This window comes from Anopheles nili, chromosome 3 (genome assembly GCF_943737925.1).
Source record: "Anopheles nili chromosome 3, idAnoNiliSN_F5_01, whole genome shotgun sequence".
Taxonomy (NCBI): domain Eukaryota; kingdom Metazoa; phylum Arthropoda; class Insecta; order Diptera; family Culicidae; genus Anopheles; species Anopheles nili.
The window spans coordinates 40,029,088-40,149,739 of record NC_071292.1 but is presented as its reverse complement, the minus strand read 5'-3'; the positions used below and the strand labels follow the sequence as shown (position 1 = coordinate 40,149,739).

Here is a 120,652-nt window from a genome sequence, read left to right as displayed (position 1 = left end):
TAAGTTACAATAAAGTAAAATGTACGTGAACTGTATGCCTGCGCGTCAGCTGCATTTTTGTCCGAAATCCTAGCCGAGGCTGACGATAATGTGGCCATGTGTAGGTATCCTTCGTAAGCTATTTCTTCAGCAAAACCTGTTCAGCGAAGTGTTGTTAGTTGTGGATACAAGTTACAAGCGTAAGTATATTGTCATAAAGCAGCCATTAGTACTGACTATTGTTTCTCTTTTCATGTATTTCATTTTAGCTTATGCAATCGTAGTATGACGGAAGAGGAATGTAACGCATGCACTAGTTGAAACGTTCTAACAACACACGGAATATGCAAAATTGTGTGCAAAAAGACGTAAAAATATGTTTTTTACTGGTTTTTAAATTATTAGATTTTGGCACTTTATTATAGTCATCATTTAATTATTTGACGAAATCTACGATTTTCCATAAGCATTAGCATTTTTTTACAGGAAAGCTATTACACGTATAACTTTTTCTGTGATGTCAAACAGTCTGGATGAAGCAACTTAATTTTTAACATCAAGTTTGAGACATAACTAATCAGCCTGCAGTATTTTTAATACGATAATTTCAATTCCTTTACATTCAAGAAGCTCACTGTGTAGGTAACGCACTTAGGATATAACAACTGTGAAATCAATGAAATAATACTACCACTGCTGTTAAATAGCAATATAGAAAACCTAATGGTTTTTTTTTAATTATTAGGTATTCTATATTTACCCAAATGGTACTCTTTTTAATTTACGATTAACTCACCTGGAATTCAGTGAAACGTTCACTTCATCGCAAAAGAACTTTCTCAAGCGTAAAGCAATGTGAAAGTAGGAATACGCTCATTAACTCACTTGTCAGGAAGAAAATCTCTCAAGGCCTTTTCTTGCATCCAGGGGGATGAACTACCCTATCTCCTTTTCAACCTAGCGCCATAATGATCTTGGGTATAACGCAAACCTGTCCAACGATAGAGAGGATCACACACGAAAAGATTGTTGGAGCCGTATGTACGGATAGCCTCACTATCGTACAGCAAATTAAGCTCGCTAGGCTCCGAAGGGCTGGTCTTGCCATTAGGGTGAAGATACAGCCCTTATAGTCGTATTAGGCCGTTCTCAGTGTCAAAAACGTTCTTCCAGTCAGAGCGAAAGTGTTCCCGTTAATATTTGAACCAGTTACGATCGCTAAATGATTGTAGCGCCTGATAAATGAGTGCTATAAAATAGTGCTATGCCAATTGCAGACATTTAGGCTCAAATGTGTACTAAGTAAACTAGAAATGTCCCAGCTACAATTCATGTAACGATTACAGCTACAATTTACATTTTATATGGTGTGGTAATATCCAAGCAAAGAATACAACACCAAATGTATCGTTTTGGGACATATTCACGAAACTACAGGTTTAGAAAGAAACAAATTGAACTATTAAATTGAAGCAGAAGATAGGCAAAACTAGATGTACGTCATTATGACCGTTCACGCAGAGATCATATGTGAGCGATGTTTTGAAGCTAGTGTCCTTGGCGCTTTCCACAGCCTTCGAGAAGGACCCGGATTGAGAAGTTTGTAACAACTCGAGCATAACGGCCTAAAAGATAACATTCAGCATAGCACTGTTAAGCAGTATTCAAAAATATTGTGATAGCAAGTAAATAAGATTAGTAATATTCAACTGTATTGACACATAATGCCACAAAATCGCTTAATGCGTGAATACATCAGCTCTATTTGTATGAGAGATCAAGTAGTACCAACGCATCTGGTTATTCGCACTGTTTCTATATTCTCATCTTTCGGGAGTTAAAACGTTCGTATGTGAAACGTTCTCGTTGTTTACTATTTACGCTGATTTTTCTGAAAAGTTATACATTCAGTACATTTACATCAAACCTTTTGGTTGCGCTCATTGACATGCCGAATGGGTTCTAGGATACGATGTCAAACATTACTCCTTTTCTGAATCATAACACACTTTATTCGTGAGCTTTTTAATGGTTTGTGCAGTCGTTTGCCAGAAATTTTGTATAATTTTATTTCTTTCTCGAGGAGCTAATTGCAATCATTGAATGATTTAATGACGATCACCAGAAAAACAATTAAGACGATCTCCAGCCGCTTCGAACGAAAGTTTCCGGTCAGTTAGTCTGGCCGTTGTGTTTGAGTGATATATTTTTTTTCTTGTCTAAAATGTGTTGCCCTAGTTCAGTAATTGCCATCCGCTGTTACGATTTCGCACATTAGTGATTATGCCAACGCCAAAACGAACTACTCCATCATCATTATTTCATTCGCATACGCAACACGTGTCTTAATCGCCATCAGGCACAATACCACGAGAAGGGTAGCACAAATTTCAACGCTGATATGAATATATTTTGCATCCGTTTGCTCGCTTCATGCATTTTTGTTTTATTTCCTTACATTAAGTGCACATAAATTCAAAATCATCACCTCGTGGGACCCGAGTGGCTGGGAGAGAAAGTTCCTAACCAGTTTCTAACACTCTCATATGTGTCCGTTACGCGGAGGTCTTGGAACGAGCAGTCGTCGTTGTAGTTATCGTCGTAGCACCCGCTGTCGTATTTCCAACGTCCGTGTGGAATCCTGTCGATGTTGCCAGTGTGCTACTGTTCGCATCTGTGGTGGTATGCACCTCCTGAGACACCGTTGTAGATGCGTTCGATCCAACCGTTGTTCCTTCAGATGACAGAGAGTTGGCGGTTGTGGTTGATAAGGACTCCTGAGATGCGTCTGAGCCGTTTTTACCAGTAACACCAATGATTGACGTAGTCGAGGACGAAGCAGAAGATGTCGTACCTAATACTCCTTCTGTGGTATTTTGAGCCTCATTCTTATCAGTACTGACAACTGTTACCTTCGGTAGTGGTGTGCTGCTTATTGCAGCCTCACTGGAACTGTTTCGATGAGCATCCGTTTCGTTCCCAGTGGCAGTCGTATTGCTTGCTGCGTGCTCCTTCGAACCGAAGATGGAATTCCATAGGTGAGCGAAAAATCCTTCACTAGTATCCGATTCACTCGACACGGGGACGATGGTCGCACCAAGAATAAGGAGGGCCCCGACCAGCGCCCACATCGGTACCATCCGTCGCGGGTACATCATTGTGAATGCGTTTCGTGGGCGTTTTTTTTTTGCTGAAATACTCCCTAAAAATTTTGGTAATGCTTCGACACGGCCGCCTAAAAAGCAACTGAAGCCCACGAGAGCTCATCAGCACCCGTGGAGGCTTTTAGAGATTCCGCTGGATACCGATTGTCTCCGTACTTGCGTCGATCGTTAGCGAGTAGGTGCCACATTCGACGACGAAATCATCGTATGACTAATAGAAGGCAAGGACACACACATACGGATCTAACCACCCAATACCCCAACTGAATCTGTTTATTCGACAGCGTCCAAAATACGCAATCAAGTCTCGATTGTTCTAGCACGGTAACGGTTGAAAGACTTTTATGGGCTAATTTTAATGATGTGATACAATTTCCAAGGAAGAGCTACCAGCGCACATATTTTCCTAAACTAAGCGATTACATTTTATTACGATACAATATGCTTATTTGCTGGATGCCTTACATCATGCGTTGGTTTTTGTAACGAACTAAAATTTGTCTTCGCAGCAGCGTGCACGTGTCTCGATGTCATCCTTGAGTCATTTCCGCAAATAATTAATGCTTGAAATATAGACTATTATTGTTATTCCGATGAAAAGATGTGCCTCTTCCCAACAGTACCACCCATCATGTGATGTACCACATTCTAAGAACCTGGAATCTGAGAGTAAAACAAGCAAAGGAACTTCGTTCTGGATGCTTTAAGCTGGTTGCGGGATCCACTTTTACCTTCGTTTGGTTGGGAGCATGTTTCGAATGGAACAGGCTTTCGAACAGTTGTTGGAAAAACCCGTCCTTCAGCGAGTTTCCGGTAGTTTCGCTTAGCCAAAGAGCATTCGTAACAACGAGGATGGTTATAATATGTCTCAATTCGAGAGTCATCTCCCAAAACCACATAAAACAAAACAGCAATTGGCGACTAAACGCGGACGGGTATGCAATCACGGAACGTCTCCAAACTGACTGAAAACAGACGGTTACTGCGTACTTGCAAAGTACAAGATACCGGGCGTGAATTAAAATTGCAAACAACCGCACAGCTACCCAAAAAACAAATAGTCATTTTAGAATGTAGGTTAAGTTTTCGAATTGTTGGAAAAACAACCACACGTAGAACTACAAATTGTACATTCGCCATATCACTGCCCAAGAACCAAACACATGACACGATATTGTTTCATTAGTTTCACATTTATTTTGTATATTTGATCATTCAAGTGTGGATTTTCCGATATATATATATATATATATATATATATATATATATATATATATATATATATATATATATATATATATATATATATATATATATATATATATATATATATATATATATATATATATCTGTATTAGTTTGATAAGTTGCAGCTAGATTTTGTTTACCAACCCAATATTTCTACCTGCTTTGTGCTCATCATCACTTATTAGCATACTATTAACTCATCAACCTACTCTTAGAGCATCGTATAAAGAAACGTTTGAAGAATGCAATTCCTATACCTACGCCGCATCTGCCGCGAAAAGTTACATTCATGCTGTTTGACCTGCTTGATTTGATGCATTGCATCTGTACTCCAATAGAGGGTGAAACGAATGCACGATAAAATAGACGAAAAGAGGATACAAACTAACCCCTGTTTTGCATACGTTTAGTACAGCTCAATCGTATGCGAAGAAGTCGTGTAAGGATACCATCAACACCCTATCGACTGGATCTTTACCAGAAAGAATAAGAACATGTCAAAACAAACGATGACCTATTCGAAACTTTGAATACAAGATAGCCAAATACCGCAGATTTGAGCCGTATCCTGCGGACATCCGGCTAACCAGTCTAGTTCACCAAACTCTCTGCATGCCTCGCACTGGGATAAGAGCTGAGAAGAGTCCCTTAACTGGCGGTAAACTATTCGAAATATCTTACAGGCTAAATCATGAGTAAACGGGCTTCTTTTACTGGATATAGCAAATGATTTTTTTTTCATATGAGTTCAGCTTTTGTGCTCTGTTGCTTTTGCTTGTTCTCTCGCGACTATTATCAGAAGAACGACAAAGAGAATGCGTGTTATGTGACAGATGTCCTAACGGTTAGAATAAATCTACATACGACGATTTGCAGATAGTATTAGAGGATGCTTTTTTTGCCAGCATTACGGTATGGCAATGTGATTGCCCGCTCAATAACCAATATTCTATCGTGACAAGACGGTCGATTTGCGAGACGTTCTAGACGGCAAAGCAGATAACACGTAAGGATACAACAAAAAATACGTATACCTTCTGGATCTTCGGTAACGAGACCACTAGTCACTGCTATTTGCTGGGCAAATAATGGGAAGCAATGGTCTCGATTGCTATAAATATGCAAAACAAAATGTTTTCGTACTCATGATTTTCGTTAGCCAAAATACAGCGTCACGTGTGCTTTAGTCAGTCAAATATTGTAGGAGCGCTGGATCATATTTTACATTGTTCTAAGATTAACGTTGCTTTCCCTGTCCTGTTTCCATTGATTTCTCTTTCACAATGTTCTCTAATTTGTAACTGGAAGAGACATGCAGGCATTCAAAAGGCTCACACAGATTTGAATATCTTCGAAATTTTGTATGTTTTTTTCTTTTGCTCCCTTCACTTCCAGTGTATTTGCCATGCTAAAAGAGTCTAGTGATTTATAATACACTAAGATTTGCTTATATAATCCTCTACAGATTTCTCCCCCAGGACAGCTACATGTTGTACAGCATGGGTTACACGCATTCCCACAACTCTAGTGTAACCAAATTGGCCGGATTTACATACGGCACCATTAAAACACAGTCCGATTTAGAATGCAGCAAATAAAACCACAACCCATCTTCATGTTCTCACAAAACCTTACAAGTGTTTTTCATTTTTTTTTCGTTTCGTTGTATGCAATTATAACGCAAATCACAACTTAAGCAACAAATTGCAACGGAACCGACTTTAAAAAATAGGCACCACTGCCAGTGTGGTCCACAGTATTTGATGCCTACTTTTTTTCCCCTCCATTCAGCACCCAATCAGTTCAATTTCAACCCCATAGTCAGCCAATATCCTCTACTTGCTATTCCTACGCGCTAATCCTTCCTAACAGTTTCTGCTAATGCGTCTAACGTTTAATTTTTATCTTCTCCTTTTAGCTTGTTTACGAGTATTGCATATTGTACCGATCCAGTCTTAGTCATTAACGTTTCGCTCAATTATCATTTTGTATATTCGAAATATTGGTGTTTTTCCTCCATCCACAGGCATAGCGAGCGCTACAACTGCATTCCTCCTGACGCTCGATTGTTGTTCGATCTGTCATTGGTAACGCAATAATTAACTGTTTTTAATGACCATTATCGAGCCGACCATTTATTGACTCGCTCGGTTTGGTTTTTGTGCGAAAATGAGTGAAATTAATATTGGTTTGTGGTTCACAATTGGCATCCACTCGCTCTTTTTTTACTTCTTTCTTTCCTTCTGTTGTTACCTCCGCCTTAAAAACTCCTTTTCTGATGCCACAACAGCCAGAATTACGGATAAATATATTGGTTTCCTCGCTAGTCATTTGGTTCGCGGTGACTTAGTTTGAGAATCGGATGCGATGCAGAAATTACGGAGTGGAATTTTTGCGTACTGCTCTCTTCGCCTTCTACACATACGAACATGATTACATGTTGAATGTGTTCGAACGAGAGAACAACCCCCACTTCTAGTCGGCGTTGCGACGTTGCATTTCCGGTGTTTGCGGTGGCAGAACCTGTGGTTTCTTCAGAATCTGTGGTTTAACTTTCACCTGTGGCTTAAACGAGCTCAGGTTTTTCGCTTGCTGTTCCTGCGTCAACGACGATCCACCTGCAACTGCAGCGATTCCTTCAGCTGATTTCATCAAACATCCTCCAGTAAGATGCAAATCGGCAAACTGTGACACAAACTTTTGTGTGTTGCGGGCAGGGATCGGACTTTTGTTCAGTTCTTTTGACGCAGATGTTGAGGCCAATGATGCAGACACCGAGAGTCCCGCATCGTATGAAATGGAGGCAATTTCCGGTTCATCAGCCACATCAAATGCAACTGCGGCGCTCACTGTTGCCGCAGAACCCTCATCATCACCAGCCGTTGATGAACCTCGCAGCTCATCTTCTTGATCGGTGGAACACTCTTCGAAAATCTTCGGAACTTCCACCACTAGCGCAGAGATCGGAATGGCAGAGCTATTGGAATTTTTAATACTGATTTCCTGCGGTTTAACCTCGGCCTTCGGTTTATCTAGAGCAGTTGTCCCTTTGATGTCCAACTTTACCTCCTTTTTCACCACATTGTTCTCGTAAACTGGTGGCTCGTTTGAAAACCGTTCATTTTTCTTCAACGTACACTGGTTTTGGGCTGCAAAACGTTCGGCTGAAGTCATATCTTCTAGCTCGGTATCGAGCGATTCCCGGGAAGCATGCGTAGTTTCCTTGTTTATGGCCGAGAGGGGTAAATCCATCACTAAATCTGGTGCTATACGATTTCGGCTGAGAATGCGAGATGTCGTCAGATTTTGGTATGAGCTCTGTGTTGCTCGCTTTTGCCATAAATCGCGATTTTGCTGGAACACGTTTAACGTTGCCGACCCACTGCCGGCCGCAGCGAGAGATAGTTTGTTTTCCGACAAGCTGAAGCTCTTAGAGTGATATTTGCGCATCGGTTTTGATTGATCGGACTGGTCGTCAGATGCCGATGGTTTGCTCTCAGCACCTGTGCCTTTGCTTATAGATAAGGTCGACGATTCACTTCGACGATTTAGACCCAAAGTCGATTTACTATGTTCCGGTGGATCTCCCATTCCACCAAGTCTGGGACGGAATTCCACGTTGTCTGATTCTTCGTCGTTACTATTGCTGCTCGTACCACTATCGGCTGCTGGAGATTTCTCACGATTGACATTAATCTTCGTCGGTTCGGCGTAGATCGGTTCAGATGGCTTGGAAGTCTGCAAAGAATAAGGGCAGACAAGCACATTTTTATAGAGTTAACATACACAGCTTTTTCTAAAAACGGCAACGCGAGTGAAATAAAACAAAAATTGCGTGGATGAAAGGTTAATAAAGCTCATTATTCCTCTCACGCAGAAGTGGCGCAAGGGTTGTGTGATAAAAAAAGTGTTGTTTCATTTTTATCATTAAAAGCTCTTTGTAATATTGTTAACAGACAAATTTGGACCAGCTCTAGTTGTATTTTTTACGTCACAATTCATTGGAAATAAATTGCACTTTGTTTCAATATTTGCTTTCCTTAGGGCCATTACTAAATTCCACCTTCATTACTTGAACTACATGAAACGGTTAAAAGGAAATATTTCAAAATGGTGCACCACTGCTTGATGATGCATTTACTAGTTATATTGATATTTTAAGCAAATACCGTTCTAAGCCAAGCGTTACAACAAACACCAAGAGTACAATCGATAGCTAGCAATGTTTTGAAGTTACAAATTGCAAAACGGTTAGTAAGCTTTGTGATGACAACGATTTACCAACATTCCTAAACGTGATAGTTATCAGTAACAATCGATCTTAGTTATTTGGGGATTTATGTATTTAAACATACGCTCACCTGTCGTATTTTTTAATGCCTGGTAACGATGGATTATAGTAGCAATACAATATGCTAACTTTAAAATGATACACGAATTTCACGGCACAACACAGCGGGTATTGGAGGATTCAACAACTGGATATCAAGCGAAAAATTGTGAGCATAGAAAACACAGAAACATACCATGCACTATTGTCCTCAGACCGACGCAATGACGAATTGCCTAAAGACAGTGATTCCGTCATTTTTGCTACGCGTTTCAGAAATCATTTTCGAGTATGTTGAAAATATGGTCACCAACGAATCTTTAATTTTATTGCGTGATCAAAACGTACACCCTACAATTAAGAACCTGCTTAGTGCATGTATCTGTTGAGGCTGCAGCAGTATCATATGTAATACGGTGTGCTAACTGTTCTTGATGATCGAGTCATGTATACTTAGCTGCTTCCATGCATATTAAACAATTTTGAGCGTTTTTCAGCAAAAAAACGGTGGCACTCAACATTCTATGTTTTTTTATAAACTATCATATTTGTCTAGAGCTTACTTAAGGTTAGAGTTTGATTTTCTACATGTAAACTTTAAACAGTTTCCATTCATTAACATAGTGTCTGTGCTTACATGTAGGATTATGAATTTATACATTTGCAAATATATACGTTGCTCGTAAATTATTCGATGACTAAGAAATAAAACGTAGGAATAAGCAATCTTTTGACATGGGTTCGTGTTACTAATTATCATGAAAGAAGTCCGACGATAAAATCAAGATACTAAATAAATCGTTGCAGAGAAAGGAGTAACTTTATACCCTTCTAGTTCTAAAGAACATAGCAAAACAACTACATACAGAATAACAGACATCTCCACAAAGATACCGTAGGTTGAGAAGGCAAAGAACTAGAGAACTAGAAATAACTAGAATAAAAAAAACATTTACACTCACATGCAACTTATAGAGAGATACCTTAGCTAAAGTAATTATTATTTTGCAAATGTCAGACATTTTCGATATATCAAAAGATGCCAAAACTAGCCATACTAAACGAGATAGTAAGTCATATAGTATGACATAAATTTAAATTTATCTCCCTCATTATATTCATATTGTAGCACATAGTTTAAATTCATTAAAAAAACATAAGTGACTAAGAAACACTGTCACTAGAGCTAGCTTCGTCTAGAGCTAGAGCTAGAAAAGTATCGGCAATAGAGAGCTTCGTTTATTTAAGAAGATTCTTGCGATTCTATTAGAGAGTTGTTCTGAACAATGTTTAGAATAACATTCCCAAACTCATAAAGTCCAGGATAATTTTATTTTCAATTTTAATTTCAAATTTGAATTAATTTCTGCATTAAAAGAGATTCATTTATTCTAACGCGAAACCAAACTCCTCAATCAAACTTATTTTGAAATAAAATGGCTAGATTTAAAATTATATTAGCATCTTCATTGAAAATGCCATCGAATTTTCTTCACAAAACTCTTGGCATGTGCATTTTAATGGTTCAAACATACTGTATCAATTCACTGTATTGATACCATTGACCGATCAGCAAGTTATTGCCAGAGCGCTCAAAACACAACGCAGACAACAGCATGTACAAACATAACACGGAAATAGCACATGACATTAAAGCACTCAGTATAGGCGATAAAAGCATGGAACTGCTGTATGAATCAACGAGCACAAAACATTCAAAGAGAGGATGAATTTCAGAAAAAAGCAACAACAAAAGATATAAAGAAATCAGAAAATTAAACGGTTGTCTCCAGTACCTCATATGTGAAGAGTGTCATGTCTTCGACGAACTCGAAGGAGTTTTCGAAGGAATGCGGTTCGTCATGGTAGTTGTACGGTGATGCTTTCAAGTGATCCACACTATCGTAGTGGATAAAGTCGGGATCCTTTAAATCGCTGCTCAACTTTTCTCCAATCACTGGAGGTGGATGATGGGCGGACGGTAGCGGTGGCTGATGTGTTACTATGGCAACCTGTTGTTGTTGCTGCTGTAATGATGGTTGCGATGATGCTGATTGATGAACAGCAGAAGCCACCTGCGAGGGTTGTTGAATCGTGTGATACTGCGGATGTCCAGGAGATGCCAATGATGCTTGAAGAGAAACAGATCCACCAGCTCCACTGGCTGTGGATGTGCTTCCTGCTACTGTATTTCCAAGCGCAGTATGACCACCTCCAGATGCCGTTGTAGCGCTTATCGTCGATGTGGTGTAATCACTACCACACGTTATGTTTGAGAGAGTATTGGAATTCTGCGTACAAATGGATAGTTGGCTATTGAGAGAAATGTTTCCGCTTGGACGACGTTTCCGGACGGATTCCTCTGAGCTAGAAGATTTCAAGTGTTCACTTTTATCGCGTTCTTCATCCCTACGAAAAATAATTTGTATTTTATGAAATATAAATTCTGCGACACAATGTTGAAACATAGAAAGTAAAGAACTTACTTGATTTTTAGCGATATGTACTTGTCGGGAATGAGTCCAGTTTTACCATTTACTGATCCTCGCCACCAATCGTTGGAAACCTGATTTTTATTATTTATACGTGATGAATTAAAATGTTGACCTATGTAAAAAACGAGAGGGAGCAACAATATTTAACAAACCTGATTGAACAGCATCACAGTATCTCCTTTTCGCAGCGAAAGTTCTCTCTCAGATCGTGCATTGAAGTCAAATTGTACGATTGCTTCAAATGTGTCCGACTCGTCTTCTGACGGATAAACCTCTGAGTCAGGATCTTCAGATACTTGTTCCGTAGGCGAATCACCTACGTCACTGCAAACATTAAATCATAAATTTGAAATTTGAAAATGAGTTCAATTTTTTTCATATTGAAAGTTGCAATACATACATATCTTCGAAGGTCTCTGAGGTTATAAACTTTTCATATTGCATTCCTCCCAGATCCTTCGGGAATAGTTCGGCATGGTGGACAATGATGTTCTTTATCAGTTCATTTACTTGATTTTGATACTGGACTTGATCTTTATCTTCAGGCGCAGGCATTAAGGTTGGTCCAAAGCAAATCGCTAGATTATAAGCGTCCATCATATTTTCATCAGAATATTCGGAAAGGCTAACGGAAGAGCAGAGAGATGTAACATTCATTAATTGACTCTGGGCAGATTTCCTCGTAGTTAGTTTTTAATTTCTTTGTCACTTACTGATTTAAAAAGGCAAAAAGATATCGAATGACGACCACAACAGACTTTGGTAGGCTTTGGAAGAATTTTCGTATACCGGATACGATGTCATGCTTGGATTCTAGTTCTAAAATAAACAAAAAACAAAAAACACAAATAACATTAAAATGTTTTGTTCTATGTGCAATCAATACTATCAAATAACCACGTACGTGCTAGCTGAACGAAATGATCAAAGTAAATTAGCGGAAAAATGGGCTCTCGCAATTCGCGTAAATAGAGCTTCAATACACCCGCCACTGAGTTTATGTCGGAAGCATCGGTCATTTCAGCCAACGGATCGTCACCTCGTTCAAAAGCCTCCTTAAAATTACTTATTTCTACTTGAGATCCTGAAACCCGGAATATGCCTTGATGATGTAATCCTGTAACAAAACAAAAACATATAGCCATAAAAATAACGAAACAAATAATGATGCTGAGCAACCTACCATAGAGATTAATTACTCGTATGCAACTTCGCACTATGAGTGGAATTTCCTCGCCAGAAACTTCCAGATATTCCTCCAGTGACCCTCCAAAGAGCTTAGGTCGACCCGACTTGTTCATACGCCCGATGCGCTTTCGCTTCGGAACGTTCGATTTCGTTAGTGTGTCTGTTTTGATGGCAGAATCTTTCGCTAAAGCGTTCCGCAAGTATTCCGCTTTCGAGTCTAGTCTAGCTATTCTTGATGTGGCGAGAATATATTCTCGAATTTTCTGAAACGAAATAAAAATTCGTAACCAATCAATTAGTACCAAACCATTCCAATATGCTTAATTAATTTGTCCCCTTACCGTAATATAAAACTCTTCGATTTCGTTCTTGTCTGATCGTAATTTTACTGAAGTGTTCTCGGGTTTTTGGAAGCCAATTCCACCATCACCAAAAGCGCCGGTGCAATCGTAATCTTTCGTATTGAGTATGTCCAACAGATTTATCTCTGCTGTTTCGAGAGTTTTCCAGATTTCCTCCGATTCCATGCGTAGATTATTGACGCGTTGTTCCAGCTGCAGCAAACGCGACTCCATTTCTTGATGTAAAGCCTTCTGTAGCTCCGGTTCTACATCTTCTTCCTGGCCCTGAAACTCCAACCGCTTGGGAATCATAAAAGCGGCACTGTGCTGTTCAAGGAACTTTTGTTTATCAGCCCGACTATCCATGGAGTTAACGATGTGTGATAGCGTTTCCGCGTTATGCAGCACCGCTCGGCATCGGCCTTGATCAGCAGACACATGCATCAAAAGTGCACGGGAAACAACCGAGTGAAATCCAAGATCCATGCACTGCAATGGAAGCATTCAATCAATCGATCAATTCACAATTGAAACTGAAATAAGAAGTTTCTATGTTTGTCCCAAAATCGAATACTCACATCAATTAGATCGCTCAAGTCTTCGACGAAATATTTATGAATCGTCGTGTTTGAAGCTTCGAGGCACAGCTGATATTCATTTTTTGCCTTCAGCGCCTTCAGTCTTGCGTCAGTGTATTTGTTTTTTCGTTTCAGCACCTCCTTTTCAATCAGACGATACTTTTTGCTACGATCCAGTTTTTCTTTCGGTACGCTTTGTTGTAGTTTCATTCGTTGGTTCTCAGCCAAACGCAACTTCTTTTCTGCCTCTTTTGCTTCTGTTTGCAATGTATGGTATGTTTTCATATTCGTATGCAGTTCCTGCAATATTCGCAATATTTCGACATGCGTTTCAAAGCCAATCTCCCGACACTGCAAGCAAATCGATCAAATTAGTAATATATCCCCCGTCGTATCTAATCCCTTGAAGCAAATGTTACCTTTCTGTATATACGTTGAACATCGTCCCAGACTGTCTGCAAGCGAGCAACTAAATGGGTCGAATAAATTTCTGACATGGCGGCATGATCTCTGGACAATGATTTGGTCTGATTGAGAAGCTGTTGCCAGCAAGAGTACGATGAGAACATCGGCCATTGCTCGCGTCTGCAATTCATGGTAAAAAACACCACACCACAAAATTAGCACAGCGTTTTTAATACAACGAAATAATAACAATTACTATCTTACTTTTGGCGTTGCTCTTTATGTCTCAACTGCAAACTTTTTGCGAGCTTATCTAAGCTTTTACTGTAGTCTAATTCCACCTCACCTCGCCTTCGGAAAAAGTCTTGAAGTTCTTGCACGAGCGCAATTTGTGCTTCCACTCGAACATCGAGAAATTTAAGCTGCTCGTTTAGCTGTTGCCTGATATCTGCGAAGCAAGAAAAAAGAAAAACAACACACATAAGTTAAATTTACTATATCGTATTGGTAATACACGGATCTATAATAGTTTCGAACGAGAAATATTGGTTTTGTCGTATATGAAAAAAAGAATTCGCCGAACAAGAAAGGAATAAAATTTAGAAAAGCAATCTTTAAACGAAATTTAAAAGGAGTTATTTAATTGTATTTACAAACCAAGCGATACAAAAAAATAATAACCGTTTTACATTTGAAACACCATTATTAATGAATTACCAACAGTGAAGCATTAAAGATCAATCTAAATAATTACGCAATGAATGGGGTGTAAGACAAATCTCAGAATCTGTGGCGTAAGGAAACATGAAGTAATGACATCATCTACAAGGTATCATTTGTACACAGGAAAAAAACAGACTACATATCTGAAGTCACAGGAAAAAGGAAAGAATCTTGAAATAGGAGAACTTAAAAAAATTGAAATTTTTTATATCTTAATTTAATTAAATCAGAAGCCGTTTGTATTTTCCAACAATATTTTCCGTATAGCAGAAAACGGGGTTGTAAGCCCTTATTCGTGAGCTGATTACAAAATGGAAGAGATTAATCTTTGACAATTTTGTATAATAAATTTCATTTAAATCATACTTATTTTTGAGCTTTTCATTGCAAATTTCGTAAAAGGGTTGGGCTGCGAATCATCTTTCGCTACCCACAATCGCACTTTATTTGTATTTTTTAGTGATCATTTGTGTATCGGGGTTATCAGAATTAGAAGGTCATAATAAAAACCTGGAACCGCGGTAGATTCTGGGTGACACACTATACGTACCATACATGTATGTATGCATGTATAAAACATTCGTTTTCTATTATAGATTTTTTTATGCCATGAATCAGTTTATTTTTATATATGGAAATGAACATCGGTACAAAATAACAGTAGGAAAATATGAATCGCTGTAGTTATAAAAATATGAATAGCAAAACATTTCTTTCATATCGAGATCTTTTTTTATGCTTCTAATAGATGTAATACTAACTCAAATTGTCCCTTATTTTATTCAACCGGTGGGCCAGATGCATGTCTTCAGCTGATGACTCATCGTCAGCTGAGAACGTTTAGATTTAGCCGTGGTCGAAGATAACATACATGCTATCCCCTATTTGATACACCGCCCTCAACACGTCTTAAACATACAAAAACAGGGGTCGAAAAAACCTTTGGTTGCTATTTGAGGAGGGTTCTCAACCGAATTTCCATTTCTGGGATATAGCTGTCTTTGGAAAAACAATGCTACACACCAATCCTCCAATACATGCTGTCTGGCACGCCCTCCCAGTATTAGTGGAAAACTGCAGATGCAATAATAAAGCACAAAGTCGAACAATTCGGTGTGTTTGTATATGTAAATGGACAGGAAGGAGTGGTATTCAAGAGAAGGCTCTTAAGGATGTTTTTACGTGCTGCATTTCATAGATGCATTTCGCATATAAAAATGTAGTTTAATCTTTTCCAAAGTAGAATTGAAAAAGAGATCAAATAGTTATGAACAATTCAAGCATTGCATGTAAAATACCAAAATCCATCAATTTGCAATGGAACAATTACCATTTATCAAAATACCACATATGAAGCGATATTAATATGAGCTTTATAAAAAGAGGATTAAGTTGCGCTTCAAAATAAGAAACATAAGTTACAATATTCACTGTATAAATTATAGGTGCTATAGCTCTACTTCAGCGTTAATTATGCATGTTGATGGCTGATCTTTAAGTGCGATCAATTCAAAAATACGGTCTAGTTGTCCTGTCATAATAAAAAAAAGTGATTCAATTTGTGAAATGCTGTCTCAATCTAAACAGATAAAAATGACATTTTGTTGAAATATTGTGTGTTCTTCTTTGACCTTAGATTATGAGTTCAAATACAGATTCATCACAATTCCTATCATACCAACAATATTCCATACTTGAAAAGTATGCGTATATTATAGTGCCCAGTGCTCCTAACGATGTTAAATAATAATTCTCTTGATTCCACCCCAATCCGCGGTTGAAACTTGAAAAAGTAATCAGCCGTTGGTGCACTAAAATCTCACACCATTACACCAAACACACACAAAGACCCATTGCGGGGGGGTCATCGAATTTCATACCGTTTCGTGACACGTACATCAACACAAACCATGTGCCGGATGCGATTCAATGTCTGCAGTACAACACGCAACGACGTTAGAGCCAGTACCGGTGCGTGCGCTAACATGGACTTTTTGTTGACAGCGTTAGCCCACGTATTACCAGATTGCCATGCTGCTGCTTTTGTATGTAGCAGTAAGTCATTCAACTATTCAAATACACCGTTTGAATGATAATCTAGAGCCTCGAGGCACGGTGTTTTTGCATATGCAGACTAATCGTGCACCTTACCTTTCTCCATCGTTGAAACTATCTTTTTGCTGTACAACATAAACCGCCGCAATGAAAGCATGCTTTACATTTTTTATGGGGTCGCAAAAGAAATTTCACATTCGGAAAATTGTACAAAAATGTACAGAAGTAGCACACTAGAAATTAATCCTTTAGCTTTAATAATCTATTATAATATTCTTTAATACAATAACAGAAATGGATAATTAACTGCAGTTATATATTATACATTAACATTGGAGTTTCAGTCCTTCAGGTTTATACAACATACGTTACGTGCGATGGAAAATGTTACCTGGAAAAACATCCCGAAATTCGGGACTGGGCTGATGAATCCAACCAGTACGCTGTTGTATTATGCATTGAAACATTTTGCACGTTTATTAACACTGTTTGGGATAGAGTATCTAAACTGGAGAGCAACTTTATTTTCAACCTATACGTAACCGTCTAAATGGCATTATCCATGTACATGTTTATATTCGAGTGAACAATCTGTGCGAGAGAACCAAGGAGCAAAAAATGAAATCAACTTTTGAGTTGTTATTTTACCACATAAGTGTTACTGCTCTAAACACATCATACACATACATATTTCACAAAGCAGTAAAAATGTAACACTAGAAAATTCACAGTTTGGTACAGAACGTTTTTGAATAAAGAACATTTCGCCGTTGTAGCATCTCTTTGCGGCACAAGAATATAATCAATCACTTGTTGTTTAGATAGTGGCGTGACCTTTACTCGACAAAGGGTACGTATAAGCCAGCGAGTCAGAATTATTATGATGAACTATGCTGCGTCTGAAGCACTCTTATCGAATAGTAACACATCTCAATCACTCGCACGCCTTTCGTCTCGCAGTTCAGCTCCACGCATTCAGCTATTTCATCCAGCATACAGTGATAGTAGCTTCGGTCGATTCGTTATTTAAAGTTATGCACACAACACACATCACTATGCTTAAAGAGCGTTCGAGTTGCATTTTTTTCTGTCTCAATTAATCCACACATTTTACATTGCCCGAATAATTTTTCACACAAAGAATAGAAGCATCCAAACCCGTAGAGGTACGCGTTGCACCCACGACAACCAACACAATATGATTGCTGTTACATCCTCTCTCCCGCCACGAGCTAAAGAAAGAAGTTTATTGACACCGGAAACCCCAACGTACGAACGTGTAAGTCGCGATTGCCACCCTACTCGCTGCGTAAGACTACCATCGTTTGAACACATTCTAAGCATGAATGAATGTGGTAAATGCATTCACAAAAATACTGCTGCGCATGCCTAGCGCATGAAGCCTATTAGACGAATACGGACTTGTCGAAAGCTGTAGCCAGCTGTAGTACGTACGCGAGTGCTTGAAATGGCCCAGATGCCGATCAACCAATTGATGGTGGAAGTGACAACAGCCACTACACTTCCATGCGGTCGAGAATGCATTACGATGGCACTCTCTATTGGGGGGTTTTGTTTTCGTTTGCCAGTAAAAATAGAACATTTTCCACTAAGCGGCTTAGCAGATGCAAACTTCATCAAAAACAATTTAAAGTTAAAAATGTAGTTTAAATATTGAAAATATTCAATAACATTATTCTATATAATATTTGAAAATATCTTCAAATGCAATTTCCTGCAGTATTAAGTAACACATCATTTGCTCAAGACTGTTAAATTCTTGACTCCCCATTCTCAAAAAACCCCATTTGCCGACGACGAGTTAACCACAGGTTCTTGGATACCAAACGCGTCAAACAACAAGCCCCATAATAAATGTCAGCCGGAAGCTATTCACAGCGAAAGAAAAATAAATAAAGATCGACAACCACAACAGAATTTTCACCACACGTTTTACAGGGTTCAACAAATCTGTTTGCCTCAATCTAAGGAATGCTGTCTAAAACAAAATGATCACACCCTAAAATATTTAATAAAAATTCAATTATAAATAAAACAGATGCAAAATATTTGTTCTATGAATCGAAAATCGAAAATAAATACGCATATGGCATTATATTTAACGTTGCAATTAAAGCAACTTATTAATTCGTAGTTAATTTAATAGACCGTTATTTTTGCTAAATTCTACAAGTCCTCTTTTCGTTTTTAGGAAATTTAGTCATTTGTTAATTCATAAATGATTTTTCTACAAAAAAATAACATTTCTACTACTTCGTCGATAAGGCAAAACTAACGAACTAACGGCAATTCCAATCTCGATAAAAAAAAACCACCAGCAGTTTACACTAAGCTAAATTTTCGCTCCTTTTCTAGTAGTGCATGATGCTCGAGAAAGCTGAAAGCGGTAAAATAGTGGCATCTGTCGATGGAGCCTCCTTCCCTGAATGCTCGTGGTTTGAATTGTAAAAGTGAAAGTGCAGCGCCAGATTCCCAGCAACCCTTCACGGCAGCTGTGGGCTACATAAACTTATGGCAACCTGCAGCTTGGAATTGCAAGCCAAACATAATAAGAAGCAGGAAAATCAATCCATCTGATGCACACAAAAGTGCAAATCAACATCACTCGGCCCTTCAGTAGCGAGTTGCACTAATGCATTTCTGATTTTTCCTTTCACACCTATTCCCGCTGGGACTTCCTCAAAGTCATAAGGAAGCAAATTATTAACAGCTTGATCTCATGAGTATGTTTTACTAGGTAGTAGAAATGACAAAACTCGAATAAAAATTCTGCACTGTTTCTGCAAGCGACGGCTTTTATTCAATGGTAAATAGTTACATAGTTGTTGCAACCATTTAAATCATTACCTACATCTCACATGTAAGCAAACCATCCCCTTTAGCCCACTGCAAACCGTAATCAATGTCATGATTTGTTTACACTGTTTTCTCGGTAAACTGTCCGTTGACCAGCCCATATCACTTGCCCTCGTCGGTCTTGGGGGTGCATCGATTGCTTTCTCCCTGAATCACAGCCAAGCTCAATGGACGTTCGGTGAGGTTTCACATGCATTTTTGTCGATCCATACCCAACCGTTGGTGCGGCGCAATCGAAGCGAAGCCGCGACAAGCGGAAAGCCCTATCATTACCGCAGATCAATGGTCGATTCGTTTGGATGTGATGATTAAGCGATACATTTCCACCGGGTTGTTGATATCGATATCGCCGATCAAATACTCGTGTGTGACCGCAAAGCAAACGAGCGGAGACGAGTAGAGACATGGGAATCGACGGTTCACAAGTGACATTCGATAATTAATTACACCACTGTTGATTATGCTTGACCGACACACATGTTGGCATTTGCACCTAGTACAGGTGTTGGTTTTTTTTTCAACACTCTTCCCACAGGAGTAATGCGGAGTGGAGCAAATGTTTTGCCTTTTGTTTCACACCAAGCAAAGACAGTCTAGGCATTATGCAATTTCTCTTACTTTCTCGTCGGATGAAATCTATTCGCGTTCCCGTCCAGAAAGCAACGGCGCTAAATGCGAGCAAGTGAAAGAACAACTTTTGGAGTATCGTTAGCGACCGCACACCGGCGTGAAAGCGACACGAGATCCTACGAGCATAAACGACACCCGGCATAAACGTGATGATGATAAAAAGAAACCTCCAGCTGTATCTGCGCTTGCCGCTGCTACAGACCTGAATTTTTGTTGTTACATCAGGCACTTTCCTTTGGCATCGAACAACACGACGGTCATATCATCGGCCATTCGGAACTGCCATCTGTAGACTGCCATAAAAGCTCCTTTATGCTTCCGGTCATATGCTCAAATTTATAATGAACACGATACACGATGGAACCGTGGAAACTTTAGCATCCCGAGGGCTGACCGTCAAATAAGAGTAAAATACAGTTCCCAGGTTCATTCGTTTACCAGGTTCATCACTCATTTACCAGTGGATTACTTCTTTGTTTACTGTTGGGAACATAACCGGTAATACTGTTACAATAATAAAATATCAGGGACACACAAATAAAGCATGAATTGCAAACATGGAGTTAACATGTTAGATGTTTTCTTTTTTCTTTCATTCCAATTGTCACAATATATGTATAATGACTATGCAATGGATAAAACACACGTGCATTCCTAAGAATGCTGCAGTGGAAAATAGTAAAGGGCCAATTCAGTATTCATCGCCTTACCATGTTTCTAAACTAACTTTATTTCCTCTTTTGTTCATATTTCTCTTTCTCTCTCTCTCTAACTCTACCACCTCCCCCGCCCCCTCTCACTCTATCTCACTCTCTCTCTGTTCTATCGGCCTCTTCTGTTTAACGATATGTCTATTTCTTCCATCGTTTTGAGATGAATATATATATATATATATATATATATATATATATATATATATATATATATATATATATATATATATATATATATATATATATATATATATATGTATATATATATATGATCATATATGTGATCAGTATAACAATATAGCTCAACCGCCGAGATGTACCATACTTCATCAGATACCATATCAGCAAATATGATTTTTTTTTTAAACCTGTCAAGTAGCGATTATCGCGCGACAAAAAGAAAACTTTTCTGATTTGTCGTTAATTAAAAATTCGAAGAGACGTTTCAGTCGATGGTGCATGAGCATATAAGGAGTCCGTCCGGGAGCAGCAACGGGCTTTACAAGAAAAGTATACACTTTCTACGGTAGGTATACCGCAAAAATGCATCGGCTTCTTTTATCAACTGTCGTTTTATCGTTATTCCGTAGCAAATTTTACCGCGTCAATGGGCATCAAACCAACACAGCCTACTGCTTCACACAGAAGACTGCCGCTGGTTTGGGTCGAATATTCGTACTCGCAATAGAAAGCAACATACTCTATCTCGAAGCGCAGATGCATCCACGCCATTATCGTCGATACTAAGTTAAAACAATTACGAGGCGTCTAATGTGTGGCATTTAGCTTATTAGTTGATGTTTAATCTTTATTACAACAGAAAATTCTATCACACAAATATTTGCGAATGGCACTCATGCTATCTATTTGATAACTTCAACGTCAACATGTTTGGTTAAAAAAATTAAAAGCTGAATGATCTCGTTGCGAAAATATGCGTATCATAACTGCGATAAGGCTTTCCACTTTCTTTTAATTCCTCGCAATGAAAATCGAAAAAAAAACACACCAGTATGTTTTTCTCCACTCGGTCCAGCAAAGCGAATAATTTATCGTTTCGCTTTTTCGATTGCCATCTCATTGTGTTGACATTTGAGGCGTTAAGCAATTTCACCTATAGCATTGCATTTCCATGATAGAACGCTACAACAGCACCTAAAAGTACCTAATGTAAATTGATACTCCACTTCCTAAGCCCCTAAAAAACCAAAGTGACAAAGGTTTGCATTCTAACGCAGCAACCATCAGCGTTAAGGTCTATTGAATTAAATAGAAAATGCACAAAGCAAAATTCGTTGCAAGACTGCTGAACAAACGCAATACGTGGTGGTACTGGTACAAAGAGTGGTTACGCGCGCGCGCGTGTGTGTGTGTGTGTACGGGTAACCAAACAACCGACATCCGGAATAGGAACGGAACGGAACGCATCATTATTGTATTGTTTATGAGCAGACCGGACCTGGTTGACCGGACGGAAAGAACACCCCACAAAAAAAAGCACACGAAGCGGTAAATGTTTCGGTGGATGAAACCAAAAGTAAATCTACGTGTTTAAAAAGATACATTAACCACCATCGTACAAACGATGGCGCATGAATATGCCTCGGAAACACCGGCTGTTTAAACATTGAGGAAACCGCTTGCTAATATATGCTATTAGAAAATGAGAATTTACACTAAACTAAATACGATCTCGACTGATCTACTGCCTAGGCTGATCTAGAAATATTTTTTTCGAGCATTATTACCGACATTGTATTTTCGAGCATTATTACCGACAAATACGCACAAACTAGCGCTTCTAATAGTAATAATCCTTGCGCGACTGTGAATCCAATTCCGGGTCGTTTATGGGGGATGAAGGACTTTTTCCCGGAAATACCCAATACAAATGAGGAAGCTGCGCAATATGAAAATTGATTTATTCTTACTCGTTCTCGAATCTGTGCCATGTTTTGTTGCTCTCTAGCGCATTCTCGCTCTTCTCGGCACCAACAACTCCTTTTCGCCTTATCTCACTCTACGTCATCAAATCTACTCTTTCTCTCTCTCCATAAGGCAAACTTAAAAACGCCTAGCTTTCTTACAAACGGATGCTATTTGTTTTACTGCTGCTGCAACAGAACAATTTCGACGAACAGAGCCTTTTTCATTTTTTTTTCTCCACACACGAAATTGTTAATCTCATATCTTGAATCGATATAACATGGTCGTTGATTTGTTGTATAATATACATTCACAAATATATTACATTACAAAACAATCACAACAATCAAAAGCGTACATGAAAATACTTTCAAAGCAGTTACTTTGCAGTTAGATTTTTTTTCTTTTGAGCACGGTTCTACATACAGTAGAATTTTCTTAATCCTTTACATGTGGTAGGAAAAATCTTATTTCCTGAGGATGCAACACGATCGGTCTCGAGAGAAGCATCGGATTTTTGCATAAAGATGAACAGGTTTTTTTTGGGTTGCACATGGGAAATCCAAACAGAATCAGGACACACAGAAGGTTTATCTTTATTCTCGTTCTCTTACTTTTGATCAACAAACTTCGATTCCTGTAAGAGTCGACGCTGACCCCAAATGTTCGCCAAAGATGCGGCCAGATCAAATCACGGGTAATTTGAGAGGCATCGCTTACGACGTAAAAGATCGATTTTCATTTATCGTAGTTCCGTTTCTTCCACTCTTCGTAAAAATCACGCAACATCGCCGTACGTTGATCGGTCAATTCATTATACCAATTTACCAAACGAAAAATGCTCTCGAGTACGCTTTGAAAACTGCTTCAGAATACGCAATTTAGCACCGCTATCACTAAATTTTCGCCCCAAATACACTTTTCCACACTGGAAACTTTCACTGTTTGCATCACTTGAATTTCTACAATATTCTTATAACGGCTTGTGCAAAATTCACTTGAGCCAGAGCACATTTCCACCGTTTTTCTTTCTATGAGTCACGCCCGCCCGTAGATTTTCTCGACCTTTGTGCTCTTATCGTAGTCAGAGCCTGTGCCTGTGTCAAGAGAATGTACCTTTTCCAAACTAACCAGCTGTGAGAGAGCTTTTCCTCAAAGAAATGTCTTCCTGATCCCACTACTGAGACCGAATCGGTTGAGGAAATGACGTTGCAATGTACGGCGCTGGATGCTGTGCATCCGACCGAGTCTGTGAGCAAACCACGAACCAAATAAAATTCTCACCAATTGGAGAACTCGTCTTTCGGGATGGTACTCCCTATTCGGGATGGTGGGAAACTATTTTCACTGGAACATGCACACCACTTTGAAATTGCCAGGAAAAACACACACAATATCATGGCTGCAAACCGACGAAAACCTTCCGGCAATCCAGCATTTTCGCAAAACTAAATCGTTTGTTTGGAGTTGCTTTGGGCTCTAACATAAAAATAAACAGAGAGATGCTTTTTCATCTTTCCGCATCCTGCCAAGAAGGTGATAATAGAAACTCTTTTGTATATCTCGTTCCAGTCGTTTTACTCGATCCAAGCATCACTATGATCGTTGCAAATATATATATGCCTATGACGAATGTTTAACAACATAATATGACTGCTCTTTATTATTAACACATAAAACTGTTTGTTTGAAGCCAGTTTCACGTACTTCGAAGTTTTTATAACACAATTAGAAACGTATATTACTCGCATACGCTAGTACAGCCAGAATAGCGACCTTACGCACTTCAAACAGCATCCGTGTGTTTTCTTCGTTGGAACCAAAATTGTACCACCACATAAATGTGAGCAAAGTGATTAAGAACAGGCAGGACCATAATGAAATGGTTGTCCGCCATGTTTGAGTGGAATTTGACAGTAAAAGCCTATGTTTGATTTCGAACTAAACGTACAAAGCCAAGGTTGGTTTACACATTCCCATGGAGACGTCATGGAAATCTGTTTTGACAGTTCTCCGTTTTTGACGTTTGTACTCTGGATCAATAAGGTATCATTTTCCAAAACAATAATTAAATATTCAGTTCCTGATAATATTGCAAAATTACAAAAAATGTCTATGAAAAAAATGAGGAAGAGAAAAAACATTAATGTGTATCAATTTGAAAATATGTATTTTCAGTAAAATTATCTATAAATAAATTGTTATTCACAGACTAATTTACTGATAACAATCATACAAGAATATAGTATACCGTTTTACGCCAAACGATACCCGATTAATCCAGAGCCTAATTCACCAAGTATCAAGCTGCCAAAATGCACTTGCTTCCATTTTCTATTTTTTTTCCAATTAATATATGAGTATATGTAGTTGAAAATAGGATTCAGAACATAGTTAAATTAATTGGATGTCAAAAATAATTCTTGTGGACATAAACTGGTTCGGTGCACATAAACGTTACTGCATCGTTCGTTAGGTCGATCTAACAGTTACAGCTGATTTAAAACCAAGTCAAAATGAACAGTAAGAATCGATGCAGTGATGCAAATAAGTAAAACTATTCAACCAATAAAAAAGTATGTTATTCCAACGTAGCACGCGTACTAATTTTTCATCCATTCCATAAGTAGTAGTATTAATTGTAGAACTAACGATACTCGTATTCTTTAAGTAAATGATTCAAACTATTTTAAATTATTCTCCTCTGCTACTTCTTTAATCAAAGGGTATATAATACAAAGTTATGCAAAAGACGACAACGATCCAGCAAATAATAGAAAAAAAATAAATACTTCATCCGGCGTTTAATCGTAATGGACTTAAAACAACGTTATCAAAGCAGAGATAACAAAGTTCATTTTATACAAGTTTTTTTCCAATTGAGAATGATTTCAGTTTTTGGAAGACATCATATGTTAAAAAATAAAGATGATGTTTTGATTTACGTTCGGAAAAATGATTCTTATTGCCAGTTTAATAATGTTTACTTTCACTTGTACTCGTACTCGTATTAATTTACTTTTATTCGTACTATATACATATTTGACAATAACTAGTGACGATTTAAAATATATATATCACTAATTATTAAGATAAAAATATTTGAAATGATGTGTATATGTAGGACAGTAATAACATATATTCTTCGTAACTGACGTAAATACCATTGGATGGTCAAGGTCTGGCTTGTATGAAAGCCTTCATTGACTGGGTACATTTTCTGAAGTCTGATGATCAGTTCAGCGTACGTGGGAGGCCTTAGTCAAACATTGACTCCGAAAATAAAACCAACAGCATATAATGTTTGAAGTAACATGAATGCAAATATATAGATTATAGTTGTGGCTAGGACAAAATGATGCATGATTTTGTTTAGCCGATTTGCTGCAATCTCCCATGCGAAAATATTCTCTTAAATTTTTTTTTTGTTTATTAGTGGTGACAATTAATGTCCCTCCTGAAATATTTTAAATCAAAATCATTCAAAACAGATGCAATTGGTCGTTTCTTCTAACCAATACACAACATAGACGGAGTATCAACATACATGTTGGGAAATAAAAAGAAACTTACATATAACACTCCTCTTTTAGTATCAAAAAATTAGTTTTAAAAATCCAGAACACAGTCTGTTAACATAGATCGAAGGACAGCAGAAGACATAAACAGTAAAAGGATAGATACGGGCAGTTTAGAATAGCATACTCCAAATACGTGATGAAAGAGGTGTATCAATAGCGTTAATATCCGGTAGAATAAAGTATGAAAGACATAATATTTTGTTAAAAAAATCAAAATCAACAAATCTGCATAGAGAGAGAATAAGAAAGCAGGACAAATGGGAAAGGATGACAAAAAATGAGTATTGGTTGAATATTCTGCTAGGAGAAATGCTGCTAGGAGAACTTTTAGAAGCAGGGAAACAAATTGTCACGTTTAATTTATGTCCAATGATTTTTTGCTGTTTGTTAGTAATATTAATATGAGACACCTTGTCTTATTTGATTATTAGTTCCAAGCCTTGAGATATTTATTATTTCTCTTGATGGCTTTCGTGCACTGGCACGACAAAAATATTTAGAGCCGTAAGAAACTCAATCGAAATACTCTTGGCGCCGATTATGTCGAGCCTTGAAACGTATTTATTGATCTTTGATTTTACTGGATAGAAGAAGGCTTCTAAAATCTCTATAGTATACAAAAGACATCTTTCTTGTGAAACAGAATCAATATACATACAGAATACAATCTATAAGAAATCTGATATGAATACAATCTATACAAATACATCCCACACTTTTACATGTCCTGTTAAACAAAAATGTAATACTACTTACTATTGAACAGGTTCAGCTTTCTCGTTGAACCCAATCGTCGTATCGGGCTCTTAATATCGACATCGTTTTCATCCATCATTGTAACGCCGTTCATGTTTTTCGTTGTTTAGCCCGTATTAAATGCTCCAGAGATCCTCGAGTTAATAATTTTATCACACACCTCCGAAGAAAATTCAATTACCAAGGCCTTCGATTAGAGATAACACGTTGTAGGCATCACTTATATCATCTGCACTCTACACTAATCTGCCTTTTAGTTTTAATCAACAATATGCCAAGCTTCATAAGATTATTCACATCTCCGATGGACGGAAGCTAGCAACATTTACACTTCACAGGTCGTCGTTGGACGGACGAGCCATGGTCTATGGCATACGGCAGCAGTAGCACATAAAACACACTTTTTTCAGCCCCGTTTCAACGCTTCACATTCCTTCTAATTTCTACCACTCGCTATATATGCTTTTGCAGGAAATGAAGAGTGAAATTATTTATTAATTACTTAGAGCGAGAGCCTGACTATATATATGTAATATTTTTTTTTAAATGCGCTAATAATATCACTACTTTTAGTCGTATTCAAAATAAATTTAAATTCTCAATGTTAATGATTAATTCAATAAAAAAAAGTTGTTTCATTCGCACATTTAGTATAGCAGAATAAGGCAAATCGATGAATTAAATTAAACAATTTAAAACCTCATTCTTCATTACCACCCGCTTCCTCGCCATTGCTTCAGCGGGGGCGGCGATTGTAATGAAAACAATAACACGGACAAACGTATGCAAAGTGTCGATCGGTTTACGATCGGCGCATAAATTTACGCCACCACTCTTACGCCCACTTGCTGCGACCTCAAGAAGAGGTGAATTTTGGTATTTATTACTTTATCGGTTTCACCTCCGATCTATTATTCTTTTAGCTGCACACGCAGGTCTTGTCGCGCTGGTGCAGGTGTTGATCCGGAAAGCAATAAGGGAGTGTTTTGTAACAAGTCACTAGCGCACTTTTCTAGCTGATTATTTATATTTTCTGCTTGTAACACCGGAAAATCCCTTTACAACAACAAACACTCACACAATCACACACACACACACACACACACACACACACACACACAAAGTGTACACTTTATTGCAACAGCCACAGCATCAACATCGGCATACTTCGATGCGAGATTATACAATACAGACTGCAAACAAATTCACTTTCTCGCCGCTAAACATTCGCACCAGGCCGAATGAAGATGGGTGTAATAATCGAAGCATGCAAGATATGGCCGCAGTGAGAACCGACCGTTGAAGTCATTCGAGTCTGCGCACACTTGCGCGTTCGCCTTTCTCTTATGTATAAAAGGCACGCTTCTTCACTCCCACGTTGCTCTTACCGACTACCTAATGGTCGATTTTCGATGACGTAACTGCTGCTGTGTCGTTAGTCGACCATGCACGCGCTAAATCGAGAAAAAAAAACGTAATTTTCACTATTTTTGATGAGCATACAGCTTGCCTCTAAAAAGATGCTAAGTATAATCACCAAAATGTCACCGATTGTGGTAGAAATCAAAATCGCACACTGCACGGAAATTACGCAAGGACAGTAGCTAGTAGCAAGCATCGAAAATCATGCGTACGAGACATGTCTAAAAATTTTATAACCACCTAGCCGTATAAGCAAAACCAAACGAGCACTCTGGAATACTAACGCAACCGAACTAACACCGATCCTCAAAACGATCGGATTTGGTGAAATGGGTACGGTTCGTTGTATTTTAATTCGTCCCAATCCACCAGAGTCCGGTTGCTATGATACCCTTGGGCGGCGGCGATGGTAACAGCTTCCTGTTGTTTTTGTTAACATTCCACTAATACTGATATTTCTGATCTCTCCCTCTCTTTGTTTCACTGCTCTTTTTTTGCGCACAAACATGATTGGGGGATCTTCTCCCGCGAGCAGCTCTTCTCTACTACACTATCATCATTCGCTTGGTTAAACAATAGCTAACCGGAGGCTTCTTACATGATTATGATAATGAGCTTCAGGATGTTTGCTTGAGGGGAATCAAAAACGGATCAATGATACGTTTCATCATCATTTTTGGAATAAGTCCGCCACAAAAAGTTCATATCAGCCATGTTTCCTCTAGCCTTATTTCACATGCGCACGATTTCAAACACTTATTTCTTGAAATTTCACCTACACATTTTCCCACCACACAAGTCTTCTAACATGATGCTAGCCTTTTGTCAGTAAGTAAGGCGTACAACGAAATCGCGAACCAATTATCTTTTCCAGTAAACACAATTTTCATGTCGCTTAAAATTTCCTTTCTACTTTTGTTTGAATTTTTCTTTTACTTTTCATCTGCCACTTTATCCTACGGTATCCTTTTTGAATGTGACGCCGACACGAACGTTGGCAGCAAATTGAGCACAATATTCATATGTTTTAAGTTCTAAAATAAGAATATGTCGTGGTGTTTGTCACCACGGATTGGACGCCAAACACCAGCCGCCGCTTAGCGAACGGCGCACTAGCAAAGGTCTTTCACGCTCAAAACACTCACCAACGCGTCGTCGTAGAGCTCGACGCTTGGATACATGCCCTCGCCCTCTGTGGCATTAGTTTCCCCCTCTATGTTCCAACTGTTCACCGATGTGCAGAACGTGTCGCTCTCCCTCGCACATCACAGCAAGCGGTGCAGGGAGCATTGCGTAAACCGGTTTTCACTAGCCGCTTTTTTTGATGTCGCCACCCTGATTCTACAGCGCAACGTCCTGCTGCTGCTGCTCCTGCTATTGTCCCAGCGGCTAGCGAATGGCTCTTTTCCCTTTTTATTTGTGGTCGTCGACGCCGTGCTACAGACTTCCGTCCGAATTGCAACGGTCTCGCCTCCACACCGCGAGAATTAGATTCGTAGCACCTACCGACATCGATCTTCTTGCCTTCTTCACTTCGCAACGAAGCCGTTGGGGCACGATTTGCTGCTGGACCTGACAAACACACCCTCACGAGCAAGGCACAAACGTTATATTCGAGTTTCCGCAGCTGCCGGTGCAATCACCTTTGGAAATGCAGCAACGAGGCATTCACGGCGGACGACACTCGGTTACTAACAATTATGCGGACAGTATGGAAAAACGAGCGTCCCGCCCAGGAGACGGGATCAGGTTGTCGATACCAAAATCGTGCAGGATGTGGTCGCGGGAACTACGCTTTATAGATTAAGTGTTATCATGTCGCAGCACATTCTGGGGTGACCTTTTAGCTTAATTAAGAAACTCCCTTCAGGCCATGCTTTGGCACATAGGTTTGAAAATGCGCTGGTCACACCTCTAATTGGGAGAAAGCAAGAGCCTTCTTTTCTGGGTGTATATTAGAGAGGTTACGTTTTTTTCTGGCATGAAGTAACATTCCTGCTACATTCATCGCAGTATTGTTATCTAGCCATTGATATTACGAATCAAACACACCATATAATCACACAAGATAAAAGCGCTTTGGCGTTCTGTGTCTTATTGTGCTACCACAGACGGGTGTCAAGAAAACACGAGGTACTATAATTTCTTACTTTAAACTAAAACCAAAAAAGGAAATTTGTCCAGCATCTGCAAGCTTACATCGACAAAAACTGTGAAGCGCATAGCAATCATTAACCAAGGCACATCCTTAATAGAATAGATATATTGTAGTAAAAGTGTCCGGTTTGTCTGCAGTTTGCTTACGGACGATGTGTTACACAAAACGAATATAATATGCACAAAATAAAGTAATGAAATTGATTCTACAAAGAAAAGCTTATCTTTTAGAATCACAAATTGTGAATTTTTAATACGTTAAATTTTCATACTAATGATCAAAAAACAAAGCATTCACCGTGTTTAAATTTTTGTTGTTGTTTCATTTCAATGGGTAATGTATTTATATTTTAAGTTTATTATAAATCATGTTGAGACCTATTTTGTGCTAGAAAAATAAGAAAGCGCCTCATTCTGATCGAAAGCAATATTCAACAACAAAACGTTTTCTTTAGGCCATCATCTTCTTGCTATTAGTTGAGTGCCTAAGGGGTGATCAATAGCTAATACAAAACATCTGCTTACCATTTGTTCATAATCGTTCACACAGCTAGTATATGATATACCCCATGTTTTTAAAATATTGTATGCCACCTAATGTTTTGGCTTATTTTTTCCATTTTTCCATTAAAATACTGTTACTGGCAATAGATTGAAAAACATTATCTTATTCAGCAATACTTGCTGTCGATGTAGAGAAAGTAGAAGTTTTGTACAAAATCATCCCATTTGAAAACTAAACATTTTTACAGAAACATAGTTTAGAAGTAACCGCAAAAACAACTTACACAATTCTTTTAATACATATATTCATTTTTCTTGCTAAATTTTTGACCTCAATCGTGAACATATCTTGTCATGGATCGTAGGCAAACTCCTGCTGGAGCACATCATACAAGAAATTCCAGCAACTGGAGGTCTTGAATAAACTAATGGTTTCTAAAAATAACTCCGCTTACAGATGTTTACCACGCGGATTTGCTTCGCATGTGGGATATTCAAGGTTGATGACGCGGAAAAAAGGAACGAGCACCAAAAGACAAAAGAAGCTTCTCAGCGATAGAGCAGTACGTGTAGAATATAGATTTCAGGATAGGTCGTGAACCTCGATAGAAAAAATGAAGAGTTCAACAGTATCTAAAGTAGAATGAAAATTTAAGGACTAGCCAAAGTTCGCTCCCAGTACCGTCTACGCTACAGTGCTACATCACGTTGCGTGTTTTATGGGACCATATTTAATTATTGCAGATGTAAGCTAATTATGATCGTAATCGAAGAGTTTAGGTTTTAAAGACAAATGACGAGTAGCCAACTAACGAGTCCTATCATTATAAATTATCAGCGTATGAAAATCACTAACTATCTTAATGTTTTCCTGTACCAACTTTCTTGCACAATAGACTTAATACGGCATTCTTGTAAAGTTACGGTATTAAACAAATTTAATTAGGTAACACACAAAACAAAGCAAGCCTGCTGGAATAATGCTTAATTGGCTTGTAGTTCTCGAAGCAATATACGGTTATTCTGCAACAAATAGGCAAATATTATATACTCACTGTACCAAGGTCTGCAAAAAAAAACATTTAAAGCTGTATCATAAACGCACACTAGCTAAGTAGGCAGAATTTAACATAGCCGTTTTTCACCCCAAGGATCACACAAAATTCTGGTTGTCGTCTACAGTCGAAAACCAAAAAAAAAGGAATACCAGCATCCATCCCGTCCTGCTTGCAATGGATCACTTTCACTTCATCACAGCTCTGCGATCGAAGATTACCTTCCCGTTAGAGTTAGGCTTTAACTGTGGACGGTGTACGAACAAAGAAAACAAAAGCCAACTCTGCGGGAAGCTGTTACCAGAGAAAGATACACAATGAAGTTATTCAAGTTTATTCACATGTCGAATCTTAGCGCGTGGTTTTACAATGTTTGCAAGTCATTTTTTTGTCATACTGAATATATCAACTAAACACGTCTAACTATTAATTCACACCTACCGGTCACAGTTCGTTAATTATTAGCCAAACATCACTGGCATTAATGCAAAAGGGTTGGCACCACTAATGAAAGCGTCACAGAAAAGCGCTCAAACGGTGAAATATTGTGTAATATCAAACGAAACAACTAAAAATTGCGCCCATTGGTTTCAAATATATGATCTTTTACACATTTGAAAGTAGGCTCATACATATTGTCCTTCGTCCCTTCCACCATGGGTTAGCATGAATGACGAACTATTTCGACAGCACAGAATGCACTAACGAACTAATTATACTACCATAACAACCAGCAAACGACCTAACGAGTCAGAGACTGTACCGGCTTTGTTTCTTTTTTTCTGTCTGGCATTTCTTTTATTTCAGTTCCGGCACAATAAGGTGCAACCTATTCGCATTTACGCCGTTTAAGACATTTTGCATAAACAATTCTCGAAAAAAGTTGCTTGAATAAAGACAAGAGAAAAACTACATAATCCACAAACACTACACAAATGGAAAACTACACAATTACACTGGATGAGCACAGTTTCGCTTTTTGGAGGCAAGAAATTTCAAACCTTCGTTTCCCCTGTTGTCGCACAATATGAAGCGTCAGTTGGTTTTCTTGCGCTTCTTCTTCGCCCAAGACGAGATTGTACCGACCTGTCTCTTAGCATTTAATGTTGTTTTGTTAGTTGTTTAATATTGCATTTGATGGTTATTCCAATTAAATTAGCGTGAATTACTATTTGCTTTAAACAAGAAATAATATACTCAATGCTGTGGTCTTCTCACTTCTTTTAAATTCATAAACTGAGATTGTTGCACATTCCAGTTACAATTTTGTTTTGAATGTTTGGCTGTTTGACATTTACTATGGCATACATTTCATTTTTACTGTTTATATCATACTGTGCGAGTGTTCGATGTGTAATGAACATTGACTGAGAAGCAAGAACCCCAAAATTTTTGGGTGATTTATGTGTGAAATCATGTCCGATATGTTCTTTAAACAAAATGTTTGTACGTGCTTTACTTTAGTTGAAATGCAATATTACACTTAAATTCCTCAATGGAAAAAATACAACTTACTTGTTAAATATCAATAGCAAACGAAAAAATAAAATGCTTAAAATTGATTAAAGGATACATGATTAAGATTCAGATATGATGATTTTTAAGAAAACTAAAGTTATGGGAATCTTCACCAGTGTTAAAATGTTACAATTACGATCTAGCCCAAATAAACGTTTTAACCTGTACTTGTCACTATCGTGTGGTGTTGTACGCAACCAAGGCAACCGTCGTTTGATAAAGGTGTAAAACAAACCACAACCCGCGCTGTAAATTTGATATTACATAGAAATAACACTACGCCATACAGTTTTTGATATTTTTCAATCGCATTCATGGAAGATATCAATAATAACTCGGCACGATCTCATTCGGATCGACCTGCATCACGACGTGGACTGGGTCCTAGCAATAATTATTTTTCCACCATTAGTTCAGGAAATTCTACAACACCTAGTCCAGCTGCAATTCTCAGACCAGGGACAGCTATGAAGTAAGCAAGTTTACCGCCAATAAATATGTTTTTCTATTTGTCAATCGAACTTCTTATATTTCAAAGACCTCCATCTGCATTGCGTTCTGGAACTGCTAGCCGTCTATTGGCAAATAATGTTGGCGTCGCTGTGACATCTTCTACTTCTCAGCGAATTGGTACGGCCTTGGGAAATGCCGGAAATGTATGTTGCTGTTAACTGTATTTATACAAAAATTTTCAGAATTTTAAACTGTTAACTATTGTTTTACATTATTTGAACTATTACATAATTATTAGAGAATGGCTGAAAGACCAATTACACAACATGGGATAAGTGGTCTTGCAACTTCAAACGGACGCCTCGGAACTGCTGCTAATGGTAATCGTCAGATCAAAGATAAACGTTACTGGCATGCGATATTGCAAAGTAAAATTCAAGAAATTACTCAAGAAACAAACAAGCTTTTGAAAGAGAAGAAATTTCTCGATCGTGAACGCTCCGCACGAAAACTGTACGAGAAGCGCGTGAAGGAAGCTGCAAAAGAGTTGACTAGTTTACAATCTACCCTAACTTCTATGAATCTGGCATTGGACAACTGCAGTTCGGGAATGACAAGACAGCATATTTTAAATGAAACGGTTGCACTACGAGAACGTAACGAGCATATTCAAGAGCAATTGGAGCTTGTTTTCAAGCAACGTCAACTAAAGGACAACGAAAATCGTGAACTTGAACTAGAAACTGAAAAGGAAAAAAGTAAAGTAACCGAAATGATCAATTCACTCCCCGAAGAAGAGCAGCGTAAGTACCGTGAGTACCGATTATTGTCAGAAAATCTTCGCAAACAAAACACTGTGTACCACAGTCAGATAAGTGAGATGGAAAAACAAAAAGAACGGCTCAATGCAATGATAATAATTTCTCAAAGCAGATCAGAAGCACACCGTTTAAAGTCCAAAATAAAAGAGCTGATGGCCAAGAAAAACGCTCTTCGCGAAGAAGAGAACAACCGTCTTTCTCCGGCGCAAGAACGAGAAAAATTGATCAACGATGTACGCTCAAATAACCAGGCACTGGCAAGCATAGGTAAGCAGATGAAGATTGTCGAAGAACAGCTTAACGAAAAAAAGGAATCGTTACAACAAATTGAACAAGACCTCGAAGAGGGTAACTCGGAACGACATGTTAAGTATAAAGAGTTGAAGAAGCGTGATGAAGTGATGTCGGTGTTCATGGACAGTTTCAAAACCAATATGGATCAGGAAAAACAAAGTAGGATCTTGTAGATATAAAACGTCAATACATTTTAATTGATATAATTCTACAATTTGAATTTTAGATATAGATACGTTGAAAAATCAAATCACATATGCAATCGAACAAATTACTCTTCAAGGAATCAAGATGAAGGGACTTGGAGAAGACACATACGACGGAACAGGATTTACATCTAAAAACGATCTTAACTCTCATTCTGGGCTGATGAAGGAGTACAAAAAGCTTGGTATACAGCTTAAGCAGCTTCAAATACTTGAGAAAAGAACATTGCACCAGGTTAACGCCCTTCGTCAAGAGGAAACAGAAGCACTTCAAAATATTCAAAAATATGCCAATTTAGAAATACCCCGTGCGGAGGCAATAGTCAAAATGAACGATCTTAGCTCTGTGCTTCAAGAATTGGAAGACAAAAAACGTGTCACAGAAAATGTTGTAGAGGAAGCACGCAACAGGAATAACGAAATTAAAATTAACCTCAAAAGCAACGAAACGTATCGGCAAATATCCCATCTCGAAGATAAACTAGTTGATTTATTGAAGGAAAACAAAACATTGCAAGAAGTGGTTAACCAAATGCAACAGGTAAGCAATTTGTGTGCATTTGCAAACATTATAAAGTAAAATCTGTTGTTATTACAGGATAACGACTACTCTACTACGCGGTCTGAAGTGAATGAGTTGGTAAATGAGTGTAATAAATTGTTGAATGGTGAAATAGAAAACTCTGCACCGCAGCAGCATTAGAATGAGAGTGGTAAAAATCAAATAAAACTCTAACAAGTCGTTTGCACACTCATTTAGATTAAAATATGATAATGATGAAATAAAATATCTACTAGAGTCTTGCATGCTAGCTGCAGATAATTTACTGGTCTCCAGTTTTTTGTACCTAAGTTTTGATTTTGAGGAATAAGTGTATAGAAAGACCTACGTCAGTACTTCACACATTTCCTTTGTTTTCTTAAGATATAAAATATGTAAGATACAAATTCTTACATAAGATACAAAATCTTACATTCTTATGCTGGTTACCATACCTGTTAAAGGGAGGAATTAAATAAAATCTGCTTTACCCTAAGTCTTCAAAACAAAGGTGTTAAAATGTAAAACTAATATGTGTAATAATGTGTTAGGAAAACGTTAAACAAATTCTTGTAAAAAATATACTTAGGGCTACTACTCAAAGTTTAGTATAAACAATTCGATTGCACTCTGGCAAAGACTATTACAACTTCAAACTTTATATTTAAAGGAAAACGCGCAATCGGATTGGTTACAGCTCACGCCACACATGGTTGAATTTAATATCATTAATAAATATAGAGATTTATGAACGTGCAAGCAATTTTTCCAGTTACATATACTTGAGTAACGAACAATATTAATCGATATTTACACAATATTTTCATAAAATTGATTTTAACAAAATTTTAGAAAATTTTAAAATCCCATTAATGTATGTAACATAAAATATTGGAAAAATATCATCATTAATTTGTTCTGGAATTAGAGGATCGTTCATATTAATTCCCATCCCTATTTCATTTCGCCGGCTTTTTGCTCCTTCGGCTGTCAAAATAAATTTTCGCTCTAAGCTTTGCTCCGACTTTCGGTATAGCCTGTCCGAGTAGCGAAAATTTGTTTGCGGGTCTGACAGCCATCGCCATGTTCGCCATGTTGGATCTGAAGTCTGACCGAGGAAAAGTCTAAAAAAAAGCCTTTGAGGACGCCGTTGTTTATTTTTTGTGCTCTTAGTTCGTTTCTCCGGCTAAGTGTTATTGTAAGTTGCGAATTAAAGCACCGATTCATTGCAGTTGTTAGTTGGTGAAAAGATTGTGGCGGTGAGCTGTACTGCGAAGAAATATCTTGGCGGTATCTAGCAAGTGAGTGAGATTCGTTCAACTGCTCGGTCCTGCTATAGATTTTTTTAGTTGGGTATATTTGGCTAATACGGTAAAGCGGATGTGCAAAAGAGATGGAAGAAGGGAATACAGGGCCCATCGTAGAATGATACGTTTTATTTCAATTCAAACCATTACGATTTGGATTTCGTCGACTACAGGCTGAAAGGATTTGTAGTTATAATTACAAAGCGAGTTTCTAATAGAAATTTTCATTTTTTGGGCAATATGTGTTGATGTTTGCCTTCTCTCTTGATCGGTAACGAAGTGTTACCTTGATGGAGCGTGAGGGAGATATAAGACAAAGATGCGAATAGCTTCAACCGTGCGCAAGAGCGAGAAGCGTTATTTTGCATTCACTCTGTTTTTAGAAGGAAACAGAGCATACTTGCAGTATTCCCGCTTGTCTTGTCCACCATGTACGGGCGAGCTTTACTGCGACTAATTGTATAACAGTCAAATGATTTGTCTCCGTCAAACTTTTGTGTTTGATTATTTTTTTCTATCGGAATGCTAACAGAAAAACTGCTTCAAAAATCTTAATCACACTTTAAATATTTGCATATAAATTACTCTATGTTATTTTTGAGTCGATTTTGCACACATAAGCGCTGCGTAGAAATTATAAATTATGTGCTATGAAAAATTATAACATAACAAATTTACATTCTAATTATTAGTTTCCATTTGTTGCACGAAAAAATGTTGTCTTAAAATACTTAAATGCGATTCTAAATTATACGTTTGTTAATGTTATAAATTGTTTTCCCAACAGCATCTTACGAATATTGTATTTTACTTTACACATGCATTGGTAAAATGTGCATTTTGTTGAACCAACCTCTGGAATATTTAAATAAGTACTGTAAAAAAATTGGAATGCATTTTCGTCGTAATAATTTTTATTTGACTGTATTCGCGATGTTTCTTAACTATTGGATGTCTCATTCTTCTGTACGATCAAGCCTGTTTTATCGTGTTTGCATCGATTCATAGCGATATTTGTCTCATTCCGATTGTTTCTGTTTCGTGTTGTGATGCTCTTTTCAGATCACTTGCTAGGAAAGAGCGAATAGGAACCATCTCGCATTTCGTGCAGCCGCCATCATGTAGAGACACGAAGTTGACAGTAGCGCTCGCTCCGTGTGTGAAAGTGTGACCTTCTCTTTCTGGTTTGGTTGAAACGTCTCTGTCTACTCGACGTTTCGAGTAGCCAAAACAGTTGCGATAAAAGAGAAGCCAAACCGGGGAGAAACAAAACCCCAGCATGTCGAAAGTTTCACAAAAAAACTTGGTGGTAGTAATACAAAATTTGCTGTGTCGTAATTAACAGGAAGGAGGAAGCGAGACTTTAGAATATTGGACTGTAAATCGTGAAAAGCGCGCGCAAGTGTTATTGCGGTTGCTTTCAAACATTACATCTTGGTGAAGCGTATCCAATGTGTTGTTGGCGGTATCAGTGACACGGTCTCGTGGAGAGCGGTGTGAGTTTTTACCGTTGGCATTCGGTTCAATAGTGAAACAGATATAAAAGATCTACGTTAAAGAATCGTAGACATTTCAATCATCATGACGGCCAACTCAGATGCGACGAGCACTGAACTCGCCCCGGCATCGCCGACTAAACACAACGCAATACTAGGATGGAAACGCGTAACAAATCCAAGCGGTCCACAGCCGAGACCCCGTCATGGTCACCGGTCGGTAAATATTAAGGAACTGATGGTAGTTTTCGGCGGTGGAAATGAAGGAATCGTTGATGAACTTCACGTCTACAACACGGGTAAGATTAGCTCGCAAAACTAACTTAAACTGTGCTGTTCCTGGTTTGGTAATTAGGAATATGTTATTAGTTGCACCGAAATAGATGCTAACCTTTGGGGATTTGTTTTCAAACAATCTTTTCATATACTAAAAAGCATTATCCCTATTGAGATGCTTCTCTCTGTTAGATATGAAAAAGAGAGCCGAAACATATGAAGTTGGAGAAGTAAGAGATCGCTGCTGTCCGCAAAAGCAAACAAAACGTTCGCAAGATTTCGTGCTTGTGTAGTTGTAGGTCCACGACGCTGTTCGTTTGACCAGGATGCGTAAGAGTGGAAATTGTCATGAAAATGTACTAAACGCACATTCATACGAAAAATAGGGTAGAAGACAATTCTAGCATTTCTGCTTGATGGCGGCCATGTTGAAAAATACTTCATTTGCTGTGTGCGAGTTGATGCTTTCATGAATGATGTATTCTCCCTTTCGCCCTGCAAGAAAACGCTATAGAACGATAAGCGTTCGAATGAGATGGAATGTTGGATTGTAGAAAGAGAAAAAGGAGGTTATGCGCACGAACGTGATCTGCATCGATACGTATGCGCGCGTACCTTTCAAAATTTGACATAATACCACGGCCCTTCAGAAACGGTTCATTGTTTAGTTGAAACAACAAATTTCATAGCGTTCGATTGTTGGATGTACATTTTATTTTCTAGTATCGCTTCATTTAGTAAATTTCCCCGCTAGTAAGAGTATCAGTCAGTGATAGAGAAAACAATATTTTTTGCTATTGTATTTATTCATATATTCATATTTATAATATGTTTCCTGACATTTTTATTAAATGATATTAATATATTTATTCAAATGCATGCAATAAATATCAAGTTCGCAGTGCAGTTATTTCTATGCCAATATAAACATATTCCTGTTTTCATGAATGATGATTAAAACTCAGCCTTTTATTAGCATTCGGAACGTTGTGAGTAGCATTGCTGTTAACCGTTCCTTGAGTGTTATGAATTCAAATCTCTGGTGCGAGAGCGAATGTCAATAACTGATGATAACTCTAGTAGCATTCGAAAATTGTTCTCAATTTTCCACAACGATAACTGTGTGTTTACATTTTTCTCTCCAGCCACGAACCAATGGTACGTACCAGCGACAAAAGGAGACGTTCCGCCTGGTTGTGCTGCCTACGGATTCGTCGTCGATGGTACGCGAATTTTAGTATTCGGCGGAATGGTAGAGTACGGAAAGTACTCGAATGAGTTGTATGAGCTACAAGCCACAAAATGGGAGTGGAAGAAATTGAGACCCAAACCTCCAGAATCTGGCCCTCCGCCCTGTCGTCGTTTGGGGCATAGCTTCACACTTGTTGGGGATAAAATATATTTATTTGGAGGTTTGGCGAACGAAAGCGACGATCCAAAAAATAATATCCCCAAGTATCTGAATGATCTGTACATTTTGGAAATAAAAAATAATCAACTGCAATGGGAAATACCGACGACGTTCGGTGAAAGTCCACCACCGCGCGAATCACATACAGCAGTTTCATGGTACGACAAAAAACATAAAAAGTTTTGGCTCGTAATCTATGGCGGTATGTCTGGATGTCGGCTCGGAGATCTGTGGCTGCTAGATACGGATACCATGTCCTGGACGCGTCCTCGCACAAGTGGACCGCTACCATTGCCGCGGTCTCTGCACAGTTCAACGCTAATTGGTAACAGAATGTACGTGTTTGGCGGATGGGTTCCGCTAGTGCTGGAGGACGTGAAGGTGGAAAAACACGAAAAGGAATGGAAGTGTACGAATACGCTTGCATGCTTGAATCTCGGTAAGATAGCTGTATTTTCCTATTACTTATTCTCAAGTGTGTACAATCTTGACGAAACCAAGAGCAATTTCTTTATGCATACGTTATTACATTTCTTACAGAAACAATGACTTGGGAAGAACTTGATCTGGATACTGACGAGGAGAACATGCCACGTGCTCGTGCCGGCCACTGTGCCGTCGGTATACATACCCGCCTTTACATATGGTCGGGTCGCGACGGTTACAGAAAGGCCTGGAACAACCAGGTCAGGGTGAGCTCTGTTTTCCTAATACGAGTTAGCCATTTGTGTGCATCAATAGCTTACTTTGCGTTTCTTACTCTCTATAATGCACCTACAGTGCAATTTTATAAAAAAAGTTTAATTATCAATTAACACATACAATGTTTATCTTACATTAACTAAATTTAATTAACTGCTCGCACTATTCAGGAGTTATGGTTTTATAAAAAGATATCGTTCTTAAGGATTGCACATTTTCACGATTCCTTTTCCATATTCGCCCGGACTTGTTAGGTCTGCTTTAGATTTTGAGTAATTGAAAATTGATTTTCTTGTTTCTGTTCTTGGCATTATGCGCGTCTTTTCAATCAAACTTTCTTGTTTTTTTGATGTTTACTGCAAATGACACATCGTAGAGCGAGGGCGTAAACTTTAATTGACGGACAACTTATCTTTTGTATGAATTCACTGACCCCCTACCCCTCAGGTGTGTTGTAAGGATCTTTGGTACTTGGAAGTAGAACGTCCTGCCGCTGCATCTCGCGTGCAATTGGTACGCGCATCAACGCAATCACTTGAAGTGTGCTGGCAGGCTGTACCTTCGGCTTCATATTACATCCTCGAGGTTCAGAAGATTCCACTTGCTCCACCACCACCTCCTGCTGCTGCATCACCGGCTGCTCAGAATGCCATTACACCGATTGTTGCTGCATCGGCACCCATTGGCTCGCCAGCATCCAGTGCCGGATCTATGTCTCCAGCACAATTGGCTAGCAACAGCAACATGGTCACAACCTCCGGTGATCCAATGCTTCAGCAACCAAGTAAGAGCACCCGTTGTGGGGAATGTTATCATGTCTAGGATTTTATAAATGACTTATATGCGGTTTTGCTTGGATTTTCAGTTATCAAACAGTTGCCCGGCCGAGTGTCTGGAACACCAACAGCAATTACCGTATCTGCAGCTAGTATTCAGTCGCCTGTCTTACAGAATACAGTGGTAGCCCAACCAACAATTGCAAGTCCGATTTTAAATGCCAGTGGAATGCAGTCCCCAACGAATAACACCGTCGGTATCGTATCGTCTCCGATACACACCGTAACTTCTCCTGTTCAGCGAATCGTTACTAAAGTCCAACCAACTAAGACAATGCAAACGACTCAGAAAGTGCTCACCACTGGCTCCCAGATGTTGCAACCGCAACCGGCGCAGATCATCACGTCTTCGCAAGCACAGACGATCCAAACAGCTATTGTTCAAACTTCGCAAGCACAGCTAGCGCAGCTACAGCAGCAACCGCAAACAATCCGTGTTGTGGCCACCGGTGGGACAGCAATCTCGAACGCTCAGCAGCTAACAACCGGCGCAGGCACACCGATACGAGTCCTGTCCTCTGGACAACAGTTGCGTATCGGTACGGCCAGTGCCGGTACAATGCATCAGGGTGGGCAAACCGCTGTCCTGCGTACCGCTGGCCCTGGTATTGTCTCTGGAACGCAATTGCAAACTGTTCAGCAGCGAATTGTTAGCGCTGGTTCAGGGAACACCTCTACGACGGCAACTATCGGTGGCAAGCAGATTATTCTTCAAAAACCAGTAACCATCGTTAGTGGTACGGCAGGCGGGGCCGGAACTGCATCCATCAACAATGCCACCGCCAATCAGGGTCAAATTTTGACGCTTGTTAAAACGAGCCAAGGTGTGACGATGCAAACCGTACCAAAAATGAGCGTAGTTCAGAAGACTACTGGCGTAGCGGGAACTATACATCAGCCACAGCAACAGATTATTACGTCAAATCTTATTGCTGGTGCGGGCGGCACCGTTGTGCAGCAGGCAACTGTAGGGGGAGCTGCTGCAGGAGGCCAGAAGACTACGGTCATTGGTGGAAACGTGGTCAAGTTGATGTCTACCGGAGCAGGAACGATTGGAGGAAAGCAAATATTGATGAAAAATCCCAACATTGTTCAGGTCGGCAAGGTGGGCACAAACGCGACCGGCAAACCGACATTAGTGCTCACTAACAAAGCTGGCCAAACTATACGAGGCAACCAGCAGGTGATTGTCGTGACGACACCACAAGGAATTCGAACTGTTAGTGGCACTGTCACTTCGTCAGCTAACAATTTTGTTACACTCTCATCGTCGCAAGTTATGAATACCATTTCCACCACACGAGCCACCAATATTGGTGGAGCTACAGTTTTACAGGCTACTTCAGTTCCGTCGGCCAGTGGAACTACTTCCGTCGCCGGCATCAATGCTGGTGCAGGTAATATAGTTACGGCCTCGGCAGTGGCAACGGGCGGTACGACTACCATCGGTGGACAGGCAATAAAACTGCGCACAGTGCAAGGAGGTAAACCGATTACGTTTACTATGCCTGTTGGAGGTCTACAGGCTGGAGGACAGAAGATCACCGGTACACAAATCATCAACATGCCACAAAAGCTTGTAAGCGGAAAATCTGTGACGGTGCAACTGACACCATCTGCGGGTGGTCAGAAAACGGTGACCCTTGTTCCATCGGGTGCTACCGGGGCAACGGCAACATCTGCCACGGTGACAGGACAAGTAGGCGGTCAAAAAATATTGATGCTACCTTCGAAAACTACGACTCGAATCGTCACCCAGCAACAGTACCAACAGATTCAGCTCCAACAACAGCAGATGCAAGCCGCTCAATTGCAGCAACAACTCCAACAGCAACAGCAGCAACAACAGCAAGAGCAGCAGCAGGTATCCACTGATGCTGCCTTTGCCGCGCTGGCTGCTGAAGCGGGCATGATGGAAACGGATGGTGAAGGTATCGAGCAAATGGATGGTTGCTTTGATTTGGAACAGAATGTCGATAGCGATGACGAAGACGTCGGTGACTTCCTAGACATAAATGGTTGCTGTGTGGAGGAGCACAATGAGACTGCGGAAATTGAAACCACGAGTGAAATGGAAAGCACCAGCGTCTGGCCAATGCTATTCATAGAGCAGCTTGATGGTTGTGACGATGGTGACTATACTGAGAGCGACAATGAAGATGAAATTCCCGTGCGCAAGAACTCCATTCGCTACGTAAAGCCGGGTTTGTATGGTGGAGCCATGGTGGCGCTCACGAATGACGGTGTCACTGGAGAGGAAGATAGCGATTCTCAAACTGACAACCAAGAACTTCAACAGCAACAACAAGATGGTGACGAAGCTGGTGAACAAGCTGGCGATTTGAGTAATGAAAACGTCTTGATGGAGGTAAACGATGAGCACGAAGAACGAGATGAGCTGGAAGAAGGACATTTAGATGAAGGCACAGTTGGTGGCACTTCAGAAACCGGCGCGATGCTCGTATCCGCTGACGAGGAAGAGGGAAGTTTCATCGAAGAGGGCCAAGAGCAAGACGAAATTGGCGGTGATATCGATGACAACGTTGAAGAAGAGCTCGAAGAAAACGTTAATGCTAATACCACCGGAGAGGAAGACATGGACGACGCAGAAAGACATCCCCTCGGTACTCTGTTGGATGGACAATCCATGACCGACGCTGCTGGTCAGCAGCAGCAAGAAGAGGTAAACATTTCCAAACAAAAAGGATTCGAACCTATCTTTAATCGGCTTATTGCCTGCTGGTGTTTTCCTTTTGTCGTCTATCTTTAGATGTCTTTCGGTGAGCAGGACGAAATGCATGCAACTTTACAACACCATGGCCCTGAATCTTCCGCAGACGCTGATGGAGAGGAAACGGCCGGGGAAGGAGTACCCGTAGCGGCTCTTCCACATGTACCCAAAACAACGGTCGTCAGTGCTCCGACGGCATCGGAAACCGAAGCGGCCAACATTCTCACGACAATTAAGAGTGGCGAAATATTGTCTCTACATAATGCGGAACTCTTGGCTAGCGGAAGCGCTGGAACTGACAGCGAGAACATGATGTAAGTACATTTACTCTCAAACCTACAATTAACTTATATTCTTAACATTATATTCTCTTGCAATGTGGCGTTGCGCTCACACCAATTGTTTCTTTTTCTGTTCGTGTTTGGTTTACAGTCAGCTTAGCTCGAGCGCGTCCACATTGTTGCAGTCGGCAGCAAGTGAAAATGGTCAATCAATAACGTTCAAAACGGAAGCCAGCGACAGTAACGGAGGAGGAGGCTCTGTGACAGCGGTAAATGATGGCGGCACGGTGACGTTCAGTGATGGTACCGCATTCGTGACACGTATTCAGTCACCTGCTGATCAGCCAGCAGAGGGACTAATGTCCCAAACGCACGCTTCTACCACGAGCAGTCTTGGTGTGACTAGTGCCATCGTAAAGACAGAGGACGAAAACAAAGCGTCAGCCACTACTGGTCACTTGGACGCATTGGCGGAAGCGGCAGCATCGGCAACATCCGTTTTACCGTCTGATTTGATGAATACCAATGCGCTGATGGGTGATATTCTGTCGTCTCCCACGTCTACCGTATCTCAAACGCAACAAGCGTCGTCGATGAAATTCTTGGATTCGAAACATTTTTCGCAGGTCGGTGGAACGGCCACTGCACTTCTATCGGGTGGAGATGGAAATGCTCCTGCTTCATCCGCTGGAGGTACCGTGAACAATGGCAATAATATGGCACACTCGGGCAAACAAATCGTTGGAAAAGTTGCTGTCCGAGCTAGCTCCGGTGTCAAGGCGAAAGATGACAAAGATGAGGTGAGCATGGACGAATGTTTAACTTTTAGAATATTGCATAATTTGCTAAACGTTTCTTGTTTTCCCTCCCAAAAAATATAATAGAAACTATGCAAGCCGAAAGATGAGTCGGAAATCTGGCACACGGTTGGCATTTTCAAGACAGTCAGTCACACCATATCGAACTACATCGATGCCAGCGAATGGGATAGTTCGATCGATGGTGAGCTGCTTACCGCGGATAGCGTACCCGATTTGTCCGAATTGAAGCGAATAAATCTCGAGCCCGGCTGTGCCTACCGTTTTCGAGTGGCCGCCATCAATAGCTGTGGTCGTGGAGAATGGAGTGATGCCACTCCGTTCAAGACGTGCCTGCCAGGATATCCGGGGGCACCATCTGCTATAAAGATTTCCAAGTCCCCGGATGGTGCGCATCTATCTTGGGAACCTCCGTCTTCGACCACGGGCGACATACTGGAGTACTCGGTATATTTGGCGATCAAATCACAAAACGCTGTCAAGGATAAGACGGCGACGACGTCAGCAGCTCAGCTAGCCTTCGTCCGTGTGTACTGCGGGTCCAACAATCAGTGCACTGTGGCAAACCAATCCCTACAGACAGCGCATGTCGATTTCACCTCAAAACCGGCCATAATCTTCCGCATCGCAGCCCGTAACGATAAGGGATACGGACCAGCTACCCAGGTTAGGTGGTTGCAAGGTATGTGAAGAGTCAATAGTCAATTGACACACGTTGTCAGTGTTGTTCCAAGTGTTCACTTCATGTTTGTACTTCTACAAAACAGATCCTCAGCTATCAAAGGCCTCAGCTATTGCCAGCGCAACCGGAGGAGGAGCTCAGTCTGCGATTGTGGGAAAGCGATTGAACGAAAAGGCAGTGGTTGGCGGCGGTGTAAATAAGCGAGCCAAAATCGGCCTGGCATCCACGGGAACGAATGCTGCTACAATGATGATCTCGTCCCAACATCACCATTAATCGGTGCTTACCGACGGACTGCTCGCGTAAAACTCCATGCACATCGTCTCCATGAGACTGGCATGGTCGGATAATCGGTTAACGAAAAGCAATCTTTCAACCGATAAGGTAAAATGAGCAATTGCATGCTATCAATATTTTGTCAAAAATTTTTTTAGTAGTCGAGAACAAGAGTAAAAAAAGATAGAAAGAGAGAAAGACAGAGAGATATGATCAGATAACATGGAATCGATCCCCTATATACGAGTTTACGAGAACCTTTCATTTTATGATTTAGTCAAGGTTAGATAAGAATCCCATTTCTTATTCAGTGAAGCGAATGCAGCACGCCAATGCTGGACCTAAAAAAATGGTTCAATTATATTTTTAAAATGTTGGGCATTGTCACATATTTACATGGGAGTGCTATTACACATTTCTTTTTTACAATTACAACTAAAGAAACCATCCCGATAGTAAGCGATGGATGTTTAATGTTGATTTACTATTACTTGAATTTATAACTTTCTATCACTAGTGTAAAGCATTGTTTTTCATAAAAACGAACGGAAAAACACTCGGATGTGCAGGCGATTCTTATTTTCCCGCTTTAGTGCAATTGTATCTGCGTGGGCGTTATAGGTTCGAGAAGAGGTTTCTCTAAACCCTCAAGGGCAGAGAGAGCAAGAGAGAGAGAGAGAGAGAGAGTGAGAAAGCGCACATGTGGTTGTTTTCGGTTTGTTTTTCTGACTAGAGTAAAAATTGGCTACGTGGCATTCGTGTGTGTACAAACCAAGTTTCGAGACAATGCAGCAAACAAAAAAAAACGAAACATCCGTAACGAATAGCCAAACATCAAAACAAACAAACGGTTGGCCGATGTAGACGTGGTTTGATTTGGTTAGGTTTAACGCAGCGAGTCGCATTGCGTTTTACTTGCTTCCATTTAATTTAACGATTTTTTGCAATTTAAAAATGTAATCTATTATAGATGTGTATGATAAGAATAGCGATCGAAAAACAAAGAAGATGCGCGATGTGTGGTAGCGACGTTATTCGAAACGTAAACGGAAGCGCGCGTGTCGAAGGCAGACGAAGATCCTCCGTTGCGCTGGGACCTGTCGACACATGAGATAGTTACACACCCACCCAGCTGTACAAAACATAATAATAACTGATTGTAATAACACAGGAAATTAACTGTTGCGTTTGTCCGATTTTGTTTTTATTCGCTCTTTGCAAAAGGATATTAACATTGTAAAAATAAAGCCGGCTGGCTAGCGTCCTGCAGCCGACCAATCGTATCCTGATTTCGGATCCCAGACGGTTCCGATGATCATTAGTCTGCTGTGCGGGGTGCGTCTTAAAATTCTAGTAAAATCAAACATTTAACCGATGAAACCGATAAAGTCAGTACTTTTAAAACGATCGTTGCGATCGCCCGCGAGTGCCGACGTTCGCCCGTAATGGCATGTGTGGATTCACACACAGGCACACGCGTAGACAGAAGTAGAGTGCGGATGTGGTTTTAATGGGCCTCCTAATAATGTATCATACGGCATGGCGCATAGGTGGTTGGCAGGCGAAAGTGCACATAAATTTAACAAGAAATTGTAATACTATTACTACTACTAGCGGTAATGTTACGCATATGCGACTGTGTTGTCTGACGATTTCTCTTTGATGATTATCATTTTTAAATACGCCTATGTTTGAGCGAAAAGCAAATCTAATAAACCACTTATATTCACTTTTAGCGAGAACATGTAAGATAATGCGAAAGAGAGAGAGAGAGGGAGAGAAAAAAATACAGAAATAGTGAAATATTTGATTCGTTGATACAAAACGCGGCAGTAAGTTAAAGAGTTGTAAAGAAACGAAAAAAAAACGGCATCCTCCGCGTACAAGCAGCAAACACAAAAGCTGTTGCATTGGTAGACGTAACAATCTGCGTTACGTCGCGAGCGTAGTAAAAATGCGTTTTCTCTCGAAGATGATCGCTGGTGTAAGTGTGGAAGAACAGAAAGACCCGAAACAGATGCACACCGTGTCGTGTTTTGAACAGAACATTACACGAGCGCCTTATTGCCCGACAGCCGGTCGGTGGTTAAGGTGTTCACACAAATTGCGCAAATTCTAGAGGTGTACAAGCGTGCTATAAATGACATATATTAGGCAAATGCGGCGCACGAATATATCTGGTGGTCTGGTAATGAAATGGATTTTGAAGGACATAAACTGAAATATATTGTGTAAGAAGTAATCGGTTGCGGGTGCGAATTTTTCCTCTTGATGACTGCATGGCGCCACGGTGTTAACGAAAAAAAAAGCAAAATGAACAAAGCACTCCAACATTTGCAAAGGATATGGTTTATTGAATCGATTAATATATTGCACAATGCGCATAAAATATAGTTTTCTGCTGGAAGCGGAACGGTGGCATTATGGCGTGTACATAATTCGTTATGAAAACATTATCAAGAATTACGTCTCGGGAATGGCGCGCGCTTACTTGGCCATCCAGGCTTCGATTTCGTCCACCCTACAAAAAGGATCAAGATCAAGGTCATAATCTGACAAAAACTGATACGCGTCGCAAAAGGGCTTACGTTCTCGGCACGAGCGTGAAATTGTCAATGCCAGTCTCGGTAATCAGCACGTCGTCCTCGATGCGGACACCTCCGAAATTGCGGAAACGCTCCAGGTTTTCCTTCACCAGGAACTTGCTCAGATTGGCATCAGCGTACGCCTTGTTCAGCAACTGCAGGAAAGACGAGAGTGAACCAGAGTTTTAGTGCATGCCTTCATCGACTGGCTTGGTGGTGTTTGATTACCGGCTCGATAAAGTAGCATCCCGGTTCGATGGTCAGATACATGCCCGCCTTGAGTGTGCGTGCCGTACGTAAGCGATTGACCCCAGCCTGGGTCGAACGTTCCGGACATCCTGGCAGATATCCACCGACATCGTGTACATCCAGCCCCAGGAAGTGGCCTAACCCGTGCGGTTGAAATATGGCGTTCAATCCAGCCTCCATCATCTCGCCCACATCGCCCTTGAGCAGTTGACCTTTGCGCAGTTCCTCGAGCATCACACGGTTGGCAAGCAGATGCATGTCGATCCATGACACACCTTCCCGGGCAGTCGCACACACTGCGTCACGGGCAGCTAGCACCGCATTGTAGATGAGCTTCTGGTCATCGGTGAACTTGCCGCTGGCCGGAAAACTGCAGGTAATGTCCGCAGCATAACCACCGTAATTGGCGCCCATGTCGAACAGACACATGTCTCCATCGCGGATGGCACAATCGTTCGGTGATCCAGCGTGGCCGTAGTGCAGTATCGCTGAGTTGGTGCCCGTGCCGCAGATGCATGTGTACGAGACGTGACGGCAGCCACCGACGGCGTACGCGTGGCGCAGGAACTCAGCCTCGGCCTGGTACTCGTGCAGACCAGGTTTCATCACCTTCATGACCGCTTTGTGTGCGTCGGAGGACACACGTGCCACATAGCGCAGGACCTCGATTTCGTCCGACGATTTTATGACGCGGCTAAAATACAGAAACAAGGATCGAATCCATTAACAATCGGGGTTTGTCTATAAAACACTCACTTTTCTTCTTCATGGTATGATTATATTATAAAATTGTGAAAGAGAAAAATGCAGAAAAAAGAAGAACTCTTGTGAGATGCAAGAACTGTACGAGACGAACTAATAACTTATAACGATATTTTTCAAATTGTTGGAAAACAGAAACAATTTTTGTTCATATCTGAAATAATGAATTCGTGGAACTACCAGAATTTTTCCAAATAGCATATATAAAACTTTTTGATTAAATTCAAAAAATTAAACAAATGATCAAAAATAAAACATTTTTGATAACAAAGCTTTTTAAATTCCACTAGTCTACCACGTCTCACATATAGTAATATAAAATAAAAATACTGTTCAAAATTTTAAAAAGAATTTATTTTATAAAGTGTTAAAATACACCACACGTAGAACGCTGCAGCGCACTGTAAAAACACCGCACAATCGAGCAAAACGGACACGGCCTTTTTTATGAATCGAAAGTGATGCAACTGTCACTGAGCTGACGTTTCGTGGTTTGTTGTCAACGATAGCTGTGTTTGGTACTAGTGTTGTTTAGTGACGATTGTCGACTGCGTAGAAAATATTACTTTTGCCAAAAAATACATTAACTTCCTCCTTTTTTCATGGTTTTGTGAATGAATGATACGTTTACGTGCGAAGGAAAACATTACATCAAGTTTGTGAATGGAGTGTTGTGTTTTGGTGCGTTGGTTGAAAGAGAACCCCGTCTCATAGTTGTTGTTCTATTTTAGCTGTTGGTAAAGCTTCTCGACTCGAACATAACATATCTACGGATAGTTCGGTTCAATTTACTCAAAAAATGGTCAGTTCAGGATCAAGACTCCCGCTGTCGATGCTTCTGCAGTCAACAGAAGCGACAGATGAGGAACCACGAAAGGCATCTCGTGAAGATTGGCGAAAGGCGAAGGAGCTTGAGGAGGCGCGAAAAGCAGGTAATGCCCCGGCCGCCGTAGATGAAGAGGGTCGGGACATCAATCCACACATACCGCAGTACATTTCATCCGCCCCATGGTACTACAATACGGCCGGTCCAACACTAAAGCACCAGCGGCCACAAGACGAAGATAAGCTCCGCTCTGGAATCGATGAATGGTACAAGCGAGGCGTAGACACATCCAAGCCGTTGGTAACAAAGTACCGCAAAGGAGCGTGCGAGAACTGTGGTGCAATGACGCACAAGCGCGTCGATTGTATGGAGCGACCGCGCAAGGTGGGCGCCAAGTTTTCGGCCAAACAGATAGCCCACGATGAGTTTATACAGCCAACGATTGTGGGTGATTATGACGGGAAACGGGACCGCTGGGCAGGGTACGACCCGGCCAATCATCGAGAAATCGTCGAAGAATACCTCAAGATCGAGCAGGCCAAACGAGAGCTGCGGGCCCAAAAATTGAAGGAAAATCCCGATCTAGCAGAGGAACAGGACGAAGAAGAGGACGAAGATCGGTACGTCGACGAGGTGGACATGCCGGGCACGAAGGTGGACTCGAAACAGCGTATCACCGTGCGTAATTTACGTATTCGCGAGGACACCGCCAAGTACCTTCGCAATCTCGATCCCAACTCGGCCTACTACGATCCGAAAACGCGTTCGATGCGTGATAACCCTACGCCCCTGCTGAACCCGGAAGAGACGGAATTTGCGGGTGAAAACTTTGTTCGCTATTCGGGCGACATTCAGCGACACGCCCAGGCACAACTGTTTGCTTGGGAAGCGTACGGTAAAGGAGTCGATGTGCACGTGCTCGCCGAACCGACGAAGCTGGAGTTGCTGCAGAAGGAGTATGAGAAGAAAAAATCACAATTCAAGGATGAGGTGAAGAACAAGGTGCTGGAGCAGTACGGAGGCGAGGAGCATTTGGCGGTTCCACCCAAGGCGCTGTTACTTGCCCAAACAGAAAACTATGTTGAGTACTCTCGGTACGGCAAAATCATCAAGGGACAGGACAAACCCGTCATCCGGTCGCGATACGAAGAGGACGTGTATATCAACAATCACACGACAGTGTGGGGCTCGTACTGGAGTAACGGCTGCTGGGGTTATAGATGTTGCGAATCGATGATAAAAAATTCATACTGCGTCGGCGAGAATGGCAAATCGGGCACCACTAATCCGCCCGTTGCCACCGAAAGCGCCCTTTCCAGAGAAACAGCAGCAAGTGACGCGGAATCGCCGGAAGATGATGTCAAGTTGGCTGCCTCGGCGGAAGACGGTAAAAGTCGACGACCGGTACCCACTTCCCCAGGAGTGCAGGCTGCGGCCGAACAGGACAAAAGCAGTAACGGTGAAAGCGATAGTGAATCCGAACGAGAGCACGATCGGTCAGAATCGAAAAAATCCAAGAAAAAACGCAAGAAGGAAAAGAAACGCCAGCAGCGAAGGGAAGAGAAACAAAAGCGTAAGAAATCCGAGGTCGGCAAGGTAGAGAAGGACAAATTGCAGCTTGCTTTAGAGGCGGAGGAGGAAAGTCAGCGTCGTGCTGCACAGGTACTGCAACAGGACGAACGTAAACGCGCGTACAACAGCATGTATGACGTCAAAGCACCGACGGAGGAAGAAATCGAAGCGTATATGATGAAGCGACGTCGTGAGGAAGATCCAATGCTAGCTTTTATGAGCAAATAAACGTTAACGAACCTTCAGCCAAGTGCACTCGTAACGAACTTATGTTAAGTGCTTTTAAATAATTCATGATTTAAGACGTTGGTCCTTATCATAAGGCGAACGTAGTTTTTCAATCAATCAATTCATTCGAACATATTTTCATCTTCAAAAATGTAAAAAGTTATGACTGAAATAAAACGGTACGAATTAGAGAAAACATATGCCAAATAACAAAATGCTGAGGCTGTGTGTCCCGATTATGTTGGAAATAAAAAATGCCTTAAAAGTATGTTGAAGCGAGAGTCACAATTGTACACGAATACATTAAAAAAGGATACCAAACCGTAATTAGAGCTAAGAAGCGATGCAAAATCCGAACTGGATAAGCTCAGCTCTAAAAGGAAAGACAATCGACGTTTTGAAACAAAATTTATTTACTCTTCGTCCTGGCCGCCTCTCTTCGTGTACACATTCATCATTACTAAAAGCATAGCCTTTGCCTAGGACCTATAGCTCCGAAAAAATGTAGGGTAGAAAAATGCCACGCTAAGAGTTTAATACCAGCGATAGCAGTGGTTAGCTGCTTTCACTTCATCTTATGTGTGGAACAATATCACAATCCCAGGCTCTCGGCGTATACGTTAAGCCACCGACGGTCGAAGTCGTTCAACGTGGAGGAGGTAACGCGTCCAGAGCCGCCTTCATCCTCTCGACTAAGTACCGACGTAGCTCCTGGGGATGGATTTTCAGTTTGTACAGCACATCGAAGTGCAACGTAACCACCTTCAAACCGAGCCGTCGTAAGTGCCGTATCCGCATGACCTGTGGCCCAATCAGATAGCTTCCAGTGCTGTCGTAGTATTCCGGCAGGTGCACCAGCACCGCCACATTGATATTTCGCTCCTTCATCGTATTCATCGTGAAGATGTTTCCCAGGCCAGCCGGGTGAAAGATGACATCGACCAAGTAGAGCGAATTTACCGGCAAGTGTTGCAGGCAGGAGAACTTTGTCATACACTCGGGGCCACCGGCAAGCTCTTCTAGTTCGGTCGTTATGTAATTAACGATGCGTTTGATGCGTCCATCGTGAAAAACAGATTTTGCTGCGTGATCTCGTGGAAGCAGCGGCCCATCGTAATCGGTACATTCGAGCGTAAGGGCGGTATCAAACACTTTCAGCTTGCCCCGGACGACGTCTAACCGTTCTGGGCGCGTTTTGGCGTGTAGCACATCGAGAAAGTACGGATTGAATATGCGATTCACGAAGTTGAGCGGGAACCGCTCGAGACAGACGTACGCAAACATGATGTCGATCGTGTCGACGGGGCGAATTTTCGCAAAATGCAGATCAAGAAACATGTTCAGCGTGTCGAAGAACTTGGTGACATTCGTCGGAACAAAGTCGAGAAAGGCGAATGGGCAAAACAGCGCCTTCAAGTAGGCCGGCTCCAGCTGACCAAAGTTGGCGATGAAAAACTCGCTGCAACCGTTCAGAATGTGGGTATTACGGAGTCGAAATTCCTCACAATGCCGCAGTATAGTGACAATCAGGTTCTGGGAATTCACCTTCACGCCCTTTGCCTTGACGTATCGTTCCATGGCACGCTCGATTTGAGCATCCGTGTAGGACAGGTTGGTGAACGCCTCCAGAATTGCTCCCAGCTCGTCCTCGGCGACTGCATGAATGTTTGTGTTCAACCAGCGTGCAAGGGTTTGCGTGATTCGATATGGGGACACCTTGCAGGCCACGAGCGCCTGGAGTACCTCGATTGTTGCGTTCGGTGTCATTTGCCACCAAAGCAGTGGAATGCGCCTTTCAAGGACCGTCAGTACCGCCCGGCGGCTGAGCTTGAGATAGGGCAGTATCGAGAATACGAAATGCACGTTTCGCTCGGTGATGGACTTCTCCTGGTCAGCGATACCGCTCCAGAACTTTTCTACCATCTCTGGCCGGCGACATTGGGTAAGCACTTCGATGGCGTCACAGCATTCTTCGATTGAGAGGGCATTTTCCGAGCACCGATACACGAGCTCATTTCCCAGCATGTCGATCGTTTTGGGCAGTTCCAGATAGCTTCTCAGTTCGTCCAACAAATCCAGAATCGATTTTGAGTCCGCCTGAAACACGATACAGTTCACTATGCGTTCGAAGGGTTCACTTTCTTCGAGTTCTTTCAGCTCGAGCAAGCTTTCCACCTTGAGTATTTTCTCGAGGGCGCGAATTGCCACGCTCGAGCCGTAAGCGTTTCCGGAGACATTTTGCTCTCGTTCACCGAGTATGGTTAGTACGCCTTTAGTGGAGTGGCAATTTTCGATTTTCTCTATCAATTCAGTCTCGCATTGCAATGAAGCTTGCAGTTCGCCCGCCGAGAGTCCATCCAACGGAATTTGCTGATCATTGCCAGCACTGCGCGGAGGTGATGGAGAGGTAATAATTTTATCAGATACAAATGACACAAACTCATCTTCGGCTATTTTCCGCACGACTACCGGCAACTCCTGGATATCGCAACCCTGCTGCACCAGAATAGTGGTATGACGGACGAACTTCTTGGAGGAAATGTTTGTAGGCGAATTTGTTATTTTTGCACCAGAGCTACTACCGTCGGTTGATGGCGTTGGCGACGGCGGCTCGTCCCCGGAATCCTTCGAGGATGAGAATGCGTTAACCCGCATTGCAAACGGGTATTGCAAAAAATGCTGCAGTGAGGAGCCAAATCCTGGCACTCCTCGGCGATGGAATCGCAACGAGCTCCACACACAGCGCGACATTTATATTATGTAAGCCTTTCGTTGTTATCCGATCCAGGGTTTATCCACGCAGAGCGGTCAGTAGATAATGCATCCTTAAAACATTTCGAAACATTAAAACACGATTTTCAATTTGAAACACTCAGTTTTCGCACTTGCAAATGCTTATTCCTTTTGTCACACGTTGCGAAATGGACAACAATTTTGCCTTTCTTGCGGCATCGCTCTGTCTTTTTCTATACAATAACCATTGCTCAGCTGACCGTCAACTGTCAACTGTCAATTTCAAATAAACACAGGGCTGAACAAACCTCTCGCGAATGGGATTTTCAGGGCTGTGTTCAAATTTAAAAAAACACAAGCCAGAAAATTTTAATTCGTCAAGGATTCTTTTTATAGAATTTTAATGATATATGTATTTCACAGATAGACTATTCCATAAAAATATTAACAAATACATAGTACCACAAATACATAGTATCATACTTACATGATCTGAACGAGCAGCGTTTGATTTATAATATACATGATTAAATGCTGTATTGCATAATTTCAAGAATGAATTCGCCTCACTGTATCAAAAAATTTCAGTGGTTGAACCATACACATTTTAAAAATTATGAAGTTGGTCATGTTTTAAACAAATAAGACAAATTGACTTTCCCATGAAAAGATGCGCTTCATGCAATTATCAAGGTGAAGTCTTTTTCATGAAAAATATTCTGATGAGCATTACAATTATGAATACATTTAAACATTAAATATTGACCAAAAATATAAGAATGATATGCTTGCAATTAACATTGAAAATCATTAATTTAGTTTATAATATACCGAATCGATGAAAATTATTTAAAAAAAAAACAATCTATAAAAGAGGTATGTATTTTTCTTACCATTCTGCAATAACCGGAAACAGGATATCGGTGTCGGCAACAAAACTGTTAAAGAAAAAACAAACAACCATTATTCCGTTATCTGTATCAGTACGTTACTCAGAAATGCTCACCTCTCGATTCCCTTGAAATATGCCGGTTTGACCACCGAACCGCTATCGGAATTTGGTCCACTCTATTTAAAAGAAACGTGTAAATAAATAATTCTTGGTTTTATTGCAAATTGATTGACTAACTTTGAACTAGCTCACTACTTTGTACATTTCGCTTCCTCACGTGACATTATACCTAATTTGGATAGAGAAGAAATCTTGAAAAAAGGTAATTACAATTACCTAATTTTTATCTGATATTGTCGTCAGCCGCTCCAAGAAGATTAGCCGCATTAGGTAAATAAACAACGTCTCGAGGGGAAGCAAAACAGTCTACGATCTACTCAGATTAAGCGAAACATTTGTTTGTAAACATATACGGCGTAGTTCTGCCGTTTCAGATTATGCCCAGAGCTCACTGTACCAGCGTAAAGTTAAATATATATACCAATGGAAGAAATCAGTACTTGCAGTTCTATCTTTATAGCCAACCTACCCCAGAATTGCCACCCGTTTAATGATGCGTAATGCGTAAAGAGAAAAAAAATCTCGTGACTTTTGTGTTCGTTGGCAATGTTTTTTGGGAGCGACGCAACAATCCTGAGCCATTTCATCATCACATTCAGAAAGAGCTTTGCGATAGCAGTGTTTCAATACACCGAAGTGGACAGTGTTGATAAGACCAATCGCATTCCCATCCACATCTCCACCCTTCTTCCACCTCGAGCCGTATATTGTTGCGCATGGCGCCACATAATTCTCACACCGTCACCAAGCGTGCCACCTTCATTCATCTAAGACGCCAGCCAAGGCCACTTGCAAGCCTGAGACCAAAGTACCTCTACTGCCGCGAGTGTGTACATTGCAATGTTATCGAAACGAATTATCGCAGGGCGAAACGAAAAAAATCGGACAGACGAAAAACCGTTTCCGCTGGTTCGAGAATTGCGACGATCTTGCTGTTTGTATAACTCGCAACAGGTTTCAAACGCGTAAACATATTTTGCGCTAAAAATGCTACAATAAACGCAACAAACAGCAAAGCTGCTTATCGCTGAGCTCCTCATTGAGTCAGAATTGGTGTCGAAATTGCAAGGAGCTAGCTGATTGATGATTGATGGACTGATTGTACAGATGATGAACAGATTGTTTGGCGATAAATTGTTATTTTTGTACATGATCTCTTCATGGCGAACTAGTTTGTTTGCAGAAATGATCATATTATGAATAATTGCAAGCCGTCTTAGACTATCGTTCCATTGATTGGAAATGTACAGATTGCGCAAACAAATTGTTGGGAATTTTAAACAAAAAAGCTGTGTTAGATCAACTAACATTACGAAACAAATTATATTCTAAGTCACTTTTCATTATCATTTGTACGCAAGTTTAACTTCACATTTTAGGTAAACTGCCTGAATCGTATCGATAGTAATAACGATTTTTGATAACAGCCAATCACCGGCTGTTGCCATTTTGAACAAATCGCTCGTTTGGCATTTTTAGCATACGAGCACACACACCAAAACTGGGACACACTGTTCCGGTGCAACTCATGTTGATCGAGACTTGCCTTCCTTTCAATAGCCATCCGGCCTACTTTGCTTGAGCAACAAAAAAGCGCAACGCTTACGTCACGACGGCGCAGCGCTAGCTTTTCAAAACAAACCGCAACCGTCGTCGGTGATGCATTTGACGTTGCCCGCGATCTTATGAATAGTGAAGGCCGGGGAGCCGATGGGGGTAGTTGAACGAAAGAAAAAAAAAACAAATGGCGAAAACACGCCATCCACTGATATTTGAGGCGAGCAATCGGTTACTATTTGTCCTTAAGTGAGTGATTGTTTCACAGACGCGCCCGCTTGCCCAAGGCCCGTGTATAGAAAGTGAATAATCAAAATAAACAAACCAAAACAAAAGCCATGGTGCGATGGTTTCGGAGCTCGGAAGCGGCGACGTCATTGTCAGGTTTGAAGGTAAACAACGTTGGTTGGTCAAGGAGGGGAACACGAGACAAGGTGTCGCCTGAAGAGTAATGCCATCCTATTGAGGGACTTTAAAATTAAGTAGATTTGCTTCATGTTGCCGCGAATTTTTGTATCTTTTTGGATAATATGCTATCGGACTCTTACTAAAATATATTGCTACATTCAAATGTACTAATCTGTTACCATAAATGCTTGATATATTGTAGCAACAAATCTGTTACCTTGAGACAATGACAATGATCAATTTTTAACAATAGATAAATATATGCCTCTAATTATTCCATATATTTTTCTCTTTCGTTTTTATTTTCAGATAAGGCGCAAATATTATGGGAATAAAACGCCCTCATCCGAAAAGTGTAAAAGCATTTTCTTTTCTGTTGTTGCGAAAGCAAACCTAGCGGGCTTTCACGCACTGTGAGCGATCAGAGAAAGGCAAAATAAAATACTCCAGTCCAAAAATGGACTCAAACTTGCGGCCGATTCGAACAAGGCAGCAACGGAAGGGCAATAACGGTTAAATTTGCAAAACTCCAACGAGCCGGTATTCGTAAGCGAATAATAGACAGGCACGCGGGCAACGGGAACAATAGTGGGTGGATTGGCAGAGCATACCCACGATCGAAGCACACTTCTATAGCCACCGAGCCGCACACACACACTGTCGGAGCAAAAAATGGAAGGAGAATGGAGTCGAGAGCGCCGAATTGGAGTCAAGGCCTGCTTATTCGAGAGCCGGTGTAGTGTTAGTCTTGGGGTCTGTTGTGACGGCGGCCAGCCGTATTATGACGGGGTGTTTTATACGAGTGGATTTCCAATGACGAAAAGCAGTCTAGCGAGGCGGCGAAATGACTCTTTTCATTGAAATTTCATGAACGGAACTCGCAAAATTAATGGTCACGTACGCAACCGAACGGGCTTGGCAGCGTACCCCGCAAGACGGACTGAGTTCGCGGAAGGCCGCCTTTCGGAAGGCGTAAAAGAGAGAAATAGACTCTGGGGGGGGGCATGTTTGCTATATCCCGTGTTCGCTGATGTCTTGCTCATGACACTCTTTGCGACTCGGACAGACGGACCTTCCTCTGAAACGGCACCTTGAGAGACACACCCTTTTCGTTTTGTTCGAAGCTAATTTAAGCTTTTGTGCGGCTAATGTTTTAATTGTTACAAACCAGAGCAAGTACTCGGTATCACACCGTCATAAGTAATCTTTTACGGCAAATCTGTATCGGTTTTATCTGTATTAAAAATGGGATACAGTTGCTTGCACAAGGAAAGGTTTAAACTTGTTGTCCCACGCGTAGGGGGTTTTGGCAAAATGTTGCGAACCTGAATTAATTATACCATGTTAAGGTCACTGAAACAGACAACCCCCAAACAAAGGTCAGCATCGGACGATCGGCAAACCAAAATTTTGAGCCAAGCGAATAATAACAACAACATCAAAAAACCGCTAAAACTCCTTCGACGCACAAAATGCTATTCTCTCCGCGTTGTCGGAAGGTTGTCTGTGCCAATTCATGGCGAATAATTTTGAAACACGAAAAGAAGTAGCACTATTGTCGTTCGATCGGAATCACTTCTTTTTGAAAGGTGCCGGAATTGTGTGATGAAAGGTCACGCGACTAGTCTACGACGCTTTGTCGAACATGGCTAATAATTACGCATCATTCACACGCATCGCAAAATTCATAAGGCTCTTGCATACGTGAAGCTATTGAATTGACCTATAAACAAATTCTACCACATGTACGGGGTAAACGCGGATATATTATCATGTATCGAAATGATCTCTTTTCTGAGATCGTGTTGTGTTAAAGTTTTCTATTGTAAGATAACACACGATCAAGAGATTAAAGTTTTCTATTATATCTCTTGACTTACTAAAATAGTACTAATATGAAAGAAGTTCACACCTACACTCATTTTTACCGCCAATGCAAAGGTTTGATACTAATTGCAAAAGCCGTTACAAAAGAGTTCCCTTTTTGCAAACATATTGTAAACATTTGGTCGTATCCCGCCCAGATCGTGTACTATTGCGAACTGCGGGCAGTTCGAAGCGCAAAATTCCTTGAGTCTGTTTATTTTCAATTTCACAGCACATTTTGCAACAACGGTGCATACCAAAACGTCGAATGACCGCGCATGGGTTTGTCCCCTTGCCCTAACTGCACTCTTTACCACCTACCATTTGCATCCAAGAGCCGACATCGCTACAGTTGTGGCACAGATTCCAAAAACACTAGGGATGGTGCATGTGTGTGTGTGTATGTGTGGGTGTGTGATAAAGAAAAAAGAGGGCAACAACCATTGCAAACGGGCTGTTTTTTTTCTCGGTACAGTACATCTAAGCGGTTCAAATTCAATACCAAAATATTAGCAAAACTTACGCTCGCCAAGTTTAGCATTAGTATCAGTTGGTAAGGCTGTACATTTGCGATGCTTTTCTTGTGTTTTATCGTATTTACACAGTTGCAACTCAACTTCAACTGTGTAGGTTCTGTCTGACTTTCATCCGGCATGTTTGTAGTACGGGTTTTTTTCGGTTATGTACATCACAGACATGCCCTTCCTTTGCACAAACGGTGCAACAGAGAGAGTATGTGCAAGAGTGTGCAAGCGCACGCAGTACGATGAAAATAAAATCATTTCTTGTGGGTGGATGCAGTAACGGATGGCCGGGGGGTTGTTTCCTTCGTGACTAACCTCGACCATTTGTGTGTGTGTGTGTGTGTGTTTATTATTGTTTACGTTTCCACCATTCGCGAGGCAAACAGCAAAAACGAATCGTGCCACAACACCCATCTGGCCGGTGCTGGTCACTTTTTACCAGTGACTCATCCATGAGCAAGCTGAGCGCAGTCCATTTCTGGATTGACCCCAAACGAGTGGGGGATCCAAAAAGAAGGGGTTTTTTCTTCAATGTATTATGCAGCACAGACACGGTTGTTTTTAGGGCTGGTTCGGTAATTCCACTATAAGAACCACCAACCATTTGATAGAAAAGAACTAGATGGTTTTTATCGTGAATAGGTTGTAGCTTGATTTACTCACCAAAAGCAACAGCACCGAAGGATCAACATTAGCAAGTCGCGCAGGAAGCTGTGGAGAGAAAGCAAAATACTATTATTATGATCTAACACTTTTGCTCTTATCACTGAGGACGTTTGCGATTTTCTAATATCTCTTTTTTTATGGCTTCCCGTATTTTCAACTGATTAGGCAATGTTGATAAAAACTCATGCCGCCATGCAACCGTCACAGGATAGATGGAGTAAACCCCTGAGCTGGCAGTCGATGAGTCAGCCGACAACCAAACACTTATGGTGATACACCCGACTCGTTAAAACCGTTCACCTAATGCTGATTAATCGCAGCACACGTGGCTGCAGGTGTGAGTTCGCGAATGCCAGTCGGTGGTGGTGTGATTGGTTGGCTGGTTCCGAATTCTGATGGACAACAGAAGAGGCAGCCCGAGCTTACGAAAGAGTAAATAGTCTTTTGTCGGTGTACACGCACCGTACTTGGGGAGGTGGGACAACAACGTTCGGCCATCGGGAACCATCGCTGGCAATCGATACCGTACGGCCCACACGTTAGTATGCAGCTACACACTAATTAAATTATAGAAATAGTCGCTACAGCGTTCGCCCCAGTCCGATAAAAACCGCGCCACCGATGCCGGGGACATTACATAATTCATAACGTCTGCCCCAATTACGGTGCAATGACCATGCACCCGACTTTGTTAGCATACCACATGACACCCCACAGTAGCAACACCAGTTGGGTTGTGTGATGGACGCCTGTAGGCAGCATACAGCACACGACGAGACTTGCCAGTGCGTGCCAGAGCAACTCACACGACGGCGTACGGTTGGAGATGTGAACAACGCCTGAGAATGCGGTCGCTCGTTTGCCATGACTCGTTTTTTTTCTTCTATTTCATCTCGACTTCTATGTGCGTGTCGATGTTTGGGGCTGCTACACGGTGAACAATCGGCGCTTGCTCAATACCGGTAAAATACCGATAACCGAGGGCAGATATGTATGGTAAACATTGTGAACTGCAGCCCGTAGAATAGGCAGCGTTTTGCCACTACAAATGCATCCGTTGCGTCAGAGCGAGTGTTTGCTTATGATTAACAGCGATAAGACGCATTGCATTTTACACAGCAATGTACAGATGGGGTGTGAAATTGTTCTTTATATAAGATTTATCACATGAACGAAGGTTCACAGAACAAACAACTAACACTCTTTATGAGAGTCATTTCTTATAAGTACAATATTGTTCTCGATGTTCTTGATGTTCTCCTAAGCCCTTATTATTGTGAAACGGCAACCAAAACGGTTTAATACTGGAGTGATTTAGCGCCCACCTTCAGCTATTTATTAAACTCCTATTCAGAGTGTCCAACAGCGTTGGTAGGTAAGCGTATGTGTAGGTAAGCTCCAGTAGACGTCACGTGTGTTCATCGTACTTTAGCCACGGTTAACTGGCCATGCTCCCATTCATTGGCACACGCCTACTGTATCATGCGGAAATAACCGGGTATTGGTTCCAACGTCGCCGCCACCACCGAGTGTAGAAAAGGAAGGAAGCGTTTCAAAAAATAAATAGACCCCAAACAGACGCACCCCGTGTTGAGGAATGTTGATTTTTTCCCCCCCGCCAGAGCTCGCAGGGACTTTGGATTTGTTGACGGGTTGTAAAAATAAAACACCACATGCCAGCGACGTGTGACTTGCGCGAGTAAGAATGTCGACCCCACGGAATCGTTGCGCGGATGTACGCAGAATGAACGACATTTTTGGCACACTTAGGCGTACAGCTATATTTGCTCAGGAAGGTGAAAAAGGTGCAGTGTTTTTACTCTTCAGGTTCGCAAAACAAAAGGCGCTAAGTTTTTCAGCAGTGAAAAGCATTCATTTATCCTCCATCAATCGACGCTCGATTGCGTGTCCCAAACTGTCCCGAAATCGCCTTTGTAAAGATGCGTAAAGAGTGATCACCCTCTATCACTATGGCGATCACGTTGCGGCTAATTTTGCGTGGCATTTCACTTAGCGGAAGTCAAACGGTCACCCGTTGCGGCTTTCGTTGCCGTTTGTTTTCGTTTCAGTGCGTTCAGACCACTGTGGCAAAAAGTAGACAGTTTTGCAGCTCACGGGCTTCCACCCGTAGGCCCGTGGGGAACTGAGTTACATAAAAATAGCCACAAAACCTGGCGAAACGAAACCGATGCACTGCACGGCGAAATCGCGCTATCGTTGCCGCTCGTAGTGAGAGCTACAGGGAAACGAATGTTTTGTTTACTTTCTTCGAGCTTCAGTTTGTTTTGTGCATGCTTTTCATGAACGAAAAGAAATCGGAGTAAGTTGGCAACATGGCTGCAAAACGTGCGGTAGTTTATAGCAATCCATACATTTAAGATTCTTTTTTGATCGCGTTTGGTTCCAATCAAACTATTGATTGTTACATTTAAATTACGTGTATTTAAAAACTACTTCATCTAAATTTTAAATTACGAAAATCTTTTTTCAACATATCTATAAATGAACAGCATTTTATGGGAAAAACTACTAAATAAATAAATGAACAAAAATGTGTACTGTGTATATTAAAATTTGGACAAGTTGATGTAGAATGTTTAGAATGTCGACGCAAAGCTGCAATGTGAGCTGGTTGTCGTGTAAATTTTCTCTTAGTAATCTTTCCAACTTTAATCCATTTTTCGGCGGCGCCAAAACCCTGCGCATGGGTGCATGGTCGATTGCTTGACCAGATTGAAAAAGTGCAGTGATGTCAAACTCATTCATGCTTGCGAGCGGATTTACATCCATCTCCCGGAAGATCATACCACCGTAATGGCCATATTACCTCTAGATGTCGAAAAAAAACGCATGTATAAAGACAATGTGGCCTTGCTGTATTTTCTCATGCAGTTCGGACTACGAATCGATTAGAAAACCACGTACGGTCTTTGTGGACCTATATATTTGACATGCCTGCTATAGTTAGTACCAAGGCAGCGTGTGTTTGATCTAAGCGAAGAAATGCTATTCATAGAGTGCATTACTTCAGGCCATGTGTAGTGGCGCTGTTGCGAACTGACTGGATTGCAATTTCCCTCCAACCATCCACGCTTCCGCACATGCTCTGATCATTTGTTATTGTTTACGATCGCTGGTCGGAAATAGCTGCCTTCGTCAATGTATCACGGAAACAGCAAACGTTGGTGTAGAAGCTCTTACCTCATCGGCGTAGTACACCGCGTCGACTTCGTACTTTTGCTTGAATTCCTCCAAGCCAAGCAGCGGACCCATCCAAACGGCGTACTCTTCCGGAAGCCTTGGCACGTATAATGTAGAACGTCCGGACTTGAGCTCCACTGTTCCATAGCACCCCGGTTCGGTAACCCCGAATAGGTAGGTAAAGTATGACTCCTGCAGTAAAGTGAAGAATGGAATGGAATTTGGCGATGATTAAGGAAGGATTGAAAGAAATATGCGACTCTTTTTTAATTATCTTCTTACTAAATCGATTACGATATATTTACACATTATTTGTGGTTATTTCTTGTGGATTGAAAATGATAGCTTACCTGTCGGAAAACATAATCGACGTCCGTATCATAGTGGCTAATGTTATCACCTCCCTGCAGCAATACCACAGGCTTTGAATCGTCACCAAAGTTATGGGCACGGCGCAGTTCATTGACCACCTTCACACGATTGTTTCGGAACAACGCCATTGGGATGGCATGCGTATGAGAACCCATTTGGAACACGGCCATTTTCGTACTTCGTGCGCGTGCGTTTCGGCGATAGCAGAGAAATAAGCTAGAGGCGCTGTAAAAATAGATGAAACGTAATTGGAAAGATACAGTTAAAAACCGTTTCATTTGACACGGCAAACAACATTGTTCTGCTTTCCAAAAGTAGGCTACTCTCCGTGGCCTGGTGGCGACCGGCATTCGGGGATATTGTCCACGACGTCGTTGTTCTATTACAGGGCACAGCGTCCTGATTCGTACTCTTCGCAGCTTTGAAAATCAATTTCAATCAGAAGAGGCATATTTTTCTGTACATTTCATTATTAAAACTGCTGCAGGAAGAATTATTTTTCGATTAGAGAGGAAGCAAGCAATGTCTCGTATAACTCATTTTTATTTCTGACACGTTATCAAATTATTTGAGGCGAAAGTAGAAAAAACAGTACCATTCACATCGTACTAAAGCCGTCTATATCTAGCAGAATAGAGCTTCCAATATTATGAATAAAACAGAAATGCTATAATTTCATGAATACTGCTTATCAAATCATTATTCTGGTAGCTTTGTACCATTGTACCGAAACTGTATGTAGTGAAGAACAAGTTGGCAAAAGATTCAAGTCTGTCATAAAACAAACCTGGATGACCTCGTGAACCCAAAATAGAGCAATGATAGCATACTGAAGCAATTTTGGTTTTATATTTTATCTTTTGATGAAATTTCTCTACATGGTATAGAAGGTTTTTTTTTTAATTTTGAGTGTTATATTTTTTTGTTTGAATAATTGTACACATCTTTCTAAAATTCTAAACTATCTCCGTGCAGAAAAACTTCCTATAATGCATTTCATAGATACAACAGAAACGCGGAAATCGCGTTTGTTATTGTTACTTCCCATATTACCATATCATTAAAACGGATGGAAATATAGGCAGATAGTAGGAGGTAAAAATTTATAGTTGCAGGCAAGAGAAACCGATTAAGAATAACCAGTAATGTATGGTAATAGTCATTGTAATGGGAAAAATCACTGCCACTACATTCATGAAAAACAGTCATCAAAAATACAACACCTACGTGTAGGTTATGTGAATGTTTTGTTACTTCAATTTGGAACGCTTCATGCTATCTGGATGACAATGCGCATGCGCTCAGATACTGGAATTCGATACTTGCGGGAAGCACTCCTAGCTACTATAAAATAGGCAACCTTGTTGTGCCAATGTTTGTGTGGAGCAGAAATACAATCATTTTATGGAGCAACGGAATCGAAAACACATTTGAAGTAAACAACCCACGTCCTCGAATCCTTAGCCCCTCTCCTTCTACAAAACGTCAAATTTATCCCGTCTCAAGGGTAAAGTTACAGCCCGTACTGTTGTAAATAATGAGAGAACTACTATATCACAACAAATTACATACAGTCTGTAATATAGTTAATTGGACAACCTTTACAGCTATGAAAAAAAAATAAAATACAGTAAACCAGCGTAACAGTTCAAATACTTTTAATATTTTGCTGATTTTCATTTATTAAGCATTTATAAAACGTTAGTGAATCTTGATCTAAGATCAGTTACAGACAGTTTTAGTTAACAAATACTTTAGTACTAAAATAACATGTGTTTAAAAAAACCATATTAACCATAGTTGGATGAGTACAACTCAGAAGTAAACTAGTTGTGGCCAGACGACTTAGTTTAATAAATGATTGAGTTGACGATGCAACACAGTAAACATCGTAGTATGAACCAAATTTCTCCGTACGTAAAATAATAGAGCGAACTCTTCGTACTATTTGTGCCAGCAAGTATACTAATCACGTTCGTTCTTAGGAATGCAGCGAGAGATAAAAACGGGCGCTCTCATCGAAGCTTTCTAGCTATGTACTACTCTGAATTTTGAACTTTCTTGTCATGGGAAAATGTTTGATAGCACAATTAATTTCCTATCTCTTTTGTGAAATAAACACGGTTGTTCATGTGTGTTACGGTTATATAAAATATATTATCGTAACAAAAAACCTTCTATTAATTTGCATTTAATAAACAGCCTGGCTTTAGAAACCCATAATGACACCCATTTTCTGCCAAATAAATTGTCGGCAATAAATGCGTGCTATTGTATAATGTAACATGATGATAAAAAAAGATTTCTAAAAAAAGGGTATATAAAAACAATTTAATACAATAAAAATCAGGAAAATACATCAACAGGGTCATCATGAGAAAATGGCACATAATTTCAGAATATTTGGGTAGCTTTTGCCATTGTTTCTGGATCCATCATTTAGCGATTTGTCCAAATAGTCGTCTGTTTTATTTATCAATTTATGTATCTATTACTATCACGACAAGTTTAATGTTTAAAATTCGACCTGTAGTAGTCTCCTGCCATTATGTTCACAACAGTACCAGTTGTTTGGTAAGAGTCTATAATTTTCAGAACGCAGAGATGTAGTGCAATGTATAACTAAAAGATCTTGTGTGCTGTCGTTATTCTTCATAAGAAACAATTATTTTCTTTATTTTTATAAGAAATGCGATATTTTTCCAAATCACCAAACAACATAAATAAAGAGAGATTGTGTTCAGGAAATGATGTGTGAGCTAGATGTAGTGTTTGCATTATGCTGTCTTAATACTTCAACACTTTAGCCACTCTAGTGTTATAGTTTATGAAAGTCATCATGTTTTATTGCGTGAATTTATTTGTGATATCTGAGTGCGGGTGTGTGTTTACATGGCCTAGGCTTGTTCTTTCTTTTGACGACTTTCACATTTTAGTCTGTAATTTTATTTTTACTATTTTTGTTATTTTATTCCTATCCTATTAGTTTTTGGTTTAAATGCTTCATTTTACTGTTTTTATTTTTCACATTTCAATAATTTTTTGTTTGATTCTCATTATTATTAACATTGGAAAATTATTCCATCAATACAAAAAACATACAGAAATGTTTTATTTTACAGCATGGGAATGAAGCTCTCCTTCGCTTACTGTTACAATGTTGGTTGAAAAAAAAATTTCAAATGAAACATGGGCAGGATTCTGCTAACTTTCAACCACATGTGTTGCACATAAATAACTGCTTTTGTGTGTCTGATGGAACCATTTGTAAAATGTTTGTTGATAAAAGTTTCTAATATTAAAAACAAACACAAAATAAACGTTTAAGATAATGTTCATTATACTTTAAACCTTGTTCTAGATTGAAAGGGAAGATTGAAGTGCTTGAGAATGCGTTGTCAACTAGATGAAATATAATCTCGATACAATATACGCGTTCAATTATACACATGTTTCTCTATTTTTGCAGGTTTTTTAATTTATTATTTGACTAAAATGTACTATGTTCCATTGATTTCATATTGTTCCTATTATGCTTCAATTTTAAATTGATTTGAAAATATTTACATTTAAACCTTATTGAGTTAACATTGCTTAATTCAAAGCTAAATTTTTCTTTTACATTTTAGTAACTTTGTAACATGTTACTACTTTCACGTTATAAGAAAGAAATCAAAATTTGCTCAAAATATGCAAAAAGCTTCTAACATTACAGAATTGATGATAAAAGTTAGATAAATAAAAATATACGAAAGCAAGAATACTAAAATGTACAGACGCAAGCAGCAAACGGTACAATTTTAACAAAAAGTTTCAGATAAAACGTAGTGATGAATTATTCATGTTTGAATTTTCCACGAAGAGAGAATCTCTTATTGCATAGTCAAACATTTTATTATTTTTCTTTTCTTTCTGGCTCTTTAGACACAATTCAAATTGTGAAATTTAAACAATTACATTTAGTTTACGACTAACACTGAATGTAGTGGAATGAGCATTTGTTAAAAACATCCACTAGGATCAAGATTTTTGATTTCTCTTCTTTTGAGAAAACGCAATGAAAGACAGCAATTTTATTGATTGCATTAATTTGCACGATTATTCGAGTCGTGGAAAAAAATCAAAAGAAAAATATCCAAAATTATATGCAGTGTAATCAACTGAAATACGGTGACAAATATTAACTAATACAAAAACAAACCTTCCCCAACGTTGCAACGTATGCTATTATTTTCGGAAAACTTATAAAATCATTGATTAAAATAAAACAACAAAATCGGTTTAAATCCTCGGCCTATCTGAGATAAAAGCCGTACAGGGTATTTGTGTATCTATTTCCTTGTTTTTCATTTTCCACAGTTATAATTTCGCTTCTTTCACTACTATCGAATTACATTTGAAAGAGAAAAAAACTAGTAATTAAATTAGCATTAGTTTAAACCTTTTCATTTTTAAGCGTAAATGATTTTTTCTTTTAATAGTTTTTTTGTTTCACACTTTATAATGTGCTTGCTTTCAATTGTTTTTCGATATTTTTAATTTATTTCGCTAACATCTGTTACTACTAACATCATTTATCTCCTTTCGTGCTATTGTGTGTTTTTTTTGCTATGCATGCTGTTAGTATTCTGGCTTCAATTGTTATATGTGACACATGTATCATTGGTTCGGAAAAAAAGACAAGCAAGTTTTAAAAAATGCACAATAGGCAGTGTGAGAAGAAGTAACAGAGGAAACCGAAAAAATATCTAACTCAAAAATCTATAGAGAAAAGCAGACAATTGTAAGTCATGAAACTCTACCTAACCTAACAAATTTATAGATATATATATATATATATATATATATATATATATATATATATATATATATATATATATATATATATATATATATATATATATATATATATACATATATAATTGGATTTATGACCTCTGTTAATCAAATATGATCGTCATACTTTCAATCTTAATCTTATGTACAGTAATTGATACATTATGGGATAATAGTTTTGTTTTCTCCTATATTATATGTTATCAAGATCGCGCGTAACTCATTCCAAACAAACATGAATCAGAGCTTAACAGCAACCTTGGCCACCTAAATCAAGCTTGATCGTATGGCTTTTCTGATAAATGTTCTTTCCCCTTCGCACCGTCTTTAATTACGGACACAAGATTAGTTATCTTGCCGGTTGCAGTAACATTTCAGATGCAGTATGATTGGAACGGAGGATGCATCGAGAGGTTAATGAATGATGAAAATGAATCCTAAAACGGATCTTTATCTCTTTATGTATAATCAATTCATAATACGCTTTTCAAAGACTTTTGTAACTGTGCGTTAGACACACACCTCTCTTCGTGCGAGGGCGTTTCTTCAAAGTCGAAAAACATTTGCTTCAGAGACACTGTTCATTGCGGGTTGTTGCTGTTTGAAGTTGATTATCCTTTGCTTTTAGATATTATCGGAACGCTGCATTCTATTGACCAACTGTCATTTCTCTACGACGCCCGACAAGTACAGACATGCATTTTGCAGGATGCCTATGGTTACCTTTTTGTTATTTTTATATAACTTTTGATTTCGATTAAATATAACTTGCTGGGATTTTGTTCCGCGTAAACTAAAGCCAATCGATAATGGAAAGCGCCCCCTTTTGGTAAATCTTCCTAGCGATCTTCGAATAATTTATTACAGCCTATCTAATCAACGCGTGCGCTAATATACAGAGATGGTACCAGTGATTTAAAAAATCCTCCCACAGCATTGTGTAATAAAGAACATCTTTCAAATTAAAGGTTTGCAACATAATAGACCGCTTTTTATAAACTATTGATTACCATAGATTACCGACTGCCTGTCAGAACATCAAAACCGTGCCCAGAATAAATGTTGATTTTGCCGGCCGTTTCGTGTATGTGAAAAGTGAATTTACTACTCCTGCTCATGACGCCATATCCGCTGGTGGTGAAGTTTCGGTAAAAGAAATCGCGAGTCAACTTTTTTTCCGCTTATAGATGTGTGTCCTAAAGTGTATCAGTCTTATGTTTGTTGTATGTTAAATTGTTTGTTGTTATATTTTAAAATGTTTATTACGGAGAAGCACAGCCACTTAACTAAAGATTGATACTTTAAGAAACCACCAACACAACAATGGTAGTGCCTCATAATTCCACCAGCGTACAACGCGATCAAAATTGGCTTAAAAGTTGCAAAGGAATTATATACAGTATGCAGATACTTCCTATAACAACCGTTCATCAGTACATGATTGGCATTGAGTTAGTTGCCACAATTTTCAATTTGCTTTACGATTAATTCCCTTGTCGTAATACCGCTTTTCACTACACCTCGGTCAGTTGGCCCTTCATCCAGCTTTTATTTACGTCGTCACAATAAGGAAATGTGCAACAACTATTTTGGCTTATTATCTAATTATATAGGGAAGTATAAAGTGCTACGCAGTTCATCATTCGCACGTTTGGTAGGTAAAGAGAAAAGAATCTGGTTAGCGGACCTAAGGGAGCGTGTAAGTAACTCAACTACCAGCTAGGATACAACCAGGCGACTTTTTGTCATTCATAATCAATTATTTTCACTATGTATTAAGCTAAACTTATTCAAGGAACTGATATCCGATATAAACGTCGGTGTGAACATAAAAAATGCATTATATTAAAGCTAGCTACGTAGCCTAGTTTAGATAGACGAGTAGAATAATGTTCACTTCATAGTTTATGCCGGAATAATACACAATACAATAGCTTCTATTGGACGCTTCTTTAATTTCGTTACAAATTTCAAATAAACTCTTTATTGGTAAAAAAATAGATGAAAACATGATTATGCGTACCTAGTAACGAAACAAAATCACGGAGATTCAAACATTCGCAGCACTAAGCTCATTTTGCAAGTTTCGCAGGGATCATTTTTCCCTGTCGATCGAAACCCCAAAAAGTATCTCAATGCACATCAGCGATGCAAAACAATGTCAGTACAAAAAGTAAAATTCAATCGCATACATATCAATTTCCCGAAGGTTCTCGATTGCAGCGTAAAAAGCGTAAGATAAAAAAAACAAGCTGCTGCAATGCAGAAAGGTGCGTCTAGCGAAAGCACCCAAACAATCGCGTGTTATGACTTACAATTCTCACCTTCCCTCTCCTTTACTCAACAGCGGCGATTGCTCTCTCGTACCTGCCGTAATCTCACAGGCCAACTAAACTCACGCACACACACGCGTGCCCGCGACGCTGCTGGTGTGCGTGCGAACGGCTATTTATAAACATAAATAAACGGCGGCCATTTTGAAAATCAAACGAACGAGAGAATGTTTTCTCATCTCGGTCATGCAACTTTACTTCTCCTTCTTTCGTTCATACGCTCTCTCTCTCTCCCTCTCTCTCTAGCTCTCATTTCCTTGCTTAAGCAGACTCGGTTTACGGTCAACTGCGTAGACGTCGCCCCGTCATGTATTATGTTGTGTGTTTATCATTTTGTATCGGGGCCCCTTACACCGATTAGGTGCAAGAAAATACTCAACAACCTTTGACCACTACACAGGAAGCGCCGTGAAACGGGAACAAGTGATAACACATCACCAACAGTGCAAAACCTGCTAATCGACCCATTATGGTACTCCTGTACGGTGTTAAGTAGTCGATAACACACATTGTTGTTGCATCACTTGTTTCGTTTCCGACTGCGCAGCTAACCTCACACTTCCGCCCGTCTAGATGAGATTGTTTGTATGCGTATATATATGTGTGTGTGTGTGTGTGTGATTGTGTGCTCGACGATGATGCTGAACTCATTTGGTTCATCCGAAGAGAACCACTATGGAGGGCAAAGGTCGTCGTTCCAATGTTTTGATACTCGCAAACAGGCCACCAAACAACGTATTATCGATTTTGAAAACTATGGGAGGGGGATAACAGTCACTAGAGAACGTACATTTCTCTTGGCTTCTGACAATCGCGGTTGGTTATTGCGTCATGCTTTGAGGAGTTCTGTCGTCGAAAAAAATGTAAGCAGCATATCACGTTGAAAAGTGCTACATGAACAATTGAGGACGCACGTCAATTATGTAACTACAATCACCCAGCCCGCTTCCAGGAGTTTTGTAAAGACGATATTGTTTTTTTCGCTTCCCCATACAGTGTGTATCATAAATCGTTACGTCAATGCGGTACACGTGCACTGGGTGGTTCAATAGCATAACAGGACACACCTTGAAATGTGGGTATTCGAATCGACCAATTTAACGATAGCTTGCTTAAGTTCGATGCCTTCTAAAAAACGTTATACGTGCAAAGGGATACGTGTGTTTTGCGCTGTAGAAATCCCTTGAAATTATCGATTGATGATATTCATTTTATGACAGGCAGTCGGTAGTGCCCAGATTGTGTGCTTGTTCTGTCAAACTTTACGGGACGAAATAAACTCGAACTCGAATGATTTCCTCCTACCTAAAAAGCTCCAAGTATGCAAATTAGAAGGTTCAAAGGTTTGATCATGAAACCCTATGCTAGGAAACACACCCAAAAGTACGTAGCATGTAGAAAAAAAAGCATGCATACACATACATACATACGCTATTGCTAGTAGAAGAAAAAAAAAGAATCATACGTTTGCGTTCGTTGTATATCAATATTCGAGCCAAAAACATGAATCCAGCCATTCCAATTCCGACTATCAGTGTGAGCAGCTGTACAGACTTGGTGTGTGGCGGAAAAACAGCCCATTTTTTGTTTGTTTCAAGGCGCATGCGCCCCACACGCGCCCTTAAAATCATTTTTATCGAGCATGTCTCACCGCTGAGCACACGCTCTGGTACCAAGTACGATATTATTGCGAAACTTTCTCTTCCATGCTGCAGACAAACAATCGTTCCCTAATCGTGCTAACAGCGAGAGAAGAACAAAAAAGAAATAACCATGTACGCCAATATAGAAGAAAAAAACGAGAATTTATGGTTCATCGACAACGCAAGCATTGGGTGGTGGGTGGGCTGGATGCACAGTTAAAGGCAAACGTTAACCGCAACTAATACGAAGATCCAAAAAAAAGCGTTTGCATGAATCGTTTCGCGGAAGGATTTCTGTTAAAACAAAAAAATGAAAATTTGCCTAAAACCTGAGACAATATCCGAATGTACATCATCTCTCTGGCCGGAGCAAACCCATCGAGAGGTCGGTATCCAGAGGCCACCTAGCATTGCATTGCAAAAGTGTTCTGTTTTTTTTTACGAGCGGGGGCGACTTGATGTGTAACAATTTAGATGCCATTTCGTCTATTCCTAAGATTAATGTTTTAAATTTCTGTCCGCGACGGACACCCCAACCGTCGAGTCTCCCCCTTAGGTTTACTTTGCTATAATCGCTACTTAAGATTCTAACTGACACATGACTACAAGCGGCGACCGGGACGACTCCTCGTCGCTCTCGTAGAAGTATCGCTGCTTGGGCGACAGTCCATGCTGCAACCGGCGGACGGCCTCCTTCACGAGGTTGTTGTTTTTTAGCAGGGTCTGCAGGAACTCGTACGGATCGTCTATCGTCTCCTCGCCTTTCGTCTTCGCCTTGTTGGCCGCCTTCGCCTTGTCCGTGCCGGCTCCACACACGGGTTCCGACCACGATCGGCAGGGTATGTGATAGGGTGAGGGCCGCGAACTTCGCGTCGCCTGGTGGTGGGTAGGTTTCGCTTTCAGACGCAGGTTTTCACGGATCTCGTGCACCAGCTCCTCCACCGCCAGCACATCGTTCGCCTGCTTACTGGGCATGGTTTCGACGGGCTCGGTGCCGCTGTTGCCAAGTTCACCACGGCGCGACAGTGTAATATCACACACTAGAATGGCTTGGGGGACGTGATTTAAAGCGCAGTAGACTGGTTGACTGCACGGCCTTAGCAACGCTCAAAAACTACGGGAATAGACGCTTGAACTGCGCACGCACACACACACGCCAGCAATTTCGCACACAATCGATGCAATTTCGTTCACTTGAAACGCAAAGTGGCCGCACAACACTGTTACGCACTGTTTTGGGTACTTCCGTCCGCGTTCGTTGTGCTAGCCTTTAACTAATCAACACACACATACACACGAACGCACTACACGGCACCGCTAACGTTTACGCACGACCTTAGACGTTCCAGCGCAACGGAAACGGAAATCCTTGGATAAATGCTAGAATTTGTTGACAACTCCTTTTTTCTGCCTATGTAATACACTCACTCCGTATGGCTTTGCCCTTAAAATTGATAAATAGATGGGTACGCTATGCGTTCACGTTGGGATTCAATGCAACGCAGAGAAAGAGAGTAGCTATGCTCACGCTGTATACTGTGTGCCGTATATCGTTTGCTTGGCAAACTACTATCGTCGATCGTCAAGCTACGGTGTTATTTCTTCCTGGATGTTGACGCTCGCCGACAAGGAGAAAGCATAAACTGGCCTTTCTTTAAGTTTCGCCTTTCTTTTGTTGTGTGTGGTGAGAGAAATTGCTGCCTAAGCCGCAGCTGCCTCGACGATGCAAGGCGTTATTTTATCCGGGAGATTGAACTTGGTTCCGTTTCCTCGTTTCTCGCACCGAAGGCGGTAGAAACGGTTTGTTTTCTTTCACACGGCCCTGTGCGTGCCCGTCAGCCCGCTAGAAATAGTGCACTAACACTTTATTGCGTTCGCTTGATTTTTTTTTCACTGGTATACCAGCTGCTATGCTCCGACGGCGTGGAAAGAATTTAGTAAATGAGAGCGTGCTGTTATTGTGATACCGTTTCCGTTCCCAGGTATTGAACGACCGACAGCAAACTGCACGAAAACGACCAATCTGCAAATGTGGCCTCTTTTAGGCAGCCGGGGCAAACATGCGCTTGTTTTGCGAGTAATTTCTGCAGCACTTTTTAATCGTGACCGTGTTTGTTTATGGGTTGCTCACCGCGAAACGTACACAATCACGCGATCAGTGAACAGCTCCACACGGAGGAAGGAACCCACACAAGCGCACAGCAAGACTTGGCTCGTTATTTTCTTTCCTTCAATGACTCCTGCGCGGACCGAGTAAGGGTAGCGAAACACGGCCACGTACACAACACGGAATCGTTCGCAGCAAGTAAAAACAAACAACACCACCGCTCGGAACGGAAATATACACTCTCTCTACAGCAGGCAATCACTCACTATCTCGCACTGTCGTATGGTGAAGCAAAGTAGAAAATGCTGTCGCACTATCTCTTTCACGCTCTATACCTTTGCTGATGGTGAGATGTGTTTTTTTCTCATATGTACAGGAGCGAACAGCCGCGCGATGCTATTGACTTGAGCTCTTGCGACGGAATGAGCGAAAAATGGAACCGCGACGGTACTTTGAAGCGGTCGAAGTCACCTTACAGCAAACCTACATGTGCATCCACTGACAGCGCACACTAGGTGTGCGAGATTCGCGTTTTCTCACACAACGTTAAGCAGGGACGGAGCGGCTATTAAAATTTGCTTCCATGAATCTATGAGCACCTCTAGACGATAAGCGAGCAGTATGCAGCACACACAAGTGCAGTATTTTATAAAATATCTCAACAAAAAGTCTCACGTCAGGGTTCGAAACCCGCAACCAATATAAAATTAGGAGCCACCAAGCAAAAATAAATCGTGAGCATCAAATAGTGTACACAAAACGATCGCCAAATATACTAACGATTCCGCAAGATAAAATAATGGTTCAAATGAGACAAATAAAATTGTTTAAAAATGTTTCCTAATATCTGCTAGGCGGCATTTGTTTTCAAAACTGACGGGCGTCTTACGGGCTTGTCATGAAATAACATCTGCACACGTAGTTCGTGTAGGCTTGCTGTAATGCGGTCGAGTTGCCCGGGAGAATATCTCTCTCTCTCTTCTCTTATTGTGTTTACTTTACGCTCTGTTGGAGGATCGTTTTTCTCGTATTCTCTCTCTCTCTCTCTCTCTCTCTCTCTCTCTCTCTCTCTTTATCAAACTTTTCAAGCATTTTAGAGCAAGCCATACGCTCTCTTTCGCAAACTCACAACTCTTCACACTTTCTCTTTCTGACACTTGATCGGTAGATTTTCCTTCTTCTTTTGCCAGGTTCGCCGGAACTCTCTTTCCAATGTTCTTATTCAAGTAAGCAGATAAAAAACACACGCTTCATTTTCAAAACATCCAAATGAAGGAAACATTTCTGGCGAATGTATTGCTCAAAAAGCGATTTTATTGTTACTAAATCTTTACTTGTTTATTTTTCCATGCAATCATTAGCAACGTAGTAGAGAGCGTAATAAGGCCAAGCAGTTTTAACGAAACAATTTAACAATTGAGTAAACTTTTTTGTATCAATTTCCCTTCGGAAACTGAAAAAAGCCGTATTTACGTACAAGTCGCACTATCTCGGGCAACAGTATATACGGGGCTAACATCTGAAATAAACAAATAGGGCCTTGAATCACATCGACTAGATATTGTAGATGATGTGAGGTTATTCAGGGACCAACAGGGCTATCTTTTGTTTGCGCATAGCAACTATTCATGTGTATAAACTATGATTAAACCATGGTTTGATGATAAATGTTGCCTTCATTGTTTATTCGTTGTGTAATATTGCAATATACAATGAATTACATTCAAATCATTAGCAAATAATAGATACTTGTGACTATTCACTCTCTAGATTTATGTCAAGTTGAACAATTATCTAAGGATCATACTTATTTACTTATTGGTTTGAATTCATGATATGAATAAGAATGAATTGTCTTACTAAATGTTCTCCAACCCGATAAAGCTCACCAGCCAATTTTTCAAATCAATTGATATAAAATATCGTTTACCGGTTTTCAATCAAACATATCATAAATAAACTATAACTATATTTCTTATGCTTTTAGCATAGCAATGGAATGTGAAGTTTATGATAACGTTGACAGCATACTTAATAACTTTTGCAATCATTAGAAATTTCAGTGTGGTCACTTATATCCTGAGATTATTTTGTCAAAAATAGTAGCTAAAACATTGACGAAAACACCTAAACGCGTTACGTATTACAGTAGCTTGATGCTTCTAGCATTTTTGCACCCAAAAGTCGTCAAAACGAACGTTTGAGTTTGTCGGCGTCTGGGAAAAGCTTTTTCACTGTCGGATATTGGACTGAAGCGCCCCATGTAACTGAACAAAAATAAAAATAGCATAAAGTTGGTGGGAAACAAGAGCCCCAGCAAGAAACCGGCAGCTAAAAGGATGCAAGGATCCGTTCAAGGTTATCCCCGTTGTACATAATGTCCGGCCAACGAACGACCGAACTCGCACGTCTGAATCGCACACACCCTTGTTGCTTGGCAGCCAAACAGCCAACGATAGAGTAAAAATGTGCGTTACATTCTGTCTTTGGGGTTACCTCATAAGAAAGAGCAGGACGGGATTGTTAGTGGCCCGATTCGGGATGAGCATGTCCTTTGTAGACATTGGTTTCGCTCTCTCTTCGCAAAATAGAAGAAAGTCCTCAATACATGCTCGAAAGGTAAGAAGAATGTAATTTTTTGCCAAAATTTTGCTTGTTTTGTAAATCTGTTACAATTCAATTTGCAAAAAAAAACGGCTAGGAATTTATAGCACATAAATACAGCTTAAATCATAGCCGAATGGTGATTTCAAACGAAATTTCGTCTTTTTACGAGTATTTATTACTGCAAAAATATGGAAAAAAAGCTTACTTTTAATTTGAATAAAATATCTAGCTTTACCAAAAGTGCTTCAAATTATTTTATATACAATGATCCTATGTGTTTTGCCACCTACTTGTTTACCGACAGTTGGTAAGGGGATGCTGAGAAGTGCTGGAATCAGTATATAAGATACGCAGACCAGATCAATAGCAACTCTATATCACATCGGTTTCATGTTTTCAGATGGAAAACACAAATAATCTACCGGGAATGATACATGGAAGACAAACCTGCCTGTTTGCATTAGTGATTCTGCTGTTGTTCATTACGATAACACATCATGGTGAAAACGGTTGGTAGAATTATATGTAATTTAGTGATAAGCAAATCGCGAGACACTTAATATAATAACACGTGACAGATGTAATAAAATGTAGCTTGCGCAAATGCTGCAGCCATATAAAAGATCAATTAAGATCTATTAATTACACTAAATTAAATACAATTGAATGATTACTTACTTATTTGTATAATTTTTGGAATAAAATGCTGCAAATTCAAAAAACTAACATAAACAAGATACTTTTAACGCTTTGCGATAACAATGTACCATAAATTCTACATTCACGGAAAAAATGATTCAGTGTTATGTTTGTAACTTTTTGTAATCATATGAATCCCTCCAAGTGTAGCAAACTTATTGTAGAAATCGGTCAATCAAAAAACGAACAGACCTGCGTAGTTTTATTTTTATTGCAATTTAGAGAAGAGAGATGTCATCACAAAATCTCCTTCAATCTGCAAAAAGTGCGGTTGAATCAATCAAAAACAAAAGCCTTCTCTCAGCTCAAAGTAGCAAACAAAAAATGAGATATTGAAACGTTTCCTATAATGTACCACGATTGCCATTGTTGGATATTGTCGTTTATGCATGAATTAGTTCCTCTGCATCTTAGATTTATTATGATCAGAGATTTTACATAATCAGGATAAATGTATCAATCGTACTTCATGCAGGAACAATGTATTAGTTGTCTTTATTGTTACTCATTTTTATGAAAAAAGTCATATATCTCTGTATGCTTCTTGAGATGGCAATACAATTACTCAGCTAAGAAAAGCTGTTTTCACAGCGTGTAAATTAGTAACATCAATCACAAGAGTTTAATCTGTTCTTCATTAGGGGTTTATGTTCAAACAATAATAAAAATGTAACAAATTTCAAATTGAACACAATTAAATATGATCTGTAGGATGTATTCAACCATATAAAATTTTTATTTTTTTATAAAATGAGAACAAAACGTGCTTTAATCTAACTAACTGAATCATATATGAAACGGGTTTGATGTTACATCCAACGCACCCGATACATCCAACTACACGTTCGACCTAGCATTGATATTGTAAACAGTGTCCGATATTCGCAAATTGATTCGAGTAACCATATGTGCAGAAAAAATTACCATTTCCGCAAATTTGCAACACTGCAAGAAATGATACCTCCATGCGCCGGTGAGCCCTCTTGTTTGTGTTAACAAAAAAGCAAATACTGCAAAATTTTACCAAACGATACATTATTAAACTACAGTTGTACGCATCTCGAAGAAACTCGCGAAGTGACCAATTGGTTTTTCCATTGACATGTGGATTTTTCATTCCACGGTTGGCCACCACCATGTTTGCCAGTAAATTGGCTGCAAAAATGGCGCAAACGTCTCATGTACGCCTTGGGATTCCCAAGAACCGATTCAGGTAACTTGTATGTAACACACACTGGTTGTGTTCACAACATACATCATCGAACGCAAATGTCAAACTTTCCCAACTGCATATAGAGCTTGTTCTTCGAGCAGATACATCTAACCGCGTTACTAGTTTGCTATAAAGCGTACTAATCTGTGCCTCTAGTATGAGCGCTTGTATGACTTAGCGTCTATAATACGAATATACCATACGAAATATACATCACTCTTCCACAGTCTCTAGAGTTGTGTGAACAACGAAACTGGTATTTAGCACACACTCACTGTGTACGTGCATGATAACCCCCAAGTGGGATCCTCTAAGAGACGCCTACGGTCACTGTAATGACTGTGCCCCAGCTCGGTCGCCATCATCGTCATCATCGTCATCGGCCAAGGCATACTCACAACAACAAAAACACACCGCGACTGTCGGCCCTTTCCTCTCGCGAATGTGTTATGAGCGTGGAAAAGTATAGTAAACAAACCGGCCGTTGTTTTCTCCCTCCCCCCAAGCACCCACTTCCTGTTGCCCGGCACGCAGCTTTCTGACAGTCTGAGAGTAAACTGAGAGGCTTTGCAAATGCAATGCTAGGTGCCGCCTGTTTGTAACGACGCAATGTGATGGCGCTCGTGGCCTACTATGTGTGGTGGGTCACATGGCGACGCAGTTGTGCATGATGCAGTGTGCCACGCAGCCGTGAACGCAATCGGCTGTATCGTGGATTGCAATTTCATTGAAGAGTCAAAATCTACTCGTTCACATGACAGTTGTGAAAAATTTGACTTTGTGCAGGAAAATATTGTTGAAAAATACACATTCATAACGCATGTAAAGCAATCCCATATCAATAAAGCATTTAAGTTTATTGAGCATTTGCAGTTCTTACTCTCTGACGTATGTAGCAATAAACTGCAGCAGATATTTATTTATTACCGTACAAGTTTAAGAAATATGCAGGATGTTAAGGACTAGCAGATAAACGAGGAGACGAATTACATAAGTTTCATGTTAAGATAAATGAAAATATGCAATACAAACACTGAAATACAGCTCCCCGAGCTCTGAAGGAAATTGGAAGAAGCTAGTTTATTTTTCTTATATTCCACCTCATGGTGATATAGTCATGCAGATAAAAAAAATACCATGAAAAAGGTACAGAAAACGAAAGCGAGTGAACGAGAGCGAGACTGCTAGAGATGGTGTCACCCAATGCAACGGAATGCAATATAACCCCATTCGCGCCCCACAACAGTGATTGTCGGGATGTGTATGTAGGCGAGCGGGTTGCCAAGAAAATCCCACGTAAAAGGCAGCGTTTTACATGATGTGGACCGTGTGTTTTGTTTGAGTTTGTGGTTTATATTTTTGTTGTTTTTTTGCTGGGGTTGATACACCCACTGTAGTGGATCTCACGCGCATGGCACAATCATGGCGGTTCTGATATAGTGAGAGAAGATTTGCTGAATGAACTACGAGAGATCACTGACTTTGCGAGCGGCGGTCGTGAGCGAATGCAACTGCACTTGGATTGCAGAATCATCTCGGCAGTGCAAACGTTGCATGAATGAATGAAAACTGACGGTGCAGCGATGGCCTGCTTGAAGGTTTGAATTGATAGACTCGAGATATTAAACAACTGCGCTATCGAAACATGTCGCAATCACGTGTTTACTCATGCTGAAAGATTTCGTTATAAAATTTTCAATGAAAAATTCGTCCTGGCTGTGGCATGTAAGACAACTAAAAAATAAATTAAAAAATACTCTTTCGTTGCTTTATTCATGTGTACCTTATTATCTATACTGTACTGCAATACAATAATTATAAACTATTATATAACAATATAACTGTAATACAGTAATTCTAAAATAATCTTAAGTGTTTATTTTAACGCTTTTAACAGCCATTTGCCATTTTCACTGCATATAACCTTGCATACTATTTTACTTCCAACCCAGAATCCCTTACCTTCTGAAAAGATAGGCCGTTTAAACAAGATCAACGCAGAACTACTTTGTAGCTGGGGTGATAATAAAATTAGATTATTTACGAACTTGAGCAAGAAGGACTATCCGTCTATAACGTGTCCCCGAAAGGTGCTAACACGAGCGTCAAGATTTAGTGCGCCACATGCGCTCGAAAAGATAGATAACGCAAGCAATTAATGAAAAGGTGACATTTAATCTTGGTACATATTAGATAGAAGAAAGATCATCCCATTTCCTCGACACAAAGATAGACCAAAGTCAGATAATATGCCAACGCTAACTAAATAAACTGCGGAATAAAATAAATGTTAACGTAAACCCAACGTTTTTTGCCTTCACATTGCTTGATAGTATCTCCAACTCAAGAGACTCCCAAATATACGCTGTGGATAGGAGTTGTTGCTTTGCCGTTTTTGGTACAATTCTTTTTTTTAGTCATATATTGTTGTTTAAGTGCAAAACAAATCCAGATCATAATTATTGATATTAGTCATTCCATCACCCTGCTTTCAGTACATCTGAAAATTCGTGAATTTTTTATTTTTCGTAAACAGAGAGATGTTATGCCAAAAATAATATTATTCGACAGAAAAGATTAATTACCTTTCTTAAACTTGGATTTTTACAAACAACAAACAAAGTAATTTAGACAAACCGATGTAGTTTATTAGTTAAATGAACTGAAATAGTAACGTTCATGAAAAAAAGCATTGCAGTTTCAATAAATAGTACACGTATTTTTAGTACAGACTAGAAAGTCAAATGTACACACATATTTAGTGATTCTGTGCGTTGGGACTTTAAAACATGATCACCAGAAAATTTATTCAGCCTTAAACTAAATTAACAAAACTGCGCATTGCACGTCTGTTACTCCAACACTATCTACCGGTTTTCTCGTGACCAAAGCTGCGCATTATTTTGTCGTAAAACCGGCAACACGTCATGCCACGACAGCACTCGATCGCGCCACTGATTTTGTTTTCGTTCCACGGCGCGTGTGTTGACGGTTTGTATGCACTTGTGTTTGATCTTTATTCATCACATCTCGCTTAGTAGTTTCGCAATCCGTTCATTGAACCTCCACGTGCGTTGTGACATTACTTCTAGTTCAATCGTAACGAAAACAGCACCGCTTCGATGCTAGAAAAATGCTGTCGGAATAACGAGCAGCCGTTGGAGGTAGTGCATAAGCGAACAGCATATAAAATTCTAATACGCTTGTTTCAAACATTTTCGTTCGATAACACATAAGGAACGGCAAAAATGCTAAAATCAAAATCACACAAACAAGAAACAAGCCACTGTGTTGCGAATAAAAGGTATTACGGGATGTGTGGTAGAAAATTTCGAAAAACTTATAATTCGCCCTTAACAAAAAATGTATAGCTTCTTTTTTTGCATGTATAAGAACCCGTTTAATCAAAAAAGGCAAAAAATAGATGAGCGAAAGCTTTTGGCTAAGAGAACTTATTTTGAATAACTTATCAGATCTTTGGATTGTTTAAGCATACAACAGTAATTGATTAACAGTTTGATATAAATTTTGAAATATTTTTTTTAGTGATAGTGTTCCGGCAAGCTTAATTACTTTGTTTAAAAATTATTTCTATTCTCACGTAAATATTACAATATTTTTTTATTCATTCAACCTATTAGATCCCATTCGTGGATTGCTGTAAAGTCCGCTCCGTAAAGCATACAATAATATTAGCTGTATTCGTAAAGCCCGGAAAACATTGCTAGAATAGCTTAAAATATGTATTCTCCCCTCAACCCAGTTTCGCGCGTTTTGTTGTGGTTCTCTTTTCATCAAACTACTAAAAACAGGTTTCTCTAGTGAATGTAAAAAAACGCCCAAAAAAACGACCACAGTGTACAAATGAAGCGCTCCGAAGCAAGCAATCCTGGATAGTCGTTCATAAAGCAATGACTCGTTTTTTTTATTTTTTTCTCTTTCACTCCAGCGTCACACCCTTTGCCTCTTTCGAGCTAACACCTGTCGCATCGACGCATTGCTAAGCCAATTTATTTCCCACAATTTCTTAACCATTTGTTTGTTCCGAAACCCCCAGCGTGTGTGAGTGGGCGCAGTACTGTTTGTATCAAGTGAGTGTGTGTTCGAACGGTATGATTCAGCGCCACACCGGCTTTCTCAAGGTTAATCTGTTCAAAAGTACAATGGCTTCTTGCCGTCGATCGACGCAGCCGGTTAGTTTTGAGAATTTTCATTCGCCGGTTTGGTTCTTGGTTGCCTGAACCGTTGCATTCATTCCGAAGCTCCAAAGAGACGCGTAATAAAGCGAGGCGCGTGTTTGAAGTGGATGCCACAATCCCACCACCAAATACCCCAGTTCTGCCTTGCTCCTCGTTCCCCAGCACAGCCGTATTATTTGTTTTCGTTTGCCATCGCGGAAACATGCCGAGGGTAATCGGAGAAAGCAAATGTACGCTTTAGGTGTTAGTCCAACACGTGGCGAAAAGCAAAACCAACGTTACGTTTGTCTCGAGCTGACTCAAGTAGATAACAATTTCTGTCCCGGTGTCATAAACGGCCATTTTGCAACTTTGTTACAAATTCCGCGAATTGAACAAACAGATCTGACCAATATCATATACATATTTCCGTGCAAAAAAAAGGTTCTGGCTTGTATGAATGAATTCTTTTACACATCGTCATATGATCGTGCGACACGAGTATGGTTCATTCGCGTAATACCAGCGATAATTTGTTTGCGTCAATAACATCCTGTGACGGTGATAGGAACGTCCGGAAGAGCGCACGCAGCTCTAAGTTCGCAACGATCACTCGAACCCGGGCACAGTGGTTTCTAGGGGATTTGATGATTGCAATATGTGTAGTAATGTTATGGAAGATGATTTATGAATTAAGGTTTTCGAAATTACCACACATTTCTACAAAAAATAACTTCTTTTGTACGATCCAAAACACTGTAATTGCATCCTATAAACAATATTTCGAATCTACAATATTTGAAAACAAATAATGCAACAAGTTACAATATTGTAAAAAAGTGCAGTACAAACTGGATAGTGAAGAAGATTTAGCATGTTCGGTAATTTGATTCAAAATGCTTTGATTTAAAAAAAATCCTTGAACCTCCGATTATAAAATAATTATGAAAAAATATTATGGAAAACGTAAGCCGATGTTTCAAAATTGGTGCAAATTCGTGAGGCTTAAATGGATAGTTTTAGAAGAAAATCATTTCAAAGATAGCATACAAATATGTAAAATATCTACTTTTAACGTATCGCCGAATTGTATCTATTTATCTACAAATATCTACACAAGTTCGAATCAAACTCCAAAAGTATCCTACCTACAGTTTATAATGTTTTGAATTCATTCAAACTTAATGTACTACTTTGTAAGAGCAATTTTTGTAACGCTGTACAAAGAAAACGAATTAAACTTTCATCCCGGCGTGTTGGGCATCGTGCCGTGATCGGATCAAGAAAGAGAACATCGAATCGATGGCTCCATTTCAAGCAGTCACTTCCTGCTATACAACCAGAAGGCACGTAGCTCTCATGCGTCTTCTACACCGTCGGTTAGCTCACAAGCTAGCAGAATTTTGCTTCCGCTTACAACGCTAACCTTGACAGCGGTTGTTACACTCGGCCTAATCTGCCAGTCGTTTTCTATCACATGGCTTCAGTTTTTATTTCGGTGGGGGCTCGCCGGTAGCATTAGGAATGCGCATGAACTTCTCGATGTTCCCTCTGTGAGACCAGCTTTTCGATCATCAAACCAAAGTCTTACGACGCAATAAATGTGCCAATTTATTTATGTCATGTTTTACTTTGTTTACATTTTTGTTTCTCCAGCATTTTTGACAATTGTTTGTTCAATTCTTCATCAGGTGCCATTCCATCGCCTACTGTTTCCAGAGCCTCCGTATTGCCTCCGTCAAGTGCATTTGCGTTTTGAACGGTACGAAGCAAAAAAAACAACAAACTTTAGCCAACGCCCAAGCGCGATGGCGAAAAAAAGCTCGCTGCTTTCTCAAAATGGAGCGCATCTCTGAAGGTGGTGCGGTTGCCGAACTGTAAACAAACTTTGCGCGGGAATTTCATCGTACCAACACGCACGGCGTTTGACCTCGCTTCGGTACCGCGAAGGAACGAGGGAACGATGCGAAACTTCGTCTGCCCGAGATGGCAAATTGAAGTAGGCGGGGGAAAGAATGGGATGGAATTTTACGAGCAAAAAAAAAGGGACACATGGACCGCCAGACGGTACCGAGGACGACTAAACGAGAGATTACAACAAAGAAACCGGCTTAAGGTTGGCAAAAAAAGAGGACCGAAAGACGCTGCTCGAGACAGCGATTGCGAAGAGAACAAGAGAAGGAAACATTCAAAAGCAAACCGCACACCCTACAAAGAACTAGCAAGAAGTAGAGGAACTGGGCAGGTGGTGGAGACTGTTATTGTTGACTGTCTTTCCTCAGTCGATCTCGCACTCGAAAGGTGAAAGAGAAGATCGATGAAATAGGCCGCAAGATGGCGTAAGAACGAACAATATATAGCATAGCAAGAGTTTTTATCGGACGCCTTTCATGAACGGCAGTAAACATTGCTGCATAAGGCTTGTTGATAAGCGGAAAAGCGTTGAAATGAGCATTGAGCAAATGTAAGTTCTCCAATCATTTGTTTGAGTTGAAAAAAAAGTAACGTTCCTGCCAATCCTTGGCGTGCGTTTCAAATCATTGTTCGCTATCCAATGCGTGGCAATGGTCCAACTACTCGCCGGAACACCGAGAAAGCAGTCGATTATATTTACCATACTGTCATACAATCCACTAGCCGCGAATTTCATCATCATTCGCCTCTCTGGCCTCGCTACGCTACCCTCTCGACCTTTCGTACGTCTCTTACGGTGATTGGCACTGCCACAGGAAAAAGGCAAAATACGCCAGGCGTTGCACGCGGTAAGCCGCCGACTACTGACCCTTCTTTTTCTTGATCCTACGACTTCCTTCGCAGGCCACGACGACGGCGACCACCGCAGCGATGTAGAGAAGAGGCGTGTAAAAACAGAACGGAAGAAAAATAATAATAAAGCCGGCTGCCGGCACCGACACCGGGGGCCAAACACTACCTCCCAGGCCTGCCGGTCAGCCATCCGTACAAGGCCACCACCAACAGAGCGGCAGCAGCCAACGCGAGAAAAGTCGTTGGTTCGGAAAGAAAGAAGGGAAACTTCTGCGTCAGACGAGGCAACGAAGCAAAACCAACACATGATACGGCAGGCAAACCGATGCGTCAGTGTGCGTGCCCGCCAGTGGCGCGATCGCGATCGGGGTTATTTTGTTTTGGCCGTGGTCTGCATACGGAGAGAAAATGGGAATGCTTTGGTCGACAGACGATGGTGAGGGTGGGCAAGGAGATGGTGAGGTGGAGGGGGGGGCGTCTGGAAGCGGCCGGTTTTATGTAAACCAAGCTCCATAGCGCTCCGATGGAAGTGTGTGGCGCTGAGCAAACAGAATTGGGGCTGTGGGATCGTTGGAGATCGATGATCGCTCGTACCGGTGGAAGCCGGTCTGTGTATGTATACGAGCAGCCTAGCCAAGCCAAACCAAGTAAGGTAAAGCTTTCTCGAATGCCCCGCAACCTACGTGGACAATGTTCACACACTTGTTGTTGTTTGGGTTCTCTCCACAAGCATACCTTCATTTTCGAGCGCAACGGGCACCTTCTTCTCGCTAAATTCTACAAAACAAGATACGGTGGCGAGTCAGCACATTTGCTGTACTAGCGCAATGTGCTGCGGCTTTCAAAATTGAACCAAATGGGTTTGCTTCAGGTTAGCTGCTGGAGAGGTGATAATCAAGCAATTACACCATAAATAAAGAATTCCAGTTTCAAGTGACGAGAAGAATACATTAGAAAGTACTGTAAAACCATAAATTTTCCTCATGCATTTTCTCTCTCTCTCTATCTGTGTTTGTGTTTATCTTTCTTTCTCTCTCTGTCACACATTTACGTTCAACTGCTAAGCTACTGGTCACCCCCGATTCCAGCGGTTCCGTATTGTGCCGTTTTAAGACTAATTAACGATTGGTCTCAGTCTGCTTCTTTTCTTCAGTTTATGATGCGTGAAAGGTGAATGACGCGAGCACGCCAAGATTCGGCATCGAATGATGCAATTTTGCTGTGCTGGGCTCTCAAGAATAGGATCCGTTTTGGAGTTCCGGTTCGTTGAGTTAGAAATTATTACTTCCGAACAGTTGCTATTGATAATACAATAAATTATTTTAAGCGCGTTTTGAACAATATCACACGCATCAACAAGTTAATCATACAATGAGTCTGTATTTATGGGGCATCAGCATTTCCGATCCATACTATCAGCTCAACCAACATGAGCAAAACAAAATTGAAAAGAACGCCAGGCAAGCTTCCACGTGCAAACGAGTGGTTGCTTCTTCTTTTTTTCATTTACATTCTCCCAGCATCAGGAATGTCTAGAGATGCGAGTGGAAGAAAACACGAAAACCCAACCGTTGGGTCAAGCATTCTCATCCGGGGGGTCTTGTTCCCACATGTAGAGAAGTTGCAGACTTCTCGGAATTTCCTGTCTTCTCTACTCTTCTCTGTTCAACGGCGTCACGGGAATCATGTACGAACAAGTTTCTCCCGAGGATGGATATGTGATTCGAGAAGAGCTCTTGTAAATAGAGTGAAACCAACGAAAAATATCGTCTCATGAATACCGTCACATGGAAACCATACAATTGTATGCGAAGAATAAAAAACGTTGCATAGGTTTAGCGCAATATATTTAATTAAGAGCATTTTTGAATTTTTGTAGAAGGTTAAGGTAAAATGTACAAAAATGAAGAATTCACTCAAAGCAGTTAGCTGCTTGGTTGTCTATGTTTTATTGTTGATTTTTTTTAACGGAAGATGAGAAAAAGATATCTTTTTTCACTATGACAAGGCAAAAAGAAAATTGTGAAAAAAAAACATGAAATATTTGAATGAAATGAAACAATTATAGTTTTAAACCTAAATTTAGCTGCATTTGCAATGGTAATTAGCTTTTTTGTCTAGCATTTCACAACAGTATTCATTAAAGCCAGTTTAATACGTTCTAGTATGAATAGTCTCAAAACAAATACACAATTGTGCGCAAGTCGTTAGGGCATTATTTGAATGATTCGTTATACCTAATAGCAGCTAACGGCGAAACAGTATAAGCTGGCAGCACTTGTTTCAAATATTCACTAGCGCCATCTGTTGAGAAATAATTTGCACAAATATTGCACGTTTTTCGTTTCACTCTTTTTATTGTGAGCGCAAACTGTCAAAATGACCGAATGACCCAGCCTGATTCATGCTATAATATTCTTGTCACGAGCATATGTGTTTACAAGGAACGAAGGAGAACAGCCCCGAGACCGAAAAATAGGCAGTTATAAATTATACAAGCAATAAATCGACAACAGACACTATTATTATATACTTTGTTATATCTCTTGTATGTTGCATATATACTGTTAAACTTCTAATCAGTGTTGAAGAAGGACATAGGCTAGAACACCGGTTTGCCGACCACCGGAGATAGGAAAGCACAGATTTCATAACATATTAGTATTACAGTCTACCACGGAGCGCTGTCATTGTTTTATAACGTGTTATTCTTATAATATATAGTGCATTGAAGTAGGCCTAAGCCATTTGAAGTGTTAATATGAGTGGATTCATGCTTCGAAGTTATGGAAACCGGTATATATCTGTGAGTTGAAAAAATTGCAACAGCTCATAAATTTCATAAAAATGAAGCATAATATTCGAAACATAACTCTCACTTTCGGTTCTGTAAGATATTTTAACAAGTAGCATACCTTGATTAAGGATATAACTTGAAAAACCATAAACATTACCATCGTTAGTTTTAGTTGTTAAATTTATTTTTTCATCTATTGTTTTCCAGATATTGAGTCGAGTTTGGTCGGGAAATTCACAAACGATGAAAAATTCTGAAACAACATTGAGGAAAACTCTCGAGGCAAAATTTCCACAGGTAGGTTTCTTCAACAATGATGATAGTAATAATAAATGATAATACAACAATACTCTCTTGGCGTGTAAAACGGTCGATGATCGATTACCGTGCCAGATTATCTTATCTCATGCTAAGTACAATGACACTCAACAACGTTTTTTCTTTGATTGTCAGGCGAAGAGCATCGTAGTCAATGATATTTCTGGAGGTTGTGGTTCCATGTATGAAATATACGTTGAAACCAAAGAATTCAAAGGGCTTTCTACTGTTAAACAGCATAGGCTCATAACGGAAACTCTCAAATCGGAAATTAAAGATATGCATGGCCTCCGGATACACACATCAATTACAGAGTAGTTCATTGCACTCAGTACATATTTTGCTGATCCTGATGATCTTGTATCATGCTCAAAATGAAGATAGTTTTTAAGTATATAACAAATAGGACATTAACTGCGTAGAACACCAAATAAATTTCTTGAAATCTTACCTTTGCCGCAAAGTTTACTACGATTGGGAATAATCACTGTTTTCACTTGAATCGTATTGGTAAATGGAAACTGAAAAATAATCCAAACGAATAAAGATTTACAAACACAGCAATCTCAAACGATAGGTGGGATGTGAAGTGTTATTGGATCGCAGAACAAAATGACGAATGTTGTTTCGCACTGTGTTGAAGGAATAATGAAACTCAATATTGCGCTGTGATTGCTGACCGCACCAGCTTAGTTACCACTTATCTAAACGAAGCCACTCACACCGATTATCAGCATATGAATTGTAGCTTTTGGTTCATTATGCGCAAAAGGAACGATATGTAAGTAAACAATTTTTACTACTTGCGCCGTGTTTCTCAATCCACGCACACATACATGTATGCAACACAGTCGCACTTTCAGGACTCAGCTGTCAATGACGTTTATTTTCTTCAGTATAAGCTTGGCATTATATTTCCGTAGATATATGTTTATGATGTTGTATTAATTGCTCCATATATTCCGACGTTTAAATTACTAAACCGATATTTGAGCGTTTGAATATTCAGCGAAAATATTTGGATAACAATTTTTAAACTTTAGATGCTGAACAATAATCACAGTTGTATTTACACGTAAGTAACATAAATTGTAATATTATTTTCTTTTTTTCTCTTTTTCTGCTATTTCAATGGTATTTACTGAAATTATAAATTCTATCTGATTATGGTAATTTTAAGTGTATTAATTCTCATAAACTATGATCGAAAAATGTTTGTCAAGCTTTTTTAAATGAAACCGTTTAGGTGTTATTTGAACCACAATCTATTTTTGAACAAAATCTGAAAGTCCTTTAGTTCATCACACACACAGGATGATACTGGCAACATGCGGCAAGAAGTGTACAACAAAGATTGCTCTACAATTGTTAAACTGTATCTGTCAATTATTTGTGGCTACAAATGCCCTTATATTTTGGTTGAACGTAGAACAGTGAATATTGGAATACTAATTTAGGTTTAGATTACATGCCTTGAAACTATTTTAAAATTTTACACGTTGAATTGACCATTCGATTTGAGCTTAGTTCATTATTGCCTCGGCAGGCATAGTGTCTCGCGTTAACGCAACATGAAGTGAAATCAAAATTATTATAATAAAGTTATCAGGTACCGAAGTAGTCTGGGTTTATTTTGTTAGTCTGTTGGAGGGTAATGAGAAATTCTTAATCTCTGCCAAGCAGGTTATGCGCAATAAAAACGTAAAAACTAATTCTTCACATCAATTTTCAGAACAACTGCAGCACAAGTGCTTGGCGATAAATTGTATTGAGCCAGTGTTGAAGACTAGAAACGTTAGAACCCGAACAAAGAGAGCCTTCGAGTTGGCACTAGATCTTGCAATTATAGTAGACGAAGTTGTACAGGGTAATTAATCCAGTCAGCCCTCCATCGACATTCAGTGGTTGAGAAGGAAATAACATAGGAAAGGAAATATCATCGTAATTATCGGCCATTCCCCATTATGCCAATGTTCGGTAAGTCACAGAAAAGTTCTCAACAATTGGTAAAGAAGCTGCAGGAGGTGGTCAGCCTGTTGGAATGTGCTGACAAGAAGGCCGTAAAGGCGGCGGAAAAGGAAGTTACCAAACACTTGATACTCGTCAAGAACAAGTTGTACGGTACGTCCGATATTGAGCCGCCGACCAACATCGTTGTGTCTCAGCTGATCCACGAATTATATAGCACAAATCTGCTACTACTTTTGATACGGAACCTGAACCGCATTGGATTCGAGAGCAAGAAGGACGTGACAAAAATCTTTAACAATGTGCTCCCAAGGCAGATCGGTATCCGTTTGCCTACGGTGGAATATATCTGCGCGAATCCGGAAATTTTGGTCACATTAATGATCGGCTATGAGCAACATGAAATAGCTCTTAACTGCGGCTTTATGCTGCGCGAGTGCGCTCGGTACGAGGCGCTCGCCAAAATTATGCTCAACTGAGACGAATTTTTCAACTTTTTTCGTTACGTCGAAGTGTCAACGTTCGACATCGCTTCGGATGCTTTTTCAACCTTCAGGGAGTTGCTTACCCGTCACAAGATATTGTGTGCCGTGTTTCTCGAACAGAACTACGAAAAGATATTCATCCACTGCCAGGACCTGCTCAGCTCGAAAAATTATGTTACGAGACGGCAAAGTCTTAAGCTACTTGGCGAAATTCTATTCGATTCGCACAACTCGACGGTGCTGACGAATTACATCTCCAACCCGGAACACTTGAAACAGATAATGAACATATTGAAGGACAAATCAGCCAACATACAGTACGAGGCATTCCACGTATTTAAGTTGTTCATCGCTAACCCTGACAAGCCCAATCCGATACTCCACATACTGCTGCGTAACCAGGAGAAGCTGGTACATTTTTTGACGCGTTTTCTCGCCGATCGTCCAGATGCCGAGCAGTTCAATGACGAGAAGGCTTACTTGATCGACCAGATTAAGCAGTTGAGTTGGACTCCTAAACAATAGTGATATAATGCTATCGTTTCTTATATCATCATGTATTCAGTACGTAGAAGGCGTTGTTACAGTTGTCCTTTCGTATCAGTATCAGCGCAAGCTCTTAAGCCTTAAGTGTTATGGCATCTCGGATACCTAACCGTTTTTCTGTATATGACCACGATCACGTAAAGGACCGCGAAATCGATCCCTTGTTAAATATCACGTATGCATGTTTGCATGCTAAATCTTTTTTTGAAATGAATTTACGCATGAATATCAAATGATTTATGTTATACAAATGCATATAAGCTAGTAAGAGCTTCGTAGGATTCCGTCGAATTGTAATTTTTCTAGCTTTCGGGTGGATCATAAATGTTTCATTCAGTTGTTGTTTTTTTCGTAATCACCAAAACATGCATTGTGATTAATAAAAAATTCCCGTACGATCGCTATCCCCATCAAACTACGCTGCAATCTTACATGTGATAGCTTTCTGTCCAATGTCGATTCTATTTTCCTGTACTATTCTAGAGACGTGAGCTGATAGATTAAGAAAGATTTACCAGCCTTAGACATGGTCCAACTCCTAGACTTGCTCATTCATCATATGCACAGTTTTTTGTTATCATCCTAAACGAAGTATCTATCTTATCTTTGCTATCTGCGGTCCATTCCAAGACGACGTTTCTCCATGGTCCTCCACTGCCATTTGCCCCATTTTCGTGTGCTCCTTGGAGAGTGATGCTTGGACAATCTCACGTTGTCTATGGTAAATTAGATCCTGCTTCATTCCTGCATCCGATTCCTGACGACGCCGAGCCGTTGCAAATTGAACAGGACGAGTGTAGCATTTTAGTATCGCAGCGAAAAACTACAGACCGAACGTATAATCCTTCTGCATATCCGTTGTACCAATGAGAAGGACACACAGATGGATTAACTTACAACTATTTCCCTCACTGAAATTTTGTAGGCATTATTCCACAAGTTACCTGTGCAAACAGCAGATCCTCTAGCTGGTGCTCTGTACCCTGTCACCCAATTTGTATATGATGTCAAGATTCGGATTCTTCGATTCACTTAACAGAGGCGCAGGACTATTAGTAAATAAAGTTAGGATTATCTTACCAATTTGCATACCCAATGCATATATGTAACTTGAATGGTTTAATAATATACTTTTCTTGCCGATTGCACGAAATTTGTAATTGGCGTAGACGAAATCTTGGTAGGTAGGTGATTGCATTCATTCGGGCGTATGTGAGAACATGCGCATGCATACGACCACAAATTCATTTTTCGTGGTCATTACAATGATTCATTTCACAGTTCTCTCCGCACACTGTATTCACCCTGGGTGTTGCATTCAGTTTGCATGCAAGCGGCATGATCGTCGAAGTAATTCGTTCCTTCCGTACGCCAGAGGGGAGCCGTAAACCAATGAAACTCTTGTCATCAGCCTACACCAGGATCTGGATTGACTAAATAGCAGACGGTAAAACTATATATTTATAAACTGAAACTGTTCTGGATTTGTGTTTATTGGTTTTATCCTTCATCCGTTGTTCATATTGCGTTGATTTGAGGACCAGTTTTGTTTTCTGATAGCATAGGTCACCTACAGTTAGTAGATTATGCGAAAATAAAAGTGGCTAAACGCACCCACGGTTAGCCTGTGTTCGTCTGTTGATCGTTCGCATATTTAATTACAATATACTCCGAGTCTAGCCCGGAAGAGTAGGTTTGCTTATGCGCTGGTTGCATACCTTCTTAGTAGAAAGGCAAGGTCTTTTTTTCCAAATGTAGTATTTTTTAAACAAATTTACAGATCATGATATTCTATTACTGTACAATATAGGAAATATACTGCAAGTCTTAATTGGCTATGCGTACCGCCGTCCCTGTTACCCCGTTCATTCTATCTAACATTCAGATGATAGAATAAGATGCACAACCGTTCAAACGGCTTACATGCCATTGGCTCACTGTCTGAACAGTCGCCGCATTCTGTCGCTCCTATTATTGCTGATTTTTCCTCAATAATATACCCGCTAAAGGCGCTCAATGATCTATTTCATCCTAGAGTAATAGAACAGTGTCAATGACCAACGACAGTGCAAATTGCTGAGCTTTATCTTGCTTTGGAATTTCTTTACATCTCCTCCTTTAAGACACTTCCAGATTCTGGTGATTTGTTACGGTGCTGCTATTGAGTGTTGGCTTATTCATTATTCTCTATCTAACACTCTCGCATTTTACATATAGTATTTTGTAGATCGCACACAGTCCTTTTACTCGTACTGGCTACTTGCTTGTTCTCCGCTCCGCTTTTCGAACGAAAATCTCAATTTTTTCTCATAATATACACCTGAAAACATATGTTTGTGATTAAATCTCACGTAACATTTTTTCTCCCATTGGGTTCACACTTTTGCAGCAGGAAGTATCGTGAGGGATTTGATGCTATTCCTAACGTATTAAAATTATGCATCAAAAGCCGTACATTCAGGAAGAATGCAGCATAAAGAAAAAAATTCTCAATAACGCGATGGCTAGAGGTGTGTTTTAAAGTTCTATACAAACTAGCTGTACATGTACGTTAAGATATATCACTATTTTAACATGCACTCGCGCTAAAACCAGAATGTTGGAAACGAAAGCTAGCCAATCCACAGCGTCTGTGTACCAAAAACTAATTGGTACGATATGCACGGATCAGCAACACACATCTTTATAGCATATTAATACCGGTAGGACCGCCGGGCCCGGGTACAGTAATGCCATCTAATTTGATTGTGCTGCCTGATGGTTTGCCGGGAGGAAGATTCAACGCCGATTCTTGTTGCTCGCGAAGCTGACGCCGCCTCTTCTTGCTCCAAAGCTCGTGACAGTCCTGCCATGTCGGTAGCTGCGGCGGAGGTAATCTGAAAGAGAAACAGCTCGTATTAGCTCATACACGAGCGCATTTTGCATTTTGCGAACTGGATGCTCACTGGTCAGGTATAACGTTTCTCAGCCAGTTGGATTTGAGCGCATCTTCCGCGGTAATGCGTCGGTCTGGATCCAGCACCAACATGCTATCAAGCAGATCGAGCGATGGGGTAGGCATGAAAACGAAATCCTCTCGAAGCTTTCGACGGTACTGCTTCTTAGATTTGAGCGTATGGAACAGAGGGAGCTTGATGACGTTCGGCCAGACTGCCGGCGTTGGGGTGCCACAGAGACGCGAAATCATTTCTAGCTGGGCTGGTTCTTGGTTCGCTTGGAACAGTGGTTTCTTGAGAAACAGCTCGCCGAGGATGCATCCGCAGCTCCACACGTCAATTGCAGGACCGTAGCGTTCTTCGCCCAGGAGCAGCTCCGGGGGTCGGTACCATAGGGTGATCACTTTGTTCGTGTACGGTCGCTCACGATTATCCGCGTTGTACAATCGCGCCAGTCCAAAATCGGCAAGTTTCACCTCACCTCTGCAAGAGGAAGCAATGTGAGGATCGTTTCGTTTCTTCTTATGTCAGCACTGCACTGGAGCAGCGATGCGAGACACAATGGGACACTTACTTGTTATTCATAAGAATGTTGGAACATTTGATGTCACGATGCAGGAAGTTTTTCTTGTGGCAGTAGTTTAACCCGTCCAGCAGCTGGCGCATTATGCTAGCGTTATTCTGTTCGTTGAAATCAACCATCCCCGACTCGAGCAATCCCATCAGATCGTGATCCATGTATTCGAACACCAGATAAAAGGAGCCTTTATCTTTGCGAAATTCAAGAGCATCCTGCTTATCAGTAACAATTTCCCGCAAGTTGACAATGTTCTTGTGATTAAGTTGGCGAAGAATTTTTATTTCCCGCACCGCTGTTATCGGAAAGCCTTCCTTCTCATGCTCAAGGCGCACTTTTTTCAATGCCACCAGTTCGTTGGTCTGCTGGTCCTTGGCTTTGTATACCTGCGAACGCACCATCCACCAAAACAAGGAGAACAAATTAAACATCGAACTTGCTTGAGTGCTTCGCAATTGGGCTTACCTGGCCGTATGTTCCTTCGCCGATCTGTTCCAATACATCGAACACTTCGACGCATCGTTCACCCCAGTCCTTTCCTCCGGAAGCCGACATGGGCGCTGTCATGTTACGCGAATGGCGCCGGTTTAAAATCCTCGGGCGCGGCTGGGTTACCTTACTCTGTCCGCTGCTGGATTGTTGCGCAGATACCGTGGACACCGTTCCGGCGACCGCAGTTTTGTACCTGTTGTTTAAGCTAACGTTATTGTTGTTCATTGTGCCAGACTGCCCGGACGATGATGCCAGTTTTTGCGAGGAATCACGCTGGCTGGACAGTACAGGTGAGCCAATATCTTCATCGCCACTGAGATCTTCCGATCCGGGTACCATTGGCGGCATGGGTAAATTGAGTAAACCTTTCTTCATACCGCTTCCGGCCACCGACATGGCAGAGGCAGCAGTGGATGCGCCCGACGGAACCGCTGCCGGTGTAGACACGTTAGGTGTGGTTGGTTTGTGGCTTTCGGAGCGCTGTTTGTTGATACCGGCGGCGTTAGTGGCCACCGGAAGCGGAACGGCACCGGTCGTCGTTAGCGTGGGAATGGGCATTACTTTCATAGAACTCACAGCAGCGACGGGACTGATTGGTCCGGTTGGGCTGGGCGTTTGCGCGCCTTCTAGCTCGGCCACGTTAACACCCGGTGGCATTGGAAGATTTGTAAGACTTTTTGGCTTAGACAGAGCCGTTCCGCTGTTTACGTTATTGTTACTTTCCGCTGTATTTGCGGTCGACTGCATTGATTCAGTATTCGCTGCCACATGCAGCAGATCGGTACCAGAAGACGCTGAAGGGCACAGTGGATGATGCTGATGATGATGGGGTCCACTGTTCGTTATCACAGGTATTTGTGAATCTGAAACCAAACTGTTGCTGCCACCGTTGCTGTTGGCATTGACGTCGCAACAGTTTCGGCTCTGTCCGTCGGCAACGGAAGTCGTAGGCATTGCTGCAGTCCGTCCGTCAATTTGGTCCGAATGGGTGGAACATTCCGTTGAATCCGGCATTGGAATATCAGTTAAATTTGACATAGAATGTGACGGTTTGTCCTTGTAACCGTTTGCACCGGTACTATCCAACGTTACGGCCGATCCCGGCGCACCATCTGGTGCACCAGTTTCGTTTACCTCACCATCCAACGACGCAGAGCCACTGTTGTTAGTTGTTGCAGTTCCTTCCGGACCAGATGCATCGTTCTTTTTCTTGTTTTCAAGAATCTCTAGCAGCGTTTTATTGCGCTTGTGTTTGTCCTTAATGAGTTCCGCAAAGAAGCTAGTGTCGGTGATTTTCTTTTGCAGATCAAACTTTTTAGCTGAAGGCATTTGTGGTGACCTGGATCTGCTTCTAGAGTAGCGTTTGTTAGTAGCAGATGGTGGAGGCGATCGCCGGGGGCTTCGTGAGCGATGCTTCGAACGGGTTGAAGCATAGCTAGTACCACTAACGGTTCCTCCCCCACCGCGCTCCGGAGAAGGGCTATAATATCCTGCCTTCCGTAACGATCTCGTTCTGCTCGTTTGTGGTGGTGAAGGCGTCCGACGAACTCTTCGGCTGCTGCTTGGGCTTGGAGTTCTGCTACAAAATCAAACAAACAAACAAACCAAAACAAAAAAGATGAAAAATGTACACAAACAGCAAATTTATCAGTTACATTTTTCCTTTGAACCCGGACTATCATATTGAACAGTATAGTCCAATTCGTACCTAATGTTGTAGCGCTGCTTGTGGGGTTCGCCTACTCGTCGGTCGTCCCACTCTCGTTCGCGTTTGCTGTAACCACCACGGTTGTCTGTTTTCCGATAGTAGTCTTTCTCCGGTGGTGATCGATCCCTACGACGCTTCGTGGGTGGTGGAGTATGTGGTTTATGCCGACCATCTGTGACGATTGAATAGCGAGTTGTGTGATTAGTATTCATTTTCCAATTTTTGCCGGCATAAGCATGACTGCAATCTTTGCAGAATTCCACCTAAAACAAACAAAGAAAAAAAAGCTTACTTGGAGAAGGCGTTCGTCTAGCGCTATATCTTCGATCATTGGACTGGCTGCGGCGTCTGCTGTTTTCTCGATGACTGCTGCTTCGTCGGTGCCGTAGCGCTGGTGGTGGCGGACTATCCAGATCAATTGGACTAATGTGGTGCTGTTGCTGTGCCAGCGAACGATCATGGTAAGACGATAAATTTTTCTTATGATAACTAGTGACCGGTGGAGTGTGAGGTGAGGACGTGATGTATAATTTGCGACTGTTGCCGCTTACACCGGGCGCATTAGATGATCGATCTCGATCTCGATCCCGATCCCTTTCACGTTCACGATCCCGGTCGTTAGGACTGCGGCTTCTTGTAGTAATATCATGACTATCGTATGGACTGTTCAGCGAGTGTCGCGTAGAATGATGATGATGAAGATCTAACAACGGAGGAGTTCCTATAGAAATCAGCAAGATGGGAAACCAAATGCATTAAAAGGCATTCTCATGATACGGTTACTATTCTTACGAATGCTGCTACCATACCTGGTGAGACTGGAGTAAGGCTAGTGTCGTTGTGAACTGGAGTGTATGATTTGTTACCATCGCCGCCTGGTACACCATAAACGGGCGACTGTTTCAGTGGTGGAGTCATAGATTCCAATAGCGATCCTTCGCTTTCCGAGATCGTCTCAATGCTCGATATCGATCTAGTGCGTTGCTTCTTCTTTCGTTTCTTGGATTTTTTGTTTTTCTTGTGTTTTTTCTCTTTTTTGCTTTTCTTTAACCGCTTCCGGCTCGATAGCGAAAGTTCTTCATTATCATCGTCCAGCTCTTCGTCGTCATCTTCCTCTTCCTCGTCATTTTCTTCATTGTCGTCCTCATCATCCAGTTCTTCTGTGCCGGCACCTCCATTCCCCGCCAATCCTCCTCCGTCATCGTCGTCATCTTCGTGACGTAATGAGTCTTGTTCATCGTCCACACCTTTAAGACCGCTGTGCTTAGAGCGACGCTTCTGTCTGTGGTATTTTATCGATGAAGTATCGGATGAAATCGAGTTCATCCGTTTCGATCGACTGGATGAGCTGCTGATTGAAGATGCCGCGATGCCACCGCTCGTATCCACCATAGTTCCTCCTCTTCTGCTTGAGTCCCCCACATCTGGTAGAGATGGCGTGTTGCTGCGCGCGTCCATCTCTGAAACCTTCTGAGATTGTGGCGTCCGACTCCAGCGCTTGGAGCTAGATCGATGCGAATTTAAATTTTTCTCAGGATCGTCGACCAGAGGCTTTCGGTGTCGGTGATGGCGGTGGCGATGATGCAATTTACTTTCACTTTTTGATGTTCTTCCATCATCGTTATCGGACTCATCTCCACTGAAAAACGAACCCTCCGCTCCATTATTTACGGCAGCTCCGCTACCTTCAGCAGCGTCTGAGATGTCCGTTTCAATTTCGCCCGCTTCTGGAGCGGAAAAGTCGTCCGAGCTGACGTCTGAATACTCGACGCCGGATTTCGTACCGGACGATGCCGTTCTATTCGCGAGACTTCCTCGCATGTCTCCACTACTGTCGTCGTACGCATCGCCACTTTTGTGTGATCGCGGACGGCGTTTCGTCTCCTCGCTGAACGAAGCAGAAGATAGATCATCCACATCGGAGGTCGTGTTGCGCCGTTTTCTCTTAGATTTCTTGTTGCTTTTGCGAGAACGTTTCTTCAGGTGTTTCATTCGTCCACTGCTACTGCTGGCCCCAGCCGCACTGATAGCATGCTCCCGTTCCCGTTCTCGTTCCATCGGTCTGCTGCAATCGATGGTGATCCGGTTGAAAAGACTTGGCACTCCCAGGAGGCCGCGTATACCCCCGATATTACTACAGGACTGTTGACAAATCAACGGATTTAGGGATTGCTTCAACGCTCAATACTACTGTTTGCCACAGCTCAAACTGAGTTAAACTGAGAGCCAGCAGTCGGATACCGCAGGAGGGGCAGAATATAAGTCCAAAGTAAAGCTACTCAAGTCCAGGATTTTCCTACAATGAAAAGAAAAAAGGCTATTTTAACCAGAGGTCCATTGGAAACGTAGTAATAAACAACACACATATGCAAAATAATTCACCGGCACAGGATGTTTTCCGGCAGTTCCAGGTATTATCCTTCCATTTGTGCCCATGACGTGTAAGTTTTTCTCACCTCATGCATCAATCCAGGTAAGGACGTTTGTCATACGAGACATACGAAATGCGGAGAAGCGAGACTTAACCACGCGGAACATGCAACGCAGTTGTGGAACCTAAGATTTCTACGAATATTCGTACTATGCAAGCCTGTTCGACGGATCACACCTTACAGGTTAATTCTTGCATCGCCGCACTGCATAGAGTTCGGTCTTCGTTATAGTTGTTTTTGCGGCGCTAATGCTAGTGGCGGTTTTTTGGCTAGACGGCTGATACGGTGGACAAATGCATGTATATCGACACCCACCGTTACATTCAGCCAACCGGGCGCAGGTTGATTGTCCCAACTCAAACGACACGGTACATTCGGTACATTACCGCGGCCATTTACGCCAACTCGATAGACTATAATACACGCCGCCTCATATCAAAGTAACAAACGCTTTCGTTGGCACAGGATAATTTGAGCATACACCAAGTGTCGACAACACTGCGGCTGGAAGCTTCTCTGCTCCCGAATCAACAAGCCCGATGCGTCGAACCACTGGGGAGCCGTGTACATTCGACGGGTTGCTGTTTCTACTACGTAACTTTCGTCGCACTACGATCACTTTGTCCGATTCTAATAACTCACTCGCGGCACATATTTAATGTAAACCCACCTAATAGAAACGACGGTGAAAATCGAAATTCGAGATTCTTTTTTCCTGCAGCGGGACAGACGGTGGCGGAGTCTCAATTTTTACTATGCGACTGTGTGTTTGTGTGTGTGTGTGCCCGTGATAATACGTCCCAATGAAAAATGTTCCTTCAAGAGTACTTGTGGTACAGTTTTTAGCTAATATTCATTAAGCTGGAGTCGCTTTTTCGCTATCAGCCCAATTGGCATACAGTGTACCAACGTTTAAGGATAACGATGGACAAAAAATCAAGTGTGAGATGAAAAGCTCGAAAACTTTTCATCAGTCCAAAAACTCAAGAGCAACGGAGAAAACGAGGGCATTCCGTCCGTGATCAATTTCGATATACGTCAGGTTGGGCAACCAAGAGTCATTTGACAATGAGTCACTTTTTTACTGTTGTAGGTCTATCGAAAAGGTAAGAACAATCTTTAGTATGAGAGTAGTAGTATCAAAAACGTACCTATTTTGAGGTTTATTTATTAATGTTTGATAATATTATGACTTTGATTCGAACAATAATTTTTTAGTATGGGTAAAAAATCATTTGAATGCTAGTTTGGTGTAAAAACGTTTTACAACTTTCTTCGTAACCTTTCGTTGTCTGGAACGTTACTTTTCTGTAAATCTGGACTGAGCATATTGTGTTAATCGCGATAAAATTTAATTTTTTGTAAATTATATTGTAAAAACCTATTCATTAAATGTCATGTTCATTATCACTCACGGTCCAACCTTGTTTACTTTGTGGTTAACAATCCTTCGGCCTCCAACGCTGCTTCCTTTAGATGATTTAGGAAAAAATTAAATCTTTTAGTATTTAAAAAATGGACGAGTTCATTATCCTTTTAAAACAGAAAATATGTGCCATATGGCACGCATCCTTGGCAATGTCCAATAAATTGAATATTCCAATAGTCTAGTTGCCATGTTGGATGTAGCATTATGACAAGCGGAGTATAGATCTATACATAAACATAAACACACACTCGCGCATACACTATGTTGACCGCTAGAGCAACAACCGCCCTACGAACCTTACGCTATTGAAGTCATTCGTTTTTTAAATGTTTTAAGGATATTGACTATCAAAATTATTTACTAATGAACGTTCTTAATGATATCCACAAATAAAATGGCATCAGCAAATGATATAATGGAACCAAATTTCAAAAATGTTTTTTGTACAGCAAGTAGTAGTAGATTCGGAAATGCAGACAAATGATAATAGAATAAAATGCCGGTAATGGTGTATTGTTACCGTTTATTGCGATTTTAATTATTTTCACGTGATTAAGAGGAGCTTTAACATACTAAGATTTCTACATTGGTTTTGTTGTGTGCGTTTTTAAATAACTGGAGATTATAATGTTCAAGATATTTTCAGTTGGCTTACTTTTGAAGTAATAAACTCGAAGGACTATTTGATTAGGTTTGTGTTTTCTATACTAAAAGCATGTTTTCGAACCCATCCAATATTTTCATAAATAATACCGAGACGTTTATCGATGTACATTTGTCTTTTTGGTCACTAATGTGAGAATCATGGAAAATTCAAAATATCATACACATTGTCCGATACACAAATGAAGAGGCTTGACTAATATCACGTACGTCGCTCAACTTATAGCATAAGGGATAACACTAACGTAATATAACATTTAAGCATCTTATCTCTCATGAGTGATGCTTATTTCGGGAGCGATATTAGTAAAATGAAACTTTGCTAGGAAATCAATCCTAGTGTTTGTTTCTCGCTGACACTATCTTCTTGACAACAGTTCTCATTAAATTTAAATAGTGATTGCGTGTCTTTTCTCATAATTTACCGGCTTTTCATAACCAGCGTTAATGTTTGATCGTCCCAAATTAATTTAATTCTTCGCATCTGTGCTCCGTTAAGATTAGTTAATTTTTTGAGCCGGACGGAACTAACAAATAGTTGTTTGTGCCCTTTTGACGGCCTACGCTTAAGTTTGAACGAATTTTATTCAGATGTTCCATTTCGCGCAAACATTAGTAAGTAAAGCTCCGTTGGTTTTTATTGTTATTTGTTGCGTTCGTTTGCGTATCAACTATTATTACCTTAATTATCTTGGATTTTTGTTTTGTTTTGTTGAATGGAATATACTATGAATGGAAATTTTCTGCTGCATTAAATTATACAAATATATTTGCGTTGTAGAGTTATACAAAACAATTGTAAAATCTGTCTAAATCTAGAAGACTACTTGAAATCAGATCTACGGTTCACTTCCGTTAAACGATATTTTATCTAATATCAAACAGTTCACATTTCGTGGAGATTTCTTGCCATTTGATTAAGTTAATTAACACAGATGAGTGATTAAAATTTGCGCTCATTTGCTATCACCACAGTTAAGTTGGGGTAATGTTGAGGGTAGAAACAGTATTACTGGTTTGCAAAATTCATTCGCTTTGACGAGCGCGGAAAGCATATGCTACCAGAATAAGAGGTATATAAATACATTTCGGCAAAAATCCGTTACTAGGCTTTAGCATGTAACATCGTGATTGGTATCGTAAAGGTGAAACACAAAGATACACCTTACTTGTTTGTCTTTCATCTACCGATGGAGAAAGATAGGATGAGCAGGACTCTGGGAATCCATACCAACAGCTGTCCCTTTTGATGGTGTGCATGTGAAGCACATTCACGAATCATTGGATGGAAAAACGTTTCTTCATCTAATACAGATGCGATATTGCAACTGGTTGTAAACAAATGAATGTTTCTTTATGAACACAGGCAACATACGTTAAGGTTTACTCACGCTGTAAAACCATCTAAACCCAATATTCGGCGTTTGTTTGATTAGTGCGAATGCATATCATCTGGTTCGTTTTAGCCTAGCCAATCCGCTAGAAACGACAATCATCAGCTACCCTGTAATTAAATATCCAACGTATGTTTATATAAGTAAATCATAGGATATAAATTTGCAGATGGTACTTATAAAAGTGGTTAATCTATACGGGCATCAAATATAAAAAAGTATATGTATTTATTATATGACTTACATCTGGAGTTATATCCGCGTGAATCCAGGTGTATAGTGGTTTTCGAATTAAATTCACTAGTTGGTAGTGTAACGAGTTCAGTCCATCACTATCGAACCGTTTTGCTCCATTTACTAGTTTTTCATATCTAAACGTGCAAAGGAGATGTTGGTATTGAATTTTTTTTTAAATTTAACATATCTAACTTACCGCTTAGGATTGGCCTTTTCTTTTTTGTGATTTAACATCGTGTAACGAGCTATGTTGATAGGATAGCGTGCTATATGAAATCCCTCGTGTTTCAACCTAAAAAGATGCAGGAAAGAGAAAATAAATCAGTATTAAGTGTATAACCATTGAAATGAATGGAAACATGCATGCAAATGAATGGATTTTTAGCATACCTGTTCGACATGTCATCATCCTCTCCTCCCCAACCCCAGAAAGAGTTGGAAAAACCGTTCACCATTCTAAACTGTTTCTCGGTCATAGCGGAAACACCACCAAAAATTGTGCTATACGGCAGCTTAAACCCAAAAGTATCGACAGCAACAGACATGTGGCGAGGTTGGTCCGGACAGGTGTAGAGATTACGATCGTCCATTGGCAATAGGTCGATGTCGTGAAATACCATGCATTCCCAGTTCTTCTGTTTCATCGCCTCGACGAAACCGATGTTCATCAATGCGGCCCGATTGAACGAGGATCCAGCAGTCTGTTCCACTATGTAAATACCATATTCGAGCTGCTGCTTCATCAACAACGAATGTATGTTCTTCAGGAAAATTGGCAGGTGCTGTTCCCGTGCGCGGTATGGTACGATGATGGCGACTCGATTCCGTGCGGTACAGTCTGGTGGCACGTACTGGCCTCCTGGTTGGAGCTTATGGGCAAATCGTTTCTCCACCGTGGTGAGCGGCTCAAACGCTATGTCCACATCTATTGGTCCATCTAAAGCGAGAAATGAACGTTACGTCGTACTGCAAAATTCGTTTTGCTAGAATGATAGAAAAGTACAGCAACTTGCCTAGGTTTGGAGGAATCGGAGGACAGCTATTTATCGTGAACTTGTCCAGCAAACTATCTAGTCCACTTGTCGCCGAAAATTGATTAGCAGTGTTTTGCGAATCATCATCCCGACCGCTATTAGCATCACCTATCCGGGGTGAGGCATTTATCCGAACATCCAATTTAAGGGACGATATTGCTGGTAAGTTGCCGATATTGTTAACTGATTCGATTGACGATTTATTGTTGCCTATATTTTCAATATAAGGTGACCCACCGTTGACCCCGCTATCCTTGACTACGCTATCATTAAAATTACTGTTTGAATCATGCTTAGAAGGTATAACACGAGAGGAGTTACTGTTTATCTTATTACTGTTTGTGTCGATTTCAGACGACGTAGCGGTGCGCTTGGTTGGTTCAGTATCAACCTTTTGTATCACATTTTGATTTTTCAAATTATTGAGCCGTAAGTTTACAGCTTGCGAACCCCCTAGCGATTGATTTTGTTGTGCATTATCGACAGTGGTGTCGTTTACTTGTTGGTTATTGGCGTACTGCGGAATTGTGCTCACTTTTTCATCGTTATCTAGCATTGAGTGTTCGATAGGAGCGGAACTTTTCTCCACACTTGCATGCGTTCGCTTCGGCCATTGCGTTGCACTAATTGGAAGATTAATCTTTAGCATTACGATCAGAACACATGTTTTCAACATGAAATTACGTACCTTGATTTTAGGCCTGCATATCCGTTGGAGCTGTCTAGTTTAGAATTGAACAGGTGGTGCACCAGGATAAATAGAAAACAAGCTCCCAAAGCTGCCTTGGCAAGCGTGCGGTTACAGAACGCCATGGGTCCATTTATGGAAGAATGTCGGTTGTAGCGGCCTCCCACATGAATCACGTGTCTGTGGATACATAAAATGATAATGCATTTTTGAATAAATCGTGAAAATTATATGTTGGTGCATCAAATATATGCTTTCCAAATAATCTTATGAAAAGCAATTGTTGAATAATCTCGAAATAATACTTCCTTTGTCAATTTTTGTAACATGTAAAGGAAATAATAAAACTTGCAGAAACAAAATTTTTTATAAAAATCCAATGGATTTTTCATAATATAAGTGAATATAATTTGCCGATCGACTAAAGTTTTGCACCGAACGTGAAGTCTTTAATGTTGTACATTTCAATCAACTCCACGAATATTATGCGCGCTACTTCAATGTTTGAAGGCTGATTTCTTATTCCACACACGTAGTTAGAAAGTGAATGAAGAAATTCTTTTGGGACAATCGCTGCTATTGCAACGTGAAGCTATCATATCTTCACATCACAAAAAGTGGGATGTATTGCAATAAAGCAAATGTGAATGTAAAATAGTATCTTTAAATGTGCTGCAAAAACTAACGTTACATGTTTCAAATGTCTTATCCATCGATAGATCATCCCATCGATCGGAACATGAATGATATGTTTTTCCCCAATCTACACTTAAAAGCATTTGTTTTAATTTTGCTAGCAGCAGGCTATTAGTATACAGTTTTTGAAATAGTGAGTCTCCGTCGCTAACCGTGGTATGATATGGAAATTGTCATTTTTTAAATTATCTCTACTGCATTTGATTGTTCTATGCACGAATCATTAGATAAACATGCAGATGTCTTTTAAATTGGAAGATTTAGGAATGATAAACCCAATTTTGTTTTCTTATACGACACTCTCAGTGACGTACAAGAACAATGTCCCAAAATACCATCAGCATTAAAATACGTTCTTACTTTAGCAACACATTTCATTTGGTTAGATTTAGTTGGGATGAGATGCTGAAACAACTTCGTTTTATAAACATTCAAACTAATCGAGTGTGAGTTACGGTGAATATCTCTTAATTTTTTTTACGAATTGTATATGCTACTTACTCGTAAATTTGTGAGCGCTAACAACACTTTTCCTGTTTTCTGAGCATTGAGGAGGACTATATCTGGAAGAGATCTTCGGAGTTGAGATTACAAATAATTCATCCCACAGCCAGCTAGTAATATAGCGCTGTGGTTCAAGGACCGGCTGTAGCAGACCACATGCTATGATTTTATGTAATTTGGCCTGATTCGTCAAAGGCTTGTTTTGCTTGGTACTTCACTGTTTCTTTTTTTCTTATCTTTTCACTAGGGGTTATGCCACGATATAATAAGAGATTCAATATATTTATACCACTTCCGCCACGCTACGTGAACCCGGCGTACACCGAAGATCTTACTCCAACATTGAAAATGAGTACTTCTGACCGCTTTCACTTAAAATTATAAACTTAAACTTTTATTACATGCTGCCGCAATGAGATTCGTCCATGTTATGACGGTCATATGGTAAACAGTACCATTCGGCCCCGTATAGTGTAGTTGCTCGAATACTTCAGTCAGTATGAGGATTTTTCGTTGAAATATAACAAGCCTTTGGAGATTTGTTAATACAATCGTTGAAGATTTTCTTTAAAATACTGAAATGAATCATGCAGTGAAATAAATATTGATTATATTTCATTATGTTCTCTGATATTTTCTTTGCAAATCATCAAAAAAGCAAACCTTAAACATTAACCGTTAGAAATTGAATTTTAATTTTTTTAAATACATTACTTGAACAAGGTATCTCTCATCTTTGTGTTGTTGTATTTAAAATATGACTTTGAAACGATTGTGTTGCGTTCGTGCTGAGTAAAGTTTGAATCAATTCTTACTTAAGCATATTGCTAGCCGTATAGCACAATTTCTTTGAGTATCAGTATTACCAGAATAAACAGAAGGTAGTTAATGAGGATATGTATTGAGATAAAATGTTTGACCTAACGGTTCAACAAGTCATGCTTAATCCATATTTCTTTGAATACTATTATTTCACAGAAATAAAACACGAATATTTTATGTTAATGAGGCATGTATTTTGAGTCAGCCTAAAAATGACAAAAATGTGTTGTTATCAGTACCAAGCGAAATGGATTTATTGCATTAGTTATTATTGCAGTACAAGTGAAAAATTATTGTTTCATCTTCGTAATTGGAGGTTTGATATTCATTAGTGTGCATAATTTGTTGCGAATTTGCCGTGCCTCTTCCAGTTCACCATCCCATTTTTCCTCACTTAAACAGACGAGCACCTCGTCTAGATTTTCTTCTGGGATAGATGTTTGATCTCCGTACACGAGCAATGTTTCGTACATTCTTAGGGCAGTTTCACGACGAATGTTTACGCATAACATACCAAGATACACCACGAGCTTACTAAGCACCCGTTTGCATATTTTGGGAGCTAACATTAACGCACAATAGACGGGTATTGATTCGATGTGTTTTTTAGTTTGTGTTATCAGAGCATTGACCAGGTTAAAAATGGGTTCAGCAAAATCTACAGATCCGCCCTCAGAACGCAACAATATTTTAGCGTTAACGGAAGAGTTTAGCAATTTAGAGAGGAATTGGCACGTGGACGAACTGAACAGTGGATCCTTGGTCGTTTTTTCTTGCAGTATCTTCAGCACTACTGCACCAAAACCATCGATGAATGTCTGGTGAGTTTTCAGATAATCGTTTAGCAATTTGGACGCACAAGTATGAAGTGATTCAGTTGGAGCACCTACGCTCATTATCAGCCCAGCTGATACGGCTTCCGTATACGTTTGCACGCCAAGGAGTTCAATGAACATTGGGAATGTGTGATGTGGAAAAAGCCACAAAATGTCGGAAGTATCACGAGGAAATATGTTGTGCAATTGCTCTCTGTGGTCCACGTGTGGAATCTGCGGTTCGTGATAGATAAGCGCGGTAAATGCTTTCCCTGCAACAGCCCGTATTTTATCAATGCGTTCGACGGACTGCTTTGAAATGGCTACCAGTGCTTGTTGGACATGTTGAGGTGTAATTAACGAGCTCGGACATTTTGTAAGAAAAGCGTAAAGCGCATTAATGCCAGCCTCGCGCACCCATGACCCGATATCTCCACGGTTGTCAAGCGCGTATTCCTCCAAAGCGCGAAGGTAGCATTTAAAGACAGGTCCGCAAAGTATCTCACTAAATTTAGACGAATGTGCAAAACCAACCGTTTCTACGATGCTCATCAGCGCACGGATACAATCCCGCCGCAGTTCCGAGTGGTTGTATCCTATTGCAAACATTTCTGGTACGATCGTTTTCTCATCGATCACATTGACGATTTCGCGTAAACGTAGCTCCAGCATGAACAATGGCAAAGCACCGAGCGAGGACACAATTCCCTGCGCTTTATGTTCAATCTGCGTATCGCGCATTTCTCGTATGTAGTTGTCGATCAAACTGCTTAAATAGTCTATTGATTCGGTTTTATAGTATGCGTCACAAAACTTTGAAAACGCGAGTGTCGCTTGCTCTCTGGTAGTTGATTTTTCATCGACGATACTTTCGTCAAGCAAAATTTGCCAGGATTCTAGAAATAACGGAGAGAACGGGGATCGTTGGTAGTTTCATCAAATGATGCTTTTGTAAATTTTTAAATTACCTATATCGTCCCGTTGGGAAATCGGTAATAATGCATCGCTGCAGTTTCGAATAAAGCTGGCGCAACCATGTTTCATATACGTCCCGCTCATTCCTTTGAATTGGCCGCGTTGTCGATATTTGCCAATCAATTGGCCTGCCAGACTGCTGATATTATCATTCAAGAAGGACTTATCATCTTCATCAAGCTTTTTTAAGGCATTAATTATTTCTCCCAAAGCTAGCACGGCACCATGGCGTGTGTTGAGTTCCGTTGATTCTGCCAACTGAAACAATTGCGGAACGATCGAGTCACGCATATAACAGGGGGCATGTTTGGTAAGATTGCTCAGCGCCTGAGCAGATAGCTCCCTTATATTCGTGTCCCAGTGATTGATTTTGCGGGAAACTAGATGGTCTGAAATTCAGCAAGAGATTTGTAAAATAGTATGGTATCGTTGATCTGTTTCAAACGATTGCTCACCTATTAAAGTACACTTATATTCGTCAAACTTAGCTATGCTTTCGCTTATGTGCAGAAAAGCATTACTTCGCACAGCAACAGAGAAAAAATCGGCCGTTGTAAGAATATCTATTCCATGTGGAAAATTTCCTAGCCGTCCAACCGCCTCCTGGAATGCAGCTGAGGCGGCTCGTCTACAATTAATTTCTCGATCAAATACGGCTGTCACAAGAAGAGCCGAAGCGATGTGTTCAATAAACGGTTGCAGTACTGTTGGATGGTAGGCTCGGGCAAATGCCCAACACATGTAGCATGCAGCATCGCGAATATTTTGCCCCACGTTGCGATATCCTTGTATTTCATCGTACACCAAAGCTTGCAATAGCAAGGGAATAATTTCAGACAAGCGCGACGGTAGCAATAATCCACGTTTGGCTAGCTCGGCCAATGCTAAACATGCACCATGCCAAGCATCATCCGGCTCTAGGGGGTTGAGAAGCTCAATAACCGATGATACCACTTCATCGCCCAACAGTTTCGGTAAACGGTTCGTTATTCTTCCGATACCCTTCGCTGACGACCAACGGACAATGGTTGAGTTTCCTTTCAACCCCAGTAAAAGTCGTTCGATGATTTCCTCAATATCTGCTGGCACTTCCTCGTCTTCAACATCGTCTTCTTCCTCGGTGCATTCCGAGAGGGACTCAGATTGTTGCGCTTCCTTCAACGAGCTAAGAGTAACTGTCTTTTGAACGTTGGCTAGTAACGAGCGCGCTCCTCGCTGATATCGCCACTTTGCAATTTTGGGAGGTAACATCACTAGCCCGATGCGTTGGCAAATTTTAATGCATCCCTTGTAGATTGTGAAATCTTTGGATATTGTATCGTAATCCAAATGCAACACCCAATCGGCGAGCTGGCTCACGAGCGGCTGTAGATCTTCTCGCTTGCCGTGTTTGAGAATGCAAGCAATCGCAGTAAGTGGACCGATTTTTGTATCCACTACATATTGGTCGTTAGCGGTCATTGCCCATTCGAAAAACTGTTCTAGGTACACCGTTTTCACATCGTTTCGTATGACAAATCGTGCCACCAAAAAGGCCGCTACCGGAGTACAGCTGTCATTTTTTAGGCAATTTACTTTGCAAACCTCGTTGATACGGTTCATTGTCGACGGACAGTCTGGATTAGACGTGTCTAACCGGCTTAAATCGAACGGATTCAATACCAGCAGAGATAACCATAGCAGGCCAATGTAACGGGTTTCCCAATTTTTCCAATCGTCCAAATTTTGTTGCTCTACGAGGTTCAATACGAACGGTAAATGGCGCACCTCGTGCGGTAAGTTCTTTACAAATGCTTTATACGTTCGCACCTTGGAAATCTGATACAAATACTTCGATGCACGATGTTTTATGACGATTCCTACATCAGCATCTTGCAGATATGGAATGATTTTGTTGACTATTTCTTCGAGGCTTCGATCCAACAAGTGTGGTTGCTCCTGATATTTGGAGAATATTTCCGAATACTCTTCGTAGGCATGTTCGTAGTCGCCCTCCGTGACGGATTCGTCTTGCAGTTCATCAATCAATTTAAATACTCGTAGTTTGTCGTTCTCTTGAAATGCTTCCAACACATTTTGTGGTCCATCATCTGCGGTGTATTGATCGGGTGCCATTTCTACGATGTTTTTAGTATAATTTTTAATCTCACTGTATATAATTCACCAACTTTCGACCAGCTGCGGTGCGCCGCTCTGTTTATTGTGTACTTTTGCTTCTTTTTTTCTTCAACAACTTGAATGTCATTGGGAAGTATTCGATTGTCATAACAAACATAAACGAACTTCTTGAAAATTTTTCTTTAGGATAAAAGGACTTGCTTTTATTGGTACGACTATATACAATGGAATTGTTCATATTAACAATGGTTAGTGATAGATATTCTGAAATAGACAAATGTACACACATTTTGCCACAATGACCGCTGCTTGCTGTTACAACAGCTGTTTCAAAATTAGGGCACGGTTACACGTCATGTGAAATCGGATGAGAAATTAATTTTCAAGAGATATTCTTTGAAAAAATCTGAGTAGTTAATTACATATGATAACTCACCCATATTTATTTTGATGTGCGTTAAAGATATAAAATTCAAAGAATCTGCTTTCACTGTTCAGAATAAGCATTAAATTATGGTCATACAATTACGGTCATGTCCAAACTGGGCTGTAGAAAACTAGTAGTTATACACCAGGGATGTCAAACTTATAATGACTCGCACTTATAAAAAATTGAACAACATAGATAAAATGAAGGGCGTTTGAAAATTACCTGAGGTTGTTGATCTGTGATCGTCAATTTGCTTGTACAGTGAAAAAAGTCTATAAACATTTGATTTGATAGCAAAAATCCCGTATAAGTCTGCATATAAAATTTACCGTATTTCAGCGAGTATAACAACCTTTTTTTAGTTAAAAAATAATCAGATTTAAATTATTTCGATGGTTATATATGTGGAGTAATATTTCAAATCTAATTCAAATTGAACGAAATTGGAAATAGTGAACATAATAAAAAAGAAGTTCTGTTATACATCTGGCGGATTGGCGGTGAATTTACGCTGCCGGTTGTTATACAAACGAAAATATGGCAATTCAACTGTAATAACTGGTATTTGAAAAGAAGATTTATGAGTGCTACAGTCTAGTTCCTCAATTCAAGGATTACATTTGCCATTTCATTTTGTTGTTATATTGTCTTTAGTGACTGAGTTTATGATTTTTATCGTAACCTAGTGGCTCTGGTGATAAAATACTTATGCTTGAGCCAACAGTGAGATAAAAACCTTTTTAGGTAAGAAAATCGCTTTTGTATCGTTTACTTATGCAGGCCTAATCTGGATCCTGACACGCAACATTAATTATTAAAATGAGGTAATATGATAACTAATCCATGTATATTGATAAATGTAGCTCTACAGCTGTGTGCAGTTTACATCAGCTATTCAGAAATAATATGAAAGATGATCAGTTACGTCTCTACTGTAGTAGATTACAGAAACGAGCAGTTAGCTATACAACTTGTAGAACTGAACTCTTGAACAATATGAGACCTTCGCAAAACAATAAGAAGATATCGCTAGCTGTGAATCGCATTAATTACATGATCGATATAAACGATCAACTATTTCACCACAAAGCTGGATAGATGCGAATAAACAGGCATTCCACGTTGGGCAACTGCCGGGATAAAAGTCAAAAAAAAAATTTTAGATTTTTGAAAAATTGTTATTATTTTCTTAAAATAGAGGGTTAAACTTAGTTAACACCAAAATATTATGGGTCTAAGTCCTTTATTCTTGGAGCAACAGCCTGTCAAAGTCAAAAATGTGAGAAAAAAATTAAAAATTTTCAAATTTTTTATGTTGTCTTTAATAATTTTTTTCTCTTAAACTAAGCTACCTAAGTTAAAAAAATTTACCATTTCGGAAAGCTTATTTTATTGTTATTGTTATAAAATTAAATGTTTTCAACGTTTTAGAGATTTAAATAATAAAAAAACTGTGAAAGTATGAAAAAACCCATGTAAAATCATAATTTTTTTATAAAAGACGATTTTTTTTATAAAGCTTCAAAAGTCTTCAAGCTAAAACATTATACAGGTTGTAGTAGAACAGTTTATCATTCATTTCAATACAAAATCTGCTGCCACTATGCGCCACACCACAAAATAATCAATTTTTTCTGAGCCCTGTATCGTGGTTCAACGACCAAAATCACCCGTTTTTAAGGTTATGGTGTGACATAAGGAATGAAACTTCTGACGGTAATTTAAGCAAAATTACTTTGAATATGGATCTTTTTTACAAAGTTTATTGAAAAACAACACTAGTAAGATAACATAAGAGTGTGTTTTGATAGATCAAGTAGGGATTTTATGCACCATGAAGATTTTCCATCGCCGATTTTCACCAATTTTTCCATCAAATCTTTTGTCAAAGCACCAACTTTTTTAATTTAACTGTAATCGTGTTTGAAATAGAGGTAAAAGAAAGAATTTTGCAAACAGATCAGTAAATTGAGGCATATTTACCTACTTTTCTTTAAATGAAAGTTTAATTGAATGAAACCAGCATATGTAAAATATGTAAATGTAAAATAGTTATTTTTACATTTTGACTTATATAATGAGTTATGGGTTTGCATAAAAAATACTCTTTCTATGATAAATTTTTGATTTTTTGTTGCAACGCCCAACGATTATGAGAAATGTTTTTATTATATAGGCCCTTATTTGAGTTCGGTTTCACGTGATAAGCATTTGAAAGCAAAGAAACAAACTATACATCTTTGTAATGTCAGTGTCATTTTTGTATGTAATATAACATTAGCAATAGTTATAGCCCCGGACAATAAGCTGAATCGGAGATAAATATGTTGTCAAACAAGTTATATTTTCAAATGGATCGAATACAATAGTAAGTTGTAACGATTTTTAATCATTTCTAGGAAATTGCACCATAAGTTTTGAAACATATTATAATATTATCAGACACTTATAGAGATGCAATGACATAATCGCAACTAGATTCTTATTCGTATCGCAAGCTGATGTTATTTTCAGTTTATGTGTTTGAATTTTTTTCAAATGACATGTAACGCTATTTTTTTATTGCTACTATACTATTAAAATTATTTTGTGACTATGCATTCATCAAAAATGATAATATTTACCCGATCAGTTCGTTTAAATATAACGAAACGTTCAGCAATTGCATACATACAGGCGTTATAATACATGAAAAAACTTTTTTAAGGATTTTTAATATGAAAAAGGGCATGAATTGCCAAAAACTGATCATATATCGTTTTCAGTAATACCAAATTGTATGTTTCAATCAAATTTTCTAGTCAATAAAGCCGCTAGACTTTTATCCCGGTATTTGTATGGGAGTGCCCACTGTGCATTCGCGGCACTTGAGGGTGCATCGGATGTTTGATTTATTTCTACAGATCCTGGTTACCATATCTATTGTAAAGGTCGCAAGCTTCTAGTTCCACACTTTTGGCTCTTGGTTCGAGTCAGTCGTAGTTACGTTGTTGCTAATCAGTTCAGTTTAAATGTTTCTCCGTTCAGGTGTCCGTCGAACTAGCTGTCGTTTACTACTGATCGTTTTATTGCGATCTTAAAAGTAGCACCGCGTTTACCTTAGTTTAATGTCCTGTAAAACTTACGGATTTTTTACATAGGTAGCTGTATGTTCCACCATTAGCAAAAGGTGGTTGAGGGATAAGTTGTGGCATGGAGGGACAATTTTCTAGCTCAATCAACAGAAAGAAAAGATCCAAACTGATGTTTTATGTTAGTGTAGCTATTATCGTTGGTGAGCTTTCCATCCGTTCTAATTTCGTAAAGCGGAACTTCGTATAGGATTAGGGTGTCTCCGGGGAAAATGAAGTTCCGTGTGTAGAATTTCCTTTTATTTATATTAATTAGATATAACATTCTAACATTATTTATACAATTTATTACAATACATCGCAAGAGGTTCTTGAAGTTGTTCCGACTCGGGAAGCCTGAAATGATATCTGTCGATGTTTTTATGTTGCGGATACCTTGTAAAATTTCTCTACATCTTTATTACTCAGTTAGTCTGAACCTCCTGCCTCTATGTTGAACCAACGCATCCTAGCTATCTACAGATCATTAGAGAGACAAAAAATGAATTAAATTGCTGCTTATGATGGAATTCTGACGAACCACATCAGCGATCACGTTTTACGATTCGAAACAGATGAAGTAGTGTTTCGATATGAAACAGATGAAGTAGTAAATAAAGATAGTAAATGTAGTAGTAGTAGTGCTTGCTAGTGGCCATCGTTATTTGTGACGGGCGTTGTGAAAGTGTTTGCGTAAAGCTGGGTGCTTACGTTTTTTGATGAAATGCAGGGAAACTATGTGTTTCGATGTAATGAAGGGCTATGTTCTTGGAGTGCAGATTTTTCTTTTAAATTGATGCCCCTATTAACCTGTAACATAAAAGTGGAGCTTGTGCAGCCAAAATGATATCCTCTGAATGATCGTATTGGAGCTTTCGTTGAGGCCTTTTGAAAGTATAGATGCATTGGAATTATAGGCAGTGCGAAAGAAAAAAACAAACGAAATCGTAGCCCAAACCTCCATATCCTCTGTAGCCATAAAAGAATTTTTCGTTTTGAGACACACAATAACCGAGTGTACGGTAAAAGTACTATAAAATTTTGAATGGAAATCGTGCATGAAAAACTCTTAAAGCTGTTTGTTATCGCCAAAACGCCAAAGAGATGCACTTGCCCGGCTCCGATGCGAGACGAAGGAATGGAAACCTCGGGAACTATCTTCTACAAGCCATTCTAGATCCTGGTATAAGCTGACGATGAAGATAACATAGGTTTCCGTCTGCCCGGCATAGCAGTAGCAAACGAACGGATTGAGAAGGCGAGCGTCGTAGTAGTTAATAGCTTCACCTATATTGAATCAGAAGCCTGGTGGAGTCTAGGATGCTGACAACCATTCGGTCCTACTATATTCTGAGGAAGCTTCCCTACTTCAACTATTAGCTAACTTACTTCCCTACCCTAACTAACGAGTAGGGGTGGAGCTGTACATGCCATTTATAGCTTCATGGCATGGCGCCAGGTGTATATTGTTTTATTTTTTTTTTCAAAAAAAAGAGGAAATTATTTTAGAAGTGACATTAAAAGTAATATTTTTTTTCTAAAATATCAATCTTCTTGCTCATGTAGTACGAAACTATTTTTAAAATTACTAACTATGTAAAAAAGCTACATTTATGGCTTTATATTTCTTTCTTTAATTTGACTTTAAAAAAAAAACAACACAAGATAAAAATAGGCTAATTGATATGATACCTGTTATGGACGCTTAAGTTAACATAATCTTTATTTAGGAATATCTCATGTAAGCTACTCACTAGGCGTCTCCATCTCAAGCTTTATATTGAAAAAAAAGCTTGCGGTAAGCGCAGCTGGATGTGGCTGTATGGGAAATTCTAAAAATGAATTTTTTAATAACTAAAAAATAACATATATATTATCTGGAAGTACAACTTTTAATTTATTTTTTGAATTCCTTAGAAAAGTTAAAAAAGTATATTCGAAGGCAAGCGAAAGTTCCATTTTTTCGACATATTATATACATTAAATCCTTCAGAATGATCAAACATATCAAACATATTTGTTTAAAAAAAAGCATCATGTTATCGAAAGAATTTGGACAATCGGAGATGTTGGATTTTTTACCTTTTCAACCGATTCTGCCCAAACGTGGAACGCAGGGAACAAAACATTTTTGGTGCAATGTTTATGGCAACTCCGTATTTAGTATCGGTTCCTAGTCACAGATTTGAGCTCGATCTTACAGTTTGGTCCTAGAATCAACCATGTGGAACGGTATAAATTGTCTTGCCAGGACTGGTTATTATCACTTTATCACGCTCGGCGCAGCGTCACCCAGCGTAACGGATGTATTTCCCTGCGGGCCTCACCCATTGATGGGTGACGCTATTTGCCATGCTGAATTTTCGTTTTCAATTCAGTTTTCTTCATTGTAATTTTTTTGTGCTGATTTGTAAAACGCAGAAATGATCCATCTTTTTCTAGAGAAGCAGATTTTTTTCATGATTTCAAAGGTCCATTGAACGGTTAATTATGTTCGGTGATCACATGATCGAAGAGCGTGTATACGATCGTGTAGGGTGAGGAAAACAAAAGGAACTCTCACTAAATTGGGATTAGTTGAGAAAGAATTTTACTCTCGTAAAGGACCCTTCAAATCATCTTAATGTAATATAAAATATGCATCATTCTATAATAATAACAACGACATTGAGATGGTCTTTCTCAAAACTAAAAACATAATTTCCCACCACTGTTTTGTAAAGCGCAATGCTTTCATAAATAAATCGCTTTATTTCATGTTACAAGGTAGACGAAACATACGCCGTTGGTTTTGCATCCATTTAGAGGTTTCACAGAAATACATAGTGCTAGTAGTTTATTTCCGCTTAATTTAGACATTTGTTTTTTGTTTAAGTAAAGCTCTTTTCTCATTGTTTGTTTTAATCATTGTGATTGTGGGACATTTCGAGTGGTTATTCACTGATAATTGTGTATAAAACTCGATGTATAGGTTAAAAGGGTGCCATCGTTTTTTTTTGTCTCGAAAAATCATACAATAATTACCACTTATCGTACTAGCAGCGAGTGCGATTTGGTAGTGCGTGCAACTTGGTTCGTCGTATAGTTAATGTTTTTTATTGACTTGTTTGCGCAGTTGAAGCAATTCGTTTATACAAGAAATTTCTTTATAATCATACATCTTGCTATAACAATATTTACAGTGAATACGCCTCTTGACGGCCTATTCGTCACGGAAACAGAATGTAGAATAACTTGAAACATTCTACCACAACAGAAAATACAGTATCAACTTACAGTTACAAAGTTAATGGCCATGATTTAACGCAACAGCGAATGGTTGCACAATTGATCCTTTTTGCCCATAAAGAAGCAAGTTTGCCCCATTCTACTATCTGTATGATCCTCGCTTTAGACTTGTGTTGAACATCACTCCGAACGATTTGGAAGTACACCAACGGATAACTGAAGCATGTGCATCTCGTTTGTGATGTATTAGTCTAATGCTTAAGTTAACTATGTTGTTGGAGTATCATCTAGTGGTTGTTGTTGTTGATGTAAAATTGTGTCCTTGTTGAATGTTATAGGAATATCTACACATATCCTTTATGTGATACGTATCATTTCTCTCAAATTTGACGATCGTGATGTCACGTGTGATGATCGTCACGTAAGAATAGACGAATAGACGACCGTAGACGAAACTCCAACAAGTAGTTAGAAGGTGACGACTGTTTAGCTTTTAGCCAATTGCATTAGCAGTCCACTGTGATTCCGGTT

At 40.1% G+C, this 120,652-nt stretch overlaps 12 protein-coding genes across 12 annotated transcripts; 5 read left to right on the top strand and 7 right to left on the bottom strand.

The window, feature by feature from the left end:
• Positions 1–4,498: 4,498 nt before the first annotated feature.
• LOC128727784 (SLIT-ROBO Rho GTPase-activating protein 1-like) lies at positions 4,499–27,083 on the bottom strand. Its single transcript, XM_053821727.1, has 13 exons — positions 26,990–27,083; positions 13,993–14,176; positions 13,743–13,908; positions 13,324–13,674; positions 12,746–13,234; positions 12,400–12,667; positions 12,121–12,333; positions 11,930–12,035; positions 11,617–11,841; positions 11,369–11,540; positions 11,208–11,287; positions 10,518–11,130; positions 4,499–8,129 (listed from the first exon to the last, which is right to left on the bottom strand). The coding sequence occupies exons 1-13, from the start codon at positions 27,081–27,083 to the stop codon at positions 6,867–6,869; spliced, it is 4,224 nt and encodes a 1,407-aa protein (XP_053677702.1). The 3' UTR covers positions 4,499–6,866.
• Positions 27,084–33,959: 6,876 nt separating this feature from the next.
• LOC128724303 (intraflagellar transport protein 74 homolog) lies at positions 33,960–36,122 on the top strand. Its single transcript, XM_053818033.1, has 5 exons — positions 33,960–34,117; positions 34,184–34,301; positions 34,397–35,372; positions 35,440–35,960; positions 36,018–36,122. The coding sequence occupies exons 1-5, from the start codon at positions 33,960–33,962 to the stop codon at positions 36,120–36,122; spliced, it is 1,878 nt and encodes a 625-aa protein (XP_053674008.1).
• Positions 36,123–38,762: 2,640 nt separating this feature from the next.
• On the top strand, positions 38,763–46,776 carry LOC128725125 (host cell factor). The gene is made up of 9 exons (XM_053818846.1): positions 38,763–39,062; positions 40,185–40,889; positions 40,991–41,142; positions 41,600–41,936; positions 42,018–44,671; positions 44,759–45,033; positions 45,152–45,800; positions 45,885–46,500; positions 46,586–46,776. The coding sequence occupies exons 1-9, from the start codon at positions 38,849–38,851 to the stop codon at positions 46,774–46,776; spliced, it is 5,793 nt and encodes a 1,930-aa protein (XP_053674821.1). The 5' UTR covers positions 38,763–38,848.
• Positions 46,777–49,105: 2,329 nt separating this feature from the next.
• Positions 49,106–65,507, bottom strand: LOC128726404 (xaa-Pro dipeptidase). The gene is made up of 8 exons (XM_053820210.1): positions 65,316–65,507; positions 64,966–65,157; positions 61,762–61,809; positions 56,738–56,799; positions 56,625–56,669; positions 49,590–50,304; positions 49,365–49,516; positions 49,106–49,297 (listed from the first exon to the last, which is right to left on the bottom strand). The coding sequence occupies exons 1-8, from the start codon at positions 65,505–65,507 to the stop codon at positions 49,264–49,266; spliced, it is 1,440 nt and encodes a 479-aa protein (XP_053676185.1). The 3' UTR covers positions 49,106–49,263.
• On the top strand, positions 51,172–53,228 carry LOC128726403 (pre-mRNA-splicing factor Slu7). The gene has a single exon (XM_053820209.1). It carries the CDS (start codon positions 51,172–51,174, stop codon positions 52,996–52,998), a length of 1,827 nt encoding a protein of 608 aa, XP_053676184.1. The 3' UTR covers positions 52,999–53,228.
• LOC128726402 (uncharacterized) lies at positions 53,429–55,749 on the bottom strand. Its single transcript, XM_053820208.1, has one exon. The coding sequence runs from the start codon at positions 55,747–55,749 to the stop codon at positions 53,644–53,646; it is 2,106 nt and encodes a 701-aa protein (XP_053676183.1). The 3' UTR covers positions 53,429–53,643.
• Positions 65,508–74,728: 9,221 nt separating the features above from the next.
• LOC128724302 (GSK-3-binding protein-like) lies at positions 74,729–75,124 on the bottom strand. The gene has a single exon (XM_053818031.1). The coding sequence runs from the start codon at positions 75,122–75,124 to the stop codon at positions 74,729–74,731; it is 396 nt and encodes a 131-aa protein (XP_053674006.1).
• A 15,355-nt stretch (positions 75,125–90,479) lies between these two features.
• LOC128726203 (bolA-like protein 3) lies at positions 90,480–91,255 on the top strand. The gene is made up of 3 exons (XM_053819997.1): positions 90,480–90,525; positions 90,724–90,813; positions 90,970–91,255. Exons 1-3 carry the CDS (start codon positions 90,481–90,483, stop codon positions 91,150–91,152), a joined length of 318 nt encoding a protein of 105 aa, XP_053675972.1. The 5' UTR covers position 90,480; the 3' UTR covers positions 91,153–91,255.
• Positions 91,256–92,798: 1,543 nt separating this feature from the next.
• On the top strand, positions 92,799–93,812 carry LOC128724301 (protein Mo25-like). The gene is given in 1 exon segment (XM_053818030.1): positions 92,799–93,812. A coding segment is annotated over 1 exon segment (1,014 nt).
• Positions 93,813–96,516: 2,704 nt separating this feature from the next.
• Positions 96,517–101,715, bottom strand: LOC128727561 (cyclin-dependent kinase 12). The gene is made up of 7 exons (XM_053821488.1): positions 100,356–101,715; positions 99,839–100,267; positions 99,563–99,718; positions 97,812–99,427; positions 97,344–97,732; positions 96,779–97,252; positions 96,517–96,709 (listed from the first exon to the last, which is right to left on the bottom strand). Exons 1-7 carry the CDS (start codon positions 101,602–101,604, stop codon positions 96,517–96,519), a joined length of 4,506 nt encoding a protein of 1,501 aa, XP_053677463.1. The 5' UTR covers positions 101,605–101,715.
• A 3,311-nt stretch (positions 101,716–105,026) lies between these two features.
• LOC128724300 (beta-1,4-N-acetylgalactosaminyltransferase bre-4) lies at positions 105,027–107,548 on the bottom strand. The gene is made up of 6 exons (XM_053818029.1): positions 107,420–107,548; positions 106,715–107,375; positions 106,092–106,638; positions 105,898–105,993; positions 105,709–105,835; positions 105,027–105,128 (listed from the first exon to the last, which is right to left on the bottom strand). Exons 1-6 carry the CDS (start codon positions 107,546–107,548, stop codon positions 105,027–105,029), a joined length of 1,662 nt encoding a protein of 553 aa, XP_053674004.1.
• Positions 107,549–109,735: 2,187 nt separating this feature from the next.
• On the bottom strand, positions 109,736–113,350 carry LOC128724298 (tubulin-specific chaperone D). Its single transcript, XM_053818028.1, has 3 exons — positions 111,691–113,350; positions 111,229–111,624; positions 109,736–111,156 (listed from the first exon to the last, which is right to left on the bottom strand). Exons 1-3 carry the CDS (start codon positions 113,348–113,350, stop codon positions 109,736–109,738), a joined length of 3,477 nt encoding a protein of 1,158 aa, XP_053674003.1.
• Between the last annotated feature and the right edge of the window lie 7,302 nt (positions 113,351–120,652).

Excerpts from the sequence above, each read along its gene's own strand:
- LOC128727784 (XM_053821727.1), bottom strand. The coding sequence starts at position 27,083 with ATGAACGGCGTTACAATGATGGATGAAAACGATGTCGATATTAAGAGC. Across the intron at positions 14,177-26,989 it reads AAAGCTGAACCTGTTCAATA|ATATCAGGCAACAGCTAAAC; the intron begins GTAAGTAGTATT and ends CTTGCTTCGCAG. Across the intron at positions 12,334-12,399 it reads ACGAGTAATTAATCTCTATG|GATTACATCATCAAGGCATA; the intron begins GTAGGTTGCTCA and ends GTTTTGTTACAG.
- LOC128726402 (XM_053820208.1), bottom strand. The coding sequence starts at position 55,749 with ATGTCGCGCTGTGTGTGGAGCTCGTTGCGATTCCATCGCCGAGGAGTG.
- LOC128724300 (XM_053818029.1), bottom strand. The coding sequence starts at position 107,548 with ATGGCGTTCTGTAACCGCACGCTTGCCAAGGCAGCTTTGGGAGCTTGT. Across the intron at positions 106,639-106,714 it reads TCCGATTCCTCCAAACCTAG|ATGGACCAATAGATGTGGAC; the intron begins GCAAGTTGCTGT and ends TTCTCGCTTTAG. Across the intron at positions 105,994-106,091 it reads GATGATGACATGTCGAACAG|GTTGAAACACGAGGGATTTC; the intron begins GTATGCTAAAAA and ends GCATCTTTTTAG.
- LOC128726403 (XM_053820209.1), top strand. The coding sequence starts at position 51,172 with ATGGTCAGTTCAGGATCAAGACTCCCGCTGTCGATGCTTCTGCAGTCA.
- LOC128724298 (XM_053818028.1), bottom strand. The coding sequence starts at position 113,350 with ATGGCACCCGATCAATACACCGCAGATGATGGACCACAAAATGTGTTG. Across the intron at positions 111,625-111,690 it reads ATATAAGTGTACTTTAATAG|ACCATCTAGTTTCCCGCAAA; the intron begins GTGAGCAATCGT and ends GCTGAATTTCAG. Across the intron at positions 111,157-111,228 it reads TTCCCAACGGGACGATATAG|AATCCTGGCAAATTTTGCTT; the intron begins GTAATTTAAAAA and ends CGTTATTTCTAG.
- LOC128727561 (XM_053821488.1), bottom strand. The coding sequence starts at position 101,604 with ATGGAACGAGAACGGGAACGGGAGCATGCTATCAGTGCGGCTGGGGCC. Across the intron at positions 100,268-100,355 it reads CCTTACTCCAGTCTCACCAG|GAACTCCTCCGTTGTTAGAT; the intron begins GTATGGTAGCAG and ends TGATTTCTATAG. Across the intron at positions 96,710-96,778 it reads AGAAACGTTATACCTGACCA|ATTACCTCCGCCGCAGCTAC; the intron begins GTGAGCATCCAG and ends TTTCTCTTTCAG.
- LOC128726404 (XM_053820210.1), bottom strand. The coding sequence starts at position 65,507 with ATGGCCGTGTTCCAAATGGGTTCTCATACGCATGCCATCCCAATGGCG. Across the intron at positions 65,158-65,315 it reads TCGATTATGTTTTCCGACAG|GAGTCATACTTTACCTACCT; the intron begins GTAAGCTATCAT and ends ACTTTACTGCAG. Across the intron at positions 56,800-61,761 it reads CTTCGGTGCTGTTGCTTTTG|AGTGGACCAAATTCCGATAG; the intron begins GTGAGTAAATCA and ends TCTTTTAAATAG.
- LOC128724303 (XM_053818033.1), top strand. The coding sequence starts at position 33,960 with ATGGAAGATATCAATAATAACTCGGCACGATCTCATTCGGATCGACCT. Across the intron at positions 34,118-34,183 it reads AGACCAGGGACAGCTATGAA|ACCTCCATCTGCATTGCGTT; the intron begins GTAAGCAAGTTT and ends TATATTTCAAAG. Across the intron at positions 34,302-34,396 it reads CCTTGGGAAATGCCGGAAAT|AGAATGGCTGAAAGACCAAT; the intron begins GTATGTTGCTGT and ends CATAATTATTAG.
- LOC128725125 (XM_053818846.1), top strand. The coding sequence starts at position 38,849 with ATGACGGCCAACTCAGATGCGACGAGCACTGAACTCGCCCCGGCATCG. Across the intron at positions 40,890-40,990 it reads GCTTGCATGCTTGAATCTCG|AAACAATGACTTGGGAAGAA; the intron begins GTAAGATAGCTG and ends CATTTCTTACAG. Across the intron at positions 41,143-41,599 it reads CCTGGAACAACCAGGTCAGG|GTGTGTTGTAAGGATCTTTG; the intron begins GTGAGCTCTGTT and ends CCTACCCCTCAG.
- LOC128724302 (XM_053818031.1), bottom strand. The coding sequence starts at position 75,124 with ATGCCCAGTAAGCAGGCGAACGATGTGCTGGCGGTGGAGGAGCTGGTG.
- LOC128726203 (XM_053819997.1), top strand. The coding sequence starts at position 90,481 with ATGAGTGGATTCATGCTTCGAAGTTATGGAAACCGGTATATATCT. Across the intron at positions 90,526-90,723 it reads ATGGAAACCGGTATATATCT|ATATTGAGTCGAGTTTGGTC; the intron begins GTGAGTTGAAAA and ends ATTGTTTTCCAG. Across the intron at positions 90,814-90,969 it reads TCGAGGCAAAATTTCCACAG|GCGAAGAGCATCGTAGTCAA; the intron begins GTAGGTTTCTTC and ends TTTGATTGTCAG.